Genomic DNA, 142226 nt, shown 5'->3' on the forward strand with positions numbered 1-142226 from the left:
TGGGGGAGCAGACGGCTGCAGCGGAGGACAAGGGACAGGGCTCAGACTGTAGGAAGAACTGTGTAAATGATCTAGATTTGTCAACTTTTAAAGGGGTTTTGTTTACAGAAAGGGTTAAACATCACCACGTAAACCCTGAGCCATAGAGTTGATGCTACAACCACGTTCAGCGTTTGACAGAGCTAAGCTGACAGAGCCCAGTGTCCTGTGACACATGGATCTGGCGGCCGTGTTTTGGGCTGCGATTCAAACCCAGCAGCCACAGAAAACTTGGATCATTTGCAGCCAACAAGCCCGACAGGCAAAAAGTGTGCTTTCTGTGACTGGAACCAGATTGTACAGCGAGCAATGGCTGAGCAGAGAGCAATGGCCATTAGGTCAAGAGACCAGCCAAGGGTTTTCCAACCAGGCCAAAACATTTCTTTCAGTCCAAATGCCTGACGCTGCACAGGGCCAGTGCACTTGAACCTGGAGCTGTTGGAAGCAAACACTGTTTTGCTGCTCTGGTGAAACCACGTATTCAGGGATACCGGACGTGCGTTTCTGGATAGATCGGGGCTGATGCAGCAGGAAGGCTGGACTTTGGAAACTTAATTTTGCTCTCGTTGACATGACTAAATCTGGAGCAATTTCATCTGTGTCAGTGGGATTCATACTAAGACAGCAGCATCATTTCCACTGCTGGTTTGCAGTGTTGGTGCCACACTGTCACCATCTGGGCTTCCTCTTAACGCTCTCCAGAGCCCCTGGAATAGCTGCAACTGATAGATGCACACAGTGTGTTGAGGGTTTTAAATCTGCTGTGTTCAGAGCATTTTCCATAGGCAAGAGCACTACCTCTTATGTTTTTTATTGATCTCACCTAACACATAGCCCCTAGAAAGGGGAGCAGTGTGCTTTGTTTGCTCTTGGAGTGCGTAAAGACACAAGCAGAGTATTTTCCAAAGCACTTATTCTGCTTTTCTAATCACGTTTGCTTCAGTTTCAGTTCATGCACATTCAGATCAAGGCTGTTTTTAGGGTGTTTTTCTTCTACTGATTTTATTCTGGGAACTGCAGGTTTTTTAGTGTGGTCTTTCACTGCAAACAGAACTGTTCTGTGTGGGCTGCTTCTGGCCTGTCCGAGCATGACATGGTAATCGCAAGTGGGTGCCAGTAATGGACCAAGCAGGCCGATGTGTTGGTAGCCCCGGTGCCGTTTGCCAGTTGGCGTGAAAATCTCCTCTGGCTCCAGAGGGCAAAGAGCACAGCCCTCTCTGGGCTGACATGTGGTGACCGCAGGATGAGAAGGAGAAAGGCCTCCATCTGAGCATGAAACGTTGGGAAGAATCTGAGCTCTTTCACGGCAGCCCGGTCTGCAGCAGGGATTGCCAGAGCCGACTGACCACATTCACTTTGAATTCTGCAGATGTGAAGCAGAAACAAACAGCAGAGTGGCTTGTACTATATAATTAAACGAGCCTGTCTAAGCCTTATTAACGTTTTTCTGGGCTTACAAGGAAGAGTGTTATTGTCTTCACTGTGGTTCTGACATGGTAGCTGTGAAAGAAGAACTTGGACCTTTTTCAGGCCTGTGTGGGAAGGCAGGACAAACATAGCATATCTCTCAAACCTCACCAACCTTTCCAAAACTCATGTGAGACGAAACAGGCCTTGCCCGAGCCCATGATGCCAAGGCAGAGTTCCGATGGAGGCCAGATCTTGCTGGTTTGAATCCACGGTTTTGGCTGCACAGAAGGAACGAGCTGCCCTTACCATATCTCCTGCAGTGGGAACCACACTGAGCTTGTCCCTGTAGTCAAAAGGATGGCTCTTATACTGGTGGGGCAGTTTCAGCCAGGCAGATGTGGGTCTTAATTCAGGGCTGTCAAATTCCCTCCCCAGTCTTTTTTCTGCATTCGTACAAGTGGGACTGATTTGGGAAAGCTGATGAATCAAAATGAACGAGCATGGCTAGAACTCACAAGTCATAGTCAACACACACTTGCCAAATAAAAGCATCAGAAAGGTTTTTGTCGACCTAAATATTGAAACCAAATTTTATTTTTTGAAAATGACATTACACACATCTTGCAAATGTACATTTAGATGAGAAAACAATGAGTAACATATATTGAGAGCAAAGCTATAAAGTGGACAGGTTCTCTGCTGCATGGCATTGCATTACAAGAATACTCAGACCTGGGATGGTTATTACAAGTAGTAAAAACAGTTCACAACACCTCACAAAAATGGATATTTCTTCTAGAAAGTCAAATCTTCTAACGAAAGGAAACTCTGCTAAGGGAGAAGAGGCATGGGGGATCAATGTGTGGATCTAGGTACATTTTGTGGTTTTGTGGCAGGGTTTTGGGGGGGGGGGGGTTAAGTCCATTTCTTACAAAATCCATCTTTGCAAGTGACCCCCTCTTTTCCAAGACTCTTTCTGGTCCTCCATTGCCAACAGAACCACAGCTACTAAACAGTGAGCCCTGCGTACCCAACCCAGAGCTTAGGAGTGTGGAGAAGGAGCTGTCTACAGAACCCCTAACAACATAATTCCTATCTACCTTCCCCCACCCCCTTCTGCTCTATAGCCAGGAAAATCAAAAAGTGTGTGCAAACTCTGCAAATCAGGGGCCGTGGGACTCATCCCATGTCGAACAACCAGGTGTGGAAGCCATGGCCAGTACACCAGGTGCCACATGCCTCAGCTGCAACGGACCAGCAGCATCTCATCGTTTACCAGCGACGCAAACTTCCAAACATTTCACTTGTTCCCCAGTTCAAGCAGAGGCAACAGGTGACTGATCTCCATCTCTTTTACCTTGAAAGTTAGAGTCTAATCAAAGTGCCAAGGCAAGGCGCTGTGAGAAATAATTCCCCGAGAGAACCTGTTGAGAACTGCTTTTCAAACCTCGTTGTATATCATTTTATTTTTGCCCAAATCTGTACTTTACAACCACGAGAGAGACAAAGACAGAATAAGAGAGAGGGAGAGAGAGAGAATCTTTCCAGGAGGAAAGGAAGAGCTAATTAAGAAGAGAGAGGTACGGGACCATGCATTTACTCTCAAAAGCTTGTTCACGAGCAAGCTAACATTTCTAACACTACAACCACTCGTCTACATCTGTTTGCTACGTAACTGAGTTCTACCTACAACTAGGGAGCAGAAGGGGGTTTTTTTCTTTTCTTCCCCTTCCTTTGAAAACGTCAATAAAAATGTTTTCTGTACAAGTTGAATGGCACAAAAGGTGGTTAAAATGCTAAATAACTCACCACAAATGGAGAATGCAAAATTAGTTCAAAACATGCGTGGACTGTGTACAGGTAAGCAAGGAATCATTGGCATAAAGCTGCAATATATTACAAGATGATACAGCTGAGATCTTTTGCAATAACCTCTGCTTGTTCAGCCCCTTTCGCATAAAAATTCGACGTAAAGGGAATTCAAGGTATATATCCAAGCAGCAAGTTAACTATGGGCAACATTATTTGTCAGAAGAGAAAAGCGTTTCCCCTCCCCTTGCACACACTCCCCCAAGGTACAAAAGTCACCGTGATTAGCATCGCTGCAGGCTTGCCAAAAAGAAAGATTTGATAGATGGGATTTAGGAGAACAAAAAACACCATTTAAATTAATAATTCTTTATACAGTGTCCTTAATTAAATACCTTATTATTTAAACAAAAACAAACTGAAATGTACCAATCCCAACAAAAGTAACAACTGAACCCTTACCACCCACGTGTCCTCCAAGGTTATGTACACGGAGTTTAAAGTATACCAGCTAAACTTTAAACCCGGCTGCCCCTGCAACCCCCACCCACTGAATGACAATAGAAAATACATCGTGGCCTCTCAGTTATATTATATTGCAGCTTTGTTATTAATGATGAAATCATACAAACTGAATGAATGACCTAAGACAGTAATCCATGATCAGGTACCAGTTCAGCTGCAGATCTCCCTCCCTCCACACAACTTCTCAGCAGGTTTGCAGCTCAGAGAGAGCCGCAGAGCGCAGGGCCGTGAGCGAAGGCAGTTCGTGCTCTTCAGAGAAGAGTGGTGTGAACAACTCAGGCTTATGCGAGAAGAGCTGCTAACCCTAGTTTGTGATTATATTTGTCATTAAGAAAATAGGCAAAGGGTAGCAGCAGCAAAGTCAGCAAGCTGATACTCCTTTCCTGTGCTTCTAGACTAGGCAGTGTCATAAAATACAGAGTGTCAGGGAGGGGAATGTGTCATCACTTCAGAGAACAGAAGGAGATTTGGCTAGACAGGTTTCCTCTTTCTGAAAGAGCCTGGGTGTCTTCTAAATCGATAATCGCAGCTGTACTAGTACTGCCACGGTGAGAAAGCTGCTTGGATCACACATCATTTAAACAAGAAGCAAACTAACAACAATTTTACATGTCAGAATTCAGCATGTAATTATAACTCACAGGCTTTCTTGTTCTTACATTCAATACTTCTGCTTCACCTTATCTATAAACACCAATTAACAGTGCAATTAATTCCCTAGACATTCTTCTTTTTAAGGAGACACATCATTAGACATCACACTAAATCTGGAAAAAGCTCTTCTGTTGTAAAGACGGAAAAAAAAAAAAAGGAGAAAAAAAAAAACACAGGAAAAAAAGCTGTGTGTTGTTCTGCGACCCCTCCGTGACTGTGTGGTCAGCGTGAGCGGGAAACAGAATATCACTGCATTTCAACTGCCACCTGCAGAGGGAAGTGAACTGAAGACCCATCCGAATCTGCAGTGCAGTGGCTGGAAGCCGATGGAGAAAAGCAGCCACGCCAGAATATTAAAAAAAAAACAAAACTCACAAAAAACCAACAACAAAAACCCACTAAATGTTTCACAGGGATTCTCTGAATGTAAAACTCTTCAGTTCAAGAACTGGACCCGGACCCCAGCGCAGGGTCCGTTTGGTCCATTACAGACATTTCCGCCGTTTGACTCTGCACGTGGGTTTCTCAGGAGCTCGGGGGATCAGAACCAGGTTTTGGTTCAGGTCCGCCCTGACCAAGTGCCACCAACATGTTTCATTCTGACTGCACGTGCCAGGTGAATCCCTTTGCCCTGCAACAACCCCGCTGTTCAAATATGACTCAAACTAATCGCCATTTCCTATATATAACTGTTGCAAATAGAGATGGAAGAACCAGCTTGGATAAAAATCAAAAGCAGCCTTGAGTTTAGATGAGTCACCTAAAATGAACTGAACCTTCCTTTTTATGTTCAAAGACATTTGGTAATATTTTTCTCTAAAAACCAAGCCAACCATAAATCTCTATTCTGCTTGGTACTAGCTGGGACTAGAGTAGAAAAATACTGGAAGAAATAGAAATGCTATTTCTAGTTCCATAAATCTGGTGGGCTCAGGGCATGTCTATTGGTAGACTGGAGTAAAGTGAGATAAAGCCAACACTCTTTAGAACCAGAAAATATAAAGGACACCCTGATTTGCTAAGGTTCCTTGTTTAATTTTCAATTCTAAAAGTTTTACGATATTTTAACAAAGAAAACTATTTCAGCTTTCTCATTAACTACAACAAAACTACACAAAATATCTCCCATATATAACTTGCTATTAGAGGTTCACACAAGAGATCACCTTGTAGCTGGGGTCAATGAGGTTTTCTCTGCAAAGTCTGCAGCTGTCACCCGGGAAACTGAATCTGCATTTAAGTAATCAATCACACAAGGATTATTGACGGCAATCAATCTTTGAAATAGGAGACCAACCTCCGACCAAATGGATTCAGCTCCCTTAATTACAGAGAAGCTTCTGCCCGTTTAAAGCAGCAGAGAATTAGGTGTATTGTGTTTCGCTTGTGTTATATTGAGCATCTGAGAATCTATGGAAACAAAGAGGTGCAACCTTTATGCAAAAAAAAAAAATCTGAAACTAAACAGTAAAAATAATGTGTTCAGATAAGTCAGTTGTTTTGCCTTTTAGGACTAAATTCACAAGCACCGTAATTCAACTGAATTTAGAAAAAAGATCTCATGAGAAAACCGGTGTTAAAACACAGATCCCCTTGATCAGCACAGACTTCCCATTGATTTATTGAATCCAGCAGCTCTCGCGTACGTGGCCAGGCATTTTGTGGACAAGATCATCAGCAGCCCCTTTCGCCTGTGCAGCAAATCAAGGTAACCTTCTCCAGAAGCCTGTCTTGGCTTTTCATCCTGGTGCAAGTGGGTTGCTGTATTTTCCAGAGTTTGCTGAGCTCCATGGGAGGGGATGGGAGATTAAGAAGTGCCCTCATTATTCTCTTGCACGTCTCACAGTCCCCCCGCGTGCCAGGCCTGCCCTTCTCCAAGCCAGGGCACGCTGATGAATTTCTATTCCTGATCTGATAGGAAGGAACAGAAATAAAACCAAACGGGAGGTTGATGCTGACATTCAGCAAAGGGCTGGATCTTCCCTTCTCCCTTTTCGGGATGATGCATGCTGGCAGGAGAGTAAAACAGGAGCAGGGGGGGAAGTTCAAACCAAATTCTCCTGCCTGTGGCCAAGTGTGACCTTATTTCTGCCATCGGGAGTAGGACGCTCGCTGCTGTGGCAGATAGCCTGCTGCCTGGCTTAGATACCTGCAGGGGCAATAACTCTAAACATGCAGCCAGGAACCCCTGCTGCTTTTATGTCCAGAACCAAGCTGCAGATCCTCAGCTAGCCCCAGCCTCCCCTTTCATTTGTCCCTCGATTTTCTTGGCTTTTGTCTTTTTTTTATTCCCACATATGAACGGCACTGACGTTTCCAGTGCTCTGCCTCACGCTCTCCCTTCCATTTGATTTTCTGTGAAGTTCAAGCTCATTTCATCACTCAGTAAATATCTCCTAACAAATGCCCCCCTACCATTCCTCTTGGAAACAAGTCTTTTTTCTTTGTTTCCCGTAACACTGGCCATCATGGCATCTTTCTCTAATGATGCCAACTTCTTTATTCAGCTGACAGACTCTAATTACTGCAAAGATTTGTTAATTCCCTTTGGGCATCCTCCTTCTTCAGTTGTTTTGAGTGATAAACTGTTGGACCTAGGGAAGCTCTAAACTGCCACGAGAGTTACAGTTCATTGAGACACAGAGCAAGAGCCAGAATAGGTTCGTTCCACTAAGTGCATTAAGCAATGAAACTCAAAGGCGACTCTTTCCCATGAAGCCATCTGGCCGTGAACACTTTCTAAACAAGAAGGCTTTCAACAACAGACCCACTGTTTTCTTGGTAGAAGGCCACTGAAATCATTAGACTTATTCATCCCTTACAAATACAAGGCCCATATTTTGGTGGTAACACAGATTGCCCCCGATACATACATGTAACAAAATGAGGGGCAGCAGAGGTCTGTCTTCAGGTGGCTCCAGATGAGAGGATTGGGTTGCTGGATGTGGCCTTGCTGCAGGGGTGTTGCTGGCTCCTCCATGGGTTTGGGGGGAACTAAAAATGATGTGCCTGTCTTTCACCATTAGTAAAATAACAAAGCATTTTTACAGCATAGTTTTGAGAGAGCCAGAGTCCCTGAGAAGACTTGCCAAAGACAATGGACAATAGTTTGCTTCTGTAAGGTTTTCAGGCTTTGCTAAGTAATGAATAAATCTTAAGAGCAAGCTCTTTCATAGCTCTCTGTATCAGCTTATCTGAAAGCATCTTACAGATGGAGGTAAGTATTGTGATCAGCTCTTTATGCACAAGGAGAACCGATCTGTCCACAGTCATGCCAAAGACCAATAGCGCTGAAATCCCAATGGCTTTGAAATCTCACTGCTGAAACCACTAAGTTTGATTCTCATTTGCTCAGAAGCTCATCTATTGGCCAAAAATTGGTGTGTTTTTAAACTTCTCTAAACAGAATGTCCCGAGGGATGGATAGTGGTCTGTGACCCCAAAGCTCCACATTTTCACCTGCAGACGTAGTACTCATACCCTACCCTGCAACTGGGATTCCGTCAGAACAGCTATGCAACGGCACTGCTGAAAATAAGCCTTTCCATCCACCCACTTACAACCTCTGAGCATCTCCCCTCTCCCTATTAAAACATATTGTTTTGTCAGCTTGGCCCCAGGCCTTCAGACAAACATCAAATGACTAGATCTTCTCCAGAGGAAACACAACAAAACAAAAGCAGGGGTCTATACGCAAAGGCTGGCCCCAGCCTTTCACCTGGAGACACCCAGAATGAAAGACACCAGGTCTCAAGCCAGGAGCAAAGGAGGGGAGTGAAGAATATCCGAATGACAGAATCGATAACCAGTGCAGCAGAACCCAGCCCAGTTCACTCTACAGTCAGTGAGCAGTGGCTGCACTGTGGACACAAGACTCAGCTTTAACACTTCCTAAGACACCATGGAGAGGCCTGCTCAGATTCATACAGGTGGGACATAGGCATCAGCCACAAGAAATCTGTGATTCTGGAGACAGTAGGTTTCAAGAACTGGTTGAATAAATACAAGACAGGCTAAATATCTCAAAGGCTGTCAAGGCCGTTCTTACCTAGGCCTTGTTGGGCACATGTATAGTCCTACTTCTGAAGCCCAAAGCATGTTGGAAGGCACTTAAAGTCTTAACTTCTTGGTCTCATTACACCAAGGTGGAGTTTCGGCTGGATCTCTTCTAGGTATCTTGTGTAAAGCACAAATCCTGCTGCATGGACTGACCTCACTCTTTATCTAGACAGGCAGAACAAGATCTCCATCTCGTGCCATCCATTTGCTTCTACAGAGAACCTCACCAGTCCCAAATACTGTTCTAGCCTGCTTCCATCAGCAACCACAAAAATAACTTTGAGCCTAAATCACTATTAGAAAAAAGAAGCTGTTTTGTTCTGTCTTTGTCGTGATCAGCACCTCGTGTGTGGTAAACACACCTCTATATAGCTTTTCTCTGGTTGTGGATTGTCTTAGCTTGAGGAAACACTAATTTCTTACCTACTTTACTTGGCTGTTTTTTATTCCTTTCTCTAAAAATGACTCTGCCTCTACAGTAGTAAAAGACAGCTCTCCAGTTGCCTTTAATGGACATGGGGTACCGCTGAAGTCAGTGGCAAAATAGACTCATGTGCTCTCTCACTGCAATAGGGAATCTCACACTGTAAAGCCCACACCGTGCCCCTGCAGAGAGGATGCAGCTTCCAGGGATGGCTGTCGCTGGAACTGCGTCTGTGCAGGGGTTCAGCACGGCGTTACCCAGCAATTTCACAAGGTGTTCTGTGTGTTAGCGAGAAGACGAGCACTGACCAGCAAACACAAGGCATCCTAGAAAATGTCATCAGTAGCCGTACAGATAAGAAGGTAACACTTTAATGTCATTATTTCCTATTAAAAATGCCTGGGTGTGACACTCTTTTGCTGTTTGCCACAATTTTTGTCTCACCTCTCTTTTTCCCCTTCAGAAGTACTGTTCCAGCAAATGGGAGAGAAATAACAGCTAGACTGTGCGTGCGATTATTCGCATGCACACATACGCGTTAGCTAAATATGAGAGACGTGGAAGTTGTTTTCTAAGCAGAATTACTTTTCTATTGTCTATGAAAATAACACAATTAGTGTTTCGAGCTCCTGAGAAGATTGTAAATAATATGCAGAGACGGGAAACACGGACAATGGTAGGCAAAAGCCACTTCCATCTCCCAGTGCAGAGTGGACCAAGGTAAAATCCCACTACCAAACTCTTTCAGAATTACTTCAAGGTGTGGAGTCTTGGTTGGCTATTTAGCTGGCGGAACTGAACTAGCTCCCAAACTTATAACAGATGAGGCTTTAACCCAGAAACTTCAGGGTTATAAATGCTTTACAAGTGACAAAAATCCTAACGCTGAGGATTTTGCTGCATTGCCCTGATCTTCTACAGTCAAAACCATTACTGGAATGTAGTCTAGGTTGGGAAGATTGCTCTAATTCCTTCCTAATGGTTGTGTGTCTGAAGACAGGTATTTTTACTGTATATGCAAATTTGCCAAAATATATTGGATACTGAATAAAGGCAGATTTTGAAGAAACAAAGCCCTACTACTTTAAGAGTCTCTCCAATTTGGTTTTAAATACCGTACTGTTTTAAAACAATATCATCTTAGTGATTCAATTAGTCTCTGAAAACACTAAAGGCAGCCTCATGAGGGAAATTAGACAGGGTTTTTATAGCAGAATTAATATGGCAAATCCTCATATCCTGTGGAGTTTTATGTGCTTGTAAAAGTAGAAAAAAAATATAAAAGGTAAACTCGAGTATGTAGAGGAATTACTATGCGGGATCTCATAGGGTCTGGAGTTATTATAGTATACTGAAAGTAATTACTGTTTCATTCCAGTTCAGGAGAGCTTTCTGACCAAACCCAGCCTTATATCTCATGAAAAATTAACAAGAGTAAAGCACGTGCTAAAATTTAAGCATGTCTTTAAGTTCTTTCGTGAATCAGGGCTCTCCCTATATTTAAATGACTAAGGTACAATGCCTGTGCATTGTTTCTCTTTATATTCAAATCTAAGTTGGGGATCCTACAAAGCCAAAGATAACTAGTTTTGAATGTAGGTAACATTCCACATGCATTTCTGTACAAGGACTCATGCAATATTGGCATTAATACAAACTTAACTGTATGTTACAGCTGAAATGCTCACTGACTTCTCCTACTGCCCAGGCATTTCTGCCTAGAAAACTGCTTTTTTAAACTTGGGAGTTTGACCTCATACCCTGTTTTCTTTGTGGCTTCTACTGGTTTCAATGGCTATTTTTCCCACAGAACAACTCTTTTTTTTCCTCTTCCGGGCCTTTTCAAGGTCCCCCTAAGTCCCTGAAGGAATTGTTGGGCTCAGCCCTACCCCAGGATGATCCTTGTGCAAACAGATCTCCACTCCCAAGGGAGTGCTGGCAGCCTCAGGTTTGAGATGCGTCACTAGGTGCAGCTCAGGAAGAAGGCCTCAGTGACTCCTTAGCACGCTCCACCAGGAAGAGAATCTTCAAATAACCAAACACTGCTTACGGCAGGAAGAAAGGAACAACCTCTCAACAGCTACCTCAACAACCATCCATCCAAAGGTTCATTCAGTCCTTTGGATCCTGCTTTATCTTGTACAAACTAAACTCATGGATACTGGATGAAAACACATCTCGGACTCCTCTCCCACCATCATCAGCTCTAGCAGTTCAGTCTGCTTATGGATACCAAAGATTGAGGTTTTCCTGGTGGATCTGTGGTGAGTGTCCCCTGCTGAATAGCAAGAGAACTTAGATCTGATTTCAAGGCCGGTCTCTTGGTTTAGCAGAGACACAGAGGAAAGGTGGTGGGACATGCTAACCCTGACTATGACAGGAATGGCCTGTGTCACTGAAGGGACAACACCTCTGAGTCCATCATTTCTAAGAGGCAGGGTCATGGCTACTAGTCAGGGTTCCTGGAAAGGCAGAGACCTGGGGAGGGACTCTCAGATTTCCACCAGCAGAACAGAGGAGAGGGTAAAAGCATGTCAAATTATCTGTCCCACTAAAGCTTTTACTAAGACAAAGCTCTGATGAATAACATTCTTAGCAAACCATGGCCTTCAACATCCTTATGCTTGAAAAGTCATATTTTCTCATGACCAGTGTCTGCAGTAGCACCCACAGAATTAAAGAGCCAAAAATTAGCACCCAGAACCAAATCTGCACCCAGCATACCTCAGCATCTTCTATTAGAGGATCTGAAAGCACTTTACAAACGATAACCAACATCTGGCCTCACAACCCCCAGTGAGGTAGAACAGTATTGTCCCTGTAGGGACAGACAGACGGATTGAGGCACAGGGTTACCAAGAGACCTGCTCCCGCTCAGACACTAAATGTAGCAATGCCAAGGGCTGAATGAAGGTGTCCTGACTACTGCACCTATGCTTTGTCCACACTACCATCCTTTCCCCCATAACCTTCAACAGCAGCCCTTAGCCTTTGAACTAAAACCAGGATTCTATACACAACAGGTGAAACGATCATTTAGCAGTCGTGTAGTCAGAGATCTATTAAATTAAATGAAGTTACTTGTGGGAACAAATGATTTCTTCTGCAAAACTGGGGTGTAAATGACCATGCACTAAGACTACTGGGTGCAAATTTCGTGCATGATGACTGTGACCCCTTGATAATTCCCAATCCTGGCCTCTCTCATGTAAATCTCTTTTTTAAGTTGCATTGTATGTATCATCACATGAACCTCTAAAGATGCAGCCTGCACAGGTTGTTTCATACCAGCAATGCAAGCAAACAAAATGCGGAGTGGCTTTGGGAACAACCCAGCCTTCAAGTAGCGTCAAACATCACAACGTTACAATTCATTCTAATCACAAGGGGTTGCAAGGCAATGGGGAATAGGTGTGTATGTTGAAACAAAGGCAAATAGAGCAACAAAGAAAGATTTGATTGCACAGATTTCATTTAGGTAGAGTTCTGTAATAATCAGTTTCTTCAAAAGCTCATTCCATGAGAAAGGGGGGCAATGCCAGCTAGCCTACGACAAAGCTCCGGCGTAGTAAAAACCACCAGCCCTGCGTGAACAGATGAACTTTGCATTCTGTAGGAGTCATTACCGATTGATAGAAGCAAAACTTTTCTCTAAAAACAGTAAGTTTGTTTTTGTCAGATAGAAGAGTTTCTTAAAATACGAGTTTTTGAACACCACAAAATTCCATTTGTTATATAAGTAGAGAATCTGGCCATAGTTAGGAATACTGAAGTGTAAAAAAAACAGATACGTAGTCTCAAACATTACAAAAACTATCAAAACATTCAATACTTTGAACTGACCTTCCCCTGCGCGTGTCTGTTTTGGCAGTGATGACAAGGTTTCTAAACTGAGCTGTTGTTCTTACTGTTCTGGAGTTGTTGGTTGGTTTTTTTTGTACATTTTTCTGAACGTGTTTTTTAAACAAAAGAAAATTACCAGCTTTTATAAAAAAGAAGGAGCTTGAATCCTTACTCCCAAAACACAGATAAAAGGTTTTCCTTTATAAAAAGTGTATTGATTTTTTGCTATAAAAAGTGACCTATAGGGTGTCAAACCTGAAAACAAATTTTCACAGTGTTTTCAGTGTTGGCTGTTCACAAGGCATTCCTGTTACAAACAGAGATAGAGAGATACCATAGGGTAGGTATAAAAATTTGTTACCAGCTAGCAGTATCTTTGGATCATACATGAAGGGTGTTCCACTCCAGATAACTCAGCTGACTTGCTTTTTTTTTTCATTCAGTCATAAAAAAAAAAATTGCCAATATTTGAATCACTATTGTGCTAACCTTACTTAGCATCTTATGCAATCGTTCCTAACCTCACCCAAGCTTCTGCTGTCATATTGAGCATCAAACCAGTAAGTCATTTCTCTTCCTGCCCTCCAGCAATAAAACCACTACTGCAGGTGCTAAAATCAGGGCTGCAAATGAGGAGCAGGTGAGCTGGCAAACGCTGGCACTTTGGACAGGTGGAGAGTATCATTTGCCCTACTTGAGCTTGCAAACTGGTCAGCAAGCGATCCATTTGCACACTTTCAGGGGAGCTACTTGACTATCACTAGGAAAATTACATAGTTGCAGCAGAAGAAGAAATAATAGAAGAAAACGGGAAATGCACAGGATCATTGGCATATTGGCCCCAAATTGCTTGCAATGTCCATTTTGCATCCCTATAACTTAGAAGAATGGTATCCCTCTATCTCTATAGACTGGTAGGTGTTGGTTTGTGGCACGGAGGATAAATCACAGAAAGAAAATGACATATAACTGTGTGTCCTTTGTCTGATTTGAAAGCACCAGTCACCTATCTGCTTATTTTGGCAGAAGTACTCTACTGTATCTTAAACATAGCTTGCAATATGGACATTAAGCTTCATCTTGCTTTACATGGAATCTCCAAGGGAATCGGAGTCATCCAAAGACAGAGGCAGATACAAGTCCTGTAGGAAGAAAGAAGAAAATGTTAACTCACACACTCAGTTTCCACCCTTGGTCATGCGTAGGAAGGTCCAGTTCCACGCTGTTCATCAGGACAGGGTGGAAGCCTTGTGCACTGGCTACTGGACAGGCTGACCAGTTGTCCGGGTAGTTCAAGGCTAAAATCAAGGCAGGTTACTTGCACAGTGGAGCAAGAGACTCTGGGTACCAGAATAAACATGACTGTTCAGTGATAAGTTCGAGAAGTACTTTCTTATCATGGCTGGATCGATGTGTCCATTATAGCACATGCATGAAAGAGCATCACTCCTTAAACGGGTCTCTCTGAACCTAAGTCCACAATAAGGAGTCTTACCTTCATTTGAGGGCTACCTTTAGGACAAATCTCTAGGAAAATAACATGTTCCACAGTTTAGTCTTTATTTTAAGTAATTTCTGATCGATTAGAAAGGTTAAGAAAATAATCCCAAGTTTACTATTTGCATCAAACGCTGAATGCAAAGCTTTTCCAGGGTCCCTTTCTGGGGTAACCATCTTATTCCACTTCCTTAAAGTTCCGCATGGAACAAGGTACACAAACTGGCTCAAGGGCTAAAGCCCTCCCTGGACCTTTTTGAACTCTGACCCACGCACAGGTAATAACTGTGAGCAAAATGAAGAAAAGCCCAAATACACAGAAAGGAAATTCACAACAATCTTGATAAGGTAAAACAGGACTTTGTGGTGAACTCAACCTAAGCTCATTTGAGCTTTAAGGGAAAAAAAGAAAAGTGATTTAATCGCAATCAGGAAATTGCTCCTGGGAGAAAGACAATGATGCATGAATATTCTGGTAACCTAAAATGCTACATTCGTGTTTGCTGCTTGGCTTAAGTTAGTGGAGAAGCTCGTAGATGGATTGGCTTTGCCCTGAGCAGTCACCATCTACTGCAGATGTTCTAGGGGCTTCACTGGGAGGGTCATAAATCAGCCAGCTGAAAACACACAGAAAACATTAAAGCAGGTGAGTTTTACTTGTGTTTACCAGGAGGCAAATCCGCATCTCCAAAGTCCTAAATGAGACTGAGTGTTTGGAAAAGTATTTTAAGCATGTGATGCCTAAAGCAAAGGACGCAGTTTACAGCATTACTTTTGCTGAAATACACACAAGTAATTGTTGAATTCAGACTATGGGCCAGATCCTGTTCTCAGTTATAAATTAATAATAAATGTGGACCCTTTGTGTTAAAACTGATGCATTTCCTCAGACTTAGACTGAGCAGCTGAGATGAGTGAAGTCCTGAGATAGATTTCATTTGGATTCATTTCATTCATTCATTTCAGCTATGCCTTTGTTAAAGAAAGTCAAATAAAGCTGAGTAACTACAGCCTCTCTGTATGTTGGGAATATTTTCAAGCTCTGATTTTTGAGAGGACAAAAGTCCACCTCAGGCTCCCCCAGTACCCCTCAACTCTATGTCCAAAGGTCTGCGATCCAAAATCTTACACGTTAGAGGTGTAATCCAAAGCCCATTGGACTTTTGGGGATTCTCCCCCCTGATGTCCCTGTGCTTTGTTTCACCATCATAACAACAGCTGCTGCTACCACTCCTCACTTGGAGGAAAAACATAATCCTCAAGCAAAATGAGTTCAACCTGTGCAATGTAGACCCAAGTGGATAACACATGGCTGGCTGACTGCAAAACCTCACCACTATCAGAATTTTTAAATTCCTCTTCCAATCGGTGCTTTCAAAGTCATACTCAGGCTGAGAGGTACGTTCTGATTACTAAAGCGAAGTCCCACTGACCTCCTCTCACACTCGCATTTATGTCCAAGTTCCAGTTTCTGTATCAAGTAAAGACTGTTGGAAGCAACACTGTGGCTATTGCAGAAATGAGAAAGCCCACGGAAAGGACAACTCAGACTCAGCACAGAATGGCACTGAATAGCAGGAACATAGAAAGCTGTGACTGCTGCTATACCTTTTAAGTAAATCAGTACGTGAATTATCCATGGGCCAGCACAGGTTTACTGATCTCTACTAGAAAGCTGTGTTCTACACGGTGTTTGTTACCAGGAAAAACACCTACCATACCATAACACAATTACTACACCAGCTGCAAAAAATCAGAGCATGGCCTTAAATAATTTTAAAAAAAGTCTTTGAGAAGCATCATTAAAGTGATATCTTAGAGGTTCAGTAACATTTGCATTTCTTCTGCTGTTTAATGGACCAGATTTGCCAACACTTAAGGCTTTTCAAGAGAGGAGGGTTTATATGGAGATTGTATCCATCAATAACTTGTGAACTTTTTCAAATAGTCATACAAGCTCAGGGTTAAGTTATCTCTTCTGGTCCATATGCATGATCTCCAGCACACATTAATAACTCCAGTGGAAGAAACAGGCCACTGATGTGTTGTTCACCATCTTGCTACAACTTGCTTTTAGGTAATGGGCCAAATTCTCCACTGTTTCAACAGAAGGAGTTGTGCTTCCAGAGAATATGGCCATGACTTAAAGGTTGTACACATCTGAGTAGACTAAGGAAGAAACAGATATAGTAAGGTATAAGAAACATAATACCTTGTGCTTACGGAGGCTCCCTGGGCTGGTAGGTGTGGAGATCGGGGACTGCTTTGATTTGGGGGTAGACAGCTGACTGCTTGAAGTCCCATTTGCTGTCAGAAAACAAGACAGAAGCTAGCAGTCAGGCAAGGAAGAGGAAGATCTTCTTTCTCCTCTGGGGAGATGGAAGGTATCCAGACATCTAACACAGAAACGCTCTAGTTTATTCATGTTAGGCAGCAGAAAAAAACGAAGCGAACAGCATGGCTATTCACCCAACTTAAGGCTTTCAGCTGTTCAGGATACTAGGCTGTAAAATACAGTGAAATACAACATATACTGAAGGAGCAATACTTTACATGATAAATATTCACCAAATTGATCCAAGATATACACCACCAGAAAAACAGAAAGACATTCTATGTTCTCAGTTCAATACAGCTGAAACCACATAGCATTTAAGGGCACGAGTGGAAGCCAGAGGCTGCAGATATCCTGGATCCTGCACAAGAAATGTTACATGTCAAATATACACATTACAAATGAGAGAAACAGCTGCCTGGAATGCCCTGGATGTAGTTAGCTGTGGCTGGGGTGACCAGAAGAGCCCTTCCGAAGCCCTGGTGTAGGCACAGGGTGCATGTCCCTGCTCAGCGCCCCGGGGAGAGGCCAGAGCTGGCTCCGCTGCTTCTCCACCACCCGCACCAGAGAAATGAACATGCTCCATCAGGGGAAGGAACAGGAGAATCCTCTTGCAAAGATCAAAATCTGGCCTTTTGGGTTGCTTTGTTCGTTCATGTTGCTTTGAAGAAAACATAGTTATTCTCCATTTTAAAAAATATGATTCCTTTAAACCAAATGGCTTTTGGAAGGGTTGTTCATTGAGGCCTTCACAGACCTGGCTGTTAGTTAAAGTGAAAGGCCACAGGTCTAGGTCAGGGCAAGTTATTATGCATTTATTGGACTTAAATGGAATCAAAGTAAATAGCATATTATGCAGAAAAAATGAAGGGAAACAATCAAATAAGGATAAATTAATTTTTTCCTACCACTGATGTTCTCTGAAGTAAGTGAATGTCTTTCATAATTGCCAGGTGTCACAATATGCATTCCATAAGGACATACTTACTCATAGCCAATGTGGTCATTCATATGTTGAGTATCAACTCCAGGGATACAGACCCCTTGTTACCAGGGGTTGTAAACACATAGGTCCGTCAGCACAAGCAGCATTACTTGAGGGAAGGAAATTCAAACTCATGCTGGCTGTGTCCTAGTATATTATCTTTTCTGGCCTTTTCTTTTTGCAGTCTAAGCAGCAGCAAGCTGGAGGCCTTATGAGCATTAAACTACGTATCCCAGTCAAGCCTACAGAAAGTGACTTTTCCAAAACCTACTCCAGATGTTAACATATTCAGCACAAGCCACAAAACTAAACCCCAAATATTCTGATTGTCATTTCTTTAAACGGCAACAGTGCTGCCAGCCCTCCAGATAACTACACAAATCCCTACCCCTTTTAAGGAAATCATTTTTATTTGTTTTGATGTTTCACCCAGAGAAAGACAAGCATATAATGATCCAGGCTTGTTGTCCTGCTCTCTAAGTGCCCAATATCTCTCTATACCATTACTCTAACTGTAAAGGCACGCGCCCAGCAGGATGGGAGATTTCAGCATATGGGACTTTTGCTTTCAGTTGCAATAGCTGAATATGCAAATCATTTACTTAAATTAAGTAGTTGAGTGTCTGGAGGAGACCTAAGAAGTGTATAAAGTATCATACAGTAAGAAGAAGGTGTGCAAGTGTTGTATTTTTAAGAGCAAAATCATTGCAACTCTTACTTTAATGCCCAAGACAGCCTCATTCCTCTGTTATCTTGGGAGAAAGAGGGGGCCAGTTAAGGTCTGTAGTATCACTGGCCTAAATGCAGAGGTCATATATGTGGATTCAGGTAAGTGTAAAGAAACATGTGCTGTAAGGCACAGGACAAAGGAGGAGCTGTCGGCATGGTAGAGCCGCCCAGACGCACGGATGCGTGGTGATGTGGGCCCTCTGTCTTCATACCCATCGCTTCTCTGCAGAAGGCACTGATGGGAAGAGGAGGTTGTTCACCACGGAGAGCTTTTTTCCCATTACGAATGCACCTCACTGAGGAAATAGATAGTTCTTAAACGGTGAGAGAAATAATGATTTATAGATAATTGGGGAACAGAGCGACCCTTCACCTCCCCATTCCATTCAGACCATTCTTTATTGGTGGGGGGACAAAACTACTTACGGAAACCCAGAAACCGCTACACACCGGTCCCCGCACTGCGACAGGCTGCTTTTCACTTTGCTCCAGTTCTACAAAGTGAGCTGCCCTCGAGGTTAGTGGGGAAAAAAGATAGAGTTCACTAACTATATGCCATATAATGAAGTCAATTCACAAAAAAAGAACTTGGATCTCTTTTTTTTTTTTTACCAAGTGACTTTGGGATTTCTATTAAAGAAAATGTGGGGTACAATAGTACTAATATGATCTATATTAGCTAGAATCCATCTCTAATTTCTAAAATCCCTCTTTCCTTCTTTATTTCCAGTTGTCACCGATCCTGAGGAAGGAATTAATCCTTCCTCAGATGAAGAATGCCGCTTAACAACTCTACAAAGCACCCAAATTTCTCTTGCACAAGCAGGAAGACTGAAAGAATGGTGAACAGTCGGTGTGCAGCAAATAGATGTAATTGCTGCAGGGAAGGACATAAATTCCCTAATACAATGTGACTTTTAAGTGCTACAGCAGGGATGTTAATATTTAATAAGCACCAATGAAAAAACACATGTGACATCCAAATCAGAAATCCAGTGAGACGGGTGTATATCATTACTAATACTCACAAAGAGTTTTGCAGCAGGAGCAACAATTAAGAAGACCAGTTTAATTTTCTTTGTGTCTGATAATGAAGAATAGTGTTCATAATCAAACTTGCACGCGTTTCTTTTGAACTCAACTGCAAGGAAACAACACGAGGCAAAGAGCAGATCCCAGGTGGCGCATAACGCTGCCACTCCACTGAAATCTGCCGATGACTTATGGTAGCTAAGATCTCACAGAAGCTCGGCTATTGGAAACCATTCTTTATAACCAGCTTTCATTTTAATTCATTTGGTTTTTTTCCACCACATTATTGTTTGTGTGTTATGTCTTATTTATGTCATTGCATTTGCTTTGCAACCTCAATTTACCTTAAAGCCCATTTGTGCATATGACACATGCTTTAATTGCATGAACACTTGCACTACCTCGTTTCACAGGGCGCTTACCTCCTCCAGTGCACAAGACAGTTTGCACTCGGGGGATAAATCAGGCTTGTCCAGCAAATGAGAGGAACGATGGAGAATACAGCATAATGTCATGTTTGAGACGGCTGTGAGAGATCTGGGTACGCTGAATTCTCTGGCTGCTTCTCCCACAGATATTTTAGCCAAACTTCTCATATGCGGTTGTTCCTTGAGTGTTGCTCAGGTTTGCTTGGATGACTGGGATTCTGGGGGTCTGAATTTCCAGCAATGATAAGCACCAAGGCCTGTAAATGAGGTTAGTGAGGTCCATCTTTTGAACTCATATTTCTATCAAAGAACAGAACTGGAAAAAGCAGAGCCTAAGGATCGCAGTGAGTGCTCAGAATGTGTGGAGATACCTCTTTTTCTATCAATTTGTAACATGAGGTTAATACTCCTTACTCCATTGGTTTTCCCAGAGTTCTGCAGATGAGTTCCTTGTTTGAGGAGCACAGGCTCATACATCACAAGAGTGAAAGAAAGAACACGAAATAGGTGGATAGTTTTGTCTCCAGGTCAGGGTTTGAAGTGTCACCAAGAAAATAAAGAGAGGCAACAACCAGAACGAGGAGAGCATAAAGCAAACGTGGAGATAGCAGCTCATTTAGTGAGCACAAGCCATCGTGCCCTCCAGGACAGAGAAGACTGTGGCAGAAATAGAGACTCCATTGTAGTGTTTATTCAGGAGTGGAAGAATTCAGATTGCACAGGCATCATCTGCTCAGGCACCTCCTAACTCCCAAGCACTCAGCTCTGCAGTGCTGGCAGCCTTTTCTCATCACGTTCTGTGAGGGTGCTCTCTCCGCTGGATGCGTACTGTGGATTGTCAGCTAGCAGAAAGTAAGTAAGCGCAAGTGGGATAACAAGCTGCTCTAGCTCATGTGCAATCCAAAAGACATCTGCTGCCTTTTTAACACATTCATATATAATGACCCAGGGGAGCCAGATCTGCAGTCAGGACAGACTGACGTTCTGTATCTGTTTTGCTAATTGCTGCTGCCTGGTGAATATGCTTTTGTCCCTCTCTCCAAACCCTTCCATTAGAGGACTGAGAAACTGAAGTCCTGCAGCCGTGCCTCAGAGCCCTGTTCGTAGGCTCCCTAAGCCAAACCAAGGCAAAGCTGGGGAAAGACATTTTCAAATTTCAGCTTAGGTACCTGTGGCTCTGTACTGCAAAGGACTAAGATCATGCTGGGTTTTGAAACTCTGTGACTCTCCTATCACAGCACACGTATTTGTGCGACTGAACCTTTGTTTTTTATGTCAGTTACTGTAAGATAAATTCATATTATTATAACAAAGAAGTAATGGCAGATGACATCATTATATTCTCCCCTGTATTCCTCCCCTGAGATTTAGCTCTGGTTTGGTTTGACTTCTCAGTGCAGTGGTCTGTTAAAGAAATTTTGCCAGACTTCATGCTGACCCTACCCCATTTAAATCTCATGGACCATAGCAGCAGCACAGACACCCCTCTCCTTATGCCCAGTTTTCCTCTCTCATGTTATAGGAGAAGGAATTGGATGGACCGCAGGTGTAGTTTAGTGTGGATTTTATTTAGAAATAACCATAGAAGCTTTGTAACTCCATTTCTCTGCTCTGAACTGGGATCAGATATATTTGTGCCATCCCCAATAGAGATTTTATTTTTTAAAAGCACCAAGTCTGACAGGGACTCACAGGCTCCCTAGGAGACCTGCTTCAGTGATTAAGATGCTTATAATTGAAAAGTGTTCCTAATATTTGATCTATATATCCCTTATTAAAGATTAAACCAACATCCTGTCCTACCCCTGATAAACACACAAGAAAATTGATCCTTATCCTCTTTTTAATACTTCATATTCATCTGAAGAGTGTTAAATTGTCCCTTCTCTATCTTCCTTTTTTCTAAGCTGAATAAGTCCCTTTCCTTCAATCTTTTTGAACCCTAGGAAATTTCTTTTGGATTTTCTCTAGTTTGCTTATGTCTTTCTTAGCATGTTCAGTCCATAATCAAAGACAACAACCCCAGCTCAACTAAGGCCAGATAGAGACACCCATCCCTTCCAGTCTCAGTTCACGCCTGATGTGTGAGAAACCAGTTCAGCTCTGCTAGCTAACATTTGAGAGACAGAGAAGAGAAAGGCACTTGATGCATCCTTGTGGAGGGAGAAGTAAAATCCTGCTGTGTTTTCCTAACCCCACCTTGCTGGGAGCAATGTTTTGGGGGACTTAGGTGGAGGATATAGATGAAAGACTGCATCACAGCTCCAGCACCAAAGAGATGGGAAACTAAAGGCTATGTTGGAATCCCAGTGGGAACTGATGGCAAAGCAGCCACGGCCTTTCAGTCACACTGATCCAAGCAGCGACAACAGCCCCATGATGGAATGATCAGCACAGTGTCTGGAGCAATAGCTGGATCAAACCAAAAATACACTGACATCGCTGAGAAGGTATATATATGGGTTGGGGGTTAATGAGAGAAGGAAGAAAGGATTCCCCTTGGGAATATAAGGATTGTGGTCTGTTACCATCTGCTTATAGCAAGACACTTCTTCATTCTTCATTCATTCATGTCATTTTCATTCATTCATTCATTGCATTTTCATTCATTCATTCATTTAAATGACTGTATGATAAATAAAGAGATAAAAGTACCGTGCCAAGAAAACAGTGTTTCTAACATGTTTCTGTGGATTAGCTACCTCATTTTTTTAACATCCTTGGAGCCGAAGGGCTCTGGCTGCCTAGAGGGAACTGAGCTTTTCACCGTGAGGCCATGACACATCTAGGCAGGAGGCAGATTCCCTCTGGCAGAAGGTAGCAGTTCAACCAGTGAACTTGAATCGCTGCAGCTGGGGGCTGGCATTCTCTGTGTGGTTGCACTTTTGTGCACGGACTCTTGTCCAGACATTTTTTAACAAGATATTTTGTTTATGTGTTCTTTGTTGCTCCATGTTAATCGCTGTTATCCTGGAATGGGAGCTGACCACTTACTTAGGGGGCTCACTACCAGGACTGCTGTAACAAGACAGTCAAAGAATACATTACAGTTCATATCTAGCTGGTGATGGGAGCAATTAAATGGCTTAGGAGCTGCTTCCTTTTCAGTTCTAGATTTACAGACTTACTACATGTATTTCCTTCTGTATTCCGCTGTTGTTCTGGCTCAGAGGTGGCCCCAGAGACCACGGTCAGGAATAAAGATTGGGTGCCATCCAGGCAAGCTGGACTCCAGCCAGCAGTATGTTCTCACTATGGCTCTCCCAGAAATTTAGTTACGCCTGGGTCTATGTTTCTCATCAAGAAGTAGATCACTAAATCCATAGCCAAAACCAGAAGGAGCACAGGATATCAAAGATGAACGGAGATAACCTGGCACAGAAGGCAGATCCCTGCGCAGAAAGCTTCCAGGCTAACAAATGAGCTCAGATGGGGATCTGCACAGCTTATGACAATGGCTAACACAGCATCAGGCCACACAGTTGTATTCATTCACCTGCATAACCTGACAGTTTTCTGTGGCAGGACCGAATGCGTCAGAGAGTGTGCAGGTTGCTGGAGCCGTCTCTGACCCACTGGAGTGTCGAGAGTGGCTAGAGCGTGGCTTGCCTCTGCGGGAAGTTCTGCAGCACGTGCTGCAGCCACTCTGCTGCTGGAGATGTCTTTTGTGTCTGGCAATCGGTGAGATAAGAGCTTTGGTTTTAGCAATATTATTCTCCAAATGCTTTCAGAATGCACAAAAAGGCCCAAATAAAGAGGCTCAAAGCTCTTTCCTGTGCATGATTCCACAGGTAGATTACAGAGCTCTGTATGCAGATTGATTATCACTGTCTTGGATGATCCATTGGGAAAGAAGGCACAAACAGCTTAAATGATGTACTCAAAGCCACAGAGTTACTGGAGGAGACTGGAATAAAACACAAGTCCCCAGCCTGTGTGGAGGACAGCTGCTGCTCGGGCACAAAGCATTTCCACAACTTTAAATAAGAAGTAGTTTATTTATGTTGACACATAAAGATCAGAAGCGTTCCTACAGCAGAGAAGTGGTAGAGAAAGTGGTGCAATGTTTGCATGCTGTCAACATTACATCCTCAGATTTAGTACCAGCAAGCTCTGCTGAAGCAGTTGTTTCTGTCCTCTCTGTGCTATAATGGTGACTTATTACTTTCGTCCACTATCTGCCGCCAGCATCGAAGCTCTTGCCAAGGCGTGCGGCACAGTTATGTGTGCACAATCTGCTTTAAGCCTTAGCTGCCTCTGTGGGCAATGCATGCGGACCACTGTCCATGTGCAAAGCCACTGCGTTCTCATTTTTGCTGCTCTTAAATAATGTACCATTTTTCCACGTGCTTTAACAGGGAAATGGAATAATGAGGATAAGAAATGGAAGGAAATAATATCCTTTTCTGTTACTGTGGTGCGCTTGTAATGAGGAGGGATCAGACTTCTTTCACTCAAGCAGCATGGAGATTTACTTCAGAATCTGCATTTACATCAGTGCCCGGATGTGTCACAATGCCCTTAGAGACTATGATGGGAAAAATGATACAGAAACCTACGTGGAAAAGACCTGACAAGAACAGAAACTGATAACATAGAATCAAGGAAACTCCAAGTTCTGATATGACAACCATAGCAGAGAGAAGGACAGCAAAGGTGGAAGGTACAAATGCGTAGGAGAGCAAACAGCAATAATATTTAATGTACTTGAAATAAATCTGCTTTTAAATCCTTTCACAAATTAAACAGGTGAGAATGCTGAAAAAAAAAATTGGTCAGATCATCTTTTATTAATCAGGTTCCATTCAACATTCCTGGCCTTTTTAATGTGATAACTTCAAAATCCAGCTAAGCCTCCTGATTGTTTATGCAAATATTGACTCTTCAGTAATGTGTGGACCCACTTTCTTTACTACAAATTCAAGGGACAAGAACACAAGATCGTATTATTTTTTTCTCTCTGTCCTGAGATAACAACTGTCTTTGATTACCTTTTCAGTGCTGAGAGAGTTCAGTCATTCTTTATTCTCATTGAGAAGGACAGGCTGCCAAGTTTTTCTGTATTGAAATCACAGGAAAGTACGAAAGACTCTTGTCTAGATGGATTAGAGAAACCTGATTTGTCCTTAATTACTGGCCTTAACTCCAGGAGCTGGCTATTGTTTGGCATTTCTGGTTATTTTAATCTCCTTCTGAAAGGCTCTACTAGCTGTGTTCATGAAACTTCATCAGATGACTCACCATTTTGTTCCTGTGAGTCATTCAATCAGGTAAAATCAGGAACAAAATAGTTGCTATTTCACGTTAGACTATATGTTCATGCAACAAGGTCTAGTGCTGGTGGTAATTACCATCTGATGCTTATGGAGAAGGTTTAAATGCTGTTTCACAACTCAAGCATGAGCTGACTCCCAGATCACTGAATGGGAGTTGTTTGGCTTTTCCTTATTTAAATCAACAACATATTTTCCATCATGCCTTCAATATACCTACCTTACCGTGCATTTGGGATTGTAAAAGCTTTTTAGATTATCGCAAGCCTGAGTTTAAGAACCGCCAACACTGGAATATTAAAGGAAAACTCTTATGAATGCAGAGTCACCTTACAGAGAAATAACTTTTTAAAAATCACAGAGTCTTGGCATGTGCCAACTAATTTCACATTGTCTCTTTAAGTAGCTCAAGAACATCAAGAGACCTGAAACAAATTAACTGTTTCCTGGGGAAAAACCATCTGAATACTGTCAGGAGAATTTTATATCCAGTAATCCAATGTCTACTGATAGTCAACTGTTGTGTGGTGTTCACATGCAATACGCAATGTGTTACCGTGAAGGTGAAAAGGAATTTCTGTTTTATATCACCTGTGTTAATACTGTGGGTCACTTGAATTTAAGCTGTGAAGCTCTCCTGGAATCCTGAAGTGCTTACTTGGTGATTTGGCCATTTTAGCGAAAGGCCATGTCTGGTTCTCTTTTGGAGAAAAACAGGCAGACAGCTGACACACCTAGACACCTGTGCTCTCCATCATGACTCTAAAAACTATCAATTACCAGAAGTGTGATATTCAGCCCAGCCTTTAATTTATAGGCTCTGCAGCTCTCCAGATGTGCCACACCGGCAATCCAGTTGCTGCTGAAGAGGGAGGGAGGCATTTCAAATGGTGCAAGCTGCTGCAGCAAATCAGGATTCCTGTTTTCCTTCTCTTCTGTTACTGAATGAATGTCTCAATATCACACCAATAAACCCATCACCAGTCCTCCAACTGCAAGGTCACTGGTCTTCTTTAAGTAATGATTAGAAGGCGACGCTTCTGACCTGTACAATAATGAACATTTGCATTGCATAGGAGGTTATTCTAAACCCGTCTGTATCTACAGGGAACGTATGGGCCTTCATTTCCTGCCTGTGAAATGGAAACTTCTTTTAAAATTTTGTTAGGGCAGGAGGCTGTGAGACTGTGGGTGGTATGACCTAAAGCCACAACTGCACTTCATCGACCAGAGAATTCCTCTCCAATATTTATTAAGTGCCCCTGTACACTAGCACCAGCTTCTTGTTTCTAAAAAATGCCAAAGTTTCATATGCAAACCCCGAAGGTCAGGGTCTCCAAAGACACACATATATGTTTTTCCCTTGAGCACGGTTAATATTTGGACACCAGAAAACAATCACTCACCATCTTGATGGTTACCTGAATCGGCTGGAGACTTGCTCCGGCGCATGGGGGCTGGACTCTTTGCTGAGCTCTTCTGAGGGGTGGGAGACGATTTACTGCCCGTGGCAGCCGCAGGGCTCCCTTTCATCACCCGGCACTCTAGGGAAACAGACAGCAACCCTGGTTATGTCCCTACCTATTCTTGCTACCTATAGACACCAGGTATAAAACACCCATGGGCAGCTTAGGGCTTTGTCTCTAAAAAGCTGTAGAAAACATCAACAGCAAGGGAAAAGCTGATACCATCAAATCTCCTTTCTGCTCTGGAGACTTTTTAGGAGGAGGGCAAAAAGAACGGCTTTGCTCCTCTGGAGGAGGTGCTGAGACAGTGTACATCGAGATCAGGCTGGCTCCCTAGCAGGGCCCATCTCTGTACCTGCGTCCTACCGAAGATTTTCTGCCCTTCCCATTGCTTTGGTTCTCACCAACTAGTAAGCACAATGAAAATGGTCAACACTGACTTGAGGGAAGAATCCAAGGCCAAAAATCCAGTTAATGTGCTGTAACCCTTCCACGAAGACCTAATAGTAGGAATGACGAGTATGATTTATGCAGGTGCAGAAAGCCAGCAAACAGCTCATGGCATGATGTAAAGGTCTCTAAGTGGCAGATGGGACATCTGCTCCAGGAGGCTTTCACCCAGCCTGAATCAGCCTTGCCATGGTTTCAACAAGCTGCAACTTTTCAGATGCAGAAAGAAAAGAGGACAAAATGATTTTACAAAACACATCCTCTGTCCTGGCCACTCATCCCTTTCAGAAAGGTTTGTATAAACAAGTCTAGTAGATTTATGTACTTAAAGACATGAGCAGATGATAACCCCAACTGTGTTTTCTTAAAAAATAAATAGGCCAGGAAGAGTGGAAAATGAAAACATGATCTACAGTGTCCTGCAGAAGGGAACTGAAATGCTAACAAACCTCTGTGTGTCCCAGGATTTCAGGCATGCCAGATCTTCAAAACCAGGGTTTATTTACATTCAGAGCTAACAGAAAAAGCACTTTCGACCCCTCAAGGTATCAACTTAACCCAGTTCAGTAGAAGGCAATAAAAAGGAGATTTCCTTTTTGTCAAATGCTCACTGGTCTCACCTCATCTCCTACAACAGATTGTCCTCACCAAGATCTCACCAAAACAGGTCTTTTTTTACAGATTTGCACTAGATGTTCCACATACAAACAGGTTTTTTTACAGAGAAGTTCAGCTCAGCATGCATGGGCTGGACTGAGCACTCCATTGACTGGATTCCGTAATGGGAATCAGCTAAGGCAGCACACAGTGGATAAATAATTGGTCAACCGAAAACAAGTTGTCTGACCTAAATGTATGTGTTATTTATTTATATATCAGTATATCTATGAAAATGTAATTGCCTTAAATTTTTCCCCAGGCTTTCCTCATTCTCAGACAGTCAAGAGTCAGTATCTTCTTCCAGATGGTTTGCGAGAGAGTTTGCTGCTGGGTCATGCAGTGCAAGAACATGAAGAGAGGATGTCCTGTGCTCCAGGGATACTGCACAGTGATAATTAAACCTACAATGAGTTTATTCTCTCTCCTGCTAAATGGATTTTTGAAACTGTAAATCAGGGATAGAAAAAGTTGCATGGCTTTTTTCAGAGGTACTTGACTTCTCACAGGTGATGCCACAGAAAGGCTTCTAGGGCTCCAGCACTGATATAGTCCCAATTTTTTATACATGAAGAGCAGTAATGACTGGAGGGAAGAGGTGTGGAAGGTAGATTATCCCTCCTCGATACTAAAGAGTATAATGTTTGATGAGACACTGTGAAATAGCCACTAGGGAGAGTGTGCAAATAACTGCTCCTGGTGTTAACCAGCCAAGCCAAAACACGAGGAAATATTATCCTCAGTCACCGCAGAAGTAATATTTTTCAAGGCTCTTACATATAGCAGTTTAACAAAAACAGTGCAAAATTTTGATCTTAGAGCACAATTCATTTGCCCAGCCACAGACACCAAATGCTATGTGAGACACACTAGAGCACAGCCTCTCTGGAGCAGAGTGGGTCTCCTGGTGCCCCTGCGTGATGTTGGTCAGCCATATATCATGTGGGTATCGCAGAAACCAAGGGGGTCTCAAAGGGTGTCAGACATCTGTGTCTAGTCACCTGAATTAGTCCCTAAAAAAATAAACCTAAAAGGTGAAAATACTTTACATTGCATTTTTTCAAGAGCTTTCGAATTTATTTTCTTTCCAGGGGAGTAATTCCTTGAAAAGAAACTCAGCTTTGCATTTTCCAGCACAGCAAGGCTGACTCTGAGGAATCCCTCCAGCTTAGCCGTTGGCAAGTGTCAGGACACCAAAGGCCATCACTGAGCATTTGCACATCTTGAAGCAAGGCTGTAAAGGTGCTGAAGTTAGTGTAAACAGGCCTCTAAACATCACAGAGGGCTGAGGCTGAAACCAGTGGGTATGAACGAGACAGAGCAATGTCATCTAGAAGGTGCCCAGCAACCGGGATTACAGGGCAGGAGCCGCAGTGGGTCATCAGAAGGAAAAAGATGACATAATCCTCTCTTACGCTATTTCTCATTTTGTTTCCTGGTGTCCTGCCAGAGTGAACATAATAACCAGCAATCCAAGTGCATGTCATCCAAACAGGCAAGAAAAAGTACCCCGTGACAGAGGAGATTTTAGTGAGTGACATTCATCTGCAGGACCGCAGGACTCGCAGTTCTCCTTGCAGCATCTGACTCGTAACAAGGAAGGATGATGGGTGTATAATGGGAAAACACTTCTGGCTAATAACTCCTCATCTGCTTCTCGAGAGGTGCAGGGCACCCCTACTCCCCTGAAAATACCACCGAGAGCTGCAGCTGCTCCGTGCCTGCCCAACAGCAGGATTGGCTTATTTTTGTTAGAGAAATCCAAGCTGGAAAAATCAGTAGTAACCAGGAGTGTAGGCAGAGAGCTGGGCTTCCCATCAAGTTGTTCTGCTAGGATTGTGTCCAAACTGTTTTACAGTGTGGAACTCCCCATGGAGCTGACTCAACTGCCAAGTGTTAAAAAACATGTGAAGCTCAGGTTACAGATCACTTTCCTGGCGAGACACAAGCGTTATTCTCTGCCTGCAAAGTTTCAGCTGAACCTCAGAAACTTGCTTTGAGTTATCCAAGACCATCAGATGGGTTCATCTGGAGTACACGGGTCAGAATTACCAGCATCAAATAAAATCAGGCTTGCAAAGGAGTCATAAAAATACAGTGTTTGAAGATTAGAGGGTGCTTGACTTCCTGGTATACAGCAAAAGTCTGCTTTGGTCTTCAATGCCAAGCCAGTTTGTAGCATATAAGACAGCATGGGGCTCCTGTTCCTTATACAGGATACTTAGAGCTCTGGGAAATGAGCCTGAATGCTTGGAGACCACATTTTCTTCTAAGTTAAATGGCCAAAGTTACAGTATTTTACTCTTGCTGCGCTCACTGGCACCAGCAGACAGCCTGCACTGCTGGTGTGTACAGTTGCCAGGTGGGGTAGGTGGTAACTCCTACAAGCAAGCTCTGTATGTTCTGTGAAATCAAAGATTTCATGGCTTAATTGATCAGAGACTCAACATTATTAAAGATCTGTGCTTGCAGTTGTAACAAGGACAAATAATGGTGCTGTCGCAGTCCCCCCCTAAAAAGGGAATTATTACCCTGCTTTTTGAATCAGTAGAAGAAAGCAGTGGAGGGACGGAGTTTTCTTTTAACTGTGCTTGTTCCCATTTTTTAAGTCAGACGCATACGTAAGGACAAAAGTCTTTCTACTGTTTAATTCTTAAGAAAAATGTATCTATCTGACTGCAACTGGATAAAATTGAAAGGATATACACTACTAGACTTTGCAGTAAATGTCAAATGGTGTAGGAGTCCATCTATTCTGACTTGGGCTACCTCAGTCATTATTTGCCCAATTATAATATCTGCTGATTGTACAAGTATCACAAAAAGATGTAAAATTCCATGTACTAGGTCTTAAAAAACAGAACAAAAGCATGCAGAATTATTATCTGATACAAGCAACTGAATGGAAATCAAATAAAAACACAGACTGGAGACCACTGTGTGTCTGATGTTACCGCTTTCATCCAGAGAAAAGTCGTCCTGTGCATAGCGGAATTTTTCTGGACCACAGGCGATAAACACATCATCATCCCCAAAGAAATCGTGGAGACAGGTCACCTACAGAGAGAGCAAAGTCATTCATTTTAGTTTTAATTGGCAACATTCTGATGTGGCTTAGTTTTAATTTAAACAGGAGTGAGCTGCCTCTCCGCTGTTCCCCCCATCCCATGCTAATTCATCCCTACTTCCCGTAAGCCTGGTGCACAACACACAACTTCTCTGGACAAGTCAAGCGTAAAAGTGTAATTAAAAAAAAAGAGAAAAAACAAATCCCAACTACCTTGCAAATGTTACGTGGTGTGGCATTTCCAATCCTTTCAGGAGCTGAACGAATACGTTGGTGACCTTAATGACTGACACAGGCATTCCTGAGCTACTTCTAAAATGAGTAGCAGGGGTGCCCCCCGTGCCGAGTTGGTAGGCAAGGCTGTGACACCACTGCCCATGCTGATCAGTATCTTGGTACCACCAGAGCCTATAAACTGCAGGTACTTGGGGGCAGGCGACCTTAGTACCACCTGCCTTCCCCTCTGCCACTTGCGCAGGCTGGCCAGCAAAGCTGGGAGCACTGCGGTGCATCCTTCGTATCAGCCAGGACAGTGACCGGTCAGCATCCACTCTTCCAGGTGCTGCGGTGTGAATAATTAGCCATTGGGACCTTTACACAGTTACAGTTGTGGTAATTTACAGTTACCAGTCAAATATGATGTGAATCACATAGGAACTCATGATGAAGTTAATCCAAATCATCGAAGCGCAACAACTAGTGGAAGATGTGCACATCATTGCTCTTTGGGGAGATCCATAAGCACACAGACTTGTTATCAGCATCTGGTAGCAAACTGCCTTTTATTCAGGCTCTTGGCAAGCTGATAGGCACACTTCTGAGGCAAAGAAAGATGATGCTCTTCCACCTTCAGAAAGTGCTTAGAAAACCAACATGAAGTGGAAAGTAAAACTGTTATTTTTGACGAGGAGAAAAACACTACTGAGGAAATGCTGGAAGGCCCGCCTTCAGAACCTTGGTGTAGCTACTCAAGAGGCAAGTGTTCAGCACACACCTGCCTCCAAGGGCAAGAGAGACAACAAGGAACCTCTGCCCACTTGACTTTGTCCGGATCTTCAGCCTGAGCTCCTGACGTCCCAGCCATATACTGACTAAGTGCTGTGTCAGGAGGAGAAAGAGTGCTCGCCTGCCAACACACGGGAGTGGAACATCTCCAGCACCAGCCAGCCTGCTGCAGCCCACCAGCCACACGTCTGAGCACCTGGGTGAGCCCAGGGCAAACATGGGGTTTTTTTTAAAGTTCCATTTTTTCAGGAGACCATTCCAAGCGACTGCAAGATTGGCACTGATGTTTATCGCGGTGGTATCAGGCTGACAGCTGATGCCCAGTGTCTCGGTGTGTCTGGGCACCAGGGCCTTCACAGAGGGCAGACGCATTGCAAGGGACTGGAGAGAGCACTGGAGGTAACTGTGGGGGAAGTTACTGTAGACAGAGCTGAATTTCCATATCTACTGATCCGTTTGAGACGGACTCTGAAAAGTTAATTTCAAGCTCTAATAAATCAACTGTAAAGAAGGCTTTTGGCTATCTTAATAAAGCTCAGTATTTCACACTGGTTAATATAATGTATAATTAAAGCACTGCCTAAGAGTGCCAGCTCTGGTTAAGATGCCAAACATTAGTGAAAAGCTTGCTTTTCACAACAGCATGACTTTCAAAATGGAGCAAGCTGAAATCTGCTATGGCTCTGATCAAAGGTAGAATTTTCTTTGTAGACTTCAGTGAATTCCAGTTTCTGTTTGCCGAAAATTAGGTTGATAATAGTTAACACGTTACCTGTAGAGAATTCTCCCACAGGAAAGATGACATTTCAAACCAGCGCTTGGTTTTACAGTCCTCCCCCTGAGGACGCCTGGCACAGATTCATTTGCAAATAATTGAGTTTGGCTCAAAACACAAGTTCCCATTTGCATGCTAAGTACTACACTTATGCCGTGGAAAAGGCTCACGGGTTGCTTAGCTCGCCCTTCAGCACAGAAGCTACTGCGCAGTTAAGCGTAGTGCAACGCCACATCACAACAGACGGCTTTGCAAATTTCCCAGCCTTTCAGATGAAATCAGAAAGAACCCACAGGTGCGTTTATTGTCTCCAGGTCATATGGCAAAGCGGACATTTTGTCCTTGAACTCCCCACAACCACCACAAGCAAAAAAGAAAGTCCAGGCAACCAAGAAAAGCTTCAGATCAAGGGTCCAAATGCGATGGAAAATACCAGCATGCACAAGGATAGAAACCTGATTCCACATCAAGCAGAGATACTTGCAATTCACTTTGCTACATTCCTGTCCCTTCAGATATTAGGTTATTATGTGTATTTTGTAATTAATTATGAACAGCTGGCTGGATGAGTACTGGAGGCTGGTGAAGAAATTAGATAATCTGCTTGAGTTCCTAATATTCAGGAAATAACAACTTCTATATTTATTTTTTCCCTTGGTTTTCTGCTGTAACTTCCACTATTAAGAATTCACCACAACATGGTAAAGACAGCCAAAAACCAACCCCGCTCTCATTAAATAGTGCAAAACTCAGAAAATAGCAGGTGTCACATATTCTGCAGTTTCAGCTGTGTTGCTTAGGTTCACCATGTGTGTGGTATTTTCTATTTACCTTTTGTTTATTAAACTTTAATCCTTGATTATGACTGTACGTCCCTGAAACATGCCCCACATGTATTGCTGTCTACATAGAGTCGCTGGAGTAAACTTTCTTTGTGCAAACATGAGACTGAAGTGCTGGATCTTACAGCACCAAAGCCAGATTGCCAAAGTGGGGCGCAGAAAAAGAAAGCCACCAGGATGTGGTGGAAATGCCCTGGATGTGCTCATCCCTGAAGGACATGAAGCTAAGGACGGACACAAGCTGGGAAGCAGGACTGTGGGCTGCTCTGCTGGGGTAGCTGGGTCGAGACCTTACTAGCCAGTATGGAACATTTCAGGGTTATTCTTGACAAGCAAAGACAAACTTGTATCACGTATTTATTGTTTTAGGGGTTTTCAGTGACTCCAGAATAACCTGATAAGTCTTCTTACCTTCATTCTTCAAAAGTCTTTTTTCTCATATTTTCCCAGTTAAAAAAAAAAAATCATCCAAGTCTCCCCCCAGACAGTCTGGACTGTTTTGAAAGTGTATGTTCTGCTTAAGCTTACTCTAATCTACTATTCTAATTATATCCAATAATCAGTCTGGAACACCATGAAAACCCTAAAAGAAAGTTCACATCAACAAAAATTTATCCCAGCTGATAACCTGAAAATCACTGTTTTTAAATGCTGCGTTTTGCTCTTAGCTATAAATTTATTAAAGCACAAGACAAAACCAGACAGCAACCTGCTAGTGCAAGGACCTGTGCTGCTACCTGAAAACAGTGATTTTGTTGGCATCTGTTATCATGCACCTTTAGCAATGACACTGGAAATGATCAAATTAGTAAGATTTTGTCTTTTTCCATTTTTAAGTCTACAAGATTTTTTATTTATAATAAAAATTAAACTTGTGTATATAATTAAGCAGGATAAATAGCACTGATTTCCAAGATATACGTGCATGCCTTTTTTTAAAGGAGGATAACATTTAATTTGAAATTCAGGATTAAAAAGACAATATTGACTTAAAAAGGATCATACGGCATGAAACATTTTCTCTCCAATTCGTGTAGCTGAAGCAATTCCAATGAAGGAAGTTAAATCTTCACACTCCAGTCGATGAGGCACAAAGTTATTCCTTACAAAGTAATGATTTCCAATAGATTTGATGGTGACATTTTTCTTTCTGTCAAGGTTTGATTTTTTTAAAAAATTTGTAATATATATTATGGGAGAAATAGAAGTTGGTAGAGATTAACAGAGATTTTGGGAGTACAAAACTGTTTGCAATTCCTTAGGTTTTCATTAAGCGTTGGTTTCTTTTCTTGTTAAATTAAATCCTTCTCTGCTTATATTAGAAAAGCCTTCCCTGAGAGGACAATATAGCTAGGATTTCCAAGAAGGGATTTCTGCAGTGACAGTCAATTAGTGTCTGCTGCAGCAATTTTAATTGCAGAAAGCAAAGATATGGCCTTCTAAGAGATGCTGAGCCTTCCTGTTGATTTTAATACACTAGTTGTAGAACTAAGCATTTTTCAGGATTTTGAAAAAATGGAGCTTGCCTCAACCAGCTCTCTGGATGTGAGCTCACAGTTTGCTGAAACATCGGTGATGCTCTGAGCTCACCTGGAAAAGGAGCAGTAAATATGCAGGACATATACCTGTACAGCTGTGAATAACTGGCTATTTCTACCCTCCTCCATGAGGCAGCAGCAGTATACAGGAATTGGAATTCATTAATAAATGAAATAACTAAAAATAATTAGAAATGAAAGCCTGAAGGCTTCAGCCTTAGTTTGAACCGCTGGCCAGTGCAGATCCTCCTGTGCTTTAAAACGGTGTTGTGATTAACCGGCTCCTTTTGTTCCCGTTGATGATCTGCAGGACAGCAGAGTTCGCTGTTTCTGCATGGCGAGTGGGTTGCCCTCACTGTCACTCTCTACAGCTACAAGTATGAGTATCATCACAGCAGTGACATCGGCTCCTGCCACATTTCAGTTGCTTTCACTGCTGGATCGAGCTCAGCAGCTCCCACGCTGCTGCATTCGCAGGAGGCCTCTGGTAGCCTGGACTGGCCATCACTGCTTGCCAAGAAGATGACGGAGCACATCTCTGAAGAGCAATACATCACCAGGAGGGTTAACTGAACGGTCTTTTTCACCTTTCTGAGAAATGTCTTTATCAGGGATTCCTATTTTTAGCTGATGGAGCCAGCTGAGCCTGAACGATAAATGATCAGGTACTGTAGCTAGTGATTATTCAGAACAGTGATTTATGTACATAGTCCTGCTTCCAGACATTCCATCTCTTCCTTCTGCCACAGAATGAGGAAGGACCTCTGCCTAAGTGGCCAACAGAGGTCTGGCAAAGGAGATCTGGAATAACTCCACCACAGGTTCGACCTGGGGGCTGAACGTCTTCCGTCTTGGGGACTGTCAGCTTTGACCAACTGCTCAACTCTGTGAAAGTCTTAGGGTGAGTGAGGGCCAGCGCAAGGCTTCTTCCTCTGCTCCTCTCTCCCTGGGTCATAATGACTTTGTTAACTGTTCTCTCTGTAATATCCCTCCTCTTTAAGAATGTAGCCAGCAGAGCAGAAAGCGATACCAGTACATAGGTGGCTTCAAACTGTTCCCTAAGTTTCTGCAGATCTAGCAAAGAGATGTCCATTTACTTTCTTTAAATCATCATATTTCTTCAGCTTGTGCCTTCCAGATTGAAGAACAGGGCAAAAATTGTCTTCAGGAATAGCTTCCTTGAAGGCCAAGAAGACCACAGAAGACAATTTGATTGCCATACACACGTAAAGCCTATCAAGAACAGAACTGAATGAAGACACAATCTTATTTTCTAAGTTGCTTTGATAAATGCTATAAAATTGAACGCATCCAACCATCTGTTAGCTAAAGACAACTAACGTATTTTAGATGCCTGCTTGTGTCCTTTCTCTTTTAGCACTAGATGCTAAATGGAGCTCGGGAAGTCAGACTAGCAGCTAGACAGGCATTGAGAGCTGACTGAGCTGAGAATGGAACTAAAATCTGTTTAAACTCTGTTTTGACTCAAACCAGAAATCTAATGGACCTATTTATACTCCAGCACCTGTATCCCAAGTCAAATTGGCAGTGATATGTTTGTTTCAGGTCTGAGAAGCCAAAGTCCTAAATCACAAAGCCAACTGTGCTTTACAGTTAATCAGTTGGGTGTTTGCAATCAATGAAGAAACCAAACACATGCAGACTTGTCCACAGGAAGACTCAGCAAGGTCATGCGCTGGAGTGAATATCAGGAATTAATGAACATGCGGAGTAGACTTTAAATGAACTGCTCTCTCTTCTCTGACAAGCTCTTCACCACATGTCCAGAAAGAAAAAGATTTCAGAAGACTTAGGCGGTTAAAGGGATATGATGGAAAATAAAGATGTTGATATTGGAATGCACGGCACTTAATACATTTGGGTTTTTTAACAGTCTGAAGACTGTAAGCCCAAAGCAGACACTGAATTGATGTACATTTTATTAGACTCTGGTTTCCTGCATTTAAAAGAAGAGATGTTTGGATTCAATTATTTCTTTAAAATATGCACACACCCACTCAATAGATTCCACATTTGCATTCACAGAAAGAGAATTGCCTATCCACTTGCATGAAAAAATACTGCTTAAAATGGATAAGCAATAGAAAGATGAGGAGAAAAAGCACGGATGTTGACATTCAAAAAAGGATCAGGAGCAGCCCTGCATGCCCAGCCCATGCCGTGGAAGTATCTGCAATCCCAGTTTGGGGAGCCCTTCGCTGAGCTACCCAGCAGTAAGGGAAGGGGTCTTTGTCATCTGCTCTTCCACCTCTGCCCTCCCGTCCCACCATGCACACATGCGGAAACCTGGCAAGACCAGGGTCGTGCTGTCCCCTCACTACTGTGCTTGCAGTGAGCTGTCAGGAAGAGCAGGAAAGTCATCTCTACCATCTAGGTTTCAGGGCCCGTAATTGGACCTCTCAACAGAAACATGCAGTGAGATTTCCATCCTATAAAACATTATTCAGATATCTCAACTTTTTCTTGTGTTTATGGGGAGCCATGGTTTACATTTAAGCCTACATAATTTGATTAAAACAATCACATTCCACTCTTCTGTAGAGATTTTTTTCTTCCTTTCTCACCTTCAGAAGAGAAAATTATGGGCAAGTCAGCATGATCAAGTGTTTTCTTTGATGCAAGAGGGAATTTTTACACCTTTTTATTTAGGAAAAAAGAAAATCCTCTTAATGAGGCTGTATAACTACAGTAAGTTGATTATGAGTGCTTTATATCCACTTAGACTATTTTGTTATAATGCGACTAAACCAGAGCAGGGACACCAGCTTCTGACCAATATGCATTATTTCTATAGCAAGCACTTGTGATGCTTATTTAAGTGGAATAAGAAGTATTCATGCATGTATGTGCACAGCAGCTTGCAAGACTTCATGCATGAAGAAGTGCTGGTCTCAAAAGGGCTGCAGCACAAGGTGCCTGTTTATTTAAGTATTGGAAATGGGTACGTCTGAAGTAGAATAGAATAAAAAGCAAGGGGGAGGAAGGTCAATATCCAAGCTACCCAGTAGGAATGTTAAAGCTGAATTTAATATATCCAGTGAATTAGTGGTGCTTCCAAACTGTGTGAAATCCAATTAGCCTCTGGAAGAAAGGTTAGTTTGTTATCCCCATCCTTATACATATGGAGAGGACTGAAACAGATATTCAGGCTGTTGATTCTTTTTACCTAGAAGAAAGGCTTGCTTTTGCATTCATGAGGGTATTAGGCTGAGGATAAATGCACTGTGCAGTTCGGGGACATAAGAAGCACAGCCATCAACACCAATATGTAAAATATTACCCTTTCTCCAGTCAGAAAACCATAAAAAGATAAATTCTAGGTGACATTAAGATTATGAAAGGAAAGATTACCATCACAAATTGCCCCAAAACAGGTAGCACTTAAGAATTCAGAGATCTGTCAAATCGTTTTTCCTAACTGTCCCCCCTCATCACTCATGAGAGGAAACAGTAGTTCCGGACTACAAAAGAGCATCAGAGACTTTGGAAGTAGCGTGACTACACGGCCAAGGTTGAGGAACACTACTTGAAACGGGAGTCTTGGAAGTAGGGGCACAGGGAACCTACTAACCTACTCGTGGTCAGGCTGACAAACCAATGGGCTGGAATTTCCAGTTAATGGGATTTCCAGCCACAAGCTCCTAAAACCTATAGCTGTCGCTGATCCTATTGTGCATACCTGCATAAAAAAAAAAGTGCTCTCCTTCAGCTTTGTGCGAGTTTTTAACTGTAACAATGGTACTGATGGTGATGGAGAGGCACTGGTAAATAGATCCTCACTGCTTAATATACGAACAAACAAAACACTCTGTACCAGGACCGACCCGTTTGGTTCGTGCCTGCAAGCAACCCCCTCCATCTCCAGGGAGAACAGAACGAATATTACCATTAGCTGACCAAGAGGCCCAGAAGGGCAAAAAGCTACACCAAGAATTTACTGCTTGTAAGCAAGCTCTGAGGGGCTGGAGGAGACCAGCAGCCACTGCCTGGCATTGTCTCACGGCTCCTCCCTGCTTCCCCCAAGGAGCCCTTATCTCCATACCCCACACCACAGCACCTGCCTGGGGCACGAGAAGGTCAGAACCAGCGTCCCCACAGCCACCCCTCTGGCTTTTGGTTGAGGAAGGTGGTGGGGAAGGGAAGGAGTCAAACTGTAGCTGCGAGAACTGCTCGCATCCCCACATGCAGTGCATGTTGTCTGCTTGAAAGACCCAAGATGACAGCTCTGCTTTCCCTACCCACAAGAAGGGTGCCCTGGGAGACTCTTTCCCTCATCAATAAGCGCTCCTGGCTCCTGCTCCTTCCTTTATCAGTCAGCATTGTGTAAAAATACTTCCTCCAGTTAAATACTTCATGATTGGATGCACCAGGAACTTAATTCTCAGCCTAAACATCGCAAAGGACAGTACGTTGGCCGGCTACCAAAAAGTTCCCTTTGGACCCTGGGTACGGTTATGGACTTCAGCCCACTATAGCGGTGGCAGTGGCCAAAGATGAATGCTCACAGGGGGACAAAACCAATTTATTCCTGTATTTCCATTTTTCAGGGGTAAGTCCACTGTCTTGCAACACACCCCTTCTGCCCAGCGTGTAGCCATGGGAGCAGAGGGCAGCATGCCTGCACGGTGCTTTTGGCCAGAATAAAGTCCTGCACACAGTTGTTGGAAATAGCAGCATGTGTTCCTACAGCCTCTTTGTGATGTGGTGTAGAGAGACATAAGAGAGGAAATTCTGTCATCGATAATCACCCAGAGTGACAAAGGAGAGTATATTTAATACGAACAGATTTGGTTTCTGTGTAACAAGTGGATGTGGTTTACTCACAGAGGCAGCCTCCCTTTAAGAAATGGAGTTGTCTGACATTGTCATCATGAGTCCTGCTGACATCAGTAACCTCCTTCCAAAATAAGTGCTAGAGAAAAATCAGTGTCAGACTTGCCATTATTATTAGTGCATCAGGAGAGCTTGAGGACACTTCAGTTGAAGTCAGGGATCAGCACTGTCTCTGAAGGCAGCGCGTTTCGGACAGGCTGTGTCCCTCCTAGCACAGCAGCACACTAACACACTTCACTACCGATAACCTCGTCTTCCTTGGCATTCGTGGTAGACAGCATATGTTAATTAGGATTACGGCAATGCATTATCACAATTTTTCCTGGCAAAGATGCACTCTAACTCAGCTATAATTAAATATCTTTCCTGACCAGACAAGACTATTCTGTCAATTCAGCTTATGCAGATATTTGTATCTCAGCCTGCACGGGTTTTATTCAGGGTCTAGGTCTCCAGCTACACAGCCTTTCAGACATCTCTGCTATTTTTATCATATCTAAAGATACTTTTTCTCTTAATTAATTCTTGGATGTGTCACTGAGCTCATGTTTTATACAAGTCCCCCTCTGTTTTGTTCAGCATCTGCAAAATCCAAAATGCTTTCTCATCGAAGGAGATGTCGAAAGCTAACATTTTCCCTTCCTGCTATCAACCTTAATGGAAAAAAGATGCAAGTACGAAGTATTCAACCTTTGAGCCATTCTTCCTAAAAGCCATCTCCAAACCTGACGATGACCAAACCCTCCTGTCCTCCAGCAGCATAAGTTCCTTTGCAGCCTATGGATCCAAGTCAGCGTAATTCTTGAAGAAGAAGAGAAGATGTAACCAGTTGCGTATCTAACACCAGCTTTGCACTTTACCCCCCTCAAAGCATGAAAGCTGTTGCTTAATTGCTAAAATATTCTGTAAAGGCTCCTAAAGGCATTTTGATTAGTTAAATTTCAATGTTTGCAAGGATCTTTATTACACTGGTAATTCTGGAGATTAATGGGAATTAAAAATGGTGTCCTTTAAAAATTTAATTGTAACAGATGCTACGTTAAATCTAAAGGAAAGTAACAATTGCCATCAAGCTGTTCTTTCAGGGAGTTAAAATTTCTTCCTTAATTGTAATTCTGAACATGTTCTTTGTGTTTTGGGAGATTTCCTGAATTTACAGCAAATGCATATGCCCTCCCTATTGGAACAATTTTGTCTTCACCCTCATTTCTGTTAATCTTTGAATAAAACTATTTTTTTTTTTTCTAATTAGCTGGTCTTTTCAATTCACCTGACAGCTGAGTAATGGAAAATTCAGCATTGTGTCCTGAGCTAAACCATCTTAGGGCAGAAATTAACAATGTTAAGCAGGCTGTGAGATAAAAATACTTTGTGCAGAACATGCAGCGAGGCTGCTGAAATGAATATCCCAAAGCCTCTCACATGGAAATACCTTTTTTTCTTTTTTTTTTTATTTTTTCTTTTTTTCTTTTTTTTTATTTGAAATATATCCCATCCCTTCCATGTCTACAGGGCCAATGACAAGTTCTAGCTTAGTATGCAGTAATGTTAATGGAATAATTGATGCAGGAATACTGAAATAGATGATGTGTAAAATGGCAGGCTGCATAATTGTCTGGAGTGAGTTCAAGCATTTCTGCAGTGAAAAATAGTCCTGTTTTATAATCCTGTCACGTCTCCTTGCTGCTGTGTAGCAAGAAGCAAATTTCATTTGGAGATGATCCCAAGATGCAGTTGATTTACTAAGGGGATTCTGAAAGGCAGAAGGTTAAAGCCTTCTTGCCCCAACTAAATAGCACCTGGGAGAGGTGTAAAGGGTCCACACTAATTTTGGGAGTATCATTCAAATTACATCATTACAATAAATGTACAGAACATCAGGGTGAATCTTTACCATTGAGCAGTAGCAGAAGAGTACCCAATTAAAAAAAAAATTAACCTTTCTTGTTGAAATATGAAGTATTATGAGATGAAGAAGGACGAACAGAAAGGAGTTTAAAAAATTATGATACAATTAATTTCTGCTTCTGTGAAACATGCAAGAACAATTATATTTGCATGGCATGTCTCATAAAATGAGTTGTAGAGTACTGAAGCAATTAGAAACTAATTGTCATGAGATTCCCTCAAGAGATTCACGATAAGAGAAACAGGCGACAGCCAAAGGCTTACAAGCAGAACTGTATCCCTTTCTTTCCCAATCTCTAAGAAACAGCAAATTCCACTTCTACAGGTGCAGAGGTGTCTATATGAGCGCACAGATCAGCCAGCTGCAGACGGCTGTACACATTCACATTCCTCTGTGCACTGCCTCTAGGATAACTGGGTACTGCTTTTCTTATTTGAACCACATAAATAACGCATCTGGATTTTTTCCTCCTTTCTCCATTGCTGCATGAATTCATCAGCTCTTCCCCTATCCTTCACTCTCCAGCTCTTCCCCAACCCTTGCCCCTCTACGACTATGTCACTTCCATGATAAACAGATTCTTTCTGCTGATGTAAAGAACACGAACCTGGCACCTGCCCATGCAGGGCTTCTCTCTGCTGCCGCCAACACTAACAGGAGCCGGACTGAGCTATTCATCTTACTGGCACTCTGGTGTGAGAAAATAATGAGCACAGATAGCACCTTGGAGTACTCTTCACCTTTCCAAGGGTAGACGTTGTAGATTCCTTCCTCCCCCAACCCTTCCTGCTGATCCTCACCTCTGCAGAAAAGAAAGGATTTCTTGTTCCTTGCACATTTTGAGTCAGCTTCTGATCTCGCTTATGCACCAAACAACGCTGGGTCAAAGCACTAGTTCTGCGTCATCACTGTGGTGGTGGAGATCGGTCACTTTGCTACTACAGTTAAAACAAAAGGATGTTAAATATCCCTTTGTTAGGTTCAGCAAAGCTGGTATCTTAATATCAGTTAAAAGATGCAGGTGTTTTGTTGGTTTGTTTTGTTGTTGTGTTGGGTATTTTTTTAAATTTTGTTGTGGATACCAAGAAACAAACAAGGCTTGCTGTCTGTTCATGGTGGAGATGCTGCTCTTACATAAACTCATGTGTAGACACTGCATAAAGACTGAACATACAGTCATGAAAAGAAATGTAAACAAAAGGGCCAAGTCTGTGTTGGTGTACGAGCCTCTCAGTACAAATCTACTGAAGTCAAAAGAATTATAGAAAGCATCAATCTGACTTTACTCCCTGGTTAGACTGACAGCACTTCTAAAACTTTGTATTTTTATTTTTTTCCCCTCAAATGTTTTATAGCTTCCCTTTGCTCCCTTCCCCTTTCATCTCAGATCATTTTTGACAGGTAATCCAGCAACATCAGCCTCTCCTGTGGAGATCTTCTCTGTACCACAGTGGTGTGCTTTCAATTTGCTCCAGCCTGCTAGGAAACATCTAGTGCAGGCAGCGTGGGCTGAGCTTTTTTAAGCAACATTGAATGTTTGCAGTTCCAGTTGGGTTCAATAAGAATTACAGAAACACAGCATCTCTGAAGCATGGGATAGCAGGAGTAAGTGGAGAGAAGTAATTCTAACAAGACCAGTGCTAGATTTTCATTGGTGTCTCTGAAGAAATACTGTTCAGTCCAGAATATGTATTTCTATAGGGAATGTGATGCTAGAGTTCACTAAAATGTCACTGTACTAAACCCACTGCCCTTTTTCTTTCCCTTATTTTTTCCTCTGTACCAAGAGGCAGTAAAACATCTGTGACCAAAAAAGGCAACACATATACACCCCTTAAAGAAAAAAATCATATCCTGACAATTAGCATGCCAGTGCAGTCAATTCTTGGAACACCAAATCTACTATGATACTTGCACACTAGAATGATTTAACAAGCATTTTGCTTTTGCTGTGCTGTTTTGAACTCAAACATGCTGAAGTAATTTTAAAAACTCGACACTGGTTTTCCTTTGTAGACCAGGCTAAATATTTTGTTCCTTTCCTCAAGAGAGGAAAGAATCTTGGATAAAAGAAAAAACTAGCTCTGGCTGTCTAGAAGAAAATTAGCCTTAGATAAGGAGTGCTATAGTTTTATCTGCAACTGCTTTTCACTTCTTTGTAACACCTAGGCAAGTATTAAATTCTCTTACCCAAGCTAACTTACATGTAAAAAGTTTTACTGAGAAGTATGCGGACCCTTCTCCCCAGGTATCTGATCTCGTTCTGCAGATCCAGCTGCTGTCCCTCTAAGGTGTTGCATTAAGTCACAGTTTTTATTTGCTTGAGTTCCAACCATGGAAATCACTGGTTTGGCACACACAAGGTGTTTTGCACGGGGTTCATGCCAAGCACCGGACCGTGCTGCGCAGGAGCCCCGGGTTACTGGGAGAGCAGTGGGCAGCTCTCCAAGGCAGAGCTTCCTGGTAGTTGCACGCAAACCAAACTCTTCTGGTTACTACGAGTTTAACGTGATGCTATTTTGCATCCAAACTTCCTTCACTGGAAGCAAACCCAGACTGTATCAGTATACAATTATTTAAGGACTACCAGGTGTTCATGTAAGTAAGCATTATATCACAATAAGAGATTGACCCATAAGAAAAAGTGGATTTTTATGTTATTCTGGCTACTAGATGTAAAACGTAGGCCAGTGGTTGGCAGATAAAGTTCCCAAACTTTTCCTGAACAGATTTTTCTCCTCTTCAGGATGTAAATGGAAATTTGGGAAGTCTTATCTTACAGCCTGAGCCTTTGTTTTTGTAATCCTCTTTAAGTTGCCCAGCTCACTTATACTGAATTGAAAATAAAGTGTCAATATTGTAAGCCTTTCCACTGTGCTCCAGTGGCACTCTGCGATTCTGCCTTAAACGGATGGGTCTGAAGAGACCCTGGGGGTGCTTATTCAGTCCTTCACACCCCCTCTAATACTGATGAGGGGCATCTCGTCCACTATAACACCAGAATTTGGTCTTTGAACCTGGTTAGTACTCCACCCTGCAAGACACACGGGCAGGTTTGAGCCCTAGATATGCTATCAATACTTGATAGCTGCTCTAATAACTCTGTGTGGTGCAGAATTTAAACAATGTGACATAGGCACTTTTAAATAAATCAGACTAGGAGATACAAGGAGCAGTAGTATTACATATTGTGGTGCCTGGGGTATAGCAGTAAGCCATGTGAAAAATAATGCCATTCAGTACAGAATTTCCTTGTAGATTTAATTTTGCATGCGCTGATGAGAACTCGGCCCTTTTATTTAGCAGGTAGCATCATACCAACACATGAGAAAAGGCATCCCATTGAAACTGTATACGTATTCATTTGATTGTCATTTCCCACTCACGGTTATAGCCACTAATATGATGACTATTGCTCTCTTGTTTGTGTATACAGATCAGCTTGCCATTTGGGGTTAATGAATGATAGCAATTGGAAGCATGAAAATAAAATTAGCAATGCCCAGAGCAACCCACTTTATCAAACTCACCAGTTTATAGGATTAGCAATGGATTCGGTGCAAATCTCTGCTATGGGTATTAGGAGCAAGATTTATGCCAATTAGCAGTAACAGTGCAGATTATTTGGGAAGAGCACTGACAACAGTTAAAAGCTCCTTCTCCTTTTAAACTATGTTGTTAGGACATCCATTTCAGGCATTCACATCCACTTATAAGACTATTTTTTAATCATCTCCCAAGTGCTATTTAATTTCTTACGTGCATTCACAGCATTGTTTCCTGAGGCAGTGAAGAAGACTAAATCATTCCTTTTCTAAGCTGAGTCTTGCAGTAGCTACTCTCAACCTCCTTGGCTTCAGGTTAGGTTGCTCTCAGCAGAATCCAACATCTATTACATTCTTCACTCCTCTATAGCAGATGTGATTCTGATCACACAGAGCTCAGTGCGAAAATTCCCTACTGACTTCAACATGCGTCGGATCGGGCCCTAAATCCCCACAGCAATCAAGAGAACCGAAGGAAAGAATTACAGTAATCTATTGGTAGATGCCACTTGACCAGTGGAAGACTTTGGCCTGTCTCCACCAGAGGAACATTGCTCAGAGCGTATAGCTCCAGGCTTCTGCAACGTGTAGTTCTCCTGTGGGCATCAGGACAGCAAAGTCCATATATGAATTTCATTGATAATCAGATTAGAAAAGGACAACTTTATGGCAGGTAGACTTTTCCCATGCACTCTCACACCTACAAGACAGGGACAAGGCTGAGCCATTGTAGACTAGAACACCCCTTGGAAAATCAAGTTTGGTCCATTTTTTGCAGGAAGGACCTTTTGCTCTGCTTCTCTACAACATAGTTCTAATAAATTACTGAACTTCAAAGACAGTACCCTCTCATCTCTGCCCAACGGCTTATTTGGAGCCCTGGGGGCTGTGTGAGCTGGTACCACTCTGCAGCACATGCGAGGGCAGGGACGGTGAGTTTGGTCTCATTCCATGGATTCATGCGTTACACATACACTAACAGACACCCTCTGCTTTTGCTCCAACAGAGTTGATAGTCTCTTAGCCGGTTTATCCTGAAGAAAAGCTGGTTGATATAACTAGTTATTTACAACTGTGACAATTACATTGAAGCAATTTTTGTGCGGACATAATTATGTTCCTAATGAAGATTAACTTAAATTAAATGCTTTTAATTACAATTTACACAGCCTTTGGATATTGTGCAGATATTATTCTGACAGTTATGCCTCACCAGAAATGAGATGTATACTTTGCTGTGTCAAAGCTGACTGTAACTATTTGCTGGATATTTGATGTCAGGGGCTGCTGACCTTGCAAAAGGTTTCAGTGTGGAAGGGTTAGAGATTGAAGCTTTGTTAGTCACTTTCAAGAGCCATTTGCTCACACTCCTCTGATAACACTCCATCTGATTGCAAGTACTGATCCGTGATTGCAAGTACTTCTACTTGTCTGCTCCAACTTTCTCCAAAAGCAGAGAGAATGTTGCTTTTTATTCCAGCAGGAGCATGTGGAGGCCTGCATAGCTGTACAATTTGCCAAAGTCCCTTCTTGATGTTAAATCAGGAGAGAAACAACTATGGGAGCCCAGCTTGCATATTAGATCCAAATTTGAAAAATTAATTCCAGAGGATCCTTAGAGGCAGCATCTTCATTATTTAGAAAATCTTGGCATGTAAACTCCACCTATCAACATTCAAAAGGAATGAGTGATCAAAGCCAGATTATAAATTCATTAGTAATTAATCTGTCTGGAAAACCTTCCCTGATGCTTTGCAGGAATATGATAGTAATATGATTAATAGTAAGAGTTACAATAGGATTATGGCCAAAATCATGAACAGCTACTACGAAACACGACCACAGCAGTCTTGGAGTTTCATTCCCAAAGAGATTTTGTCTGATGGAGATGTACTGAGAGCTCTGTGTCCTCTGAAGCACTATGGCCACCGTGCTGGAGACCTTTGCAAGCCTCAGCATCACGCTGAAGAGCTGGTAATAAGAGACCTTAGCACTGGAGTTGCATTGCACTCCCAGAACTGCAGTGTCTTGCAGGACCCTAAGTTACTGCCTCCATTATGCCCTGTGCAAATCTAATGCCTTATGTAAAATCGAAGATGGCGCAAGTCAGGATAGAACTCGGTCCGGGCTTCTCCTTTTGGGGTCTGACTCGTTCTTTCAACAGTATTCTCTCAATGCGTGAGAATGGGAGCGAGTTGCAGAAAATATTTCATCTCTCCTCCCTTCTTTCTGTGAGAGACTGCCACGGAAAAGAATATCACTGCGTGCATGCATGCAATGTACTTCACTCCCAGGCTGGACACCCCTGCGGCTTGAAACCTGCATCAGCACTTTGTCCTTCCCCAGGAGGCTGCAACAGCTCCCTGCCTGCCCGCATTTTGAAGGAGAAATCCAAAGGTGCTAAATTCCCCTTTAAAGCACAGTGTCAGAGAGGAGTGTTTTGTGTAATGCAACACAGAGTGGAAGCTCTCCAACATCTGCACTGGGCTAACATGCAATTGGGCTTCTCCATAAGCCTGCCAGATTGGTTTCAGTGGAGAGTTATGCTTATCCCACTTAGTATTCATCCCAATACATATTTCATCATGCTAATACATATTTTATTGTACTTTTTGTACCAATTCCTCTAGCATTTTGCTTTTGCAATGGCACCTAATAATCCATGATTGCATATAGCCCTGCGTGCATGTTTGTGACTTGTGCGATCCCCTCCCGTCCCTAGGAGGGACTGATCTTTCCAGACTCCAATTCTTGCTATGCACTGCTTCCAGTTTAGTTCTCTCTTCCTGGGTTTCTCAGCCCATGTGTTCTCCATCATAACAAGAGTGACGCCATACCACGTCTTCCCAGTTCCACTGAACTCATTCCTACAAACTTACACAGTTCAGCTTTTCTAGGTGCAACAACTATGGCCACCCTACCAAATAAACCAGGTCTTGTAACTTTTAATTTCACCCACAGCCCTCCTGGTTGGAAGAAGTCTTATTCATAGAAATGCAGATTATTTGGTAAAATATTAAGAAAAACACATATTTGCTCAAAAGATAAACCAAAGCTCACCATCAACCTTTTTCTGAGCTGCTATTTCCGACATAACAGACTGGCTCATGGGCTGACCATTGCTAGCAGGGCACCATACTTTCAAAAATTAGGCAATGGAAACCATGAACATTTGTGAAGTACATTATTTCCAACATGTTATTTGGCCTGCCAAAGAAGTCTCCTAGCTCGAGAGCTCTGCAAGAAGAATATGTAGCATAGTCTGATGATTCAGCTGTCTCATTCCACAGTCCAAGCTAACCCTATAAAGAGCTACCTGAAAATACATAAAAGTGCCTGTCTGCAGAGCTGTACATGTCTATGTATGTTTATACACTTCAGTATGTGTACACAAAGATAATTTCACATATTGAAAGAACTTACAATATAATAATATTTTACAATATCACAGAGTAAATGATGAAATAGTTTCACCATCAGATTTTCTTCAAGTACGAGACATTAAAGCAGCTATTTAAGTTGCTATGTTGTCAGATTAATTCCTATAAGGAAGTGCTTCGCTGTCTACAGAAATCATTAGAGCCTTTAATGACTCATGTTAATATTTAAGGCATTTGAAAAAAGCTCTATGAATGGATCAAAATCATTAAAAACAGTACACTTGCAGAGTTATGTTTTTTTAATCAAATTGCATTTATCTTTTTGCACTCAAATTTAACACATTAATTTTAGCCTGCTTCCCTAAGAGAAATCTAATATACAAATTTCATATGTATTTATTTTTAGCAGTACAAAATGCACCCTCTTCCCAACACACTTCAGGGCAGATTTACACAAACTAATTAAAAACCCACACACGTCTGCACATATATATATATATATATATCTGCTTCTGGTTTAGTAGGCATGGTGGTGTTGGGGTGATGCTTGGACTTGATGATCGCAGAGGTCTTTTGCAACCTATGATTCTATGTAACAGGAAAAGTCACCATCTTTGTGGTCACCTAACTGTTCCCAGAGAAACACAAGAGAGCAGCTCTACTGACATTTCTTCAGCATTGAGCGATTCAGGCATGACTGAGCCACTGGGGAAGGCAGCTTCCAAACATGAGGGCCCTCAAGGTGAAGTTTTCACTGAGCTTTTAGATCTGGGAAGCATTCAGGGCACCTGGCCAATCCCAGCTGGTGCCTCAGCACTCAAGGTAAAAGAAGATCTCTTAGGAACTCATACCACGAACTATCTGCAGTTTTGAAAATCCAAGTCAATACCTTGAATTTGCACTCCAAATGCGGGGGGGGGGAGAAAAAAGAAGGAAAAAAATGAAAAAAAAAAAAGTGTGCAATGGTGCTGCTGCTCATACTAATAACCAACGGCCTTGCACGTGTTTTTTTTCCTGTTGATATTCCCTAAGCAGAACACTAGACGACACAGACCAAATTCACAGGTTACAAAGGGATGGATTAGCGTATGGAGACCCGGTTCACCAGAAGCAGATGGCCACAGAAGCCCCTCGGGACTGCATATCACAGAGACTGAACCTCTTGCGCAAAGCAAGGAGCAAAGCCCTTGGTGCTGTGACAAGCGCACAATTAGAACAGGTTGAGACCCCTTCCACCACCCTACTACAGACCAGGATCTTGTCTGGACATGCTTCAGCCAGTTTGCTCTTCAGCCAGCAAAGCGCAGATACTAAACTGACTGAATTTAGCTAAAATAAAGCACTTGACTCTCACTGAAGGTAACACAACCCGGCTTGTTCCCCACCATCCACTGCTACATCCTAATCTGCACAGCACTAAGGAGGACTGACACAAAAAGTTCGAGAGATCTGTGATGAAAATGCAAGGATGAAGACGCAGAGCAGTGCTATCCTCTACCCAGCCCATGCAGAGTACCACTCCTGACATCCAACTGTTCCTGCTGCCAGCGGACTTGACCAGGAGGGTCAGAATATTCCCTGTGCATCCAAGTGCTCCCAAGTAACAGGTAAGGCCATTTATCTGATCAGCCAAAAAAGGTTGAAAAGCATCTTCTAGTACTCTTCTATAATAAATAGTAAGCTTCAATGTTTGCAAAGGATGCTGAAAAAGCACTACTGACCCCATTTTAGCTAATCCCTTGCTCCTTTCTCCCATTCTTTCCAATTGGTATGATCCCTGTGACAGACTAATGATGTAGGAAAAAGGCTCTCCTACCTAGCCACACTTGGGGCACGTGAGGACCCCCAAGCCTTAGGTCATCAGCCTGTTTGCTGCCCTCTTTATTGATTCTGTATTACCCTCCATGCACACCTCTCACACAAGGAATTCTTTGTTCATTTTGGGGCTGTCAAAAAAATCAAGTCATTTCAGCTGTTCACACCTCCAAATCTGTTTCCACCTCACAGTTCTCCAGGGATGAGTGAAGATTAATTGAGCTCTCCCCAAAGTCCTTGCTTTGATAAATGAAGTTTGCCTACATGCTTTGTCCAGGAAGGGAAATTTTGAACAGGTATGGAGTGCACATAGTGTAGCAGTTAAGCACAATGCAGTTGGGATTTTAGTTTAATAGACAAGGAAAAATAGAAATAAACCTTCCAAGTCCTGTGGGGAACAAGGCTACATTAGTGGAGGGAAGTAAGAATGGTGGGGGAAAGGATCCCTCAGCTGGGGAGGGCAGGAAGGGGAATGCTGAAGTTATCTCTTAGCTGTCACACCTGCTGGGAGACCTCAACAAGCCAAGCAGACTGAGGGTGTAAGGTGAAGACAGATCCATGAGGGAAGGGCACTTGGCCACTTTGAGGATCAGTGTGAGCATCTCCTGCCCATAGAACGAGGACAGTAACACACACTGCTTTTGTAACGTATCTGAGCTGCACTGCTAACATGCTTCCCAAGGATGCGGCGTTATCTCCCACATCCAACACCAAGAACTCTTTGATGCTATTCTCCAAACGTACTTGATTTCCTTGGATTTTGGTCTCACTCGCTGAGTGAATAACTCACTCGTTCAATAAATTAAACAAGACTGAGGTGCCTGTAGTATTCTTACACTTGGCTAACTGCTTGTTTTGGAAGGTACTCTTTTTGCCCCCAAATTAAAAGGTATGCTTAGCCAAAGTAATCCTATTTTGTTGAGGCATAAATCCATTTATACAAATTACCAGCTTTTGAGGGCTGGAAAACTTAGAAGTGTCCTATATTGGACTGAATCGCAAGTACTTCTCCATTTCATCAACGTTTCCTAAACTTCCCACTCTAAATTCCTGCAGCAGAGTCTGTCTTTCTCTGTCAGTGTCCTTACATTAAAATTTTTAATTTTTTATGCCGCCTGCTAGGACAATCTGAAAATGGATCCCAGAACAACGAGAGTAATCACACCAATCCTAAAATTTGAACTTAAATTCATGCATTTGGCACCTGTGATTACTGAATTGGAGCCCAGTTTGACACTGCCCTGGTTTTGATGCAGATTTTCCATAACACTTCTTTTGCCATGTGCCAGTTCAATTACAAATACTCTTTCTCTGCACTGCTGCCTTCCAGATGCACTAAATTTCCCTCCTGCAGACTACAAGAAAATGACTTGGCTCCTTTTCCACTGCTTTCTTTTTATTCCACTACATCAGGCAAATAAACAAGACTAATTTGCATTAAGTTAGTATATAACTTACAATCCTCCCCCCTTCTTTCTTCTGGGCGGATACAAAAAAAAAAAAAGTCCAAACCTCATGCAGTGGTAACTTGCATATTTAAATATCCATATCCTTTCTTATTCTAGGGGGGGAAGAGAGAGGCAGAAAGCAAGAGGAGTTGTTATATCATATCCCCATGAGGCAAACGCTGGTTCTCTTACATAATTGAATTACGTTACTGGTGTTCAAGAGCCAAATCCTGTTTGAGCTTACATTTCAGTCCACCAATTTCATATAAATGCTGGAGTAAGAGGGAGGAGAATCTGTCCAAATGCACTAAACTAGGTAAATAAGACACAGCTTTTTGGGGTTTTTTTGTAACTTCCAAGATCCAGTACCTTTGTTATGATTCATCCTGTGATAATTCTTCGAGCAGCACAGATCCATAGACACAGCAAACAGGCACTGCTTATTTTCCTCACCCCTCAGTGAGCAAACCCCTAGCAGAGCGAGCGCAGGGTACTTTATGTAAATCCCTTCAGACCTGAGATCAATTGTAGCAACCAAATGCAGGTGACCTACTTGATAAGGCTGAAATAATAACCAAGCTGGATATCTCTTATAACCACACAAGTGAACTTTGAACATTACATTAACTGTGCAAAAAAGTAAAATAAAATTCCATAGTTTGGCACACATTCACTGGCCACACTGGATTTAGACCACCTGAGGATTTGGCCTTCTGTGACAATTTTCTAAAGCCCCTTTGCCCCTACTGGATGTGTTTCTGAACAGCAACCTGTTAAACAAGACATCTCGTAAGCGTTTAAATTTACAAGAAGGAAACGACCTATGCCCCAGGCACCCTTTCACTCACCTGTGCTGATATGTGTTTTACTTTTAAAAATGCATCCTTCCTTACCAGCCTCCCTCTGTAGCCACACATGGAAGCTGTTGGTCATCACCTATCAGCCAACCGTACTAATACGAACCGGCAAAGCATCTTGGCAATGGTCTGCACAAGCCAAGGCTGTTTCCAGAGTGATGCTACCATAGCAAGGCACAAGAGCCCTATTTTCACTTCACTTCTGATTTGCCGTAGCTCTGGGGAACCCACACCACCAGAGATCTACTTAGACCCCATTGCCTGTGGCCCCAGGCTTTGTTCAGTCATTCCTACCAACATAAAGTGAGCACAGACTGCAAAGGAAGACAGAAAATCAGGGTCTTTATGGCCAACTGAGCAATAAACAAGGACCTCTGCTAATAAGATTAAATCTCTTGCTAGATTACAAGTGTGTCAAGTTTACAAATGATTAGATTGGGGCCAAGCCCTCAATTTGCAGCACTTGATGTTACAGGTGGCAGCTAGCTCTGGGGTAAGCACACTGTACTTTTGGTACACACATATTCACATTTGGAAGTTCATGATAGCACCCTCATCCTCTCTAGTCAAGCATTTTCCTACTTTTCTTTCAGCACATTAATTGAATTTATACCTTGCCCCCCTCTGCTCAGGTTCAGTTGGCCTGTTGCTTGCTACCACGCTGACAACACGTGCTTGCTAATGGTCTCTGCACAGCGGACAAGCCAAGTGCAACATGGAGCAGATGTCTTCTCAGTAAGCGAAAGAAAAAGTCTGTAACTTGCCTCCACAATAATGGGGGAAACCTGGAATCAAAAGTCTGTTTGGTCTTCTGCGGTGTAAACAGACAAATGGTCAGACTGATAAAGTCCAGTTCTGCTTACCAGATTCTCTGATGAGATTTGGACACCGCAGTATTGCCCCACCGGTCCAGTCTGCTTGTTTACTACATTCCTGTAAACACCCTGTCAATTGTGAAGCCAAAGCAGAACTGTTGAAGCTACTTCTCTTACCCCGCGCTGGTGCAGCAGAGAAGGGGCTGCATATCCAGGGCTAGGGAAAGCTTTGAACAGCAGGAGCTTGGATAGCTAACAGTCCATCTCTGACATGTGCAAACAGAATAAAACCAAGATAATTAGGAAAGCACCTCCAAGGAAAATTCTCCTTCTAAGGCGAACAGGAGAAGTTATTTCCTGGAGCTCCTTTCTCTCTTATTAAATGCAGCTCATTTGCCACAGCCCAAGCGGCTCAGCTTTTCCACTGAGCTGAAGCAAATGCTGAAACAAAGGATTTGCTGGGAGCTCGGTTACATCATTGCTGCTGGCTCTGGCAGGCTGCTGAGGAGGAGGATGTACAATTTACACATCAAGAGAGATGCTGAATGGTCTGCACCAGGCAGGCTGGCTGCTCTAAGCTCCCGTTCTGCTGAGCGAAGTGGGCTACTAGGATGCAGTTGCCTAGAAATTATTCTGACCTGCTCAGGTCAGATAAATAGGAGAGATTTTTCTCCTGCATATTTTTTTTTTTTCTCTCCTCTGCAGCAACAAGAGGACAAACACCAAACCTCCTGCTTGGAGCTGCCTCACGGTGAGTGTTATTTGGCAGGGAGAAACTAGTAAAGATTGTTTCATGAGGTGGTAATCGGGTGCCTAAGTGGATAAAATGGCAGATTTGCCCTAAGAGGAAATTGGGTGATTGCTGAGACTGGTAGAACAACGTTCCTATTAACAGTATCGTGTTCAAAAGCCTCTGAACACCCTTTCCAAATACATTTTTAAACTGTCGGCACTTAAGCAAGGGACAGAAGTAACTTGGAACAGATTATCAGCTAGCGTAAATCAATACATCTGCACTGTTTTTAATGGAGCTTTCCAGGCTTACATCAGTTCTTACTCTGCAAATAGCACCTCAGACCTTCCCATTTACAGCAACTCAAAATCTTGCTTTGGGGATACTCTATTGTCAAGAAGGACCTATTTTTCTAACAGATTTCTTGCAAACATAACCCAAAATGTGACAGCCAGGCAACTCCCATACCAGCCCTGTTAATGGATTTCTGCAAGTTCAAGACCTGCACGTGTTGTGCTTTGGGAATATGTTTGAGTGCTGTCAGAAATAGCATCTCTACCACTGTGCCAGTGCATGGAGAATTACATGGGTGCTACCCACAAGTAATTCTTTTACAGCTCTCCACTGAGAGTTCAGCATCTTCCTCCCCACTAGCCAGCTAAAAGGAGAAAAGGAGATAAAAACCTAGAATATCATGCCTAGTTGTTGCAAATCCACTTAACTGGTGATTGATGGTAGCTGAGGATACAGCCTCCTGTGTCTCACATTGAGTCTGGCCCTGTTAGCAGCACAGGAGCAGCTAGCCTCCTCGGGAAGCTGTTCAAATATTGAGGTGTGGTGCCCAAATGACACCAGTCAGAGTCAGTGCGACCTGACATCAGCACTACTGATGTGCAAGGACCAGGGGAATCCAGCACCCCCAGCTCGGCCGGAGACAGCTGAAGCAGACAAGAGGGCAAGGTGAAGACCCACTCTGCACCATCTGGCAGGCACGAGGTGTGCTCTGGGTCCCACAAATCAGTGCTGCAGTGACTGTTTGAATATCCGTGCCCCAGGGATGCCGGAGGCATGGCACCCGCTCGGGATGGGAGCAAGCCCAATGGCTGAGAATCTGTGAAACCCCCTTTACTCTTACTACTGCAGCACAGCCTGATGGAAACAATAAAAACCTTGAGGCTATTTATGTTTATTGTGTTCATTTTCCACATTTCTGTCCAGAGAAGCAACACAAGGCAATACTGAGCAGCTGCTGCAGCTTGATCTATGCTAGCGTGCCCACAAACACACTCATTCAGTCATGCGTTACCTGCAATCTCCGTTACGTTAATCAGTACTGGCAACTGGTGTAACTTTCCATTCAACAGGCAACGCAGGAAGCCTTAGCCTGGCTCTAGCAGACACCAGCTAGAAAAGCAGAGTAGCTGTTGCAACCAGGGCAAAAGGGATGTTCCCAGCCTGGGGCCAAGGCTTTGCGGAGTGTCACAGAGGTTAGTCTTTCCCAAAGCTTTGGGCCTGATACGATATTTTCTCTCTTGCAGATACCATTTATAATCTGGTACAATTATACAGGGAAGAGACAACAGCCATACACTTTTCTGCAATCAACAAGATATCCTATTTTTACGTGAGAAGGAGAAAGTGTTGAGAGAGCCCAGAGCAACACAGAACAACATTGAAGTGCTCAGTGGAGAATCAGAGTGGGAAAGGCAGGGAGAGAGTGAACGCAGCTCCGCTCCCTCTCCCTCCATGTGCTGGCTGACAAGGCAGGCTGGACACAAGAACTGAAGCTCTGTTCAAGACGTGATTCAGTGAGGCTGGAAGAAACTGCTGGGCTTTGTCATTTCTGCCTGAACTGCAGTGAGATACTTTTTCCTTCCTTATAATTTTTTTAATAAATTATTTCAAACTCTTGGCTTAGGTACGTGGTAAAGATATCAAACGGTGAGTGTGGAGATAAACACAGGCTGCTTAGGCACCTTTAGTACAAGAAAATGCTGATGCAGGGCATCAAACCTAGGAAATATCAGAATTGCTTTAGTCAGGCTGCAAAAATAACATGCAATTATCAAAACCATTAGAAAAACTCAGAAAAGGCTGCATTTGCAGGGGATTCATCCAGAGACTTAACTAATGCCACAGCTTCTCTGGATTTCTCAGGGATTCCTCAGTGCCACAAACCAAACCCAGCCAGGACAGGGATATCTGCATGAGGCGTCAGCCCTTCTGTGGGGCCGAAGGCACACAGGTCACTAACTCCATGCTACAGAGGAGTAAAAAAAATAATAATTAAAAAAAAGTAGCTCTTGGGGATGCTGCGACCTTTGCTGTTAGAGATGGGTTTATTCTAAATGACAGCAGCATTTAAATAACTTGGTAACAGTTTCCCCTCCAAAACTGCATTTCTTGCTACATCAGACATTGCTGACTCTTAAATTATAGTCTGTCATAAGTAGATTTTCCAGTCCTTGCTCCACAGGAGCTAACTGGGACAGTGATATCATTCCTAAGGAAAAGCCACAAATGCTTAAGTGAGCTACAGTCAATTTCGATTAAAAACAACACAAGTATTTAGAATTACAAAGAGTGAAACCTTCCACAGCCAACTGGCCTGGGGGACAAAGAGAAAAAAAAAAAAATCAAGGTTTAGTTTGTGCAGACTCTCTTGTGTAGTAGCAGATTTGACTCAGTGCGCTGGCATTTTGGATGCAAATGCTCAAAGGATGGCACTAGTAGAATGGACTCGGCAGAGAATGGATATAAAGGCCTGACTGTTGAAGAGCCTCATTCGTGCACCGGTGAGAAGCAAGTCCAGACTGAAGCATCTAGTAACAACGGGGCAAACAAAGAGCAGCCAAGAGGGACTGGAGCTGCAACAAGAAAGCAGGGCATGGAATAACAAGCTTCTGCAGTGAGAAAGAAACTAAAACAAAAGGCTGATTTGGAAAACTTTGGCAGTGGAAATAGCAGGACACATGTACACAGATTTCTTCCAAATGGCCAGTGAACCACAGTTGTAAAGCTGTGCACACATTGTGCTCGGTGTTAGTGGTTAATCCGCAGCTGATGAAGATCCACCCTGCCTGTGCGTGCGCAAAGACACATCCAGCAAACAGACTGGGGGGAACGATGCTTAATCACAGCACATCCAGCTGCATGATTTGCACTCACAATTACCTTCACAACCAGGAGCGCAAGAGATACAAACATGGTTCTGAGTCTGAGAAAAGGCATCTCTGCGTGCAATGCGATTGCTTCCCAGCTGCGATGTGAAACACACTGGCGCACCGCTCTTTTCAGAGGTGGCAGTTCTGCGCTGACCTTCCCCTTGGTCACGGAAGGTCCCAAGTACGTTGGAACACCAGACTGAAGTCATGGCCTGTGGAAGTCTTTCGTAGACTTCAGTGAGCTTCAGATGAGGCTCTGCAGCTGGGTAAGAAATAAGTATCCATAACTGAGAGATTAATACATAACTATATAGAAAAGGAGGAATTCAAGGCACTGCCAGGCCCCGCCAAGTGCTATACTTCAGCCTTTTTAATACTTCTTTGGAATTACACAATAATGTAAACTACAGGTTTATTCAGAATGACACCACACACGCTGATTGACGCTTCTGCCAACTCAAGCAGTGGAAGCCCAGCACACAGCGAGTGGTGCCAAGCTGCGAGGCACAACCTGCATTGCTGCAGAGGTCGGGAGGGAATCCTGCTCCTCCCACTCCTATAGACTCAACTGCATCGCCCAGGGAGCATTTCCAGCTAAAGCAATAAGAGTCAGCCAGGGGCAAAAGGAAGGAGGTGGTAGGCTAATGGTCTCATTCGGTGTGGCAAATCCTCCGAAATCCACTGACAATTTAGGAACATAATCCGCTCACTTTTATTAATGACACGCTTCAGTCTTTGATACAAATCAGACTACAGTTTCCCTATTACCACAAACTTACACAGAGTGATTTTTCTCAAAACAGGATGCATTAATCAAAATGCCTAGTAGGAATGTCTTTGCCCCTGAATACAGCAAAGATTAAGGTGTGAAATTCCTATTAGGGCAAGGGGATTAGGTTGTTGCATTTACATAAGGATTTGACACAGAGGATCAGCTCATGGGTGGGTGTGCGCAGGCTGATGCACAGCCTCTGGGAGGGGATAACAGCCAATGGTTCAGAACAGAGGGAGGCTCCTCCTTCACAAATGCACTTGCATCTTTTTGCATGATGCTGCTTGGAGAGGACAATTCCTTCTTGATCCTTCAGTGATGACTCTAAACCCTAAAGCGTGAGCTACGGGCTTGCCCTGATTGATGCCTCCATATATTTACATCTGAAGTAGTAAATTGGAACGTAATTGATGAGAAAAATTGTTAGACTTGGAATCAACCAAATCTATGTAAATAGCATGCACACAAAAATATCTGGGAAGCACCAGCTCAGGGACGAAAACTATGCCATAAGTACCTGGATTAGAGTGACAAAATGTTTTCAGATCAAAAAAGAGACTGTAGTTTAAGCACATGTTTTTTAACAAAGAAATACCGTCCAGGCTGCTGTCTCCTCACGGAAAAGGTTCACGTAATAAGGCCCTGTACTGGCATGTGGGCAGGAAAAAAAGGTCCAAAAACCCAGAGCATCTCCTGTAACACCTACTATTACAGCTCATGAACATGAGACATTAAAATTCAGGGTCCTCGCTTTCACAGTCAGATCAGAAGACCACACCAGCTTCGTCTGTTCCCTCAGCAAATCCGCATGCTAGGTTTAGCGCTGTGTTAGGCAGGTACATTTCCACTTCACATCTTCAATCTTTCTTGACTTTAGGCCTAGGAACAGAGTGGCTCTTTATTTGTTGGTACCTCAGGGCAGAAAATGCACAAACCAATAGCATTTTCTGGTCTCAAGTTTAACAGCAGATCCTTTAGTATATTTCTATATCCGTTTATCCACATTAGTGTGCATTTCATGAGTGAACTGTAAATATTCAGTGTTAGGGTTTACTTGTTTGGTTGCTGCATAGCGCCTCGCATAATCAAACTACCCAAAAGCATAAAATTAACAACTGACTAGAATTGATATATTATGATTTATACTAATGATAACTGTAAATGTAACAAATGTAACATGTAGGGGATGTTATCACTTCAGGTGGTCAGAAACAAGTCTTGGTACTTTGTGAATAATTCGGATGGTTGCAAGACAAGGGACTCCTGAATAATCCCTTTAGGCGCCTGGGCCTTGGGAGAACAGGTATGCAAACTACAGAGATAAGGAGGCTGCAGGATAATCTGAAGACCCCTGCCGAGAGACGCCAAACAAACATGTGCGATGGACATTACCATATATTAATGAATTCTCGGAAAAGCCATTACTATGATAAACATTTCTTGGAAATGTAATGAATATGTATGTTAACATAGCATAAATACCTAGTAACTGTGTCTCTTCAGTGCACACGTTTGGAGGAGAGATCCCCCGTGTGCCCGGCGCCGCAATAAAGAATACCTGCTTAATAGTCTGCCGACTATTGAGTCTTCAATTCCGGCTTTTCACTGCATCATTTCTGGCACCCCAGATGGGACCCGCTCTGCTCGGCTGCAGGACCCGCTGAGAACAGGACTCCCTAGGGTACCCCCGGGATTTCCCAGAGGGACTCCTTGCCTCACTCGGATCACTGCGGGAGCAGACAAGGACCATCTAAACAAGTAAAGGTATTCTTTTTTTTCCTTTCTTTCTCTGTTTCGGTATGTGAGACCGGTCATTTGGAGAGTTCTCGTAAGTCGTAGGAGACGTCCTACGCTGAGCGCTGTACACCAGGCTACTAGTGCCTGAGGGTGTACATCTTGGTACGTTGGTGCAGGCACGGGTTAAGCTTTGCACTTCTGTAATAACATGCTTTTGGTAATTGTGCGTTGGTACAAGCATGGGTTAAGCTTTGTACTTCTGTAATAACGTACTTTTGGGTATTGGTGCGTTGGTGCAGGCACGGGTTGTGCTCTGCACTTCTGTAATAACGTGCTTTTGGTAGTTGTGTGTTGGTACAAGCATGGGTTAAGCTTTGTACTTCTGTAATAACGTACATTCGGTATGGTACGCTTAGGAAACCCGCTTAAGTTGTACTTCTGGCGATACGGATTTGTTGGTATTGAACTCTGATATCGGATATCTCGGATACTGGCTTGTTAACATACCCATCAGGCATCGTAAAACCAAAAAAAAAAAAAACAACCAAAAAAAACCACCTTGCACGGTGAACCTCTTTTCTTGTGACCAGAATATTAATTGTGACATTTTTGGAACGTGGTCAGAGCGAGACAGAAGGGGACGACAGATTAAAATTGTTAAGATAAAGACTAACAGAGGTACAGAATCAACAAAGTAAAATGGGGGACAGCAAAGCAGTGGTATTTTAAAGAAAAGCCCCTTAGGATGTATTCTAGCACATTGGAAAGCTTGTGTGACTGTGTATGAAGCCTCTGTGTGAAAGACAAATAAGTCAAAAAACAAAAAAAAAAAAAAAAAGAAAAAAGAAAAAAAACACCACGTACGTTTGGTATGTTCTGCTGATTTCCGGTTTTTGACTTGGGACTGTTGTATTTGAACTCTGAGTCTTCGGGGACGTGGTTTATGATTTCTTAAATATCAGTGCAGGGTCTTCCCGCAGGGGGGATTTTGAGAGCCTCTCCCAGGATCTAGACGGCAACATTGGGAAAAGTAGGGGGAGACCCCTCACTCAACAACATCTTAATAATGTATGGGGTTTGGTTTGCTTAAAGAAAATCGGCATGATTTAGGAATTGAGTTGGGAATTTGGGGATTGGTTTTAAAATACAAGTTGGTATATATTGTGGGGTTACAAGTTCTCCAGTTATTTGGCATTGATCGATCATTTAGGGACTCTGGTTTTGGGGTATGTATTAAATATACTGTATATATTGTTTTGAAAGAGCTCTATGTATATAAACATGTTAACTGAAGTGGTTTGCCTGTATATATTGTTGTACTTAGGTGATACAGTTTGTAAACAGAAGGATTTTAAAAGATCGCTTCTAGGTTGTGTGTGTGTGTGTGTTGTGTTAACCGATTGGTGGAGAAGTTGAGAAGTTATTTTATTGTAACATGAGCTTCGGAGGGAGGTGATCCCCTCACAAGGAAACAATTAATTGAATTATGATATGTTGTTAGAATTGATGCGGTTTTGTGGACAATTAAAAAGTATAGGAGATGAAAAGTTTAACGCGGTATTGAAAAAAGAAAAAACAAAAAAAAAACCAAAAGGAAAACCCCTCTGGATTTTCCGAAGGGCTGTGTAAAGTCATCAGAACAAAAAGGTATCAAGTTACAAGCTGCTTTGCTAGCTGCTGCTCTAAATGAAGAAAGAAAAAAAAAAGCAGCAAAGTTCTTAGAAGTTAAGCAACAGAAAAACGAAATGAAAAAGAGGGGAAACAAGGTAACTTTTTACAGTATGGACTACTAGTGGAGTGTGAATCAGAATACAATACTCCTGTGTTACCAGTAAAAAAAAAAAACAAAAACAGGTGGAACTTATTGGGTAGTACAGGATTTAAGAGAAGTGAATAAGATTGTTAGGGACGTACACCATGTGGTAGCAAGTATGGTTTACGGTATTGGATTTAAATGATGCATTCTTCTGTCTGCCTTTAGCCAAAGAAAGTCTGAATTTATTTGCATTTGAGTGGGAAAATCCTACCACGGGTAAAAAACCCCAGCTTGCCTGGACAGTGTTACCCCAAGGTTTTAAGCATAGCCCAACGATCTTTGAAAATCAACTAGCACGAGAACTTGAAGCATGGAACGCACCCTCCAGAGATGGAACCCTTTTACAGCATGTAGATGACATTAATAGCAACTGAAACAAAACCTGACTGTATACAGTAGACTATCAGTTTGTTAAAGTTTTTGAGATTAAATGGGTATCAAGTCTCTCAACAGAAAACTCAGATGGTGCGGCAACGGGTAATCTACCTTGGATGCAAGCTGTCTGGACAAAGAGAACTAGGAACAGAACAGAATGAAGCCATCTGCAGGACTCCCCTCCGTCAGACGGTAAAAGAGCTCAGGACCTTTCTGGGACTGACAGGTTGGTGCTGGTTATGGATTTATAATTACGGAATAATAGTGAGACCCTTATGTGAACTTCTGAAAAACAACCCCACCCGATTGATCTGGTCCAAAGAAGCTCAAAATGCATTTCAGACACTTAAGCAAGATCTAATGAAGGCCCCCTCTCTGGGCCTGCCTAATGTTACCAAACCCTTTTGGCTGTTTTCTCATGAGACACAAGGCATAGCTCTGGGGATTCTAGCTCAACAGCTGGGACCCTACAAAAGAGCTGTGGCCTATTTTGCTAAACAGCTGGATGGAGTAAGCAAAGGATGGCCAGGATGTCTGCAAGCTGTGGCGGCGGTGGTCTTGAGTATTCAGGAAGCCTGAAAATTCACCTTGGGCCAAAAGATCACAGTACCGATCTCACACAGAATATCAGCTGTACTGCAACAAAAAGGGAACTACTGGCTTTCCCCATCCCAATTTCCATTCTAATTGAATCAGAGAATATTAATATTGTAGTAACTAATATTACGAACCCAGCTTCTTTTCTCAGCGGATCAATCTCTGAACCATCGGTACATGATTGCTTAGAAACCATAGAGACTGTGTACTCCAGCAGACCAGATCTGAAAGAGGAACCCCTGGAAGATGCACAGGACTCCTGGTTCACTGATGGAAGCAGCATTGTCGGACAAGGTATTCGAAAGGCCAGGTATGCGGTGACAACAGCAGACGAAGTAGTTTGTTCTCAATCACTACCTGCTAGAACATCAGCTCAAAAGGCTGAAACTATTGCCCTAACTAGGGCTCTGGAGTTAACAAAAGGAAAAAGATAAATATATGGACAGATTCCAAATATGCCTTTGGAGTTGTCCACACTCATGGGACAATTTGGAAGGAGCGAGGACTACTAACTGCGCAAGGGAAGCAGATTAAATACGCTGAGGAAATCCTTCCACTATTAGAAGCTGTTCAACTACCAGCAAAAGTTGCCATCATGTACTGCCGAGGACACCTGAAGGGTAACACTGACCAGGAAAGAGGTAACAGGTTGGCTGACTCTGAAGCTAAACAGGCAGCAGAGAGAATGGAAGAGATTTTAGCCTTAATTCCAGATTATAGAAATAGAAACCTGAGTGACCAAGAAAATGTTGAGTATTCTAAAGCTGATGAAGAATTAATAGAGGGATTAGGGGGCCAAGTTGCATCCCAGGGGTGGGCCTACTTAAGTGATGGCAGAATTATAATCCTTGCTAAACAGATATGGGGGGTGGTTAAAGAAGAACACAATAGGACACACTGGGGAGTGGACTCCCTGTACAAATTTTTAAATCAGAAATTAATAGGGAAAAATTTGTATACTACAGTCCGACAAGTAACCCAACAGTGTGAAACGTGTTTAAAAATAACCCAAATACAGGTAACCGGGTACAATTAGGAGGTATTGGGAAATGAAGTATACCGGGACAACATTGGCAAATTGATTTCTCTGAACTTCCAAGAAAAGGAGGGTACAAATACTTATTAGTACTTACGGATACCTTTTCAGGTTGGCCAGAAGCATTCCCTTGTAGAACAAATAAAGCAAGGGAAGTAACTAAGGTATTATTAAATGAAATAATACCTCGATTTGGGGTACCGACAATTATCTCCTCAGATAGGGGGACGCATTTTTGTGCAGAAGTAGTGCAACAGGTCAGCAAACTGTTAGGAATCAATTGGCAGTTACATACGCCCTACAGACCACAAGCCAGTGGGCAAGTAGAAAAGATGCAAAAATATGCCAAAAAGCAAATCTATATTGGTACCAAGCATTGCCTATTGCACTACTTCGGATACATGTAAAACCTAGGGTCAAAGAAAATTTGAGCCCTTTTGAGATACTATATGGGAGACCATATCAGGCTAAACATCAGGGGGAAGATTTGAACCAGTTGGGAAATCAGTATCTACAAAATTATGTTATATCCTTAGGAAAACAATTAGAAAGGATTAGTAAAAATGTTTTGGGTACCAGGGCTAAAGGGTTAGATCACTCGATCCATCCATTTCGCCCTGGAGATTGGGTTTATGTTAAGAATTTTTCAGGTGATCCACTGAGAGAGAAGTGGAATGGACCTTACCAGGTATTGCTGACTACCTTCACTGCAATCAAGATTAGAGAACAACCGGCCTGGATCCATTATTCCTGAGTGAAGAAGGCTCCTAAACCAGGATGGATGGTAGAAAAGGCTGGCAGTTTGAAACTATGATTGCGGCGGTAACTTTGTTAAACCTAGGCTTTTTAGGATACCGCGATCATGACAACTCAAGCTACATGACTGGACCAAGATGTGACCTACAGATATTAGATAAAAACACCCAGATATAGGTCAGCAATAATAGCTGCCTATGGAAAGCAAGATCCAACACTTGTTCGTGCTGACCCCCTTCCATACACACAAAAATTGTACTTGCAGAGATGGGTGGAATGATTATTTGATCAACAAAACTACAGTAGAAGTAGGAACTTGGGATTTGAAAGGGACAGGCGCGATATATATAGATTTTTGTAACAGAACCCAATTAGAAACCTATAGCCCCTCGAACTGGGATTATTTTAGGAATGTACCAATTGGCTGGGTAAACCGCGGAACATTTTGCAGAGCTAATCTCACAGCCACTGATGGGGCCCTGTAAATTACACAACACGTATTGGTGGCTATGTGGTGATGGCATTAGCAGAAAGCGACTCCCTGCGGGTTGGAAGGGAATGTGTACCATAGGTCATCTAGTCAGCCAGGACCGAATATATAATCGGTCCCAAATACCTAAAGGCATATTGAGAACATCATGGAGACAAGCCAAACGGGAAGACAACCCACTTGTAAGTAGGGGAACAAAATTTAACCTCTTGGCTCCCCAATTTAGAGTGATTGAAACAATTGTTCATTGGAATGATCACACTGGTCGTTTTAGGAATACTTGTTTGCATGTCTCTCAAATGTCTCCTTTGGTGTTGTCGGGATTCAGTTGAGACACACAGTGATTGGAAAAAGGAATAAGATTAGGCACCAAATAGAATTATTTGAAAATAATACCTACAAAATAGAATAGTGAGGATTCATAGCTTTCTAGCTACAAATCCTCAAAAGAAAAGGAGGGATTGATAACTGTAAATGTAACAAATGTAACATGTAGGGGATGTTATCACTTCAGGTGGTCAGAAACAAGTCTTGGTACTTTGTGAATAATTCGGATGGTTGCAAGACAAGGGACTCCTGAATAATCCCTTTAGGCGCCTGGGCCTTGGGAGAACAGGTATGCAAACTACAGAGATAAGGAGGCTGCAGGATAATCTGAAGACCCCTGCCGAGAGACGCCAAACAAACATGTGCGATGGACATTACCATATATTAATGAATTCTCGGAAAAGCCATTACTATGATAAACATTTCTTGGAAATGTAATGAATATGTATGTTAACATAGCATAAATACCTAGTAACTGTGTCTCTTCAGTGCACACGTTTGGAGGAGAGATCCCCCGTGTGCCCGGCGCCGCAATAAAGAATACCTGCTTAATAGTCTGCCGACTATTGAGTCTTCAATTCCGGCTTTTCACGGCATCACTAAAATAAAAGTCCTGCAAAAGCAGAGCTTACAGCTCTGTAATTTAGGAATAGAGTCACTGGTCACTATGAAATGGGATAGTGATGACAAGAAGAGACCAGCTTCAGGCATGGCCAGCTTCCTTGCCTTTCCATGGTAGTGCTCAACATTGCTCCTCAAACTCTGCAAAGCACTTCCACACAAAGCTAACTTGCAGGGAGCTCTTAATGTGCTTAAAGGCTCTGATCAGCACAGGCTGAGCAGTACTGATGTCTTCTGTCACCTTTTCCTCTTGTGCCCAGGTCCAGCCAGCCTGACCCTAAGTAGAAATCAAACACCTTAGGATGACCTAGCCTACACAGGAACAGAAAGGAGAAACCAGGAAGTTCATAAAACCAAGGCCTGTGCCCAGATCATTAAATCACAATGCTTTCACCTCTGGAAGGTTATTTGTTGCTTTTGTCTTACACAAAATCTGAGCAGCGGTGTATCCTCCTGAGGGAAAGTCATTAATAGCTATTTCATAGATGCAACCAGCGAAGCACACAATTCTTACAAAGAATGAACAGGCTGGCAGTCGCACATTGGACTAAGGAACAGTGATTCATAAATCCAAAACCCAGTCTCACACATTGCTTTTATATAGGAGCTGGTAAGAGCCTGCCTGAACCAGAAGTGGAAATCATGCCTTTTAATTTTATTCCTGCATTTCTGAAATAACAGGGCACTTCTGGCACACGCTGTCACTTCCCTGACTCAGGGAGAAAAAGGGGGATGTTAAAGAAGCCATAAATAGTATCTGCTGGTTCTCCCTTTTCTATTACCTTGACTTTGATTCAGCTCCCTGCAATTAATGGGAACAAGAGAAAGACAAATAAAATTATCCCAGCTGTTTGTGGCCGACAGACCTGGCCTCCCAGCTGAGAGCTCTTTGTGCTGCTGAGAGCGTCACCAAGCAACCAGCCCTTGCAGCTGCCAGACTACAAAAAAAGAAGTGAAAGCATGACTTATGGAAAGGAAGCACATGTGAAGGGGATAAAGGTTGGGACTGAATCAATCTCCGCTTTGTCTCCTGCCTAAATATGGCACCAGATACAAGAAGAGATCACCCTCAATGGATCTCACCCGCTGAGGGGGCAGAACCCACACACTTTGTTTTAGAAGCCAGACCCTTGGAGTACTAAACCCAGGTATCCTGTATGCGATATCTGGATGCAATGAAAAGAGGAGGGATGGAGTCTGTAATGGTGCTATTGAGACCTAGTATTCTTCATCAGTCTTAGCTGGTGGTCCAAAAAGCAGCAGAAGGTGGCCCACAATGCAGCTGCCAGAATGACTATATTGTCCCAGTTGTAAGTCAAATCCACACATAAGTCAAGTGGAGGTGAAAAAAAGATTGTCTGGTAATTGAAACAATATGGCAAGGAAAGCAAAGCAAACAGGCAAATCCCCATGCACACAAGCAGGGAATGAATAAAAAGGGGGAGGGGAAACGAAGAGATAAATGAACGTTCAAATTGTGCTCTATGTTTTACTAAGTGGTATAGCAATGCTAGCTGTTGGAAAACTGTTAGAAATAGGTAATAGACATTCTTCCTACAGAATCTAGGCAGTCATAGAATCATAGAATGGTTTGGGTTGGAAGGGACCTTAAAGATCCTCTGGTTCCAACCCCTCTGCCATGACCAGGGACATCTTCCACCAGCCCAGGTTGCTCAGAGCTCCATCCAACCCGCCCTTGAACACTGCCAGGGAGGGGGCAGCCACAGCTTCCCTGGGCAACCTGGGCCAGGGTTTCACCACCCTCATGGGGAAGAATTTCTTCCCAATATCTGATCTACCCTCTCTTAGTTTGCAGCTGTTCTCCCTTGTCCTATCACTACACACCCTTGTGAAAAGTCCCTCTCCATCCTTCCTGTAGGCCCCTTAAGGTACTGGAAGGCTGCTTTAAGGTCACCCAGAGCCTTCTCTTCTCCAGGCTGGACAGCCCCAACTTTCATAGCCTTAGTCCTTTGGAGAAAAAAAAAAGGGGGGGAGGGGGGGATTGAGAAACCTTGAACAGATATCATCCCTGACCTATATCATCCCTCCAGCTCTCGGCAGTACAAATAAGTCTTACAAGTGCATCATCTTTGGTTTTACCAAACAACAGCTAAGACAAAGATGCGTGAAAACTTTTCAAACTTGAACATTAAAGACAAATTGACAAACTCATTTCAGCCTCCCTATGAGTTTAAATGTGTCAAGGCATACCTGTCTGAAAACACCAAATTAATGGCCTTATTTCCTGCAGCAACTACCTCCTCCCACTTTTAAAAGAAAGTAAGTCTTTGGTGAACTATGCTTAGAAGAAGAAAACAAGTTGGTTTTCACCGGTATTAAACATTATAACATCTGTACATTAGTGCTCAGTGTTATCCACCTTCGGCCCAACTTTATTTTTCTGTGTTTACTGTCAATTTTACACTAAATTGAATGCTTCACAGGTACAACTGGAAACAACCCAAACAATGAATGTCAGGATCAGATGGCATTTTTTCCAGCATCTATTTTCTGGGAGAAAAAGCATTCTGCAGAAACTGTATAAAACGGAGTGGTTCTGCACTGCTGGGCACCAAATCACTACCTGCTGCCAAGAACACTGCAAAAAGCTTTACGAAGCAGCTCATAATATGGACAAAAGTTCAAGGAAAAGCAGACATTTCAAAAGCTGTTCTCCATTTTAAAACTGCAAGAAATGCCAAGACTGTAAAGATCTCTGTTGCTTTAGAGTGCTAAAAATAACATTCGCCAACAACTCTGTCGAGACTCCTATACAAAATTCAACCAGCCTTACGGCTTTCATTTTGATTGTGAAACTTACGCATCATTTTGCAACCCTCTGTAACTAGGGGTGTCTAAAATGAAGGAAATCCCCAGTACCATTTACTTTCAAAGTATTAAAATTCACTAGAAGCAAAAAGATGCCTCAATTTTCAGCTGGTATTAAGAGATGTAAGTTCTTGTTTCTAATCCATTATGAAGGGCTTTCAAGTAGGCAAGAATAACATTCTTAGCTCCGAAGGTTGGCTATCTAACTCGACTCTTTGATACACTTAATTTACATGTAATCCTGCAGCCTGCCAGTGGTTGATAAGGTTCCTGATATGTGCACATTTGAGAAAGAAGTTTAGTCCTCTTATTGCCTTTCTGGAGAGCTCCATGATGGAAGGCTGCTCAGGTTTAAGGTTTCAAACAGGTTTTGGCTTCTTTGCAAATGCTTCTCAAGCTTTTGTCCCCAAATAATTTATCTGCTAGGTTTAAAATTCTTGACAAAGTTGAAATTGCTGCACTGCACTTTTGCTTGTTTCCATTATTAAAATACTTCCCAGGCTCTTGTAAACTACTACGTGGTATGGAAAAAGGGTGCAGGGCCTAATTTTTCTCTCCACTGCACTGATACCATTTTGTAGCTATAAAGACAGTGCAAAAGTTAGACATATCAAAGAAGTGTTTGACAGAAGTTACAAATCCTGAGCTAATGGCTACACAACATGCCTGGCTGAAGAATGGACAAGCACATTAAGAGCAAGACTTTTACAAGCACTGTATTTTGTGTCCCTAATGTGAAGAGTAGAACCACTCCATGCAGTTTTGACAAACCCATTTCAAATGTCCCACCATGCAGTGGGGTGACATGTGTTGCCTGTCTGTAGAAAGTTAGGGTATTCCCCATCTGTAGAGCTACAGCTGTAGCTTCTCTCAACATCTTTGCAGAACTAGACACCTTGGACCTCCAAAGGAAGGTAACTTACTGGGTGCCAGGTCATCCCGACACCCCAGCCACAGGCAAACTTCCAGTTTCATGCTTGCAGGCACAAAACCATACCAAGACCTAACAGCCATGGAGACCCATGTAATCTGGGTGATACAGCACTAAACACTCCATAGCGTACACACTCTGACCATTTCTAACCCATTTTGTGTTTCATCAAAGGCCCAGTTATAACATATTGCATTAACAAAGGAGTTACTCAGCACCTGCGTGAGCTAGCCCTGCTCTGCGTGATCACATCCAGATCACTCAACAGAACAGTAAACACCACAGGTATCTTTACACTGAATTTTTACTCCCATAAAAAGTTGTTATTTCTACCCTAGTTTCTTCTTCTAAACCTGCTTCCCATCTGTGATAGTATTTTCCCTTCTCATCACTACTCCAGATTCCTTAACAGGTTCTTGAAGGAGCCTTTCTTCATGACTTTTTGAAGTCCAAATGTTCACTGGCTCTCCTCCATCCATGATTTTATTTGTGCTATTATTCTGTACTAACAGATCACCCAAGTGAAAGGGTTTCTTGCAGAAACTATGTTTATTCATACATTATTATGCCATGTTGTGTGTTTCATGATTTTAAATTCCATTTTGGTTGATTTGCATAGTACAGATGCTGAGTTTCCTAGTGTACTTTCACCACCAGACATACAGAGATGGGGTACACCCATTAGCCACCTTTCCTGGCCTCTCTGTTCCTCTTTCAGCCATTTTATGGGCATGAGGGAGTGAGGAAGGGCACAAAAGGTTATGTCAAGAGTGCAGCGGTACAGCAATAGCTTGAAGAAATGCTGCTTTCACAGAAGGATGCACGTAACACAAGATGTTTCCCTAAATAAATTATTCTTTCCTGTTCAGAGAACCCAAATAACAGACAGACTTCTGTAGCCCTAAGCTGTTCTCCCAGCAGCACAGTTAGCATGGCTAGGTGCTTCATGTAGTGGCCTGAACTGGTCCATCAAAAGCAGGGAGCCATGTCCCCAGCGAGGCAGTGGCAGAACCAGAGCTGCAGGCCCTGGCAGCCACAGGGGACCGAGTACCAGACAGGCAGCACAGAGCAGATGGCGAGGGCCGGGGAGCACAAGGACAGAGCCTGGGGTCCTGCTCTCCCCTGCTGCCCTGCACGCTCACTGGCTGCATAATTATTCCTGCAGAGCCAATAAAGCTCGTTGTGTTCATTGTCCTCCAGATAACAGAGCTCAGACCTGGAGGACTGGAAGGACTGGCCTCTCACGCCAATTCTGACTGAAGCAAAATCCCCCAGAAAAAAATCCTTCTAATGAATGGTGCATATTATCTCATCTTGCCCACGTCTGGTTTTTGTCCATAACTAAGTAGCCAATGGGGGTGGAGAAAAAAGAATTAGTAGAAAGCAGGCTATATCTTGCACCCAGCCTAGTTGAAAAATCCTTCATCTGAAGCATCTCTGAGAAACGAACATCATGAACCAATACATACAGATTTCCTATTTAGATTATTTTAAAACTGCTAATGACAACGGGATTTGATTTATCTGAAAGAATAATTCAAAAGTTTGCAAACATTTTCAAAGTGCAGTTAAAGACTCCAGTAATATGCCTTTGGTTTATTAGAGTAAGGCAAGAAAAAAACAATAACATGCGAGGATATCATTTTCAGAGCACAATAGTCCCTGGGATCCTTTAATTGTCAGGGGAGTTTAGATTGCTTAGATAGCAAGCTGAGCTGCAGTGTTGTGTTCTGCAACACTAAAGAAAATGTATTTACACAGATAGATACGCATATATACTCACACCCCCCCTGCTTGCTGTTAACAAGGCAACTAGAACTCTGTCTATTAATTCAGGAAGGAGTGGCTGTTTGTTCACAGGGGAGAAGGTGCGTCTTATGGCTTGGAGCAGCGAATGCTCTGCTTATTAGCCTTGCTTCTTTTTTCCCTCTTCAGTTTGAATTCAGAGCTAAGCGAATCTCCAGGAACAGGCTTGCAATTCCAGCTCTGGACGCTGATCGATTTGCTGCAGCCTGAGAAACCCTGAACAGAAGCTGGAATAGCCCTCAGCTTTCGTGGCTTGTCTTTGCACTTCCCCACATATGCAGGCCTACCTTAGCCAGTTCTGAAAATCTGGATGGATTGGATCCAATTTTTTTCCCTCCTCAACTCCTTCAGACATACTTTTATTACGCACATTTCTGTGCCAGTAACTTTTGTCATCTCTGGCAGACCGGAGGATGGAATCAAGCTGTTATCCTCTGCACATGAGCAAAGCTATCACTCCTTCCCTTACTGTCCCATACAGAGACCTTGGAATGACACTGGCGTCCTGTTCAAAGGACAAATTGAGGCACATTTTGACAACCTCTCATGCTCAGTCTGGGCCCTTTGCAACATGGACTCATTTCCTTAGCACTTAAGCTCCATCAAGATGCACATACTACACACAAAAAAGAATAAACCTTGGTTCAGTTCCATGGGCAGTCTCGGGGACAAGAAGGACAGAAATACTGTTGTGCTGGATGATAGCTCTGTCGCGCTAGTTTTTACCAGGCTCTGTTATTAGGCTGTATGCCTTTACCCACATCTAGTGTAGGCTCTTCCCAAAGAAAAGTGTAAGCATGAGCTGTGTCATAACTCACCTGCTACTGAGTGAAAACAGCCTTCTGACCAAAGGCCCGTAAGAGCTGAGAAGGGAATGGAAGAAGTGGTTGCATGCAGACAATAGGAGATGGAACTTGAAAGAAGATGTGGAATATGGCACCAACCACCATCAGATTCTCAAGGTGTCGCGCACTGGGTGAACTCGGGGGAGTGGGAACACTCTGTGCGCTACTGCAGGTAGGGAGATGTCAGCAAACTTACTATGCATCTCACAGCCTAAGACTAAGGACCCTGGTGTACCAGAATAAGCAAGTTATTTGCCCATTACAAACAAGGAAACTACACATACTTGATTATTCTATGTGGTCAAAAGAAGATGTTTACTAGAGTCCATGCGTTGAGGTAGATGCTTGTTCAGAATACATTAAGTGCAACCTGCTCCCACTCAGAGCAGGGGGGATTGCTCACTTGCTCACTCACACCAGTGGGATTGCTACTTGAGCACCAAAAAGGAACCAGAAACTTAGTTTCATGTGACAATACAAACTAGCAATGGAAAAAACTGCAAGGCTTTCTTGGCCTGTCTTGGCTCTGGATATTCAGCGTCATTGCTCATTTTCAGCCCATTTATTCCTAGATAAACCCTCTGGCACTACAGTGAATAATCCTCTTCTCTCCTGGGATTCAGAGTGAAAAGGGAACATGTCACTCTGTATGACAAAGAACTGCCAAAATCAAGATGCTAGTGAGGATTGAATTTCTAGCATACGTCTCTTTCGGGGTGTGAATAGCACCAGGATTCAGTAATAGGGGCCATGTACTTCTAGGTCACCAGGTCAGATCTGACTGCATCTTTCAATAATTTTGACAGCCTGCCATTTGTGATACAAGTAGCAGGTGTTCGTGTGGATCTTGGTCGGTACAAGGCTACTAGCAAGGCTTGTACTTCTAGAAGATCAACAATTTTCAGCAAGCAGCAGTGCAACTCTGGAGCCTGCTTCCAGACTGGGAGCCTCACCGCCTTAAGAATACGGTAGATTCACCACAGCTTTAGCCAGTATTTGTAGAACAACAAAATGCCCGTGAATACACAGTGCCAAAGCCCTTCTGCAAGGCAGGTGGGAGCATGACACCTCCTCCAGAACCCGAGGCAAAACAACGGCAAAACATCCACCAAAGCTGCAAGGCGATGGTCTCCTCCGCTGCCTCCCCTTGCTCCGCACATGCCTTGGGGAGCTGCTTGGAGACCGCAGTGATGGCAGCCAGGTCAGTCTCAATGCTCACAGGAGAACAGATCTGATCAAGACTTTAGCTGCTGAGATCAGACTGCTTTGGCTTTAACATGTACAGCAATTAGGATTCACAGTGTTCCAGACAGGCCCCTTTTCACCCAGACTCTGTGGCCCACAGACCTAAGTAAATAGAAATTAATAAGCAAAAGGGTTCTGAATAACATCTCAGAAAGCCTTCTGAATATTTTATCGTAAGTACTTAGATACACATTCATGGAAGCTTGGCTTACTCATTCTAGCAAACGATAAAATCCTTACGGGATACCTGCGGACTAATTGGTTGTGTCTGTGTTAGTGTCTAGTCATTGCATGAATCAGGCAATGCTGAATTTCCAGCTTAGACTAAGAGCTCCCTAAAGATAGGGAACTAGGCTGTGTTGTCTGGCAGTCTAAGTAACTTGGGTTCAGAAGTTCTTCAGCCCATACATTATTACTACCCTTCCTCGCATGACACATGGTTGCCTGAGAGGAATAATCACACGCAAACACCCTAAATCAGAGCAGTCTGCAAAAGCAATGAGGAGGAGCAAATCTGGGAGTTAATCCTCACCCTGAGCGATCTGTCGGGGGAGGCAGCTATGGGCAAAGATCCTGCTGCTTATGATCCAGACCTGTCCTCTTGCTATCAAAAATAAGAGAGTTACGCAAGGCCTGCCAAATCTCAGCAGTTAACAAGAAGTACCAAGATGAAAGGACCGAGAAAAAGATGCAAAACAGATACAGTTTTATTGTTACAGCTTTATGCAGCAGGGAGGGACGACAGGACTCGCCTCCCCGCTGTCAGCACTAGCTGCTCCAGAGCCTTTTGCAGGCAACAGAGTACAAAAAACACACTTGCCCCCTTCTCCTGCTCTTCCCTCCCATTTGCTTTGTGGCTGGATCCCAGCTTTACACCAGTGCATGAAACAGCTTTGTTCTGGGGTGACTTTGATGCAGTTTTTCAGGATCCAAAAGGGCGGTCAATTATGAAATCTCAGGCAGCTGGAGTTTCTGACATCCTACCCCTAGACATATGTAATAATGCAAACCAATTTGCTTGCTTTGTAACCTTGAGCCTCATGCCTCAGGGTGTAAGTTAACTATCTCCAGGGCTCTAGAGGGAATGCTTTCCCTCTGATCTTTCAGCAGTGCAGATGTTACTGGATAAGTCATGGAGGTATTCACCTTCTTGAGCACAAGTTACAGATTACAGATGTTGGAGGCATTTGTATATTTTGGTACAAATCTTGTTCTATGTCACATTGATATGATTTTATTAATATAATCAACAGAGCTACACTATCCTGGCAGAGTTTTGTCCACTGCTAGCAATGATGCTTGAGCAATTAAATTTTTACTAATTTGTTTCCAAATACCACCTTAAAATCAGTGCAGCAGCTCCGAAGTTTGGTTGATTTCTCCAGTACGCTTGTATGGATGCATCCAAGGTAGTTTTTTACTAGTAGTGCAGTACAAGGAGCTGCTTTATGAACTACTTTGTTGGCTTTGATCCCAAAGTCCCAACCTTTAACTTGTGAGCTTAGTCATCCTGCTTCTCTGTCTGTGGCTGCTGCCCATCCTCAATACAAGTCATCTAAAAATCAAACAGCAACTTCTGCTCTGGACAGGAGAGGTGGACTGGCCTCCCAGGCATTTGCATCAGCTTTGCAAACAGAAAGATGAACTTCGCTCATCACCTGCCACATGAAATCCTTATCAAAGCAAAGACTGCTAGAGGGGACCATTTTATTAAGACTAGAAATTCTTTTGGGAGCGCAGTCACAAATGCTCTGACATATGAAAATGTATGTCATTTTATCTGCTGAGACAGCTAACACTCAGATAGGACAGAATCACTTTGTCTGGGTGAGGAAAAAGCCAATGAATAGCACATGTGTGACTTCTCCCTGTGCTTGAAGATTTCAAAGTCCAGAAGAGATCACTACATATTATTATGACTAAAACCATATTCAGTTCCCTGCTTCTTGACCAGAATATCTATATTTACATGGGACTGAAGCATACAAGCTCTGCCCCCTCTGAACAGCATCTTATTCTGCTTCTCTGGTGATGCTAATTGATGGGTCACAGAATGGGCTATTTAGTTAATTTAAGACATGGCAATACATCAGATGGAGAAAAAGCAGAAGGAATTCGCTACCACAGAAAGCATCTTAATGCTGCAGTACAATGGTCGCTCCAGAGCACCATCCTCTCCGCCAATCATAAAAGACGGACTGATTTTTGTTATTACATCTCTTCATATACTTGCTGAACAACTCAGACTTTGACATACAAGACAGCGCAGGAAAAGGGAAGTTCAGTCTGTACAGAAGATACTAGCTTTTACGAGTCACTTCTTAAAAGCAGGAATGAATGCTAACAGCCACCACTTGCAAAACAAGGTGAAGAAAGCCAAAGATGGGCACTGGGCTGTCAGTGAGGAAACAGCCTCCTCTTTTCCAGAAAAATACCTTCTTATTGTACACCATGGTTAGAAATAAGCTCAAGCAAACAGGACAGTAAGTCTATACAACATTGGCAAAGTCTAGTTCAGACCATTGCATTCAAAATCCTTGAAAGCAACTTCATCCACAGTCTCAGATTTTGCTTTCTAATTTGGTTTATTAATGACATGAAGCAGAAACTGTTGTCATGTGTTTATAAAGTAGCCAGTGCTCCCAAGAATCCAGAGTAATTTGGGACACTGTGTATAACTAAGAGTTTAAAAAAAAAGAAAAAGAGAAAGAATCTACCAAAATAAGTATTTTCCAACAGGATCCACAGATCAGAGCAAATTCAGTCCTGCGTCTGTACATACTAATTATATGTTAGACATCTCAACACAACAGCAGTTGTAATCATGAAACCAAGTGCGGGATTTGCTCCACTGTAGTACTTGTTTAATGCACTGAATTCTTTGACCTATACAATTTCCTACATGGCCATGAAAGTTCAAATGTTAAACCTCTACTGTGATTCTCTGTCATGATTCACTTTTGGTCAACAATTTGAAACCCCTCTTGAGTCCTGGGGTGTGCATCAAGACATAATGTCATGCTCCAAGTAGGGAAGGAGCTTGAATAAGGACAGACAAGACACGAGGCATTAGAAATACATGCAAGACCAAGTTCAATAAACTACTTAAACCTGAGATGCTAATTTAGCAGTATCAAAAGGGCAACAGTTATATAAACAACCCAATACATAAAAAGAAACAAAAAATTCCTTTAAAAACCTAACCTCACTGTTGTTTTGAGTGTTCCATTTATTCAAACACACCCCATCCAGCTCTCAATTAACTACTTTCTCACTCCAAATGCAGCAGGTCTGCAGTGCATAGAAACGCAATTATTTAAGCACCACTCTGTCATTGCCACCACTGTCTGTACTTCTAAAGCATCTTGATTACTCTACTGATGAGCACCATGGAAATGCCTATAAATAAAATAATCATCTCCCCTCATTATGCTACAGCTCATGGACTGAGGAAGGATGATTTTCCTTTGTACATTCCTTTTGTACATTTTATCATTTCACAACAGAGGGAGTAACGTGCCTCTGATGGCACTCAAAGAGACAGACTGTCAGGATTCTTGTCAGTATTTCAGCTTTAAGCAGCTTATGTTTTTGCATGAATATTCTCTCCTGAAAATAAAGTATTGTTTGTCAGAATTAGGCATTCAAGAATCTCTTTCTAATGTCAGAATCAGACATGCAAAAACCTCTAATATGATGTCAGAAGATCAGATTTTCTGGAGCAGTATGTTATGGAAACCCTCACAGCAAACACTGCACCCACAGCAGCAGCTTCTGGCTTCAACACTAAGAACACACATAGGTGGACAATTTCAGATAAACTTAGATTTAAAAAAACAACCACTGAAGGAAACCTGCCAGTAAAAACAAAGCCTTGGTGAACAAGGTTTGCTCTTCACAAAGCTTCAACAGTAATTGATGCCAGAAACATATATCAAGCATTCCATTATTGTCGAAACACAAAGTCTCACTCTTTTCCATAACTGCAATACTGCATGTACATCTGCATACAGTGAAACTACCTGTGGTGTCTCTAACACACGATGAAATATCACATTTGATAAATTGGTGAATTCTAAAGCCACCAAATCAATGATAATTCTGATATTTAACTCAGACTTTACTGAAATCACATTTCTGCAACAAAAACTGATGGTGAAGTTGTCAGGTTGTCCCAGTCAAAGGAGCACTGAATTAAGGCACCCATCACTGTGCAGCTATTGGAGCCTGACATGAGGAAAACAAGGTCACCTTTTATTTTTTGATTCAAGAAGAGTCTTGTATGGTGCGGTGTCTGCTATGGACAACAGTTTACAGTAGGAATTGCTAAATTACAGAGATCTTTGTGCCCCTTGCTCAGCTGTAGCCCCATACAAAGCAGCCAACAACAGGTTGCAGTCTACCCCACAGCAGTGCTACTCTAGGCAATCCGTAATTTGAGAGCAAGCAGCATTTCCCAAATCCCCACTTCAGAATTAACATGATTTCACAGGCTGGTCCAGTCACCAGGCCCCAAGATCAGTTCAGTTTATGGGCTGATTCAGCCTTGGTCTCCAGGCAGAGGTGGAAACACCACTTACTCCTGTAACTAGCTTAAAGGTAGAGAAGAAAACTGTTTGGTAGAAGCTCGTGGGGCACCCCTATTTCTGGATGCTCTCCAAAGCAACATCTCACCTCCAAAATGCTCGCTGTTCTGAATGAACTGGGGCATTTTACAGGTTCAGATTAAGATCCTCATTCACAGCTGTGAGAGCTCTGTGTCAGCATAAGTAGGCAAAGGCTTTCAGGCCAGCTCCATCTATTAAACACTCTGTAAAGCTGCTGTGATTCAAAACGCATGGTCCTGTGCCCACACATGATTTCTTCAGTGAGGACAGATCATTTGACTCTCTCCTTCCTCTTCCCCCAGCCACTTCCAAGGTTTCCAGTACATCACTCACTGTATCACTGTTTATTTACAGCATGCTACTATATCTATGGACAGTCTAGCTGGAAGTCACCCACTCATGTATAAACTACACACCTTGTGCAGAAAAACTGCTGGGTGGAGACAAGTGGAAAGAAAAGCTTTGATAGCCGAATGAGATTTTCGTATATCTGAAGCTAGAAGCAGCCACTAACTAACATGCAGGAGGTTGGAACAAAGCAATAGCAGCAGACAGGTTAGAGGGACATGCTACTTTCAGCTCCCAGACACTGCACCTGGACTGTGCAGGACATTTTGAGGCTATATTTGGGGTTGAAAGGATGAATATTTTCATAAGTAAAGTCTGTATGATTGTTGGACACATTCCCTGGGGTTGGCATAGTATTTCAAGAGCCCGTATTTGAATAATTTTCTCCAGAGATAGGAAAGAGAGTTAAAGCAGTAGCATCAATCCCTAGAATAGCCAACATCCAGCCCCCACTCAAGGACTGTGCTGCCTCACTCCAGAATCCGGAGCAAGAAAAACAGTAACAAAAATAAAATCATCCCCCACTACAGAAGACACAGAACTGTTAAATCAAGCTTGGAATTTTCCTTGAAGAATCTAACTCTTCCCAGTCCCCAAAGTTATCCTCCACATTCCTTTAAGGGCTCTCACAGATACAGCAATATGAATGGCTTATTGCTGTGTAGCCGCTAACAAGAGACAGATGTTTCCTTTAGTTCCAGGAAAATGTAGACTTTAAGCACATTATGATGACCCAATAAATATTTTTTACCTAAATCCCTTTTTGCATTTTATCTCTTCATGCATTTAGCGAAGAAAATGCAACACAGTTCCATGCTTTTCCTGCTAATTACTGAGGTAGACAGCAGAGCATGCTTAGATCAATTACTTTATCTTAGCAAGCAAGGAAAGCCAAGCAACACATTCGCACTTCGTGAATCCAAAGCTTGAGAGCTCTTGCAATTATTTCAGAGTCAAATCAACTGGTGACTGTGAGCCGAACTCCTCATGTTATTTATTTAGCTAGTCCGGAAGACACGCACTGCACGCTGGTGTGCAGGCCAGAGCATCTGTTTCACTCAGACGGTTGGCTACATTCTTTACTTGATATTAATATCAGTGAAAATTTAGTAACTTAACCACTGGCATGAGAAGTTTGACTTCTAAGAGAACAGATGGCAGTAATCATCTCAGGTTAATTTTAGGCTTTAAAAATTGTTCCGAGTCAGCAAAGCCTCAAGATAAGAGAATGAAAAAAAATGTAACATCTGTAAAATCTCCTACCTGTTTCCCGTCCAAGGTATACAGCTTTTTGACCACTCCCGTCTCCAGCTTTATAGCTTCAGTGATATCGGTGAGAACTTGCTCAAACGAATGGGCAGTCTTCTTGTTCAAGAGCACACGGACTGCCTTCCGGGGCTTCACCCCACTGCGGATGATGGTTACCAGCTTGGGACGCACAAAATCTTTGTTCTCCTTTGCCTGGGCACTGTTGCTACTGGCCAGAGACTGAGGTGCTTTCTGGTTGGCAGATGTCTTCACGTTGACAGACCAGTTGGGATTGACGTTCTTGGTGTATTCCACCTTCTTGAAGAAGTTGTCAGATGAGCAGACATAACTCTCCCCTTTTGAAAGAAATGAACACCAGTCTAATTCTAGAGTTATTACTTTAAGACTGCTGAAAAACAGACACTATACATTTCCCCCCATTAACCGTGTAAATCATTAATCATCATTTTTATTAGCACTTCCACAACAGCCTGTTATTAAAACATTATGTCTTTAATTTTATATTTATGCTTATTTAAAATATGACAAATATGTCCCCAAGCAAGCAAGTCAGCCATAGTTTGCAACAGCAAACACAACTACCATTCAGTCACATGAACCAGGGGTTAAAAAAGGTTGAGAGTTATAAAGGTATTTAGGTACCTGAAGATGCAACTAAGCTGTCTAAAAGCTCCTAAACACCAAATTCATTTAATCACTTAAGTTATTTACAAAATTTGCTGGCTTCCTCTCCATCTTTACACACCTAGCTACTACTTCAGTCTGCCATCCCCTTCCAAGAAGACATCAACATTCGTCCACAAAGCACCTTCTGTGTCATGCCTGAAAAAGAACGAAAATCTGGTACCGAACAGCTTCTGCCAAAAGCAGCTTTGATAAATCTAGCAGGTATAACAAATACGCCTCATCATAGTGTCAGTGGTTTATTAGAGGACAGACCTAGTGGCAGCTGAGATAAAACACTACACCAAATACTACTGCTTGCTTTTATATGGCTGGTACCAACCAAAAATACATTAAATCCAAATTTAGACATGGTAGAGAAGGCTTATATAGTCTCGTTAGTAATTCACAAAAAAAACCCTCCCTACCCCATCCAAAACTAGTTTCAAGCTTCGTCTGTAATTTACAGGATCCTATCTATCTAAGGTCTGAAGATGACCTTAAAGGATTTGTAGAATCTTCTTTTGGGCCTGCAAATCTGATGGATGCTAGAAGAGTTATTACTAGAATGAGACTGTAAAACAGTATCCCTAAGGGAATGTAGTTGTCTAGTCTGAAATGACTCAGGCTGCTGAGCAATTGAGGATGCACTGAAAAAAAGTCAGTCATTGCTCGAGGAAGAAGCTTTTGTCTCGCCATTAGATAAAATTTTAATAGGAACCGAAGGCACAACACGAGTACCTGCAGGATCACATGGACTTTCTTTTGGTGTTTTATTGGGCTGATCTTACAGAAAGAAGTTCTTTAGTGTTACAACAGATTTGAAATCGAAATACAGATTTAACTATTTTGAACAAGAAAAAAAAAAACCTTCTTCATATAAACAGACTAGCTACATTTCCTTATCTGCTCCCTACTACAAACTCCAGAGCCTGGACATCTTTGAAAAGCCAACCCGACTTCGCATTACAGGATCTCTAGGGCAGGATTTGACATACAACTGGTAAAGTTATAAATACAGATTTCCAAACAGCCCATTGATTTCCATAGAATTTTATGGTCCAGGCATGTAACATATCCAGTACAGTGTTCATATACTCATCCTTCAGCAGACTAAATTGCATTTTTGATGCAGGCACCGAGACAATCTCTTCACAGAATGTATGGTGAGACCACTAGCAGGTACACAATAAACAGAAGGCATTAATAAGCTTAAAACAGTCTGTATAGTATTTGAGTCCTTATTACTGCTAAGTGTTTGATGTCACAAGCAGCCATAGAAAAGACGCAGGATACTAACTTGTTTTTTAGCCCCAACTTTGTACCCAGTTTGTCAGAAAGTGGTGCGTACTCGTGGTGCTTACATCACCAACTGCAGCTTTTCATCTCTCCAGTTGCATAAAACCACCAAAATCATTTATCAACAGGAAGCAGATATTCTGTTTTCTCTTCTGAAGATGAAACAGAAATACAAAAGGCAGAAAAGACCTAACAAGGTTCATTATGCGCACTGTCAGTTGGGCATTTTATGAAACAGTGTACTCCAAACTAATGCAATAATCCCACGAGGAGGTTGTGCTGGCTTGAACAAACAATAAAAATGAAACATTTCAGGCATGTATGCTGTCAGCAAAAGCTGTTAATAAACTGACTGTGTAGTACCCATACCTGAAGTTCCTTAATTCCTTACATTTCTTGAATCTGACTCAACAGAATCAGAAAGAAACCTCACAGAGTACCACACATTATAAAGAATTCCCATTGGAGATATGGATTGTTTTCCAGAAGCACCAAATACTTTAAATCTTTCTGATTAAAAAAGGATAAGTTGTGGTTTATTCATCTGCTTCAGCCAAGAAACACCTGGTGCAGAGGGATCCCACGCTTCTCCCCAGTTCCACAACTGGATGGGAAGTGCAGCAAGGGGAGGTTGAAACGCTCAAAAGAATTACCCTGCTAAGCACCCGAGCCCTCCCAAGCCGATAATCCCTGAGCAGCAGAGACTTCATAAGCGTGCTCAACAGAACTGCGCCATTATCCTTCGAAAGAATGGGTTTTTATGCTTAAACGCAATACTAGGAATAAGCGATTTGAATACTGTTCTCAGCCCTGCCCCAGGCCTCCCTGTGGAAGCCCCTGACCTCTCCTGCACCTTTGCTTCCCTACCTGAAAAACAGAATTAGCAGTATCTGCCTCTGAAGTGTTGCAAGGCTTGACTTTCATCTGCATTTACATAATGCTTTGGGATAGAAGATGCCACAATGAAACAAAGTATATATTTGCAGTGTGTTCTGTAAACACATGAGCTGTTGGAGCATATTTTCCATTAATAAATTCCATGTTTTAAAGTAAGTGGAAGAGATTATTCATCTGTTTGGTAAAGCACTATTGCTCTTCATTCCAGCTGAATCATTTTAAATTCTTCACTGCACACAACAGCTGTCTAGTGTATTTACAACAGTGCACACCGAAGGCAATAGTAGCATGAAGGCAATACTCTTCCAGGCTTTGTTTCCACAAACTGGTGTTCACAGAATCACAGAATGGTTGGGATTGGAAGGGACCTCCGTGGGTCACCCAGCCCAACCCCCTGCCCAAGCAGGGTCACCCAGAGCAGGCTGCACAGCACCGCGTCCAGGCGGGTCTGGAATATCTCCAGAGAAGGAGACTCCACAGCCTCCCTGGGCAGCCTGGGCCAGGGCTCCGCCACCCTCAGAGGGAAGAAGTTCTTCCTCATGTTCAACTGGAGCTTCCTCTGCTTCAGTTTGTGCCTGTTGCCCCTTGTCCTGTCACTGGGCACCACTGGAAAGAGTCTGGCCCCGTCCCCTTGACATCCACCCCTCAGATATTTATAAGCATTTATAAGGTCCCCTCGCAGCCTTCTCTTCTCCAGGCTGAACGAGCCCAGCTCCCTCAGCCTCTCCTCGTAGGAGAGATGCTCCAGTCCCCTCCTCATCCTCGTAGCCCTCCTCTGGACTCTCTCCAGTAGCTGTGCATATGTACTCACTGGCCTTTCAAATTATGCTCAGTCACAAATGGAAGATGTAATCTGCGCTTTCTCACTTGGTTTCATTTAACCCAAACCCTACAAAATATTTTCCTGAATTCTGAAACTGGACAGAAATTTGCTTGGAGTGACACTTCAGAACAGCAGCTCAGAAGAGCAGCTCTTCTCAGCATCAGTTCTGCGGTATAGCTCCAGGGAAGAGGAGCTTTTCTTTCCTTCTTCCCTGACCTAAAGATGCAAACAAGCTTTAACTTAATCTAAAAACCACTTCAGCTGATGTCTTCCCAAACTCAGTTTATGGCCCTCATAATAGCAGTTATCATTCAGGTTCCTCAGTGAGACGCATCCCTTTTACCATTTGCCAGCCGGGAACACGCGCGATTTCACTTCCCACAGCTGAGTTTTACCCAAACCTTGCCATAAGGTGGTAGCAGTATCAGGCAAGGACAGGCTGAAGACCTGTGAACTTTCCAGCTCTGCATACATGTCCTGTGGCCAGAAGACCGTGAAAAAGAAATCTTATGGGGAATAGTGCTGCCATAGAAAGAGGAGTGGTTTCTTGGCTTCTCTGCTACATGTATGCTAAGCCTATAACGAGAATTCAAGGTGTATGGCTGTGCCGGTCAAAGAAAAGCTGATAGACACAGCATGGTTGCAGCAGATGTGCAGAGCAGAACAGCAGGAAAGGGGAGAAAGCAGATATAAGATTTTGTCAAACACAAAAGAAACAACTCCAAGAAGTATATTGCTCCCCAGCTCTAAGCACAAAAATCTGTGCACAAATATTTTGAGGAACACGTCTTTAGACAGCGTGCAGCTGTGTACACGCGCAGCCCTAAGAAGGTATGATGAACAGCCACGTCTCTGCTTCCAGACAAAACCCCAGATAGGAGCCCCAGAGACACCCTCATGCATTGGGGGGTGGGAAGCTTTTGTAAGAGTGAGAGGCATCATCCTGACAAGATGCAGTCTGCTGCTGAACACCACACTAGGGGCATGGCACCGATGGTGCTAAGGACAGTATTTTAGTGCAGTGCCAGGTCAATGCAAGATGCCCTTTCTACACAGCGAAGCCAAAGCCCTGCAGCATGACACGCAGTTGTCATCATGCCAGTGTTCTCAGAGGTGTCACAATTTCTACTGTGCCAGCAAACCAGACAAAGTGTTTATTTATATCTTCTATTATGCCCTTAGCAATAGATGGACTGACTGTAGACCTTGGACCTTCAGTCACGATCAGCATATTTGCCATTTGAAGCCATGGCTTGTATCATGGGGAATTACTCTGGCTACAAGTGCATTACACATTGCTGTGCTACCAATTGATAGAAGCACAAGGTGACTATTCAGGTCCTAAAGAAGGGATGATCTCAGCAAAGATAAGATTTGTCTTAGAGAAGGTTTCTTAGAGAAGCTAAGCTCAAGATGAGTGCTAATCCTTCAACCCTCTTACAGCAGCTCCTTCTGACAATACTAAAAATGACAGGCTGTGCTTTCTGAAAAAGTTATCCTCTCTCAGCATGCACCAGCAAGTTTTCAAGTATAACAAACTGTGGGCAGAAGCCTTGTGAGAAAAATTGGGAAAGCTGGATTGAGGCCATTTTGAAAGTGCAACTGCTAACAGTTATTCCAAAACCCGTCTCTGTGGGCTGCAGTCAATTATTTTGGTTGTTAGCTCTGCTGTCGCAAAGTTGAGATTGTGTTACTGTGTCCAGCTTTCACGTTTCATGGGATTTACTATGACTTCAACAGGAATTAAATGGACTTGACACCTTGCAGAGTTCATTACATACGGTGTTCAAGTAGGCCTTCAGTTTCAAATGGATGAACTTCCTGATACTTTATGCATTGAAAAGGACCTTCCTCTGCCTCAAGACCTATTCTGTCATAGCAAAATGAACTCTAAGAGCTTCCTTCCTTTGTCTCTTCCACAGGGAACTCTCCCTTGAGAGAGAAGCACCTCTTGTTCTGTTGAAAAAGTGAAAGAAATGCATGATTACCAAATCGCCTTCAAAACCACACGATGCCCATAAAGAATTTATGGGACCACACCAGTCCTAGTGTGACAGCCAGATAAGCAAGCAAAGAAAACAGAACCACAAGGACAAGTTTTGTTACATAGGATGCAATTAGCCAAGCTGTCAGGAGAACAGCCATAGAAAGCAATGCCACAGGACTACATGAATTCCAGTTTTCCAGGCAAACTGGAACATGCACACATTGGGTGGAGATCACAATATACTTCCTACAAACCTCTCTGTCCCAGTGCACACCAGATTCCGTGCAGCTCCAGGGCGGAGCCCCTCCTATGATTACTTTAAACACTCCTGGACAAGATTTTGGAAAAGATTCCCCAGGGCATGACAGGATACAAAAAGCTTGGAAACACTTTCTGGAACATCTCACACAGCCCAAGAACATTTGCAGCGAAACCCCACCGAGCAAAACAAAATCCTATTCAGCTTTTTCTAGTGTTTAATCTGAGGCAAGAACAATTTCAGATGAGTAGCCCAGCACAGGACAAGGGCATAAATCCACCCTCAGACGGGCCCTCTGAGCACAACGCAAGGGGGGCTGTGCCCTGCTGAACAGCCTGAGCATACCAGGAGCTCAGAAGGGAGGAGCTCCACAGCTTCAGCTAAATGTTGAGTCTCTCAAGTTCTAGTTTTAATCTATGCCTGCATTTCTGCCTTTACTGACCATGTCTAGTCCATGTATTTGATGGGTTTATTCCACATGTATTTCTGACCCTGACCATACACAGCAAAGGACACCTACTTCATGTCAAATCAGCCACTGACTAGAAGTAGGTCCAAATGTCCGCTTAAAATAAAAAACCCGATCGATGCAAGTACCTCCAAACTATCAGCCAGACCTGAAAAAGATTGAGGAAGGGAATGAAAGCACTTGAACAAGAACATTCAGAGCTCTGACTTCCATCTCAGACTTTGGACAAACAAGTTAGACTGCTTTTATGCATCTCAGTTCTTCATCAGGAATAACACCTTCTTCCACCTTGAGGTGTTCAGACCATAATCTCCCTGGGCAGGAGCTCTCTCTCTTCTTACACATTTAAATAGCGCCTTGCACAGTAGGATGCCCCATTTGGTCAGTTCTAAATACAGTGTGACAAATGTCTAATCTTTGCAAGGTGGGGAATTTGGCTTTTGGGGAAGTGTGAGGCCCTCCCTCCAGAGGAAACAAGGAGGTTCACTCAGAGCTGCAATGGCTCCAGCAGCCAGGAGTCTGCCTCTTGCCTCTCCCTCACTGTCCCTTTCATTATGTCAAGAAACTGCTAGTGGGGCCACATGGGAAACCAGCCAAATTACGGAGTGGACTAAAAAAAAAAATCCTTTGTCCCACAAAGAGCTAATTTGTGGGACAATGGGGACAGCAAGTTGCAACCTGAGTTTGGAACACAAAGCCAAGAACAGCATTTCTTAAGCTATCTTTGCTGCTGAAGACATTGCCTAACATCAGCTCCTACCTTTATCCAGCCCTGCATTCAAAGAAAATGAGCAACCAGAGCTGAGGTAGGGAGAATTTGCCATCTCATCACAGTGGGTCTACAAGTCCATAGAGGCTCAAAATGAAGCAAGGAACAAGCCTCCCTGTCCAGATGTCAAAAGCAGCTAAGTTTTAGTAGAAACTTGGATGACAATATGAGCTGCTCTACTGTCAGCTTAAGCAAGGCTGTAAAAGATGGCACATGATTTTTTTAGTATCATTCATATTGAAGTTCTCACAGCACAAGGCACAGAATTAACTGTTACAACAGTGGCTCACCAATAATCTATAAAGGCAGCTTCATACACTGACTTTCTAAAGCCTTGGTCACTAAAACCAATTACAATATGAAAGGGAATAAAGATCACCTGGTTCTCTTTTCTGAAAGATTCACTTCTTGACTAAAACAACCATGATAGATCATAACACTTGGGCCCAGTATCCACTCCTGACTTAGCCAAGAGTATGCAAGCAAGAGATGCTGTCAGCAGTTTACCTGTAGTCAGGATCAGCTGTAACAGTGCATAATAGGATGCTGTACTGCATTAAATCAATGTTTATATTGAGGAATAGAGTCCTAATCAATAGCAGCATATGCGTTATTTACAAATACATTAATACTGAATGCTGAAGATAGGAAGTCAAGATTAAGACAATGACTTCAGCAATGGAAGATGGCTATTATGAGTGAAAGGACAGAAAAAAATTGATCAGACGGGTGGATTTTGAGAGAAGGTCATCAGTAAACATAGACAGCTCTGGTACAGGAGGCAGGATGGAAAAAGCAGTCAGTGACAGGTGAGGCAGAATGCAGCAGGCAGCAAAAAGCACCACATGACAGAGTCCTAGTGGGCTTCCAAAATATGAGGCATTAGGGTGCAGTACAGGAAAGGGCCAAGAGGCACATCCCAAGCGGCAACTAGGACGGATGTGATCAAAGAGTAAGAGAGACTTCGCTTGTTCCATCTTGGACAGACTGGGAAGTAAAACAGCCATCCAGAACCTTATGAGAATGACCCCAAATGCCAGGGAAGAAAAGACTACCAAAACTGAGTCTGGAGACCAAAGAAAAGGGTTATTTCAAGTCCTGTTTACTTGGCAGCACACCAAGTGGTTTTTGTTCACCTGAAATGTCTGCCTCAGGTGCACTGATATTGTGCAGTATCATTCTCTACCCTCCAGAAGTACATTCAGACTGCACCATACACATTTTTAAATCATGTAGAAGTAATCAAGTACTTAGAAAATGTGAAATAATATCAGTAATTCACCAGCTTTTGAAGTCAAACTACTGAGATGAGCCTCTCTAATGCATTCTTTTCCTAGGTTCTACGTGCTTATTGGAAATTACCATAGTAAATTAGTCACATTATAGCAACTAGAACTTGGTTTAGTTACCCTCAGTCTCCAACCAGGAAGCTAATTTATATGGCAAACATGTACTATTTATGTACCATTCTTGTATGTCACAGTGCAATTACTCTGAAGTTCTGTTTTTCCACCCATGTACCTAGCACGCAGTTACACAAACACCCAAACTAACAGCATAGTTTACCACAAGGTTGGGTACAACCATGGTATTATAAGTCAGAAGTACTGTTCTTCCCACACTGCTTTTCTACAACAGAGGTGTAGGTCCATCCCTAGAAATATGGGGATATTGTTATCATTAAACTGTCAGCAGCAGCATGTAGATCTACTGCATTTTCAAACACTGGATTCCTTTGTTTCCACTCTGCTCAGACTGTATTTTCCTAGCTGATGCTCTGCTGAGGACACAGCCACACAGACAATCCTATTTTTTAGTGCCACTTCTCCAGTGCTGTTTCCAGATACCATTTTGGCAGAACAAAGCCAGAACCTGAATGCCAGCATCTCCTGCCTGTACCTTAACCAGTGAAAAATATTTCCAAGGAACAGGTACCTTCTCACCTGCAGGAAAACCCAGTGTAAAGCAGGTTTAACAACTAAAGGTTTCTTAACTTCACTGACAAAAAGCAGGAATAGTATAAAAGGAGAATAAAGAACTGCATTTTCTCCTGTGGAGTTATTCCTGAAGATTTACGTAAAACCTGGGACAACCAGGACTGAGAACTGCCATTAGAGATAGGCTGTGGCCATATTAAGAGATCAGAATGAAATACAGCAGAATCTCTAAAATTAAGGGAGGCCACACCTCCGTTCGACAGCTGTAACTGGGCTGAGAATAACTCCACTAGGACTGCGTCATCTCTCTGAAAGGCAGCAATTTCTTCCCAGTAAAGCTCCTCTAGGGAAACCAATATCTATTCTGTATGCTTGTCCCCACGGAGTATTTTGGGGAAATGAGTATCCCACCTAACAGATAAAGAATTCTAGGGAGAGATGTTTCAGTCAAGGTCACACTATGACTCCCTGCTGAGGCTGCCCCTGTCGTTCAGTGCCTCTCACACTCACAGCCGTTGTCTTTAATCAAAGGCAAAAGCCTTGGGGATTTTCTGTAGTCATTAAATCAGCCAGGTCATCTGCTTGGAGGAAAAGATCACGAACAGGGAAGAGCATCTCCCCTCTTGCAGCAGAGTAATCGCGATGTACCAGTTCCACACAAAGAATGGAGTATCTGAATTGCTCGGGGCGGAGGAAAGCAGGGGGGCTGTGGGCGTCCCCTGTGCACCCCACTTAGCTGCACCACCAGCAGAGCCTGCCCACAGCCGTGCAGGACTGGCCATGCAGCAATTTCATCCCGGGGGTCTTCCGGACACTCCCCAAGAAAGGCAGCACCCGTGGCAGCACCCACTGCTGCAGAGGGAGCTCCCCAGGCACAGACAAGGCTGGCAGCTGAGCTCCACAGGAGCAAGCCTGTCCCCAGACCACCCTCTCCAGACAGAAGGATAGATTTTTGACTCGTCCTTCCTCCCACAGTCCAAGTGACACTCAGGAACAGGCACACCGACATCCTCTCTGGATACAGGGATGCACTCAGCCTTGCCCCGAGCATCCCCTGCACCCTCAGGGAATGCCTTCCCACCCTCCCCCACAGAGCTACCATAGCAACCCACCCCAGCGCACAGACCCTGTAGAAACGCTCTGCAAATACACTCCCTTACACATCCCCATCTGCACATCTCAACACACCTCCCTGCCATACAGACCCTGCACGAACTGTATTCACAGGCAGCACATGAACTCCCAACGCCCCCTCCACACACATCACCACACAAGAACCCCCTCTTGCACACAGAGCGGCAACACACCTCCACGCACTCCCTGAGCACAAACCCCAGCACACACCCTGTGCATGAACCCCCTCAAGGAATCCCAACACCTCCTCTGCCATTAACCCTCCTTCCACCTTCCTCCACATACAGGTATCAACCTCCAAATTTCACCAAGCGCTAGCCCCCCCTATCCCCCCAACACCCTTCTCCACACACACACACACCTTGGTCATTAACTCCCCCCTCTAAATACACTGTGTGACCTCCCAATGCACACCTCCACACACTGTAAAAACCCCCACACCCCGCCTTCCACACATCCACCATACCCACCCCACATGCACCCCCAACACCCCACTCCACACCACTCCCCCCCCCCGAGTCCCTGGACACCCCTGACCACACCCCTGTTACACACACACCATGCACGAACCCCTCAAAACAACCCCCAAACAGGGAGGGTGTAAATCCCTCCCACCCCCATTACCCCCACACTACATGAAACCCCCTTGTTTTTCCATTCATACCCACCCACCCCAGCTGGAAACCCACATCACTCCTCAGCCACCCCCCCACACCCCTCTGGGACCCCCCCCCCGCCTGGACAGCCATGGGAACACCCTCAGCCAGCCCCTGAGCGATGGACACAGCCATGTCTCGCCAAGAGCAGGACACATCCTCCAGCTCCACACCGGCACCCAGGCAAGCGTGCCGGGGGACACGCTGGGGGTGCCAGCCCCTGCATCCCTCCAGATGGGCAGGGATAGAAGCATCCCCACACACCTGAGGAGATGTGACCTTAGCGGCAGAGCCAAGTGGTGCAGCCCCCTTCCTACCCCGCCTCCTCACTGCACCAGACAGCGATGCTAATTACCTTCCTCCAGCTCGTCCATGCTCCCGATCTTCCGCGACCCATCGATGGTGTAAATGTAACGGACTCCCTGAGGCAGATTAATGTTGTCGGACAGGGACCGGGTCAGGTCAGCCAGGAGAGCATCAAAACTTCGGAAGCGGTCAGAGGACACAGCATATACAATCCCCTTGAAGTAGCGGTCCCCGTTGCGATAGAAACGCACCTTCTTGGCTTTCTTCTCGTTACTCAGTGCCTGTAAGGTCCTGGTTCTGTAGAAGCTACAGTGAGCACTGTGAGTGGGGCTGGGCAACCCGTTCATACGTGAGCCTCGCATGTTTCTGGACGCCTTGTCTCGTTCGTCAAAGTGTCCAAAATCAAGTTCCATAGTTTGGTGAACCCTAAAGATCTGAAGCTGAGCAGGAAGGAGACGGGGAAAGAAGGAGTGCAAAGGGACGGGTTAGAGCCAAGCAGAACCACAATTCCAAGAGAAAAATTACACTAATGCAAGAGCTGTGTCTGGAGCAGGACTGATGTCTTTGGGAAGCACCCCCTCCCCTGACCCAGATTCGTATCGATTCTGGGGACTGAGGGTAGGAGGGGTCCTCGCATTTTGAAAGGGACCCCCTGCTGGGGGCAGGGAATACATTTCTAGAGAGCTGTCTGCTCCTGCACCTGGGAGTTCTCAAAGTGCCATGAATTGGGACTTGGGGCCAAAGGGGATACACGGCAATTGCAACTTGGCCCAAAAAAACTCATCCAAACACCAGTTGGCAATGAATTAAACCTCTGAGCCCTGTGAGGTTTCCTTTGGCAACAGAAAACAAGGCGATCCCAGTAAGTCAGCCCTCCAATCTGTCGAATCACGGAAGGAACCAGAGCATCTGAATGTTTAACATTAGAATAAACTGGCATTTATGAAAGAATGGTCACAGGGGAATAAGCAGTTTCTTTGTGACAGCCTGTTCAATAAGGGTTAGCAATGAGATCCAGCCCACCCTTCCCCCTATCCGCAGCCCCCTCCTAGCCCATCAATCAATTCCCAGGACCAGCCTACATCTGAGAAGAAATGACTGGAAAGAAAAATCTGTCAGTGAAACGAGGCTTTGATAAGCTCTTTTCAGCCCGAGTCTCCTCTCAATTGCATTTCTGCTCGCATTTAATGAGGAGGAGAAAATAAAGGGGCTATTTCCAGCCACCACCACCCCCCCTTCCAGCCTTAAGTGATTTAATTGCTGGAAGTGCCCCTGCCCAAGGGACACGCCACCCCTGCTCGCTCACCTTTCATTGTTCTGAGCACGGGGGGCTCCCCGCACAAGCTACTAGCTCAGAGAAGCTGAGACTCGAGCTGACACCCAGCAAGCAGGAATTTCTGCACCGTCTCTAGTTTATGCTCAGAAGCAACCTTCCTCCCCTGCCAAACCCCAACACAAAAGGAGGAGGAACCCCCAACCCTGCGACAGAAAGACCCTTCCACTCCCCCAGCACAACCAGGAACATGCAACTCACGTATGTCGCTTGCACGTTAACACAGGGCAGAAAGGGGATTTACACCAGCTCTTGGCAGCCAGGTATAAATCTAGGAAAAGCTGTTGCTATCTCTTCCCCACCCCTTACATTTGAACGAAGATCTTTCCCTGTATTTTTACAATGTCAGCGTGACCTGTACAAGAAAAAAATCATTGTCCCCGGTCTGCCATAAAGCAGAAGATGACAATGCAGGCGATCTGCACAGAAACCCCAAGTTGGGAACATTTTCCCATCGATGCTAACTGGGGAGGATTCAGTCTGGTGTCATGCACTGAACAATGAAACATCCAAGCAACTTCGGGAATGAATCGGAGGATGCAGGGGGTTTTGATTTTAAAATGAACTGCAGATGCTGCAAGGTACTCAGAGAAAGATCCCTCCTTTCTATCTAACATCTGTTACTTTTCTGCATGCAAGTCACTCAGAAAATCTCTACTCACCGGTTTTCAGCGCGCAGGGTGGAGATGCTGAGAGAAAGAAAACCAGGCTCACTCTGCCTTTGTTGTCTGAGCTCCAAGCAAGAAATTCCTGCCAGGGTGGATGAGACGCCTCCTAGGTCCTAGTGCCTTGTTCGATCCCTTCACCGTAACTCTGCCTCAGTGGTTTTTGCTCTCATCATCAATTGTCTGCTTGCAGTCTTCTCTGCATCGGAGAGAAAAAGGGTGTGTTCATTCCAGCTCTGGATATGTTAGCAGATGGGTAAACAAAAAGTTTAAAGGGGCAAGTTTTGGGGTGGTGTCCTGAAAGATCCAAGTTTCCCCTTTGCCCTAGCTTCACCAAGAAAGCATCTGGCCCCACTGAAAAAAGAGCATAATGGGACCGATACACCAGTATTACAGGATTAGCAGTACAGGGAGGTCACAGCTACAATCCTACAGTGTGCTGCGATGCTGGCACAAGACTCCTGTACGTTAGGAAAGCAACTAAGAAAAAAAGTTGACCAGTGGAACTGGGCACAGTCCTGCTCCTGTACTGGTTTTACACAGCATGCATGGTTTACACTGGCAAGCAGAAAGGGAGAATTCACTCAGTGGTTCTGCATGTGGTACCCCTGAATAATTTTACTCCGTTAACATTGGACACAAGCCACAGCCAGAGCTCTGAATCCCAGTCCATTCAAATCCCCAAGGGGTTCAGGATGGAGTCATTCAACACAAGCTTAACCCAACAGATTCAACCTGGCTCGTATCCCAAATTAAGAGAAGCTTATTTTCTGATTCCACTGCAGGAAGACTCAGCTGTTACAAAATTTTACTGGGCTCTTTCACTTTTACAGCAAAAAAACCCAAAAACCACACTTTCCCCTGCTTTCTGGATAGAGATTTCTACCCTGTTGTTAGAAGAGCGGGACCACTAACACCAATCCTAACCCCACTGGTGCTGGTCCCATCCATATTTTAGAAAAGAACAGGGGTTTGGAAATGGGAGGGTCTTCCCATCTGTAGAAGGAAATCTCTCCTAACAACGCTGTGTCTGTTTTGAATGAAAACATCAGATTTTGTCATTTTGGCACATTGCGGCAGTATCACATTTACACAGAAGAAGTTAGTATTTATTCCAGCTTTGTCTGCCCTGTACACGATAGTCCAGGCAACGCTGACACAAACCAACTGAAAGCTCATCTTTGTTTGCCAGCAGCTTTCACACATGGCATTTCTGAAAAGTTTCTAATTACCTCAAAGCATCCTTTTATTCAGAGGCTCCCATGCATCCTCCACTAAAGCTGTCAGCTGCTCCCTTATGTGCTTGGTGGGATCACTCCCGAGGAGACCACAGCCCAGCTCTCCTTCCTCAGGAACTGGCATGAGAGGACCACAGGGAAGAGCAGGGTCTGTGCTCTCCAGAGCATGTTTCAGTAGGTCTCTGGATGCAGATGCATGAGGTAGGTGGGAAGTCACACCTTCTCCTTCCCATTAGATCCCATTCCAAATTAAACAATACCTGGCTATTTGTCACCTTAATCTGTCCAGGATTAACAATTCTTCCCTACACCACAATACTGCTGTAAATAAAAATTTATTCATTCTTCAAAAATGTGCCAAAGGTACAAATCAACATGCACATGCTAAGTATAGTACCAGCAAGAACAGAGAAAATGAAACCAAATTCAGTCTTCTGTGGTCCATAGTGCTTTGATAAAGAGGCAGACTGTTTGGGATGACATCCGAGGATCTGGATACTACCCCAGAGTAACCTGGCAGGATGATGTTAACCCATGAAGTCATTGGAATTGTACAACTTATCTCACAAGTTTGACTTGTATGGAGAGGAGAGCAAAGGGTCTCAAACAGCAATAACAGATGGCTCTTCACTTCCTGCCACATCTGAGGCCATACCTGCTGGTGAGAAGATGAAGCATGTCTATATGGACATGTCTGCTCAAGACACTGCCAGAAGGTTTTTGGAGCATGGGCACTTCCTATTAAAAGCAGAATTACTCCAGCAATAGACCTTGTATTTGTTCCTGACTGAAGGATAAGGTTTCTGTAGCCAATGATGGGAATGTTCACCTTAGGTAAAACCTCAAGTTATTCCTAAAATATGCCCAAATCACCCTCAATACTGTTGTCCTCCTTGAATCCTGCCACAAGGCAAGAAGGATCTCAGCAGCCAGAGCATCATCAGAGGTGAAGAGCCCTGAAGCCAGATTGATTTCACATGTTCTCCATGGAATCATGCCATATTTGCTTCTCTACAAATGAGAACAGGATCACCTCATACTACAGACATTGGCCATTGGCTGGGCTATGCAGTAAGGCACAGAAATAAACAGCTCACTCTTGATGAGTGCAAGGACCTGCTCCTGACTTCATTTCTGTCAGGCAGGCACAAGAGCTTTGTCACTGGCCTTAAGGAGTTAATGCTAGTCAAAACCTATTTACATCAGAAGAGACTCACACCCCGAGATAACCATAATCTAAACCATTTTAGGCAGTATGAGTGACAGAGTTGGAAAGAAAATCCTTCTTCCCATCAATAATTTCATCTAGCTAAAAAGGAAAGATAAATTTAGCTCTTCAGATTAAATTATCTGCTTTAAATCAGGTGAATCATCTTTCCTCCAGGAAGCTAACATTTAGACTTTTGCCTGTGTAACTAAATCTGTATAAAGACGTGTTTGTTGCCATTGCTGAGCAACTGTGATACTTTGGAAAGGGAGGTAAAGGGATTTTGTGACTGCTTTGTGCTAACTTCTTCACATGCACCTAGAAACTCCAGTTTCTAGCATCATTAGGAGTTGCAGTCTTAAGTACTCTCTATGTCAAAGCTCAGTTGCCTTGTTATACATCATCCTGACGTCTATAAAAAATTCACTTCCAGTAGCACAGCATGTTCTCCAATCAGGATGTAAGTTATGGTGATAAGTAGCCACGGTCTGGCTGCACAACAGATGAGAATTCTGGAAAAATTTAAATCAAGCGATCACTGCTTTTGCAGGAAGTCTTCGGTCAACATTTTCAAGTCAGTCTATATAGATGCACATGTTTAATTACTTTTCTTATTTTAACCTTTGTTCTTCTGGACTGCTTTGAAAATGTCATCCATGATCATTGCTTTCAAAGGTTTGCTTGATGTGAACTTACACACCAAAACCCTCCAAAGTGACAAACTACTATTTCAGGGCTCTGTCAAAAGTATCAAAGCACTCAAAACTGAAAGCCCATAAAGCCAACAGCTCAGTGTTGACCCTGTAGAGCAACAGGCTTTAAACCTGACTCTTCAAGAGAGCTGACAGCTCATGGAAGAATTATCCTGTATCAGACTATAGAGTTAAGTCTCTACTTAGTAATACTATGAGCTAATAAGCAACGGGAATTTGGCAGACTTTCACCACATAACATTTGTTTCCTTTGGAGATTTATTTTTACAGGGACCACACACATCTGAAAGTCTTTTAAATACCAATGCTAGTGAGCCAAAGTCAGCTCAGACACTGGGGAGAGAAGGGTGGAGGAATACCTCCACAGCAGGGTTTCACCACTCCAAGCCTCATAACCAAGGTCTGAACAGCCTCTGCAAATGAAGTCAGAGGGCTGGACCCTTCTACAGCCTGAATTGCTGCAAACCCCAGAGAGAAGCAGGGACAAAGTTTTCAGTCTGGGGAAGGAGGAGAGGGTGGAAGCAAAAGCTGAGCTCCAAGGCCACCCTCCAGCAGCCAGCTAACATAGAGCTCCTCACCTGTGCCCCACAGCACCAGTATCTCCTGGGTGAGACCTGTCCCCCCTCCAGAGGCAGGTTCCACAACCAAAGGCAGGGCCGAGTCGGTGCATTTGTGCTGCAGCCCCACACCCTTGGCAGATGCCCTCAATCTCAGCAGATGACATGGGCTTCAGATAAGCTCCTGCTGAAATTTGGGAGAAAGAAGCCTTTGCATCCTCTGAGGGATCAACAGGAAGAAGGCTGCAAGCAAAAAGGCCATTTCCTATGCTACTAAGCCCTTTTTAAGTATCTGGAAACAATACAGCTCATGAGTCACTCAGTGAACTCAACTCAAGACATCTCCAACACATCCAAATACAAGAAAGCATTGAAACACACAATACTCATCCAAAACAAAAATACCTTTTGCACTGGATTTCTTCTGGCTCATCCCCTCCCTACTACAAGAAAATCACCACAGTCAGTGAGTCTTTCCCAGCTGAAAACAAATTGCCTGGCAGACGAAAATGAAGCACCCCCACCCAGTACACACCCCATGATATCTTGGGTAAATCCTGCCAGAGCCAGCGAGTTCCACAAGCCAAATTCTGCTGCCAGTTCAGTGGCAACTTCCTCCCTTAGCAGCAATTTGCAAAGCTTGCAGAAAGACATGGAAATGTCTGCCACATGCATTGCTGTACCCCAGGGGACATGCAGAACCTCAGAGGTTGTCAGTACATTTTTGCTGACCAAATTATGTGTGATATACGGTCTGCAAGTCCCAGCCAAAGTCATGACAAATGGAATCACAAGAAGTCCAGATGTCTCCTTTCTCCGAGATTTTCCATGGGCTACATCATAGTAGTTAGGAGACTTAGGACCAAGAATTTAATAACCTCTTGATAATTTCATTTTATACAGTAATTCTGAATACAAGATTGCCAGCCTCTCTCAAAATGCCTGCTGAATGTAACATTGGTTTGAAGGACTTTCCTGATGGAATATTAAATGATGGAAAGGAAAACCCCGTCAAGGCCACCAGTCGGATCATGCCACATTCGAGTTGGACATGCAAGATGTTTCCTTTCAAACAGATCCTCTCTGTCACTCTGAAGGCAGTGACAGTGAAGTCAGGTGACACTGGGGAAGCATTTGTAAGATACCCAAACAGCCCATCTTAGATATTACAACAACAGACCATTTCAGAAGTTGTTTTCCACAGAAGACTTCAACCCAGTACCATCAACATCATCCCAGACCCAGACTAACAGAGGCTGCAGGATTAACCATGTAAATGTCCTAGGCAAATACCTTCTCATTAGCAAATAGTGAATGGGTGTGATCTACAAAACTACAATTTTAAATAGAAGACAAAAAGATGCCTTCAGTAGCCTTAGGAGACATTATGAGCTTTTGAGCTCTGATATTCACCATGACATAAGATGATAATTAGAGGTCACAAGAGGGCAAGTTACACCAACCTAGAGTTCTCATAGCCTATCTCAATCTCGTTTTGAACTCTAGTACTACAAGCATTTGTCAGGTCCATACACACCACCACATTGGTAGTCTTGATCCAGGCCCACACCATCCCTGGAGCACACAGCCCTCAGCGGTAGAAGGCTCACGCCCTGACACAGCCGGTGTTCGTGCCAGCACATCTGGCCTCTGGCAGTAGAGCACGGGTGCTGGAAAGCTCCTAGGGTAGCTATAAGGCTCTACAGAAACCTGTCTCTTGGCAGGAGATGAGTAATCAGTATTTAGAGTGCGGATTCTGGCTGAGCTCAGCTGTTGTGTAGGAGCTTTGAGCTGTCAGCCACATAGTAGGAATAATTGTCATTCAGCTTGCTCACCTCCTCCTACCAGCAGTAACAGCTGAGAGGCAGCTCAATGGTTTTTACACTCTCCAGGAAAGAGGCAAGCAGAGCAGGGAAAGAGTGCTTTTGCGCTGGTGTTTTATTGTTTTCAGGGGATGGTTCAAATCTGGTTTATCCTAAAAATTAGCAGAGAACAATAATAAATGGTGATTTTTTTCATGACTGCAGACACTGCTTAGCTATTTTGCTACTGTTCTTCAGGCACATATTTATAACAAACTATTGATAATCATTGCTTTGCAGCTGTATTGAAATTTAAAGGTAGATACAGCAATTCAAAAACCTCATTTAGCTAGATTAAAAGAAAAACTTATCAGGTTATTATCAGTTATGAAAGCCATGCAAATTAGAATACATAAGCACACTGAAAGATCATTGTTTAAACATCAGTAAACTGAGATTTCTTGTTTGCATGGCTGCAATCTCTCACTCTAGAAAGATGCAGACTTATTGCAGTCAGGCAGAATGGAAAAAACAAGAAAACATGCTATAGCATACAAGGTCACCACTGACATCTTCAGTCCCCTTTCTCCAGCAAGGGGAGCCCACACTATAAATGCTGTCCTAAACTAAACAAAATCTGATACTTCTTCTCCCAGAATTACTACCAGACTTTGAAAAGCTGGGTCTTGCACGCAGTAGCCAGCAATACCCTGCTTGTTTCTAGCACAAGGCACCCCTGAGCACAGCGAGCATGGGAAGGAAGCAAGTTCCAAACACGTGTTGACCTCAAAGCCTGTCCCTAGCAGCTATTGATGTATCCAGGGTTTTTAGACACCTCCTGAGAACCTACATAGAGCTACATGTATTTTTTTATCTTTAAAGCAAATACTATAGCATGGAAACACTGTAAGACACTCTGCCTTCTAAACAGCCCCATTTCAAGTGCTGAAACTCTTATCTGAACTTCTGCAGCTCTTCCCCTGTTCCCTCCATGCAAAGCAGAGTTGTGCTGACAAGTGAGAGATAGCTTCAGGCAGGAGTTCTCCTCCTCATCTACAGTCTGACCATCAAGAGACAAGCACGGGGCATCCTCCTGCCCCATTAATGTCCCTGAACAGACGCAGAAGAGAGAAGCATCTCATCCAGGATGGAGACAATGACTGTCAGTGCTTTGGTGCTGACCTTTTTAGGAAAAAAAAGTACCCTTTTTCTCTTTTGGACACCTGCAGCTTGCTGAAAACTAGGTCATTGTTTAACACTGCAGGGAAATACTAAGTGATGACTTGGGAGCTATTGGGCTAGAAGCTGACACCAGAAACTCCACAGTGCTGATGCTATTTTAGCTTCAGATTATGCAGGTTCTGTTCCTTAGGAAACCCCCCCAATGCAAGATAAACAGTTATTACACACTGCTCTCAGATATTTGTTCTTCCTCATTACATGAAATACCCAGCCTGGAAGACTTTGTGAACCACAGTATAATTGAACAGGAGAATAAGAACCATATAGAACATCAGAACTAGCATCACAAAGTTTGGTACCAGAACCAGATCAGAAGAAACTCCTGAGCTTGTCTGAAGGTGCTGTCAACTACACTTCTGATTCAATAAGCTCTAATAAGGGCTACCCAATACCAGCTACATACTAGGAGCTCAGGCTCCATATAAAGTAGGCTTCCATTTTAGACTCAGTTCTAAGCAGTTACTGGTCACCACAGAGTTAGAACCAAAAACCAGCTGCTTGCAAGCCCCAAGGAAATATGGATGTTTCCTGTGACCTCAAGCTCCAGAGAAACAAGCCCTAGAGCCACTTACTGCTGAGTGTGTAAACGAGACCTTCTCTCCCTTCATTGTGAATTTGAGGATGATCTTTACATGGGATGCATATGGGTGAGTGGCTCAAGTCAGAAAATCAACTAATGAAATGCTGTGGTAGTGCAAAAATAAAAAAATCAGGTTAAATCCTGGCTAGCTGCAAGAAAAGGGTATCAGTATCAGACTGGCTTCACCAAGGGCCCCATGGGCTGTAAACACAGTCCTCTCCTCTGTTAGGATCAGCTAAACTACAAAGCCAAAGGCCCTCCTGAGGCAGCAGGCTTCAGCCCCTAGTGCTGTGTGTACATTGTGAAGTTCCAGTAGAATGTCACCATCCCACCTTTATACCATGGGATAATGGCATATTATATAATAATTGCTACAGCCACTACTTTTGTCCATCCCCTGCATTATTCTAACCACCAGAGAAAGGCAGATCAGCTGACTGCAGCCCCACTACAGAAACAGTGTATAGCCACAAACACTAACAGGCCATTATTTTGTCCTTTGTACCCAGGAAGTGCTTTACTGCTCCAAGTTTTATTCTGTTTCCAATTAGAAATCCAAACTGCTTGTTGGATTAGGTGACTTCCACTCACTAAGCAACCCAACAAATATTTTCAGTTTGATCCTTACAGTTATTAACCCTGAAAGCACACGGAGCACTCTGCTCAAATACCTCTTGCTCAAGATGAATTCAAGGCCCACACCACAACGTGAATAGCCTTTGCATGTCTCCTGGGCATGGTCATGACTAGTTTCGTTGTGGTCACCCTGCAACCATCCAGCCCTCAGCGCTGCTGACTGGCCCAAATCTCCAGTTTGTGGCCTAAGTCTGTAGACATAACCCTAAAAGAATTATGAAAGGCAACGCTTGTCTCACTTTTAGCCCACACAAGCCCAGTTATCTCCAGGCTGGTCGTGCCAGAGATCATCTTATTCTCTTCTTTATGGCACTCTTCCCTCACTTCACTTCGGGATATCCGATTTAGGCCTCATTCCTTGCCTCTTCCGTAGATGTGTGAAAGAGGGATCTGCAGAGAGAGGTCTCGTTGTGCCTCCGGCAGTGCTAATCACAGTCCACATCCCGCCCATGCCACTCACAGATGTGGTAACACCAGCACATATGGGCTCCCTGTGAGGTGGCCAGATATAAATACTTGCGAGGCACAAATGATACACAAGTTCTGCACATAAAGGGTACGTCCACCGTCCCTTGCAAAGCAGCACAGACCTGCAGCGTACCCACGTGAGCTCGTATGCCGGCCAGCACTGACACGGGGGGGGGGGGGGGGGGGGGGACGGGACGGGGACACACACCTTACTGCAACCCCCCTTCGTGCTGTGGCCACCTCCTTGGGCCATGGGTGTCTGCGAGGCAACACCGATGCCACCCCATGGCAAAAGTGAGCATCAGGCATGGAAACAGCGATCCCTGCTCAGGTGCTGATCGGTTTGGAGCAACTGCTGCTCACGGCCATGCTGTTGGGTCCCTAGAAGGAGAGGAAGGACCCATGGGGACAATGAGCAGTCACCACGCTCTAGTAACAGCACCGCTATAGCTGTGGGCCATGAAATCCCAAGGAAGGACTTGCAGGAAAAACAGCTAGTCCATCTTTTGGATGAACTGCTATGGCAAGAAATGAGTCACCTCTTCCACCCCCTTGGTACAGCAGCAAGAAGCTAGGAAAGGAGAGATCCTGGCTTTTTGGCTTGGTGATATGTGAGGACGCTGCAAGGTCTGAAGCACGTCCACTGCCCCCCAACCCAGCGAGCAGTGGCATAGGTCTCACCCTTACCCAGCTACAGAACCAACAACAGTGTAATGGCTATTCATTCTCACAATATGCAGCACCTGCTCAGCATCACATTATATCCCACTAGGAGTGAACCCCATTCCCTGTCCCCCTGCACTGCTCGGGGGGAGGATGTAGAGAAATCAGGAGGAGTGAAGTTGAGCCTGGGATGGAGAGAGGGGTGGGGGGAAGGTGTTCTAAGAATTGGTGTTTTCTCATTATTCTATACTCTGATTTGATATCTAATATATTAATTTCCCCAAGCTGAGTCTGGTTTGCCCTTAATGGTGACTGGTGAGCAATCCCCCTGTCCTTATCTCAACCCATGACCCTTTCATTGTATTTTTCTCCCCCGTCCAGCTGAGGAGCACAATAGAGCAGCTTGGTGAGTACCTGGCATGGTCACCAGCCAAGATCAACCCACAACAGACTAAGCACACACTTCCAAGAGCTTAACAAGGCAAACTCAATCTCAGCAAGTTCACCTGAGCGCATGATCTTTGAGCTTCTCAAACCATTTTGAACCATTACTCAGGCCTGGGCCACTGCTTCTTGGCAAAAATGCAGATAGAATTTACACACCTTTCAGTCCGCACATTGGGATTTACCATTCCTAAAGTGGAAAAGGAACACAGGAATACTCTAATTTTTGCCTTATAGGATCATCAAAAGAAGAATGGCCCTTGCTTAAACTATACTAGCTTATCATTTGAGCTATTTCTAGGGGAAAACAAGCCCCAGAGACAGAATTTTAGCTTAGTCAATATCACATTGAAACATTAGCTGTAATGTGACTTATTTGATTCAAGCCAGACCAAATAAAAGCTTTACAGAAGCTAATTATTGTTTTGTTTCATGTGGCCCATTGGGTGAAGACAGAAAGAAACCATTTCAAATTAGAACACACTCTGGGAACAGGCTCCTTACACAACACAGCTTTCTTCCCTTTAATGCAGGGTCTAAGCCAGTGCAGACAATTGGTTGAAGGATTTACAAAATACTTGAAGAAAACAAATTATCGGACACTTTCACTTCAGGCTGTCTTGACTGCCTTTTGTAGGTGTCCTTCTCTTTGCCACCCCCAGTAGGAAGCAGTTAAATGCAGTGCCAGCAGATGGCAACCCAGTAAGAATTTCTAATTTAACAGCTGTTGGAGCCGTACAGGCCAGCAGCACAGACAGCCTCTGCTTTCCTGCCTCAGCAAAGTAGCAGGAGTATCAAAGAAGTAGTTCTGTGTCATTGCAATTAAATCTCTGAAGGAGCTCAGAGACTAAGGAGAATATCTGGGTATTTTAGACTCTAGCTAGCCAGTGCAGTACAGGCACCTCTGTGGTATTTCCTGAACAACTCATTTCAATAGCCTTTAACTTATTCTATAAAACCCTTACTAGCTCCTCAGTGTTAACACCTGGCAAGTTCACACTACATGCACGTGGTCACTGACTGCTGTGACTTAGTGTCAGAGTTTCCCTGTTTACTTCTATGCCCTTGCTGAAGATCAGATGCAAGTGGTTTCCTTTGAGCAGTACTGTCTGAAACAACTTTGAATTCACACACATTGGCATTTCAGGCAGCGTAAAGCCACATGCAAACAGCCCATTTCCTACAAGGCCCCATACTCAGGATTTCTTTCTGGCTAGCTCTAGGAGAATTCCTACTTCATGCTGTGAATTGCTGTTCAGGTGCATTTCCCTCTTCCTTCAAGAACCTGTGGTATTAGGTGATTAGGGGTTACACATAGAAAACATTTTCAATATTGATCTAAGCATTCAGAGTCTTCCTGGATTTCTGAAGGCTGTTAGGTAGCAGGTTCTGATGTGCCCTGCAGAGCTCATGTACTGCCTCTTTTGAAGCAGCAATGCTTGCCCACAACCACAGGACCAGGGTGCTCAGGGACATGTCAGAATCCCAAGGACTGAAGTTAGAGCACAGATTCAGACAACCCACGATCCACATGTTTTCCGTCCATGTTTCCATCAGTAGCTCAGCTCTGCACGGAGAAGGAGCCCAGCTCTAGATGCCTGCTTGCTGACTATGCCTTACCAGCCTGGCCTACACAGAGCAGATGAGGAACATCTGCTCAAGAACAGAGTCCAGTCCTTTCTTGAGCCTCTGCTTCTGCACTTACAGAGGGGAGAATTTAGATCTGAACTTGTGAAGACTGCTCAGTCTCCCAGCACTTGAACAAACCCTAAACCCAGGCACCTGCTTCACCAGCTTCAGCTTTCTTGAGAACGGATGAAAAATTGAAAAATATGCCTACACAGGGTGATAACTACCAGTACAGACACATATGGAAGGACTACTTCAAGTGACCATTTCAGAGTCATTAAAGGGAATACAAGTGAGCTATCTGAGGGAGGAGATTACAGCAACATCTAGCTAATTAGTAAGGTAGGAGATAGGAAGTACTATTCATTGAACTACTGATGAAGCTGGTACTTTTAATTAGAATCTGGAGCTACTGGGTTGGAAGGCTGCTCATCCAGGATAGAGATTAGCAGTAGTTTTATGTTAATTTATGTTAGCTGAAAAGCTGGAAGTTTTAGGAGACATTTAGATTTTGGAGAGGCACTGCTTATTAATACTCATCTCAGCTCCTACAAATACATTTCTAATCCACTGCAGGATTTAGTAGCTTGTGGATGTCAGATGTGTCACTGTGCACATTGGATTTGGTACAGAGCAGGGGTTGTGTTAGGCCACGTGGGTCTCAGAGCAGGAGCAAGCCCGTGCTGTGACAGGGATAGATGCTAGCTCACTAACTGTGTGATGTGGAAGGTGGCACATCTGTGTTTCTGCTACAGGGATACAGGCTGGACAAGTCCCAGGATGAGCACACATCTTCTCCTAAGCAGATGCCACAAGCAGCAGTCCTTTTCTCAATCTCTTGGGCTTCCCATATTCCTCATTTCTCATACTAACTTCAAGTTACTGCTTCTTAACAGAGAAAGCAGATCTCAACTTTTCTTATGCTTCTTCAGGGGCTCTCGCAGCAATGCACTTCTGAGCCTCTCATTAGCATAACTACTCTTCTCTCAGTCTTGTGTTTCCCAAACACCTTTGTACATCCCTTTGCCCCAAAGGGATGTAAATAGCTCTAACCCAAACTATACTTGTTAATACTTAATTACTCATCACAGTTTCAACTTTGCCACTCCCTACCAAAACTCTGCTCTCCAGTTTAGCCACAGTCCAGCTGAATATAGATATCCCAGAAATGGGACAATTTTGTAGACTGTCCCCAAGCACTGACCTTTCCATGTACTTCTACTCGCTTTCCCATTGATAAGAACTGGTTCCAGGACAAGAAAACTCTTTCCATGTGACTGGCCCAAACCAGTTTCAGCCACAGCAGAAGCAGAGTGTTCATTGGTTTGGCTGCCCTATGGCAAAGTCTCTGGTGTTTGCAGAGTGTCCAGAGGGGATCCACAAGCAAATCATGACATATAAGACCTAAAGCCTTGGATCCAAAGAAATAAGATTTCTAGAGCACTGAAACAAAGAACACAATATGAGTAAAGTAATACCATTCCAAATAACCACCAGTAAGTTACTCACAAGTTCGGAAAGGCTGCATCGCACAGGCTGGCGAAAGAGCTTTTGACTCCTTCATGTTCTGTGCACCAGGTGGAAAACACAGCCACAGCGTCAGTAACACTAAGGGTGAGGTGTACTAAAGTGACAGTCATCATCAGACTGCCAACACCAAGGAGGAGAGGTGCTACTACACCTTTGTTAGAAAACCGGCTACTCATGTCTCAGTCAGGTAGTCCTGGAGTAGATGCAGAGTGATGTTAGAGGAAGATGGCTTAATTAGCAGGGAACACATCCTGCAGAAACAAAGCAAGCAACAACTCATTCTAGTATAACTGTTCCCTGAAGTAAAAAGGATTGGATTCGTTTCTGGAATAACTAGCTCATTACTTCAGCCCGTGGCAGAAGCAGCAAGTGCCAGCCATCTGGAGTGCTAGATGGCCCATTGCCAGCACGGCTCTGATGCTGCGGGAGAGGTGGAGAGCAGGGGTGAGTTGGAGCAAGGAGCATATGTACAGCAGAGACAGAAGTGAGAGTAAGGGAAGGAACACAGAAGAAAAAACTAAGGAAGAGAACTGCTCTTAAAGAGCCTGTAATTTATGTCTAACTAAGAGCAAGCAGATGTTGGAAACGAGATTATTTCTGGTCTGTTTGCTAGCATGAAGATAGGGAGAAAAGTGAGATAACCAGAGAGCAAGATTAAGAATAAAAATAGAGCACCATTCAGGAAAATGCTTAATTCACTGTATTGAGTTAGGAAATCCTCAGACAGTGAAAATACCATGACCTCAATGCCAAAACCACCTCAGGGCCATCACAACACAGTTCTCTGCCATACGTGCAGACACAAAGCTTGTCTCCCTCACTAAGGGAGTCCAGGATCTGTAACACTTGGTGCGCAGACTTTCTGTGGACTCCACCTAGCGTCTTTGGTACAAACCTTCACACAGGCTTCCCTTGCCTTATTCCAATACAAGCACACAAGTGAAACCAGGGCTATTGCACAGCTCAAAGCATTTTTTCCTTTTCAAATTAAAACCCAGCACTATAAAACCAGCTACCATCCAAACACACATAAGCATTTTCTAAGAACATAGATACAAAATATAGCTCCAAACACATAAACCAAAATCACCCCCCCCCCCAAAAAAAACCCACCACTATCTATTACGTACAGAAAGAGACTTCAAAGCACCAAATCTAGGTGATACTAAGAGAACAGAAAACAACCCTCAGAACTTACCAAGCAAGCTGCCCTCTAGTAAGTATTTATGTATCTTTTAAATAGAGGCTTGCTGGTGAGGATTGGTTCAAAGCAAAGGCCAGGTGTGGCCATTCAGAGTACTTAAAGGAAATGGCTAGGATGGTTTCCTTGCTCTTTTCTTAGTACTTAGGGATATTAGTAAAGTAGCCTACTTATACAAGTTTTCTCTTTTCTGCTATTAGAGACTCCTAGTCTGAGCTCTTTGTACTCCTAGGGGGTTACAGTCAACATCTGAATATAGAAGTTATGGCAGCTGTGTTTGCCTTCTGCTGATGTGAGGACATCAATCAGCCTGTGGCCCTCTGCTCTTTGAATCAAGGTCTCTAGTGAGTATCTCCTTCTACTTCCCCCCCACATTTTTCCTTGCTTGTTCCCTCAGGCTCCTTAGAGAAAATTGTTCTACTGTTTAGGAAACTGCATGTGAGAGTCATGCCTGCAGAGTGCTAACGCAATATTGCTGTGCCGCAGAGCTGGGATCCCTTTCTCTGGAAACAGGGAAAACAAAGCTTTCCCTGTAAAGGGCAGGCAAGCTGGTGTTTAGGTGAAACATGACAAAGAGTTTTGCTTTTTTCCCCCACATTAAAATGTGCTAGTTTGGGCTGATTCAAGGGATGACCTGTTGTATTATCAGGTGACCAGGAGTCCAGTAGCTAACACTGACTTAGCCACAAAATAGGAAGCTAGGTCAGATCAGGGTTAATTCAATTTTGCTTCTCACCCACACAGCAAGACAGCTGCTGTAAAACCTGAGTGGTAACACTTGGGCGGTTGTTTGTCAGCCCCAGATGGTTGGTGGTTGCTCCATGCTGTAAAGTTTTGGTAGTTGTTGATGCTGCAGCAGGACCTTTTTATGGCAGCTGCCAGCTTTCAGGGACTTGGGTTTCAGTTGCACTTTCTGCTGAAGAGTCTCAGTGAATCTGTACTGTCAGCTACAAAAAAATTTTTTTTACTCTTTCATGGATTTATAAATACCTCTTGTGTAGTATCTATTATCTAAATAACTTGCTAAATGTTCTGGAGCCCTGAGATCCTTGACAGTGTCCAGAAGCAATGACTTGTAGAGAATGCTTAGAAACTTTCAACTGGCATCTGCTATACAAAGTGGTTGTCAGTGGATACTCCTGTTTATTACTGCCTATTGATGCCTATTGCTCTTTACAAATGAGTATTGACACCAAATAAAATAACATAATGGGATATTTAGTGAAGATGTGGATGATGTTTTTGGCTTCTAGCATGTCAGTTCATTCTTTTTCAGTGACAGAAATCTCAAAGGTAATGAAATTGTTATTGCTGTGAGTTTAAATATCGAGCAGACCCTGTACTCTGTGGGACCTGAACAAACCCTTTACCACTGCAGTGATTTCACAGATGTATGTGGAAACAGAATGTTGTTTTACCCTCTGCACCCCAGAAACTGCCCTGGACAAAAAGATGGGTGGCAAGGAAAAAAGTGCCTTGGTGTTCAAATGTCTGGTGAACCTCATCATGTGGTTGAGAAAGCTGGGGAGCTTCTACAGCAGAGGGAAACCTTCAGTGAAAACTCACAGCTGTTTCTATCATGAATTTAAATGTGCTTTGAGTCCAGGGGCAAGTAAAACTGAAGAGTGTTTCAAAGGAATAAAGGTGGGGTTATGACCTTGCTTTGTATATTTTATTTCATGTTTGCTCCCCCCACCAACTTTGGCTCTTCATCCCCTGGGCAAAGCATGACTACTAGTGGTAAATTTGAGGATCAGTCCAATCTCAAAGAAAAATTTAGGTATTGGAAACAAGCAAAGCCCTCAGAGGAGCCATGATCCCAACTGGAGATAGAATTCCAGGACTGGCCAGGACAAAACATGTTTCTAGCCATTTCTCTCCTCCTGCTGACCTAATAACTTCTTTGTAGTTGCTGATGCTGCAGCAGGTTCCTTTTATGGCAGCTACCAGCTTTGGAGGCCTCGGTTTTTATTTACACTTTCTGCTGCAGAGTCTCAGAGAATTTACATTGTGTCAGCTACAAGCAGTTGCTATCTCAGCCTAGTTCCCTGCTCTTTTTCTCCCCTGCTCCCTCACTGTTATTCTCAGATAGTTCTACCACTACTTGCATCTTGTGGGTTTTAGCTTGTTGTCCATTACTCATCAAACATATTAATTACAAAGATGATTGCTTTCATCTGCTGCAGTTCCAGAGAGATTGGGAGATTCATGATTGGATAATGCAGTTTGATATCACCTGCCTTTGATGAAGGGAGAGTGGTGGCTGAAAGCTAACTGGCTTGCAGGGAATGCTACTAAATGATCTCCAGCCCTTACAGATGGGAAAGTAAAATCTCTACAAAGTTGTCTTAGTCCATTGTACAGGTCATTAGGGCAATTCTGCAGAGATTTCTCCAATTGTCCCCAAGTGAGCGCCTGGCGAAGAAATGTCTGTTGCAGTAAGCAAACAGTATACAAGTTTTTCTCTTTGAGCCTTTTCTATATGATCTCCTTCCTTTTCTGCTCCTGTTTTCAACTCTCCAATGGGCACAGCTTTCATGGCAGTGCTGAGCACTGGGCACTTTTGGCATGGTTGGAGGTGGTTTGAGGCTGCATCACTTCCCTACCAGGCAATCCAAAGCCTACCCCAATCCAAGTACAAAAGCAGGCACACATTCCTCTGGTAATACAGACCTGATGTCCTCGATATGGAGAATTTCTCTTCAAATAGACTGGTAGTTAGTGAAGGCCAAAAGGAACTGAGATCCTCCAAGTCCTTAGTTGGATCCTTAGTGTAACATTTCAGTAAGGATGTAGAGTCAATAGCCATTACACCAGAGAGATTTCTAATGGAGAAACATCTGCACTTAATCTAAAGACATCAACAACAGAAAGTATCATGCCATGGGTTTTGTTTCAAGTAGTACCTGCCTGCAGTTGCTCCATCATTCTGGAGCAGTTAGGCTATGCAATATGAAAAAGTGTCCACTGGCCGTTATAGAGCAATTCTTCCAGCTACCGGGAAAATGATTGCTTTCCAGGCCAAAGCTGCAAGCCCTTGTTCAAGAAGACACTTATTAAAACTTCATTGACTTCTTTCAGGCAAAACCTGCTAAAGCAAAAGGAAGCATAGGCGAGTGATGGAAAAGAAATGTAAGAAGCCAGGACAAGGGGTCTCCAACGTAACAGCTGAGCCCCTTTACTTTCTCTCTCTGCTACCCCTGTCTAAGAACAGGAGATGCTGCCTACAGTGACCAAGGATTTCTCATACCTTTATATCTTCTTCCAGAAATGAATATATCTCTCTTCTTTGTGGCAGGGTCTCCAGGACCTCTCTAATGAAAAGCACCTTTTTTGTTTCCCTAAGGGCATCTGCACTGGGAAGAAGGCCATGCTTTGCTGGTTTCAGCCATCTAATTAAGAAAGGGGTTGTGTAGGTAAGCAGGTAGCTAAGGAGCTGATCTTTTGTGAACAGAGTAAATTTGATTTGTGCAAAGAGAAACGCGGGGCTTAGGCTGAATTATCAAATGAATTATAACAGCAGATCGCTTGCCTTTGCAGTGATTCAATTATCAAAGGTTTTCCAAATGAAGGGAGGGGGGAACCAGAGGAGGGACAGAGCATTTCCTGAGGGAAATGTCAGCTTGCCACTTGCATCCCTTACCTGGAGATGTTAGGTCAAGGTCATTAAGGGAAGGTGACATATTCCGATCATTTGTGATGGTTTGTGTTGCCAAGCACCAGCTTTTCCCATGACGTGGCATATATATTGCCATGTAGAAATAACTGTGTAAATTATTCAATTGAAAACAGAACACTGAAGGCCACTTTTGTTCCCAGAACAGTCAGCCACCATCATGTATTAAAGCTTTATCAGACATAAAGATGGGAGAGCAAAGAATTAAGCCAGTTTCACAAGTGGTTAACTGAGTCAGAGAAAACTAAGTGCTAGGAGAGAAATTCAGGACAATGCTCAGTGCTGCATCCAGAAATGAGCACCATTTTCAACATACCACCAAGTACAGGAACATTTTTGGAAAAAATGTTACGCCATTAGTGGATATTTGCAAGATTAACTAGAAGGCATCCAAACTTCCAGTTCAAAGCATCATGGCAAGAGGAAGGGTGCTGAAGACTATTGTAGCCAAGCTGGTCTGCACCAGCCTAGCAGCAATACAGAGCCTGAAAACAGTGGGATCAAAAAATACATTCAAACCTTTTAACCACAGCTGCCTGAAAATTGGCAGCATCCCATGGATTTCTAAGAGAAACAGCAGTGCTAAGTACATAAAAGATTAAAATGATGGATACCCCAATGTTACGTTTTCTCTTGGCATATGCTCCAGCCTCCTTCATCCCGTTATAGGGAAATGGATCAGGAACCATCAACCAGACCTTTGAAACCTACTGACCAGCTCTGTGGTACTTTTTGGGACAGTTGCACTCTCACCCATGCCCAGAGACTCCCAGCCTCATATTTTTTGTGCTGCATAGAAACCTAGTAACACACAGTTACAATAGCCAGGCATCAGCAGCTCAGCTCTTACTGTGTGAGTTTGTTACCATTGCTATTACTTGCTTGTGGATCTAGCTCCAGGCCTGATATCCAGATCTTAAACCAGGAGCTGAGCTCAGTTCAGATTCATGTACCAGTCAAACCAGGCAGCACCCATCTCCCACATCGTTAGCTTTACGGGGCAATAATCTGCATACCACTTAAATTTAATCCCAGTTCATCTCCATTTTACCCCAATGAGCTGAGGATTGTTGCATGATTTTAGACAACCCTTTCTTCTGGAAAGACTTTGGCTTGGCCTTGCACCACTTTGAGCTGATGAAGTATTGTGGGTGCAAGTCAGGAGTAGAGTAAACCATCTAACAGCTGAGTTAAACACTGTGACTTTGGACACAGACAAACAGAAAGGCATTTATTTACATGGGCTTCTGTTCTTACTGCCAAGCATTGTCAGTAGGGATGCTATTTCAACTGCCTCATCCTCTCTGGCACACTGGTTCACTTCAGGATTGCAGCAGAAGGTAAGGAGGCTTCAGCAGCACATCAGGAAATGAAAATGATGTTCACGTCATTAGGAATATTGGGAGGTATTTCAATGTGTTGACACCCGAGCATGATCAGGCTGGGACAACTAAGATGCTGCTCTTGCTGCTTGGGTGAGTGGCACTGGAATTCTTCTGTACATGTGCACTCTCTTCAATTGCTTCTCTGTAGTTCTTTCCGGCAGGCTAGCATGTTTCCTGTGCAAGGACCTTACCCTCTTTCTCAGATGAATTATCCAAAGTAGCTCAGACATTTTAACATTTCTTGTCAGACTCATAAAACAAGCCTTAGCTCAGCTGGCAATGAGTCTGATCTGCTGTGACAGTCACAAGCGGGGCAACAAAGAGAACCATTAAATGTCAGTAGATCTAAGAAAGACCTCAGCGTCCCACTACGAGAAAGAACAGGATGTGTCTCCAAAAGTGACAGTCCTGATTTCTGCATACAGGAATGTGTGAATGTAGAGACTGATGTGCCAAGTTTTACTAATTCAGGTTTCCTTTGAAAAGAGTTCTTCATTTGTGGACCTTGTCTTACCATTAGGTCTGAGATTGTACTTTTCTGTGACAAAAGAGCGGGAAAGAAATCTCCATTGTCTTCATTTCTTCTAAAAAATCTTTTCATGCCTACAGGAAATATTTGATGGGAGAAGACAGCTTCTATGTCACAGGTCATGCATTGCAAACTGTGTGTACATTTTAGACAACATGAAGGTAGCTTGTGGAATTATAGCCACTGAAAATAAAGTATCTCAAAATACGAAAGGGCAAGAGAAATTCTATGGCTAGAAAAAGCAGTGGTACAAATCTTCCAGGTATTTTAAAGGCAATCAGCTGGTTCAGGAAGATTTAGAGATTTAAATTCCCTTCAGAGAACTTATATTTAAATTAACAGAGTTGATTACACTGCAGGGTGTTCAGATTATGTTCTTCGGTGGCTGGACTTTATTCACCCCCACTGGAATTTAAACTACATCACTGAAATGGACAGAAAGACTGCTCAGAGGAACCTTCCCAGGCAAATTACTGCCAGCATAGGAAATACACTTCACCTTTGCTATTTCCTCTTAACTGGTGGCAAATGCATTATTTAAAAGCAGACTGGGTGAAGTACTTTTAAATATACTGCAGGGAAGAGCCTTCACTGTGACAGGGAGAAGAGAGATTTTCTTTCCTAACAACTCTGCTTTTGGTAAGAAAGGAGTACGTTCACCCAAGCCACTGTTGGGTGGGGACACAACCAGGTGCAGAGAGAAGGTGCCAGTTTAACTGTGGGACTTGTAAGACTGCATCTTTCCCTTCTGGTTTTTTTTCCACCTGCTTTTTCTTACTGCTGGCTGAGCTCTTGGAATAGCCTCTGCTCACCAGAACACACAGCGGGTGAGGGAACTGGGAATGAACTGACTGGCGTGAGCAAGCTTCAAGGAGCTGCAGCCCACCATAAATGGTGACCTTTTGGGATGTCCTTGGCATTTTGCCTGGAATGCACACGTGAATACCTGGTTGTCACTCTGGGCCAGCAAGAGTCAATCAGCCAGTAAATTCCTGTACCATCCTCAATTCTGTACTGCAATTTAAAATCTAGCAGAGAAGTAAGGTAAATCTTCTTTTCTTTTTTTTTTTTTTTTTGAACAGAGAAAAGGCACTAAGAACGACCAGCTCTTTTCAGTCTAGTACAGCCTGGAGCTTTCCTACAGTCCCTGTGAAACATGGGAGAGCCCATGCTGTGCCTTGGCAATAGGAGTCACCAGAATCAAACACTTGCAGACCACAATTATGTTCTGCAAAGGAGCTAAGAGCTGCTGAGGTTTTGCTGTGGCAGTGAGTGATAAAGATTAGCTAACCCTGCTAATAAGATATGCAGACGCTTAGTCAATCTCAAAATTCAGGAGCAGTTGGCTGATACCCAACCAACCAAAAAAGCAGATGCTAAAACCTTGTTTAATATTCTGCTGACAGTGCTGTGGAGGTTACATGTGAATAAATGGGAAACAGCTGCCCACTGCAGCCCTGTCCAATATGACCCACTCACTGAAATATGAACATTGCGATGAATTGGCTCTGCTCCTGCGAGCTTTGTGGGAGCCTGAGGTGGGCTGGGGGAGGATGGCTTGGAAAGCACAAGGATGGACAATGTACAGAAAGAGTTATAAGGAATAGGGAAGAAACTGAAGCAGGTGGGCAGGGGACTGTATCTGCAGAAACAAATACTGCTAAAGCAGTGAGGGGTGTCTCAGACTTGAGGAACTAACCAAAATTTGTAAAAGGTTTCTGCAATCTTGAAAGAGCACTTATCTTGACTGCCAGCGGGTTTTGAACAGGACTTCTCCAGTGTCACAAGCATGAGCTGCTATATTTTAAGCTACAAAGCCAGTTCCTGTGAAACATAACAGGCCAATCTCTGCTTTGTGCTGAGCAACAAGAACTTCTCAGTGGGTTATACCAGCCCACTCCTGGCTGCAGGCCCAGAGCTTTGGCAGTGGTAATATCCACCACTGATACAGATCCAGTGAATTCCAGAGGGTCTGACACCTATATGATATTTGATAGGCTAATTCAGGCCCCAAGAGAACAGAGCACCTTTAGGTGCTGCAAGCCATCTGTTAGCCTCCAGCAACTGAGCAATTCAGCTTTTGCAAACAACCAAGAGATCAGGCGTACATCAAACATTTGTGGCTAGTTCAGTACTCAAAGAACCAGTCCCTACACTAACATCAGCCGAAATGCCCAAGGGATGCTAAAGAAGGGTAGCTATAGCCTCTGTGGTGATGGTACTGTGCAGCAAAGTTTGCTTCAGGGCTCACTTAGGACTGCACTCGCGGTACGCAGATTGGGTAGGGAGCCAGCTGCAATGTCAGTGATGAAGTTGCCAACATCACCCTCACAAATGGTGCCTCCGAGGAGCCCAGCTCTGGGAAGTGAGCAAACAAAAGGTGCAAAAGTGCCTGCGGAAAGCATGGCTCCACCAAGGAGTGGCTGTAGTGCAGCCCAGCAGAGCATTGCCATCACAAGCTTCAATCATCAATACGGAGGCTTTGCATATGGGCAACATGTGAATAACCTCTTCAGTTATCTGTATGATCAACTCAACCATTTGCATTAAACTAGTCAGAGCGCTCACTGCAGTCTGGTGGGATCCACATACAGAAATTGCTACAGAGCGGTGTAAAAATCTTATAACTGATGATTTTGGGTATGCTCCAAGCTCATGGATATTTCCTCATTTTAAAGCAATGGCCCTTAGAGGTCTAATCTCTTCCACTGTCACGCCATTTAAATGCACACATTTATTCCCAGGATAACCTTTGCAGGACTGACCCCTGATGAGAGTGCCAGAACACCACACACACACACTGTACACGCTCCTGTTACAGCTTAAGAAACAGACCAGCACCTCAGCGCATTTTTCCTACATTTACTACTCTTTTTTCATTATTATTTTGAGCCTGTCATTAGAAATAGAGCTGAAAAAGGAAGAAATGTTGATAATAAACTGTATGCAGAAGCAGATAATGTGCCTTCTCCTCCCTATTGCACAAGACTAAAATCCTAGGAAACAGTAGCAGGGATTTTGTTGGCATTAGCAGGTAAGATAACAAATTGCTATTTCTTCCAGAAGTGGAAATAGAGCATTTGACAGCTTTACAGAGAGCAGCACTAGCACTGAACAGACACTGACACAGACTTAACATTTCCTAAAGCCATTGCCTGGGAAGGGTTGAACGCCTTCTCATCTCCAGTGGCAGTCACAGAGGTGTATGGAGAGTAGACCTGGCCCAGAATGTTTAAATGTCCTTTAATCTGGGTACATGGAACTGCTGTTTAAATAGCAACAGGGACCTGCCAGAGAAACGGCTAGCCTTCAGCAACAGCATGGTATCTATAAGGTGTCTCTTTTCAGTATCCTTCCCTGTAGCAATGCACATCTCATTTGGCCACTACTGCCCAGCAAGGAGGCTTCCTACTGCTTCACAGGGCAAGAAGCCTCTCTCTTCAAAAGAGCATCGCCTGATTTCAGTACAAGACCCATGTGGCAAAATGGTCAGTGTCTGGAGCTGACGCTTAGGCACTAGAGAAGTCTGGGGTTTAAGAAGCTTGGAGAAGCTCGCAAAGTTGATCTGGGCCATGCACAAAACCTCCTGCTTCCAGTGACAACTAAGCGAGGTTGTGTAGAGCAAGGCAGGGTATGGTGTGCATTTGAGGTCTGAGAAAAATAAAACCAGGCAATCAAGCATGTGGTGAATTTTTCTGGGCAGAGCGCTCTGTCTGTATTGAAAACGTCTTCATCTATGAAAAGTGAAGCAATAAAGCAATTCCTGTTGACAACATACTAAAAATAAACAGAGCGCTCAGTCTTCTGATAAAAAGGGAGGGATGTTCAATAAGCTTTTTGTCCAGTCTCTTCACAGAACAGTGGCTTCCCAGACAACTTGATCCTGGAGACAAAAGGGAAATGCATTTTGTGGCACATAGGCTGGGAGGGGGACCAAAACTGGCTATTAATAATCAGCCACATTAGTTAAGCACAGACACACAGTGACATTTATTCTTTGCTTCTCAAAAAACGAACACTAATTAAGTGGAACTGGCCAGTCAGCTTGTTCTGTTACTGACCCAGAGGCTGAGGAAGAAGGAACTTGTGACTGCCATTAGACAAACACAGGCAACAAATGGAAACACCCCTGGCTTTACCATCAATGTATAGCAATTGCTGTCACGACTCAGACTGAGCGTCTGGCTAGGCTGACATCCTGTCTCCAGTGTTGGTGGAAAGCAATAGATGCTAAAAGTTGTCATATAAAGAAGCCTCCAGTGAAACAGAGTGGAAACTCAAACACAGACACCATGCAGTTGTTCTTCGTTTGTCTTCATGCTGTCTGGTCTCCCGCTCTTCAGCGTTTTAAAAGCTCCAATTGGGGATTAAAGTTTGGAACTAGAGCTCAAGACCCATCTCTGCTCAGAATGCACTGGTAATGTTGGTTCCTGTTATTGTAGCTGAGAAGAGTGACAATAGTGTAGCATCTTCTCATCCAGTGAATCACACAGGATTTCAAAATTGTTTTAAGCGACATAACTCTTTTCCCACTCTCTCATTGCAGTAGAATAAAGTGGGATACCATCGCACACGGTCAGGGCAATTTACGGGGTCCATGTCACAGCACAGAACTCTGGGGCTTTTTGGCAGTAAACGGCAGATGTTATGGCACAAATGCTTTGGGGCAGAAGTAAGAGCAGTGCTTAGGGACTCATGGCAAGAGAGGGATCCCTGCTATTGGTAAGAGTCACTCCTGGGAAATGGACTAAAGAAAAATATCTGAATGGCTGTTTTATGATGCAAAGAAAGAAAGTGCAGCTTTTATTCCCACTCTGATGTCCCTGACTATTTCAGTGATAAGCACCGATGGCATCTCATGCCCACCCACAGGTTAAATACAAATGCTGGATCATTCCCAGACACATCTGTGATGTTGATATTTGTCCCAGGAGGCACTATGTCCCTCTGCACCAGAATCCCCACGCAGACAGAGGTCATCAGGAACATCTTAGCTGTAAAATGTATTTTCCTGTGTTGTACAGATAACCACAGACAGCCACCCAGAGACAATGGGGCTGAGCAGCACTAATTGAACACTCTCTCAGACCCATGGTACATCAAGTACTTTGCTTGAGCAAGGCCATAGAAGAAGGTGTCAGAAGCTCTGAAGCAGACAGATGCGGGATAATCTGAACCCTTGGAAGATTTAATCCAATGCCATGCTAGTCAGGTACAGCAGCATGGGCTTTTGGATCACTTGAAGAATTTTTCTAGCTTAAACTACAAGAACTTTTTTAGTACTATTGGCAGCAGCTCAGGAGTCCTGTGCTGTGCTCTCCTGTATAGAAGAGATACATCCAAAGGGAGGGTTTCTTCAAAACTGTGGTGAAAACTGATGGCAGAGCAGAGATGGCAGTGTTTGCATCTATGACAGTGTTTCACTCTACTGCTGCAAAGATTTCAACTGTGTTTCCTCCAAACGGGTTTAGAAAGAGTTCATCCAACCCTGGATGGAAATGCTGATTTCTGAAATGGTGAAGTGTGTGGGTGGGCAGAGTTCTCTCAGCTGCATATTTTGTAAATGAGAACTGAGAAAAGGGCTTTTCTTCTTTAAGACTGGAATTCAAACAAACAAACCAAAGAAATAAAAAGTGATGTAATGGGGTCATCACAAAATTGTTTTCCTTTCAATATAAACTGTCATAATTATTATTTAATGATAGCAATTGAAGAACTGGTCCCCCCTTAATATAGGCATGAGCCCATCTGTTAACTGTGAATCATGCAAATAATGTGACATCGGAGACTTCAGAGAAGGGTTTAACTGTTTTGCAGCTAGCATTCCCCATACTCTACCCACTGTGCATTCAGCTTTATGGTCTGTCTAGGAGGATTCAGTTAGAATTCAGGGAAGATCTGTTTATATTTTAAAGACTGTGGAAGTTATGCCACATAGGACCCTGCCAGTAGTGAATTAGTGAATGCTTGAGTCTATGAGCTTTGGGCTCAGACCAAAATACCACCCTGCAGAACAGTGAACTCCAGCTTTAGGACAGTTCTGCTCAGGATATAAACATGGAAGAAAAAGCCTTTTCCTGATCAGCATTGTAATCACAGTGTTGCCTGGCAAGTTCAGGTGGTACCTCTGTAGCAGGAGGAGAGGCACAGGTTTTAACATGTGTGATAGTATCTTAGACCTTCCTCACATCATCTGTGCTGTGAAAAGCACCTTTCAGGAAATCACATCTAAGCCTTAACCCTACAAGCTGTTCCTGCAGGCAGAAATCTGTGTGAAGCCCAGAGGAGTCAAAGGGCTTTTTGCACACAGACAAGCCGAGCTCTGGCTGGGCTGAGATGGGCTTTGTGGTGACAGCGTGTCCAGTGGCTCGAGAGTTACTCACCCACTTGACCATGGACTGATATTAAGTAAAACTGAACACAGTGCTGGCCACAGCCACAGCATGGAGCCAGGCAGTGGGGAAATGTGGTGGGAATGAAAAATGAGCAAGTAGATATTCAGGTTCCATCAAGAAAGTCCAGAGTTTCAGGAAAAAACAGATGGAGCACCAAAGCATAAAACATGCACACTTCACGTGTATGCACACTTCAGGTGTTGGTTTTGGTACTGAGGTCCATGCCAAGTCTCCTCTGGGGCACCAGCTCTGCCAGGCAGAGAGGAAGAAGAAAATTCCATGAGTGACCCAGTTCCCAACAAATGCTGCACTGTCCACATGGATTGTTTGTCCACCATGCAGAGAAACAACCTAGTCTCCTGGAAGCCAGTCTGCTATCCTGTTGCTAAAATAAGGCCCAGTTGTTAGTATTTATTGTGCATTGTCATCAGTCAATCCAAAGTCATCTGGTAAGCAGTGCAGGTGGGCTGTAAGACAAGCTTGATTCTAAGTGTTAAAGACAAGCACCCACTTTAACGGACTGAAGCAGAGTGGCTCACTGTCATGCGAGCACCTCTCGGGTTGTATCTTACCAGTTTGCCAGCCAAAACCAGACAGTCAGCACATCTGAAAGCTTCTCCAGACTTACCTGAAGCTCTTGGGTCTAGAAATTGTTCTGAACTCCCTAAAAATAGGCACTGCTGCAAGAACTGTCCTGCTTCAGGGGAAATAATAATATTCCAGACCATGGGCTGGAGAACACAGGATCTGTTTTTAAGTTCTATCCCTGACTCAGTGTTCAACTAGTTTTTGCCAAGGCCCACAGGGATGTGTGTGGGACCTTGATGGAGAATGGTTGACGTATATTTGCAATTTAGACCAGGTGGAACCTGCTTCTTAGGTACCCCTTGCTCCAAGGGGTCCATGCAGCCCTGGTCACTGCCAGATGGCCCTGCCTGAGCTAGCTCTCGTCAACTTACCTAGAGCATTGGAAGTCTCTTCTATGAGTGGTGTTAACACTATTTTGGGACCTGCAATGCCTTCTTCACAATCTCACTCATGAAAATGAAGCTTAGGACTGTTTCAGACAGAATTGTGTGCAGGACAATGTAGCCCTTCACTGACAACAGAATATCAAATCAGAAATGTTCCTAAAAATTAGCAGTAACTTCAGACTAGGCTGAATTTCTTCAGTTATCTGTGGGAGAACAGGTTTCTATAAATAACTGAAGCATTGCAATATTTTTGATGCAGGAAGTTCAACACAAAGCCAAATTGTCAAAACAGCCCAAGGCCTTTGAAAGCAACAAAACTCTTTTAGTCCAAACACATGAGCATTTTCAGACATGCCGTACTGGACAAAACAAGATTGTGTGGGAATGCACAGAGGGAAACTCGGCTCTGCTGGAGCAGTGGCCACATGACCACATGCGTTTGCGTAGCATTTAGTATTTACAGATTGTTTATGGGGGGCGAGGCACTAACAATTTTTTCCTTTTCATGAAAAAGAAATGAGACAGAGAGAAGTCAGTACATTTTCTTCGAGCCCTTAGTGGCCTAAGCAAGAAACTAGCTCCAGGCAACTTCCTTTGCTTTCAAGGTTGCCATCTCCCTTAAAGCTGGTGGCAGCTAGAGCTATTTCACACAAATTTGAACGAGCAATAAATATTTGGAAGTCCAAACATTCATTAGAGACTCCTGATTCAAAACTTACTGAAACATGATTTTTTTATGTGTTCCACAAGCCTGTTTGTGGTATAGATCATCTGCCACTCAGTGCCGTGGCTATAAAGACAAAATATATCAAAACAAAACCATATTCACAACAGATTCCACTCTGCCAAGACAAACAGCACTAAGTGCTGTCACTTGCCTCAGCATCTCTTCCATAGTGACTTACTCTCTTGTTGGTAGCAGTTGTACAGTTCTAGGTGGTCACTAAGAACCATCCTGATCTTTGGAAGAAGAACACCCAAGCAACCACCTCAGGCAGTTCCAGTTATCCAATTCTCTTCGCGGCAGCAAGAGGCCTTCCAGCACCTCTGTGGATGGCCAGGGCAGGGGTGGGGAAGGCAGGAAAGGTAAAGGACAGATCTTTTTCCATGTAACATGTCTAATATCAGCTGGGCACCTTAGGAGTTGGACCTTGTGGCCTCTAAGGCTAGAGAGGGGCTGGGCACCTCTTCAAGGAGGTGTCCCATGGGTGGCTACGCTGCACAGCTCTGAATCCTGTAACAGCCACAAAAGATGTTAAAAATCAGACGCTTGGCAGTCCTCTTCAATGCTGTCTGACTGTACCTCATTGAGGAACTGTGCAACTGTGAAGTGTCTTGAAAATACAGAAGTGCTAAGTATGATTATTATTGCCATGAGTAATGAATACTACTAGAAGTTCACAGCGCTGAGCTGATTTCTAAGCCATCTGGTGCAGCTTTCTAGCAGTGCTCTCAGGGGAGAAGTGGGTGAACTCCCCCAAAGCCCTCTGAAAGCTAGTGAAACTCCAGGCAAGCCAAGCTGCCTCGGCTCAGTACAACAGCTCAGTCAGCCAAACTTTCATCCAGACAGGGATTAACCATCCAGGCGAAGGGGAGAAATTGTTTTAACAGGAGGAAAGGGAAGGGCAGTAATGGAGAAAATGTGAGCTGGTATTAACTGTAACCTCTAAACAACAGGTGGAAAACATGTTTAAACACAGAATACACTTCAGACATTACAGCTCTGTATTAAAATTCTGCTCTAATTTAACACATTTTCTGCCCTTAATACTTAAAACTCAGCCACTGCTTCTGTTTGTCATCTTGGACACGTGCACAGGCACCTACCAAGTTGTGGTTCTTTCTTGGGTTCAATATAGAGCATCTACATCAGCAAAAGAGATCTCTGCTTGGCCCTGGCCCTCCCACACACAAACAGCCCCAAATGATAGAAGGTCTTGGCAGCTGAGGGCTTGAATAAACCATTCTGGGATGTGTCTGCTATGAAAGGAACGGGGGGGAGAGGACTGCACAGCTCTTTCTCCATTCACTGCAGCTGCACCAAAAGCAATTTTTAAAGACCCAAAGTATGCATTTGCTATGTTCATAGGATTCATTAATTTGGAGAACAGAAGAATCCCTATAGGAACATACAGATTATACTCACTAGCAATCATTCACAGATCTTATTTGCTCTTTGTTAAATCCATATATCACTCTAAGACTGGTGTGGGACCATTATGAGAAAGACGTGTAAAATGATCTGTTACAAAGCTTGAGACACAGGTCAAACAATACAAAGGAAAGAATGAAACAAGCTCCCTGGTCTTTTGCCCCAAAATTCTTCATGGTTGCTTGAAAAATTACTTCCACTGCATTCACATCTCTGTATTTCCAAGGGAATTTGTACACCTTCATTTTATGTCACACAAATTTGTTGTTGATTGGCCCAAAAATTTACATAGAGAGAAAGCCTTACGTACTTCTCAACAATTCAGGAATTCAGCAATCATTCAGTCAAGCATTCATCAGCCTCAGCTGGTATAAAGCGTGGCATTATCTAAAATTCATCTGTCTTTATTATACCCTGCTACAAAGGAAACAAGAAATCTAAGTGTGCCCATCCAACAAACAGCAGCTTGGTCCTACAAAAGGGAGAGATAATTTACTGCAAAATCAACAAAAGGGAAAAAAGCTGAGCAGAGAAGCTGGATTGCATGGACAGGGAGAGAGAGCCTTTCATTTCAGCACTGCTCATTAGCATTATACAGAAAGCAGTGTTGCAGGATTTCAACACGTCTGTCTCCTCTGGGTCTCATAACTCAACTGGCAACATAATTCCTGGTTAAATAGAGCTCTCTCTTGGTTCTTCTTAAATAAGAGGACATGTACGCAGCGTTTGGAGGTGCTGTCAGGTACTTTGTTGGTAAAGCAGTAATTGTACAGATTCCAGTGAAAAATACACATAGCCTTCCTTCTGGTTTATCACTGTACTTTCATTCCTATGTGCCCAGCAGGGAATGGTGGCACAGACTGCAATACTGGGCTCTGCACATGATATTACAACAAAGGAAATGTGAAATAAAATCAGCAATCAAAGCTGCCTTATAAATCTCGGTTTTCAGAGGGTTCGTCCCACCACAGAAGCGTGGAGGAATTGTATTTTTTCCAGGGACTAAGTTTTATTTATCTAAATAGTGCTGCATTGCAATAATACACTGTGCTTGTGAGCTCCAGAGATTGAAACCCTTAGAGAGATGGATTTATAACACAGGCCTCCACCCCAGGGGGATGAGAGAGTTGTGCAGCTCTGGGTTTCATTACCCTTTGGCCCCTCTGCTCAGACTGTGCCCACAGGGGACCAGAGAGGGAGAGCTATTCTGAGGAGGCAGTTTTGAGATTAAATGCCTCTATTTTGTCAGACTGAAAACTGCAGAGAGAGAATGAATTTGTCTTTCCCAAACCCCTGTGTGGGACCCACTTTTCAGAGGGGAACCTTGCTCCCAGTGCCCCAAACACAGGCTATGAAAGACAACCTGTAGGCCCAGGGAACTACTAGAAGCCAAGTGGCCAGTGTGGACCTGTGGGTCAGGTTCACCCCATGAGATGCCTCCAGCCAGTCCACCTGCAGTGGCACAAGGGACATGGGCATGTGAACTACAGCTGCATGCAGCTGTACACAGCTCAGTGCTTAGAGCTGCAAACCACAGCTAGTCCATCTACGTGCTGGTCACCTCCAGTTGCACTCTGCTGCCGGTGAAACCTCGGGGCTTGCTGCAGTGCATCCCAAACTGATGTCTGTACCCAACAGACTGACCCACCCTGTGTAAAGCAAAGGAAATCTTGCTCCCCACCACCCTTCTGAAACACGCATACAACTGAAATCAGAGTGATTCATTAATACGGTTTACCCTAATTCATGTCGTAACTGGAACAGGATCATAAAACACCCATTACTTCTTTGGCCAAGGGGGAGCTAAGAAACACAGGACAAAACGTGGTAATCAGAGGGATCAGGATGGTTTGGGTTCTCACCCCAACCTTGGCTCCTTCTGCCTCATTTCTGTTGTGCCTTGTAGGTAGAGATCTGTGCTTCACACATTCATAAATCAGTGAAAATATTTTTTGCTCACAATACTGCAAAATTTGGGTTATGCTTATTCATGCAGAATTTCCAACTACTCAGGGGAGAGAGGACCTGTAAACTAAACCAGCCACGCAGCCTTTCCCAAACCACCAAACAGTAAGCACAGGGACAAAAACAGATCAAAAGCTCCAATGCCAAAGAGCAATGCTTGGGCACTATCCTGAGGGTCTCAACTGAAACATGACACTTGTCCATCATTCCAGACAGGAACCCAGCTGGAAGCCCTCACCAGGTAACCCTGCCCAAGAGGTACAAAACAAAAAACCTTTGCACCTTCCAGAAAATTAGAGAGAGAAACTGATAACTTGTCCTCCTGGCTCTGGTCTTCACAATTAGCAGGCAGCTCAGTCTTGTCTACCACTTGCAAGCACGAAAGGGTTAAGAAGAACCTTACAGAAACTTTGCTGCGAGCTGAGCTCACAGCCTCCCTCCCTTCCCTCCTTGCCTGCTGCCGAGACGCAGCAGAGCCAGAGTGCTACCGATCCTCTCCGCTCTAACTGTTGCCTGCCGCCGCCAAGGGAGGGGACTGGCTGCTTCCATCCAAGCAGTGAAGCTCATGAAGAGAAGGCTCTTTTCCCGCTTCTCCTGTTGCCTGCGAGGGAAGGGCATCAGCAGTGATGCTGTTCCGTTAGACTGTCAGTTGACATCTCAAGACCAGGAGTAAGTGCCATCCCCGTCAGTGAACCATGTGAATTCAAGAGTGGAGGAGAAGAAAGTGCACTCGGCATGTCTGTTGCTGAAAAGACAGTGTCCTGACTCCAGCAACAAGACAGCAAATCTTTTCTGCACAAATCCCACTACCTGGGAGGAGATGTTCCTAGATAAATCACCAGCAAGCTTATGGTCTGAACCAGCTGCTCTAGTGCCTAGTCCCAACACCCTGCCTGCTCTGAAAGGTAACTATGCTTTATTCTGTTCTCTTCCTATGCCTTAGCACAGCTGAGACACTGACCTACTATCTTGCACTTCAGCAAGTGAACCAATAATACCATCCGCTACTGAAAGAAGAGACACCCCCCCGCCTTTCCTCTCCCTCTGATCCTCCCTGGAGAAAATGCAAGCCACGGATGGAATTGATACTTTCATGCTTTGTTTGCATTTCTGCAATGCTGATTTTTTTCTGTAAAGGTTACCTAGATAGAATACACCTGGTACTATCTGTGTTCAAAACCAAACCTTTCTGTGCTTGCCAGCCAGTTCGGTGCAGTTTAAATTAACAGCCTTGGAGAAGCTACACAAGTAATCGTTCTATTTTGTCCCCCTTACCTCTTTGTAGTAGTGAACAGTATTGGGTGGGAAAGCAAAAGAGAACTCAGAAAAGTTGCTTGCGCTGTCAGAGACGTCTTGCTGGCAAGTGGCACTTAAACCGAACTGTAAGAAAAGGTATTTACTGCAGTTGCAAGATCAATTTGTATTGTCTGTCTGCGCTGCTTTGGGGAAAATCTTGCATTCTCTCTGCTCCTCTGTGACCTACAAAGGTGCAGAGTAGGGCCATGCAGGCTTCATAAAAGCTCCCCAAACCTGAAGCTCCCCAGACCCTGATAGCTGCAGTGGGAGGATGGTAATTTCAGCGCCCATGAAGTTTTGGCTCATTAATTTCCTGTCTCTGTCACACACTCTGAGAAGAAAACTTTTGGTTATTTTGTATGAGGCTTCTATTTTCATTACTGATTTTTATTAAATTAAATGAAATGTTGAGTTTGATTTTTTTTAATCCTTGCTTAAAAACAACCACAAACTGGTAAAAAAAGAAGTGTCTGCTTGGAATCGGTCTGTACCCACGGAGCATCAGCGGACACTAATGGTGCTTGGCACCTCTCAGAAATGGGAGTATCGTCCAGCCAGAGAAGAATGACTAAGCCTTGATCAACAACTTAGATCACAGGGAATGTGGGCTCTCATTATGCTGCTCTGCTCTGTAACAAACTTCTACTTACTATCTCTGTCCATGGACTTGAGGGCTTCTCAGGGTAACCAGTGAGGTTTTGCCTCCTGTAATCTGAGTCATACAAAATTACAATGCTGACATGCTTTATATACATTTTTTTCAGAGTGTTTGTTTACCACTTAGTTTCAGATGACCTTGGTCTCTACAGTCTTCAAGCTTCCACTTGTTAAAGGGGAGTGCACAAAGATAAATCTACTAACATCCAAAAAGATGTGCTCAATGAGATAATAGGTAGATTCAAAAGCAACAATCTTTGGGGTTGCCTGGAGCTACTGAATTATTTCTGGCTCATTTCTGGAAAACATGTAGTTAATTTCACAGCTTCCAACATTCTGAATAGTTGACTGCTCTTGACAATTCTACAGTTGAGACTTAAAAAAAAAAAGCAAGCTGTGCCAACTTCCCATTGCTAATACTTTTTATTATTAATCTGCTCCTATTATCAATAAACACCCAGATGAGCTTTGTTAATTCAACGTCTTGGTTTGTAGCTAATTATTGAAATTCAGACTACTGTCCTTAGCATTCTGCAGTCTAATTTTATGAAGTATGAAAAGTCAGTAGGCCCTCTGCTCCTTAAGGAGAGAAACTAGCTCTGGCTTTTGCTCTCAGTGGGACAGCAGATGAGATGGGCAAAGACACTGTTCAGTACTTTAACTCAGACAAGTGTCAGACTCCAGACTGACTCCATTTCATTATCAACAGCAGAATCATATTGTAAAAACAGGGGTTTAATATGGCTAGTAACCTTCACACCCTCTGTTTCCCATCTGCTGAGTAACGTAAGAATATTCTTCATGGGGGAAGAATTTCCATTTATAGGTTTGAAGTGTGAAAATCAGAGAGTTGTTGCCCCATAATTGAGAGCAAAAGTGCCTGGCTGCAACACAACCTTCACTTCCATGTCCCATGCTTCTGCATCAGCACCAAACCTGCTGCCAGAGTGGCTCCAAAGGGGCTGGGTCAGCCCCTGGAAAAGTACTGAGCAGCCCTTCTCTGCCGTGCTTGCCCGCACGCTCCTACACGAAGCACAGCACAGAATCCACCACCCACGCAGGGACTGTAGAAGTCAAATCCCCAGGCAATTTTTTTCAATCAGCAATTTGGCCCAGCTTAGCCAGCCTATGAGTAAGCAGAATCTGGCCCAATATTCCCTAAACTGGATCGCTGTTATCTCAAATGCTTTGAAGTTATTGCAGGAGCTGGGGGGTGAGATGTAGACAATCCCCAGCATCCCTTCTCCAAAAACTCAGCACATCAGATGTTTCCCCATCACCTGAGCCAGAGTGGGTTTGTCTTGCTTGTAATGAAAGCCTGACTATCAGCTCCTTGATGACTCAGGCCTCCAGACTTCAACCTGCTCTCTCTGAAGACCAGCGAGGTGTTGTTCCCATTGGTGCATGGGTAGAACATAACCAAACATTGTCAATGAACCAGCTACATTTTACAAACTGAAAGCCCATGAAAGTCAAAATGTTTTGCAGCAATTTGTCTTTTAGGTGAAATCTTTATCTAAAAGCATCAGAGCTTTTATCATTTTGACCTAATGTTTCATTTTAATCTGACTAACATAGTATATTACCATATCCATATTACTCTGTTTACATCTCACGTAGGTGTATACGCAGTGAACATCACAAATGACTGCATCACTTTGTTTCAGTGCTATCATTTTTGCTTCAGCTAAAACCAAAATTCTGGTCTTAGCAAAGCAGAACATGATGCTTTTGGATGCACTATTTACAATGAAATTTTGGCATTTACATTTTCTGTTTCCAGCTGGAAGAATTAAAAAAGCTAATACATAAAGATTCCCCCCATTTCTAGTAAGTTCTGCTCCCAGGAGGTGAGTAAAGGGTCCCACCCTGCGGCCGTGTTGCCCCAGTGGGACAGGTAGGGCTGTGGACCTCTGCCTCAGAAACAGAGGGTGCTGACAAACAGTAAATGAGAGACACATGGTGGAAGACACTGTCTGGATTTGTATCTTGCCTTCCTCTGTGACATCTAATTCCATAGACTGCAGGGCCTTCTTTTACCCAGAAGTAAGTAGTGAGTGTTACCAGAGGAGACCTAAACAATTAGATTTGCGTGGTCTTTCTCTAAAGTTAAATACTCAGTGCTTCTCCCAGTCTCAAGGTGCCTCACAGGAGCACGACAAGGGTTTTCTTATCTATTTGTTCTAAAGATACCACACGCAGGCTCAGCTATTTTGGTACCTGGTTTCATTTCTCTCTCTTTCTCTCTCTCATTTTTTTCCTTTAGGAAAGCCGACTTTTTGACTGTTCCTAACAAGAAACTCAAAATTCCATACTTCTTAAGCAAGTATCAATAGCCCCAGATTAGGAGACAAGAGGGCCCCCCCCCCCGCCGCGGTCTGGCAAAGCAGCAAACAACCTTCCCAAGCTCACACAAGGATAAACCACCTGCTGTGGGAGAAGCTGGCAGAAAGCTGACTCACTCTGTTTGGAAAACAACACTTGCAAAGACCAAAGCTGTGCAAACCTTTGCAGGTCAGTTTGAGAGAAGGGCCAAAGCTTTTCACCAACCAAAGGAGGTGACCTACCAAAAGAAGGACCAAAGCGTTTTCAGGACAAAATAAAAGCCAGATGTCAGTGTAAAACACAAGTCTAATGCTTGTTGTTATTGTAATAGCAACTTACAAAATGATTTGCAAAGGCCTGCCTCGTGCAGTCTGCTTATCTGTGTGAACCAGCAGTCTTGAGACCAAGAGGATGAAGCATTTTTTGCTGAAGCCATCATGCCATCTGTCCTAAGTTTCTTCTCTTGATCCCCTTTATGAGTCTGGTGAGGGAAGACAGGGAATCTGATGGTAAAACAGGCAAAATGGACCGAAGCTGAGACAGAGCAATGACTGAGACTTACTTCAAATTCCGTGGAAATCTGACTGGCCATGTCCACTTACCAACTCTGGCTACAGAAGTAGACACAACAGTGGATAAATATTCCGGCCTCTACGTGTACGTGGGATTGTTCCTAACACTTCTGGCTATCCTTCTCATAATGCTTTTCTCCATGCTCTTGCGCCTGAAGCATGTTGTTTCCCCGATCACCACATCTCCAGAGAGCACTGAGAACGTCCAGCAGTTCACAGATGTGGAAATGCACAGCAGGATTCCTACCACTTAGAGACCCCAAAGCAAAGAGGGCTCTGGGCTTGTGAAACATGTTTTGTTCAGCAAAATGGTGGTGGAAAGAACGTCTGCCTGCCTATTGAGCCCTACAACTTATTGCACAGCCATCAACAGCAGCACAGAGCATCTGGAGAGTGTCACACAACTCAGACTGACTGGCTGGGACCCACTGGCTGTTGACATTACAGGCACCACGTGCAACACCCTCAATAAAATTTACATTACAGAAACCTACTGCTGTCAGGAAAGACTCATTTTCCTCTAAAAGCCCTTTCAGAAAATGGTAAAAGCCACAATAATGACAGCCAAAAACCCTGAGAGACACATACCAGACTGTGTCCTGGAGCCTGTATTTGATGACCTATCTCTCTGCTCTTAAATTCCTTGCTTGTAAAAAGAGTTGAATCAACAAAGTTAAGTGGCATAAGTGGGAAGAGCCCATGGGGCATGTACAGAAATTATCAGTGGTTCGGAAATTCTCAGGCATTTCTCCCATTCAAGAAGGAAAACCTTAAACAGCTTTTTTTCCACTTAAACGGCAGATTTACACAATGGAGTTTCAGAAGTATAAAAATGTTTCATCACCTGCTGGAACTATTGGTTTCTGACATTAAAAACTATACAGTGAATAGATGCATTCCAGATATCAGAAAAAGACAGAACTTTTAAAAGAGGAAAGAAAATAAAGATAAAATTTAACAAATGTTTAAAATAAAAAGAAAGCATCAGCAGGAAATTAGCAGCAGGAGAGAAAAAATGTTAAAAGACAATCTACCTCTCTTCCTTTGTTCTCCATTACACTAACTGAGCTGAATACAGACATGTTCATGCCTTTCAGCCTCCCCAGTATCAGTCAGTAATTAAAATACAGTGTAAAGTTTGTGAGTCAAATGGACATTGTTCTCCTAACGGAGTCAAATACATAATTACATTTCTTCTCGTATCCATGTTGAGTTTTCTTTCTCAAAAGACAGAGGAGTTCTTTTTCATTTGTTTTCCCCCAAAGAACGTTGAAGAAATGCCAGGGCCTGGCACTGCAATAATGCAGAGTGTGAACAGCTTTGGACATAGACTAGTAGGCAACATGCAGATGGAAAGTAAACTAACTGAGCACTAAAAGATAGGACTGGATTCAAATATCTTGGTGGATCATTTGGAACAGCGAGGAAAAAAATGTTTACTTAAATTTATGGAACAATCTGACCCAATCCTCTTACTTACGAATGATGTACAGAGATAGACTTTGCTTCTGTGGATGGGAATGATGGAAACAAATATGGCATATAACTTCTGGGAGAGCCACTGCTGCTTACAGAAACACCTTGAGTGAGATTGTTTCAGCTACACCTCTAAAGGGCACAAATATTACCCAGTGTATCTTTTTTATTACAGTCTAATTCTAGCTTAGCGATAAAATCCCCTGGTTCTTTCCACATTTATATACACTTATTTGCCAATTCTCCTCTCTCCAAGGGCTTGGAAAGTGTAAACTCCCCATACAAAAACAGTGCTAAAATTAGAGCAGACACTGTCTCCACGGACTTGTGACAGTAACAAGAAACTGTTTCTGACATGCTTTGTGTACAACAGGATCTTTATTTACCATTAAAGGGCTGCATATGGGTGAGGTATTTGGACTAGGAATATGGCTTTTACAGCTGATTGTGTGTACAGAGGAGTAGAATGACAAGTAACATCCACACTGGATACAGCTGGTCCATGAGCAGGACTAGTGTTTTTCTAACTGATGTATTTAGTATAAAACTATTTTAAAATAGCTTCCTTATATTGAAAAGTACCTTTTATATTCCATTAATCCCCACATAAGTGGGTTTAATCTGTGAAATAGCACGGTGACTGTGTAAGGGAATACAGCAAACAACACACTCTCAGCTATACGTTCCCATGCTGTGCTTGGCTGCGTTTACCTGGAAAAGAAGGCAGGAAGCAGGTTGCCCTCCAGCTTTCAGCTGTGGGGACAACACACAGATGTCACCAGGCAGGTTGGTGGCTTCACATCCCAGCTAGAGAGTGGCTCCTCAAGGAGTGCTACTCTCAGTACCGCACAAGAGCCCAAGTTCTGTGTGATGATTTGGACATTAATCCGACTAAGACAGACAGCTACTGAGTTAGTCAATGACATTTAAATTTAACAAAAATCTATGCAGATCAAGTTGGCTTGGTATGTGTCATTCATTCAGCCAGCACTAGGCAGACTAGCCCAGGCTGAACATCTGGCTTGCCCTGTACAGCCTCTCAATTTTCTTGATGTGCCATTTGAAAGCTACAACTTACTTAGACCATAAATGTTCTAACATACTAAATCAGCAACTCTACCACATTAGCCTTCCAGCACAACTACTTGTGGAAAAGCCTTACTTGTAAGAAGCTGCAGGACAGACTCAAATATTGACATAAAATATCAGACCTACTAATGGAAAATGACAGTATCAGAATCTGAGTTGGGACCCAAATTCTGATTGCTTTGATCTCATCTGAAAAGCCACCGAGACATAGGTGTCAAGACCGTGTTTCTTTCCTTCCTACTAAAGAATGTTAATTCAGAAGAGTCTCACAATCCTTTAAAACTTACTCAGTAAATATACTTTAAATAAAAGAGCAAACACTTTACATCTCATTACATTATATCACATTGTATCTTTGGGCAGACTTTGTATTTCTATAGAATACTGCTGAGGAAGGCAGCTCTATCTTCTAACACAAAATATGACAAGTTTTCCTTCCTAAAGCTTCATTTCACACAAAATACCTGTCCAATTGATCTATAGTCCCAGAGGCACACAGAGTGCCTCATTTGTCTGCACAATGCCAGCAAACTTTAAAGCCTTTCCCACTGAGAAATAGAAGAATGCCTCTTCCTCCTTTTCATTCTCATTCGTAATGTCCAATACCCGATGTCTCTGAGAAAAGAGACTGTTGGCATGCCTTAACCTGTGTTTGCTGAGTGGACTTCGGCATTCTTTGGCTGTAAGGAGTGGTTATTGGAACGTTTGCATGGATTTGCTGGATCTTGGAGAACTGCAGGTGTGACATCCATACCCTTCCCCTCCACCAGTCTCCTTCCTTCCCACTTGCCCATCTGCTAAAGAAAATTGGGGTTTTTTACAAAAATAAAGAGATAGACTACTATCAATGATGAGTCATTGACTGCTCTGTACTATTTCCAGCTCATACACAAACATAGGCTCCAGTGGTGCTACTTATTTCAAATTAATTCTTGGCCTCAGGGGCCATCTCTGTCAGAAGACTCCTTAGCCGTCTGTGTAAGTATTACTTGAACCAGGACAGTTTGCTCCCATCTTTACTTCCATCTTAGACGTTGGAAACAAATACGACTACTCAGTAAATTCATCGCCTCCTCCGCTCCCTACCTGCGGGGGAAGACAGCCACCTGTTGCTCTTGTAGGAGCAGCAAAACAACTATACTTTGCCGTTGGTTGTGGGTGGGAGGGACGGTGAGGTCAGAGTAAGCCTACAGTCATCAGAAAACCACCATCGCTCCCAAATCTCCGAGGTTATTTAGTTTAGGAGGTGTCAGGACCTGAGTATGGTGTAACTCCCCAAACCACATATGTTCCATAGGGTTTATGCTTGGGTAATCTCCTCCATGATTCCCATCCATGTCCATGAATTTTCTGCATTAACAAACAAGTATTGAGCAGAAAGGGTAGATACATAGAATATATTCACCCTCTGTGTCAAAATATATAAACATAAATGTGTATTTTCATATCCTCATAGGGCTGCAGATAAAAACATAATTCTGCAAAGAGCATAACTCAGCAGAGCATCAACCTTGAGCTCCCCGAAGGATTTTTTTTTTTTACAAAAAGAAACAAAAAAATTTTGAAACCTAAATGTGACGTGAGGTCACACAACCATGTAACTGTCAGCATTAATGAAAGCTCACTTGCATGCCTTGTCTTCGCTAGGAAGACAAATATGTCCTTATCCTGCAGTCACTAATGTGGTAACTACTTCTGAGGTACCACCCTAGTGCAGACAGACAGCTATAGCTTTAAAGCAGATTAGCAGACCAGGACAGATGCAGACACCTCCTCCTGCTACTTACCTTCTGCTGACAATAAATACTACAAGTCGACTTATTTGCTACAGATTAGGTAGCAAGTTAGGCAAGATTGTGGAATGATTTTATTTTTTTTTCCAAAGATGATAGATCTTTGTGGTGTGTCTATACTTCAGCTTAATTCTGGCATGGGCAGGAAGTTTGTTCGCAGTCCTGTTTGTTCACATGCCCTGCAAAAAATATGCAGTCTTACAATGACATGCATGACTAAAAATGCAGATGGAGATATATCTGAAAAGGGGAAAGATCCCAAAAGGTATTTTCTTGGTATGTGAGCTGTCAACTTAGTTGTGGCCATTTGCATAGAAAAATAAACCTAGAGATGGTGAAGTCTGCTTGATAGATGCAGTGGGCTTAAAAAAGACTACACAGAATGTTAAGTAAAAAGCATCCAAATGCATAATTCTGTAAACAAATGCTAAAGCTACAAGAGAAGATTTAAGACTACATCCTTGAGGATTGGGGAAGATATTTTCAGTTACTGTTCCTCACACAGATTTCACATTTGTTAACAAAAAGGAACTGTGTGTTAGACATTCCATCTACCAAAAGCCTAACCCCATAAAGCCCTCTGAGGTTTTCATCATCCTCAGACTTTTATATAAAGTTGTGAAGTCCCACCACGAATAAGAGCAGTCTTCAATTCCTGATATTCATTCTGTGTGCACAGATATCATAACAAAGCCTGAAAAATCACAATGATAAGTTGATTCCTTGCACACTTGCTCTCTAGAATGCAGTGTATGAAAATTTCTTCATCGGTCCTTTCATAAGAGAGAACAATTAAGGTATCACCTAGGACAGCTGGTGTTACGTGTGAAAACTAATCCTAAACTGAATTTGAATTTTGATGGATTGGATTTTTCAGAGGTCCTCTTAGAGGATTTCTCCAGCTGAAGGCAAAAAGTTGTCCAGCTGTACGCAACGCTAAGTTGTGAAAGCAGATCTGGATACAAGAGGGAAAGGTCTGTCCAGTCCATATGTAATTAATAAATAACCTGAGCCCTGTACTCCCACCTGAATGTCATGTCTATGTAAACTTGTCAACTGGGAAGCATATGATGAATAATTCAGTTGACCTTCCCCTCCCTTCCTTCTCTTCTAAATTTATTAACCCATTTTCAAAGTGTAATTTGATCAAACTAATAGCCACAGACTTCCTAAACTGACTCTCTCTGCATTAATTCTGTCTTCATGATCATGGTCCTACTCTTACAGTCCCATTTAAGAGCAATCGATTAAGATATAACAACAGGCACCTGCAAGTCAAATGAGAGCTCAGCAACACTCTTTCATGCTTGAAATCTGTTCTTCTCTGCAAGCAAGAAATTTATTTATTCAATCTAGGCTATTGCCCTGAAGCTAGTTCCTCTTCAAGTCCTGAAATGCCTGCACCATGATAACTACTGGCTGATGTTTATGCATGTAGTTTTATGAAAAAACACGTACCTATCAGTAATACCGGAGGATCGAGTAGCACCTGTCTGGGATAATTCTATGTACCCCACACATGTGAGCAAACATTAGGCAGACAAGCTCTTCCTTCAAATGCAGGGGAGATTCGGAAGCAAACTGGGCTTGGGATGCCTGTTGAACTGTGTGGGCAAGCAGGTGCTGAACGGGGGCATTCCTCACAGGACAACACAAACCCATGAGCTGGATTTAAGTGTATCACAGGCTTTGGCATCGTCCTCCTGCACCTTCCCACTATTCTTCCCATGTCCCTTAAACATGTCCCCATATCAGAACCCTGTCTTTGGCCCACAGAGTGGTTATTTCCAGTGCTGGGGGCACAGAGCTGCTAAGGGTGGATTTTTTAAGGCTACATAAACCTGTGTTATTAGCTTGAAAGACACAAACTTGGATGCCACCTGCTGAAGCAAAATTTACAAGGAAGATCTCCCCTTTACTCCTCATGCCTTAGCAATCCTAATTCAAACTAATTCATATTCATAGCAGTGAATGTTTAGTGCTTTTTATAATGTTACTCCATAATCTTTAGGTTACTAGGAACCTGTGCAGATTGCTGTGGCGTGACTAGCACATAATGCCCCAGGGAGCTCGCATCTGGGCCAGCAAGAGGTTGCTGCATTATACTCCCTGGCAAATCTTACAGCTTGTCACAACAGAAAAAAATCGGTGTGGGTTTGCTGTTGTTCACAAATTTTTCATGCTGCCACAGCGTGGAAAAGCTCTGAACAGCCCTTTTGGTGCTGCCTCTGTCAGGGTGTGGAGTCCAGGTGATAACACCACACTGGTTTGCATTTACTTCATGTTGGCACCTCTCAGGGAAGCAATGTGACTTGCTGTTGTTGAATGCATCCAGCAAAACAGAGGAGAGAGAGAAGCATTCTGAATGCACCTGGTTTTGGCTCATGTTGTGCTGAATTTCAAAGCTGTTTGTTGTTATACAACATAAGCAACACTGAAAGGGACAGCTGACACGTAACTACATCACCGCAACATTCTCCATACGCACACCTGCAAGCTACTCGGGAAGAAAGAAACCACTGAGATCAGAATGCTGAGGCTGCTTTTCCTTTGACTTTTGCTTGTAACTACCCATCGATACAGACTACCAGACTCACCATTGCCCCACTGTCCTGCTTACCTCCACACTCAGACTGCTCAGCACCAGCTTAGCTGGCATGAGGATGAATAATAATTTGCTGCAAAGAAATTTGGGAAAGATATGCTGACAGACTGAGTATATACTTCTCCTGGGCGAGATTTTGTTCTGTTATTTCTACTTTTGCAATTAATTGTGCCTGGCTTAGAATTGCTTAAAACATCTCTGAATAGATACTGCTTTAGTGGATATTCAGTGTCTTGAGTGCCCATGCTAGACAACAGCAACAACAAAGAGTTCAGGAAGAGTTTATCATGATTTGAGGTAGTGGGATGGACCAGATGCCTTCTTGAAGGCCTTTCTCTGAAAAGCTGCCTTCCATATCCATGAGCAAGTCACAGTTCAGACCTTATGCTTGCAGACAACACCTTGAAATATGGTATCACTCCTGCCACTTCAAGGCTCAAATAAGCGTTTACATTTTACAAATACTGATTAGTTCAGCGTCATCGCCTCTTTTTTTCTCCTACTGAGGAAACTTGAGATCGCAGGAATTACTTACACCTCAAGAGCAGGGGACAGAAGAAGATGCTTACAATTAAAACTTTAAGGTCAGAGTGTCCAGTTTATGCAGGCACACAGGTATCCATGATACAGAGGACAGTAATCCATACAACAGGCATGCAAGGCAATGGAAGGTCTGCTGTGGGTAGATGTGTGACTGTAGCTTTCTCCTACTGTATGTGTTACTCATGATCCAGCTCTGAATCCAAGAACAGGCAGAAGAGCCACACTAAATCACAGGAGTGAATCACAACAGAGTGCTAGGGATGTTCATGTAAAGTAAAAAGACAAATCTGGAGACCAGATGCACATCAGACAAAAAGGTAAAGAAAAGCAGGACCTACAGAAGGACCATATCAGAGCTTTCTCTGTGCGTGCTTAGTCTGGAACTTCAAAACAGGTGGATACTTGCCCACAACAGTAAATATCCTATGGAAGAGAGGAAATGAAGCAGGAACCAATTCAATTAACAAAGGTCAAAATGCAGCACCTTAACAAGAACTGATTATTACAGTTTTGTTTTCTATAATAACAAATATCAGCTCACCATAAATGGAACAGTTCTGAGAAAGGGCTCACTAAGCTGGAATTCAGGCTACTGGATGACAAGTTGTAATTCCTTTCTAACAGGCTGGTCAAAGAAGTCAGTGAAGTAGGGGACTAATCTTGTATGGAATACAGTAATGGTCATAAGGGATTAGCAGCAGGTGCCATGCAGCACTTGAGCTTCATGCCAAGCAAAAAATCACAATAGCTTACGATGGCAAAATGACACTAAAATACGATATCGTTGTTTCTAAGGAACTTTGGTTGAAAGAAAGGTGTTGTCTATGTGCTAGAACTTTCACATGCGATGACAATGTCAGTAACCCATTTAATGATGAGAAGCTTATGCTATACTAGCATCACTTACAGAACCATTACCTGCTCAAAGAAATCTGATGGTCCTGCAAGTGTCAGTCTCAGAGGCAAAGACATCAGCAGAATCAATTGCTCTCTTACTGGTAGAGCTGATATTTTTGGTCCAGTGCTTGGATTTTAACAACACTTGACAGATCATTCACCACAATTAACTGCACAAAGCTTCACACGTCTCCTCTACAGAGCTAAAACAGACTCAGATCAGATGAGAATGGATGGCGTGATTGCAGAGGCTAGTAATTTCTTATTTCTTACTTCAGAGCAATGTCACCTCTCTCACAGCAGGCAATAGACTGAGAAATCAGCAACAGCCAAACCAAATGAAAGAGTCCATGCTGCACCGCCAGCCAAAGACTTTGGAATGCAGACAGATTATGAGACTATTTTTTGTAAGTACAACCTGCTTTGAAAAAAGTCTCTTTCAACAAGCAGTTCCTTACATTGAGGTCAGGTACAGCGAATGCAGCTGAGCTGTACCCAGTTTGTCTCTGTCCATGTTCCACGTGCTTCTCCTTCCATTAACCTTTGCATATCAGTGTGCCAGTGTCACTTAAGAAAGAACACAGGAAACTGATAGCAACGAATTATCTAAATAAAATCTGTACATTCTTAGATTTACATTCTCTTTGAATGGAATTTAAAGGTAAAATGAGGAGAAGCCAGCCAGCTTTCCCTAGACTCTTATCACATGGTTTGACTTCAGCATTATTGAGACAGGAAGACCTGTGAGTTGCTAGGTTTTATCTGTTTTCTGGAGATTTTGTCTTTGTGGGTGTATAAGTTCTCTCAGTTGTTTCCTTCAAGGAAAGACAAACGCAGCAAACAAACATCTCCATGGCCAGGAGCAGTGAGAGCTGCTGTCTGTCTCTCAGGTGATTAGATCCACCTATACCAGGTTTTCACTTCCCAAGGTATCATCTTTCAGCAGTAATTATCATTTGGTTTTGTTTTTTTTTAGTAGACCAATCTGTAAATAAATGCAGCATGCAGACCTCCTCTTGGGAAGGCTGTTTATTCTTTCTTGTAAGTGAGTCTGAAAGATCTTTCATTCAGTGTTATAAAGTATGTGAGGCCATTCCATTGAATGAAAATCAGAGTTTGGACTCAATTTCACCAGACAGCTGGGGAAGGCATGTTTTAGGCAGTTTCAATGTTAAACACTCCCTCTTTATTTAATACTGCAGATGTAAAACTCATAATAGAATATCAGGCAAAATAAACTAATGCCTAGTGATATGTGTACGTGTGATTATCTCATCCCCAAGTGACCGTAGCCTATTCTTTTTCATTCTCATCTACAACCATCCTCTGTTGTTCTCTCTGCTGACTTTTTTGCCATTCAGCAGTCTTTTCAACAACACTCAGCAGAGCTTTGCAGCTTAATGAACAAGCTCAGGTTTGCAGAAATGCAATCAAATCGATGTTGGAACTTGGTCTGAAGAATAGGACTGGGAGTGAGGAAATAAAAGTTTTTCCCCTTTTCAATCACAGGCAATCCATTGCATGACATAACATGCCTGGTGACAGATACTACAATACACAAAGCTAACTGCACGCCTGAGTAGTCTGTGTACCCGTGCTAATTTGGAGTGTCTAAGAACTTCTTGGGAGTACAGCAGAACTGGTTTTCAGACATTTTCTTCCCAAGTCACTCTAGTCCAACATTATTCCTTGAGTATTGTCAATAAATCTATCAACTCTCAATTGACAGTAATGCTTCTAGGCATAGATCAGTCATTTGATTTAGTACAAGCCTAGGTGAAGGATGAGAGGAGTTTATACAAACTACTTCACATTCCCTCTTTGTCTCCCAGGGTAGCCCTTCATCTTTTTCTGTTTTTTTTTCTGTGGTAAGTGACTGGCACAGGCTCTCTCTGGCTCTCTTTATCTATTGAGAAATGTATTATAATTAGAGTTCTTTAAGACTTTTAGCATTTCTAGAGGGAATTAGTTCTTTACAGAAGAAGAGTTTTCTCCATTGTGAGATTCATACCATAATTAGACAAAATGATGGGCTAAGTCCCAGTGGAAAAAAATGCACTGTAATTGGTGTTCATTTTTGTTACATAAACCCATGGAGATCATGCTGATTCCTCCTATTGCAGCCAGTTCTGAAGCACAGTGTTCACTTTAAAACTGATGTATCATTATTATTTAGTTACCACAAGTATCGTCAAGACTCATCCACCTAAGAAGTCTGACGTGAACCTTCTTCCTCTGAGAAAAATAAAATGCCCCAAAGAAAATTTAAGACTAGTGGCGTTTGCATTGCCTAGTCTCAGAAGCAACAGACTACAGCCAGCCATGCTCTGCCTCATGTTCCTTGTTCAGGCATCCTTGAACTCCAGTCAGAAAAGAAACACTTGGCATGGCACAAATCATATCTGTATGTCAAAGAAAGACGCACAAAAGAATTTCTTCCAGCCTACACAGTACATAGGCCAAGAAAATAGCTGATTACAATCATAGAACAGAGGTACCAACCACCAAAGATACATCGTATTGAGTACAAGCAAAATGTGGCCACACTTGGTGGGGAAAAGAACCAAAAGAATATTTAAATCACTTTACTGCATCTAAAAAATCATTAATGAAGATGAGTGTTATTAAGAATTAACCAAATATTTGTAATTAGTTTTTAGATTAAAAAATACCAGTCTCACAAATTTTTGCTATTACCTTGCTGATTTCAGAAATCCAGGATTCTCATAATTAAGCCAAGCAGCTAAATTCACCTCAACCACAAATGTATTTTTATGGAGGAACAAAACAGTACTCTGTGTATATGCAATTCTTCTAGCTAATTAGCACCTTGGGGTAGGTTGTTCATAAACAGAAAACAGTAAGGGACCTGCAATATATCCCAGCAGTATCTTGTGTAATACCAGTCTCAGAATCAACAAAAATTTCACTTGAATCTTCACCAAGTCACTGCCTCACAAAATAAAAAATAAAGTTCCAGGTTCAGAGAAACCAAACAGAATTCTTTTGCCTATCGTGACAGAAAATTAAGGCTCTGGAGGGAAATGGGACCCTGTCTGGCTCTGAAGATGTTTCCTTTTGATCTCAGACATGAATAGTTTCTTCAATATCAAAGCTCATTGGATTCAGAAAAATTAACTTATTTTACTAGTTAAGCCAGAAGTGTCATCATATCAGCTGTGGGTGCTGCCGGGCAATTATATCCCTTTGATAAGGGACAGAAAAGGAACATTATTTGCTTCATGGCAAAGGCACTGGGTCAAGTTCAACACTGATAGCAACCTGATGCATTGGTTGCCCAGCAGCCTGCAAGCGTCCTTGGTCCAGTTTCTGATGGACAACTGCCCATATCTCCACTGAAAGCTCACAGCCATTACCAAAAGGATTAGAAACAGACCATGCTGTGAAGCATGAAGAATTTTCTCAGCCTTTGTATTTCCACATCCCAAGAAAGGCAAAGGAAAGCTGACCTATCTGTACATCTGCCAAGTATGTTTTGCCTCACTTTTGTATTGATTAATTATTTAATTGCCTCACTCTACCCTCAGCTGTCAGCCCAATCTGTGATACACTTAAAAATCAGCCAAACCAAAACCAAGGCCCTTCATTTGGACCGATTTCCTTAACCATGAATCACCATTTTAATAAGGCACAGTGACAAGAACAGTGCTTTGTAGCATGCCGCTAAGAGGAAACATTGGTACACAAAGCCTTATGGAAGTGAACAGTCACATTTAGTATCTGAACATCGCTTAGTTTCATCAAGGAAAGGGAAAGGCAGTGTTACTGTAGATGGAAGTACAGGTGGCCATGCATAAGTATGCTACAGAGTGAAGCAAACTGGACTATCGTGAGTTCAGCAAAGTTTTCTCGAGGGACAAGGTAATGTAAAACAGTCTTGTTTTGACATTAGTGCATGCAGCAGTAATGACTCTCCCAAATGTAATGCTGAGCTCTGGTTTAGATCTAAGTCAGGTAAATTTCACCTGGGATAAATCTGGTCCAGTATTTCTGAGAGAGTTCTAGCAAGATTATTTATTTTAAACAGCTGAATGTTATCCTGGAATTACGACACAAGAAAACCTAAGACAAGATTCACCGTTATATGTTGATACCGAAAAAAGAGTATATATTGGTAAAGTGCTCAGGCACACATACTCAAAACAGTTTTCCAGTTGTAAACATGATTGTGCATCTCTCTGCATACATCCTTAGGACATTAAAAAATAAAAGCCAAAGTTATTTTTCTTCACTTCTTTGTGAAATGCACCGCATAATATTGACTTTCTGGTTTGCCTCTGCGTAAAATATTTCCAGCATTTCTGGTGGTAAAAAGGCCATAAACAGGAAATGCATGCAAACAAAGATGTTTCTGGTATTGATTCTTCTCAGTATGATTCACTGCTATATAAACATGCAAAGAAAAAAAAATGGCTGAAACAGAGCTGTTAAAGAATCTCCAAGCTGAGCTCAGTGGTTTTGGCAAGTATCTAGTGGCCACTTTGATCCCTAACGTCTCAGGGAAACTAGACTGCCTGTAAATAATAGGCTGACTATCATCTTATGAGTCCAAACAAAAAGGAGAGATAAATGAATCATGGCTCTGTCACTGCTATTAGCACCCCTATTGCTGTTGCAAAGGTTTGGGAATGATGCAGAGGGTACAGTTCCTCTGAACAAGACTTGCTGGAAACAGGCAGGCTCTGTGCATGAAATATCATTCCATCTTTTGGGCCTTGTGCAGATCTGTGCTGGCTATCTCTGCTGAAGGGCTGGGAAGGAAATCTCCTATGCTTTTGCTATTTCACTTCGATTTTGAGAGCCATCTTGAGAAGAAAAAACAGGCATTGCAAATGTAAAGAACCTAATACTATGCTGAAAAGCCTGAGTGAAAAGGAGCCTGCATGCTTGATGCTTTTTGATCTCCTCGATGCGGTGTATGCGGGCAGCCCTCTACTGGTACGAGCACCACTGAGCATGTCTGCCCAGCGCCCCAGTGCTCCTGCTTCCTCCTGCAGAAT

General features: G+C 43.2%; 2 protein-coding genes across 5 annotated transcripts; one reads left to right on the plus strand and one right to left on the minus strand.

Annotated features, from left to right (window-relative positions):
• Nucleotides 1-2020: 2020 nt before the first annotated feature.
• Nucleotides 2021-93162, minus strand: DCX (doublecortin). 4 transcript variants are annotated; one of them, XM_009945226.2, is made up of 7 exons: nucleotides 92964-93162; nucleotides 91018-91408; nucleotides 79764-80104; nucleotides 30570-30672; nucleotides 26464-26586; nucleotides 16473-16567; nucleotides 2021-13905 (listed from the first exon to the last, which is right to left on the minus strand). In XM_009945226.2, the coding sequence occupies exons 2-7, from the start codon at nucleotides 91379-91381 to the stop codon at nucleotides 13849-13851; spliced, it is 1083 nt and encodes a 360-aa protein (XP_009943528.1). In that variant the 5' UTR covers nucleotides 91382-91408; nucleotides 92964-93162; the 3' UTR covers nucleotides 2021-13848. The 4 variants fall into 4 exon arrangements, with proteins under 4 accessions (XP_009943528.1, XP_075291694.1, XP_075291692.1 ...); XM_075435579.1 differs by having other exon boundaries at nucleotides 16470-16567; XM_075435577.1 differs by having other exon boundaries at nucleotides 26449-26586.
• A 31331-nt stretch (nucleotides 93163-124493) lies between these two features.
• Nucleotides 124494-130745, plus strand: SERTM2 (serine rich and transmembrane domain containing 2). The gene is made up of 2 exons (XM_075435599.1): nucleotides 124494-124857; nucleotides 128172-130745. The coding sequence occupies exon 2, from the start codon at nucleotides 128778-128780 to the stop codon at nucleotides 129054-129056; it is 279 nt and encodes a 92-aa protein (XP_075291714.1). The 5' UTR covers nucleotides 124494-124857; nucleotides 128172-128777; the 3' UTR covers nucleotides 129057-130745.
• Nucleotides 130746-142226: the final 11481 nt, after the last annotated feature.

The sequence above is a fragment of the Opisthocomus hoazin genome, chromosome 14 (assembly GCF_030867145.1).
Source record: "Opisthocomus hoazin isolate bOpiHoa1 chromosome 14, bOpiHoa1.hap1, whole genome shotgun sequence".
In the NCBI taxonomy this organism is placed as follows: Eukaryota; Metazoa; Chordata; class Aves; order Opisthocomiformes; family Opisthocomidae; genus Opisthocomus; species Opisthocomus hoazin.

What these genes read in the sequence shown, in the direction of transcription:
- DCX (XM_075435576.1), bottom strand. Translation starts at nt 91,381, where the DNA reads ATGGAACTTGATTTTGGACACTTTGACGAACGAGACAAGGCGTCCAGA. An exon ending in CATGGACGAGCTGGAGGAAG is followed by an intron (nt 80,105 to 91,017) that starts GTAATTAGCATC and finishes TTCTTTCAAAAG; the next exon opens with GGGAGAGTTATGTCTGCTCA. An exon ending in ATACCTTGGACGGGAAACAG is followed by an intron (nt 30,673 to 79,763) that starts GTAGGAGATTTT and finishes CTCTCTCTGTAG; the next exon opens with GTGACCTGTCTCCACGATTT.
- SERTM2 (XM_075435599.1), top strand. Translation starts at nt 128,778, where the DNA reads ATGACTGAGACTTACTTCAAATTCCGTGGAAATCTGACTGGCCATGTC.